The following is a 144,179-nucleotide window of genomic DNA, read 5'->3' on the forward strand; positions in this document are numbered from 1 at the left end:
TGGACAGGAGTTGGAGCTAATATTAGGAAAGTGTAGAACTGTAGGTGCTAGCTGTGGGCATGCCTGGTGGTGCAGTGACAGCAGTTGGGGCTAGATATGGATGCACAAACAGCTGTGCAGGCCTGGGCTGTCAGTGTGCACTCATGTACCAGAGGAGCTAGTCAAATGTATACAAAGCTGTAGAGATTGGTGACAGAACTTAGGGCAGCAGATGCAAGGCTGTAGTTGCTAGCTGTGCATGTATGCAGTGATATAGGCCAGTGACAGTATCAGGGCCAGATATAGGCCCATGAGCATCTGTAGAGGTCTTTGATATCAGTGTGCTGCTGCAGGGGATAGCCAAAGGTACATGCACAGCAGTAAAATTCAGTGACAAGAATCATACCAGATCTGGGCACATGAGAAACTGCAAGACCCTGTGCTATTGTCATGTCCTTGTTCATCTAGAAGTGCTACCTGCAGATCCTCTCATAGTGGGATTTGACCAAGGCACAGCTTCAGAGGCTAGAGTTAACTACCAGTACAAATCCCAGGGCCAAGGGATTTTGTGGAGTGCTGGACTGGGCAGCTGAGGAAAAAGAAGTGAGTAGGGAGGGACTCAGGCAACAGGCTTTTGTGAATGTGAAAAGTTTGGGGATCCTCAGTGGCAAAAGATGCTGAGGTCTTCTATGGATCAGTTCTCTTCAGTCCATGATGAGGTCCTGACTGATGTAAGCTCGACATATCTGCAGCATATGGTAAGACTGTTGAGGTCATCAGGCTTCCCTTGTGGCTCAGCTGGTAAACAATCCACCTGCAATGCAGGAGACCTGGGTTCAATCCCTGAGTTGGGAAGATCCCCTGGAGAAGGGGAAGGCTACCCACTCCAGTATTCTGGCCTGGAGAATTCCATGGACTGTATAGTCCATGGGGTTGCAAAGAGTTGGACATGACTCAGTGACTTTCACTTTCACTTTTCATTGAGGACATCAGTAGTAATGGCTGGTGGGAACCACAGAGCAAACCATTGGAAACCACAGTCACTCCTGCCCTGGGCCTGATACAGGTAGCCCCTGCTCTTCTTCCTTGTTCCTACCCATCTCTGTACATCTCAGTTTTTATTTATAGGTGTGTGCAAGCTCGGTTGTGTCCAACTCTTTGTGAACCTATGGACTGAAATCCACCAGGGTCCTCTGTCCATGGAATTTTACAAGCAAGAATACTGGAGTAGGTTGCTATTTCCTCCTCCAGAGGATCTTCCTCACCCAGTGATCAAACCCATGTCTCCTCTGTCTCCAGGACTGCAGACAGATTCTTTACCACTTAGCCATCAGGGAAGTCCCATTTATACTTGAGGCCAACCCAAAGCAAGTTCTTAGTATAGTGCACAGAATGGCTGGGAAGGCTAGCTGCTCACTCTCTCTCCTTTTCCAAACTCTCTCAGGCTGGGAAGTTCCCTCTTGGTATTGAGTAGCGCCAGCCTGGGGGACTTTCACTTTTCACTTTCATGCATTGGAGAAGGAAATGGCAACCCACTCCAGTGTTCTTGCCTGGAGAATCCCAGGGACGGGGGAGCCTGGTGGGCTGCTGTCTATGGGGTCGCACAGAGTCGGACACGACTGACGCGACTTAGCAGCAGCAGCAGCCTGGGGGATGGGATAATACAAGCAATTTGAAAGTGGCAGTCATTCTCAGGTTTTTTGTTCCACTCTGGAACAAAATAAAATAAAATAAAACTTAAGTGATCTCCTGAGCTATCATAGAACTATTTTTTTTTTTATTCCTGGGTAACTATCTAATTGTTATTTGTCAAAGAAGAGAAGCTGCTATCTCCTACTCCACCATCCTGGCCCATTCATTTACTTTCAACATTTATGTGCTTCTACATTTAATGTGATTTTTTTAAATAGAAAGCGTATGGCTGGGTGTTTTTATGGTCCACTATTGGTCTTGGTGTTTAGACTGGTGTATTTAAGCCATTCAACTTATAAAAATGTGTTTATTTTTAATTGAAGGATAATTGCTTTACAATATTGTGTTGGTTTCATCCATGAATTAACATGAGTCAGCCATAGGTATATATATGTCCCCTCCCTTTTGAATGTCCTTCCCATTTCCCACCCCATCCCACACCTCTAGGTTGTTACAGAACCCCAGTTTGAGCTCTTTGAGTCATACAGCAAATTTCCATTGGATATCTATTTTATATATGGTAGTGTATATGTTTCCATGTTATTCTCTCCATTCATTCCACACTCTCCTTCCTCCACCCATCCCCGTGTCCACAAGTCTGTTCTTTATGTCCACATTTCCATTGCTGCCCTGCAAATAGGTTCACCAGTACCGTCTTTCTAGATTCCATACATATGTGTTAATATGCAATGTTTGTTTTGCTGTATCTGACTTACTTCACTCTGTATAATAGCCTCTAGGTTCATCCACCTCATTAGAACAGACTCAAATGCATTCCTTTTTATGGCCAGGTAATATTCCATTGTATATACAAGCTTCTTTATCCATTCCATCAGTCGATAGACATCTAGGTTGCTTCCATGTCCTAGCTACTGCAAATAGTGTTGCAGTGAACATTGGGGTACATGTGTCTTTTTCAATTTTGGTTTTCTCAGAGTATATGACTAGTAGTGGGATTACTGGGTCATATGGTAGTTCTATTCTTAGTTTTTTAAGGAATATCCATACTGTCTTTCACAGTGGCTGTATCAATTTATATTCCCACCAACAGTGCAAGAGGGTTCCCTTTTCTCCAAACCCTCTCCAGTATTTATTGTTTGTAGATTTTTTGATGATGTAGGCCATTAACTTTTGAAGTAATATTGATATAGTATGATTGATATGTACCAGTTTTGTTACTTTATTTTTTTTAATTGGGGTATAGTTGCTTTACAATGTTAGTTTCTACTGTACAACAAAGTGAAACTGTTATATGTATATATATCCCCTCTCTCTTAGGTCTCCCTCCCACACCCCACTCCCACTCATCTAGGTCATCACAGAGCACCCAGCTGAGTTCCCTGCACTATACATCAGGTTCCCACTAGCTATTTGTTTTACACATGGCAGTGAAGAAGATGTGGTAAATAAATACAATGGAATATCAATCAGCCATATTGGGTATTCGTGGATGATATTGGGTCATTCTTGGATGGGCCCAGAGTCTGTCATATAGAGTGAAGTAAGTCAGAAAGAGAAAAATAAGTACTATGTATAACTCTTTTCTATTTATAGCTTTGTTCTTTCTTTTCATTTTGGTCTTCCACGATTTATCTACCTTCTTTTGTTTTAATTCAGCATTTTATGTCATCCCATTTTTCTCCTTTCTTAGCATATCATTGTACTCTATTTAAGACATATTTTTGTTTCCCTTGTGTTTGCAATATACATTTAAAGCTAATTCAAACCCATTTTTGAAGTAGCATTATATTACTCCACATGTAACTGAAGGGCCTTCAAAGAGTATTCTCAGTTCCTCACTTTCCCTTATGAAAATTTTATCATTCATTTCACTTACCTGAAAGATATAATCACTTCCTACAAGGCTACTACTATGATTTTGAATACACAGTTGTCTGCTAAGGATAAGGAAAATATTATTTTTCTTTGCCCTCATATATTTCTTCTCCAGCATCTTTCCTTCATTTATGTGTAACATAATTTCTGACATATAATATTCCAAATTTTCTGAAGATTTTGAAAATAAATTCTTAAAATGCAGGACCACTGATAACTAGGGCTCTCAATTTTTGTTTGTTTAGGAAAACCTGTGTCTCAATCACTTTGTAAATTAATCTATTTATTTTAATTGAAGGATTTATATTGTGGTGGCTTTTGCCATACATTGACATGAATCACCCATGGTTGCACATGTGTCCCCCCATCATGAACTCTCCTCCCAACTCCCTCCCCACCCCATCCCTTTGGATTGTCCCAGAGCACCGACTTTGAGTGCCCTGCTTCATGCATCAAACTTGCACTGCTCATCTACTTTACATACAGTAATATATACATTTCAATGCTGGTCTCTCAAATCATCCCACCCTCACCTTCTCCCACATAGTCCAAAAGTCTGTTATTTACATCTGTGTCTCTGTTGCTGCCTTGCATATAGGATTGTGAGCAAAGTAACTCAATCAGTTTTAAAAGACAATTCAAATTGATCCAGAATTATAGATTGGTATAGATTTTTTTCATCACTTTAAATAGTTAATTCCACTCACTTCTTGATGCACAGTTTCTTTGTGTGTGTGTGTATATATGTGTCTGTGCGTATGTGTGCTATTTCCTTTTTGATTTTTAAATTTTTATTGAAGTGCAGTTGATTTACAATATTATATTAGTTTCAGGTGTACAGTATAGTGATTAAATACTTTATACTTCATTATAGTGATTATAAAGTGATTATAAAATATTGCCTATATTTCCTATGCTGTAAGATATATGCTTGTAAATTATTTATATTATACATAGTACGGTGTACCTCAATTCATTACCCCTATCTTGTCTATCTGCACTGCTTTCAGTTCAGTTCAGTTCAGTCGCTCAGTCGTGTCCGACTCTTTGCGAACCCATGAACTGCAGCACGCCAGGCCTCCCTGTCCAACACCAACTCCCAGAGTTCATTCAGACTCATGTCCATCGAGTCAGTGACGCCATCCAGATATCTCATCCTCTGTCGTCCCCTTCTCCTCCCGCCCCCAATCCCTCCCAGCATCAGAGTCTTTTCCAATGAGTCAACTCTTCGCATGAGGTGGCCAAAGTACTGGAGTTTCAGCTTTAGCATCATTCCTTCCAAAGAAATCCCAGGGCTGATCTCCTTCAGAATGGACTGGTTGGATCTCCTTCAGAATGGACTGGCTGGATCTCCTTGAAGTCCAAGGGACTCTCAAGAGTCTTCTCCAACACCACAGTTCAAAAGCATCAATTCTTCGGCACTCAGCCTTCTTCACAGTCCAACTCTCACATCCATACATGACCACAGGAAAAACCATAGCCTTGACTAGACGAACCTTTGTTGGCAAAGTAATGTCTCTGCTTTTGAATATGCTATCTAGGTTGGTCATAACTTTCCTTCCAAAGAGTAAGCGTCTTTTAATTTCATGGCTGCAGTCACCATCTGCAGTGATTTTGGAGGCCAAAAAAATAAAGTCTGACACTGTTTCTTCTGTTTCTCTATCTATTTCCCATGAAGTGATGGGACCAGATGCCATGATCTTCCTTTTCTGAATGTTGAGCTTTAAGCCAACTTTTTCACTCTCCACTTTCACTTTCATCAAGAGGCTTCTGAGTTCCTCTTCACTTTCTGCCATAAGGGTGGTGTCATCTGCATATCTGAGGTTATTGATATTTCTCCCAGCAATCTTGATTCCAGCTTGTGCTTCCTCCAGCCCAGAATTTCTCATGATGTACTCTGCATAGAAGTTAAATAAGCAGGGTGACAATATACAGCCTTGACGTACTCCTTTTCCTATTTGGAACCAGTCTGTTGTTCCATGTCCAGTTCCAACTGTTGCTTCCTGACCTGCATACAGATTTCTCAAGAGGCAGATCAGGTGGTCTGGTATTCCCATCTCTTTCAGAATTTTCCACAGTTTATTGTGATCCACACAGTCAAAGGTTTTGGCATAGTCAATAAAGCAGAAATAGATGTTTTTCTGGAACTCTCTTGCTTTTTCCATGATCCAGTGGATGTTGGCAATTTGATCTCTGATTTCTCTGCCTTTTCTAAAACCAGCTTGAACATCAGGAAGTTCACGGTTCACGTATTGCTGAAGCCTGGCTTGGAGAATTTTGAGCATTACTTTACTAGCATGTGAGATGAGTGCAATTGTGCGGTAGTTTGAGCATTCTTTGGCATTGCCTTTCTTTGGGATTGGAATGAAAACTGACCTTTTCCAGTCGAGTTTTCCAAATTTGCTGGCATATTGAGTGTAGCACTTTCACAGCATCATCTTTCAGGATTTGAAATATCTCCACTGGAACTCCATCACCTCCACTAGCTTTCTTCATAGTGATGCTTTCTTCCACTGGCAATTACTAGTTTGTTCTCTATATTAGTGAAGCTGTTTCTGTTTTGTTATATTTACTTTTTTATTTTATTAGTCGATATATAAGTGATAACATAGAGTAGTTGTCTTTCTCTGACTTATTTCACTATGCAGAATACCCTCTGGGTCCATCTATGTAGTTGCAAATGACAAAATTGTAATTACTTTTTGGTGGCTGGGTAATATTCCACTGTGTGTATGTATATGTATTGGAAAGAGGGTAGAGGCAAGGGCTGTGAAGATATGCCATCATCCAGAAGCAGGGCCTGGTGACAAGGGTGGGTGAGGAGTCAGTGGCATTCAGGGACCCAGGCCCTGACTCCCCATCTCACAAGGGCTCCAAGCTCTTCTCCCACAACCGCCATGAGTCGAGGCCAACAGCTGCTTCCAGGTCAGGAGGACGACTCAGGTACCAAGGAGCCCTGATGCTGCATCCCTTGAGAATAAACTGACAAGTTTTACCTCAGCCACCCGACTGTCAACCTGATCAACTCTGCCTCCACCTCTGCCTCCAAGAAGCCAGCCATAGGCTCCCACGTGGGTGGGACGCAGCTTGGGGACCCCAACCCACCCACTCCACCCGCTGGAGCCAGAGACTCAGGGTCCTGGCTCATAAGTGGCCGGCCAGATTGACCTAGGGTCACTTCTTCTTTCACCCTTGTTTTCTGAGAATATATGTAAAGTGACCTTATGAGTGGGAAGGGTGGGGGAAGAAAATGCAGTGCACTAAAACAGAACGAATGAGTAAAAACAAGTGAAGAGGGAGAGAGGTCAGTAACATAGTCCCATCTTCTCTGGAGATGCTGGGCAATGGCCAGAGAGCCCAGTCAGCCCCCAGATCATGAGGGTCCAACACGGAGCTGCACCCTCCTGGGTGCCATATCAGTAAGCTGAAGCATAAGAAACTTTTGTGTCCTTATAGAATGCTCTGCTTGACCAGAACCACATACATGCAGTCAGCCAACCCCAAGCCAAGCCAGCATTGGCTTCCCAACTTATCTCCTTGCTCATTGCATCCCAAACAACAGTGACCCCACAGACCCAGCCAATCAGGTAGTTTCCATTTTTCTCTTCCCTGTTCTCTATCCTATACAAGCTTCCTGCCTTCCTCTTCAGGATGCAGCTCTTCCAAAAGAAACTGTCCACTTTATGAAGGGTTAAGCAAAGTGTGTTTTAATCACCTCAATTATCTTCTTAATCATCATTTATTTGTTTTTTAAATTTCTGCAAGTATTTTTAAAAAGGTGTTTATTTTGTTGGGGCTTCCCAGGTGGCACTAGTGGTAAAGAAACCACTTGCCAGTACAGAAAACACAGGAGACCTGAGTTCCATGCCTGGGTGGGGAAGATCCCCTGCAGGAGAAAATAGCAACCCACTCCAGTATTTTGCATTGGAAATCCCATGAGCAGAAGAGCCTGGCAGGCTACAGTCATGGGGTTGCAAAGAGTTGGACGCAACTGAGCATACACACACCACTGCATATAATTGCTTTACAATGTTGTGTTAGTTACTGCTGTACAATGGAGAGAATCAGCTATTTAATCATCATTTTAAAATAAATTGTCACTTCCTTTCTCCTCCACCCCTTTCTTTCTTTCTTACAGACAGGTCATGGTGGAGAGTTCTGATAAAACATGGTCCACTGGAGAAGGGAATGGCAAACCACATCAGTATTCTTGCCTTGAGAACTACATGAACAGCATGAAAAGGCCAAAAGTTATGACACTGGAAGATGAGCCCCCCAAGTTGGTATGTGTCCAATATACTACTGGGGAAGAGCAGAGAAACAGCTCCAGAATGAATGAAGAGGCTGAACCAAAGAGGAAACAACACACAGTTGTGAATGTGTTTGGAGGTGAAAGTAAAGTCAGATGCTGTCAATAACAATATTGCATAGGAACCTGAAATGTTAGATCAGTGAATCAAGGTAAATTGAATATGGCCAAGCAGGAGATGGCAAGAGTGAACATCTACATTTTAGGAATCAGTGAACTAAAACGGATGAGAATGGACGAATTTAATTCAGTTCAGGCACTCAGTCATGTCCAACTCTGTGGCCCCATGAACTGCAGCACGCCAGGCTTCCCTGTCTATCTCCAATCCCAGAGCTTGCTCAAACTCATGTCCATTAAGTCAGTGATGCCGTCCAATCATATCATCCTCTGTCATCCCCTTCTCCTCATGCCTTCAATGTTTCTCAGCATCAGGGTCTTTTCCAATGAGTCAGTTCTTTGCACCAGGTGTCCAAAATATTGAGGCTTCAGCATCAGTCCTTTCAGTGAATATTCAGGACTGATTTCCTTTAGGATGGACTGGTTTGATCTCCTTGCTGTCCAAGGGATTCTCACAAGTCTTCTCCAACACCACAGTTCAAAAGCATCAATTCTTCAGTGCTCAGCTTTTTTTTATAGTCCAACTCTCACATCCATACATGACTACTGGAAAAACCATAGCTTTGACTATATGGACCTTTGTTGGGAAAGTAATGTCTTTGCTTTTACATGATCATTATATCTACCACTGTGAGCAACCATCCCTTAGAAGAAACGGAGTAGCCCTCACAGGCAATGAAAGAGTCTGAGATGCAGTACTTGTGTGTAATCTCAAAAATGACAGAATGATCTCAGTTCGTTTCGAAGGCAAACTATTCAACATCACAGTAATCCAAGTTTAATCCCAAACCACTAGTGCCAAAGGAGCTGAAGTCGAACAGTTCTATGAAGACCTACAAGACCTTCTAGAAATAACACCAAAAAAAGGTGTCCTTTTCATCATAGGGGATTGGAATGCAAAAGTAGGCAATCAAGAGATACCTTGAGTAACAGGGCAAGTTTGGGCTTGGAGTAGAAAATGAAGCAGGGCTAACATAGTTTTGCCAAGAGAACTCACTGGTCATAGCAAATACCCTCTTCCAACAACACAAGAGATGACTCTATACATGGACAGCAGCAGATGGTCAGTATCAAATTCAGATTGACTATATTCTTTGCAGCCAAACATGGAGAAGCTCTATAGAGTCAGCAAAACAAGACCTGGAGCTGACAGTGGCTCAGATCATGCACGAAGTTATCATATTATGAAGTTCAGGATTAAATTGAAGAAAGTATGGAAGATCACTAGACCATTCAAGTATGACCTGAAGAAAATCTCTTATGATTATACAGTGGAGGTGACAAATAGATTCAAGGGAGTAAATCTGGTAGACAGAGTGCCTGAAGAACTATGGATGGAGATTCTTGAAACTGTATAGGAGGCAGTGACCAAAATGATCCCAAGTGAAAGAAATGCAGGAAGGCAAAATGGGTGTCTGAGGGAACCTTCCAAATAGCTTGGGGGAAAAAAAAAGTGAATGGCAAAGGAGAAAGGGAAAGCTATACCCAACTGAATGCAGAGTTCCAAAGAATAGCAAGGAGAGATAAGAAAGTCTTCTTCAGTGAACAATGCAAAGAAATAGAGGGAAATGGAACAGAAAAGACCAGAGATTTCTTCAAGAAAATTAGAGATACCAAGGGAACATTTCATTCAATGATGGGCACAATAAAGGACAGATATGACAAGAGCCTAACAGAAGCAGATGAGGTGGCAAGAATACACAGAAGAACTAGACAAAAGTGGCCTTAGTGACCCAGAAAACCACGATGGTGTGTTCACTGTCTTAGAGCAAGACATGCTGGAGTGTGAAGTCAAGTGGCCTTAGAAAACATTACTACGAACAAAGATAATGGAGGTGATGGAATTCCAGCTGAGCTATTTCAAATCCCAATAGATAATGCTGTCAAGTGCTGCACTCAATATGTCAGCAAATTTGGAAAACTCAGCAGTGGCCACTGGACTGGAAATGGTTTTCATTCCAATCCCAAAGAAGGACAGTACCAAAGAATGTTCTAACGTGTGTACAATTTCTCTCATTTCACATGCTAGCAAGGTGATGCTCAATATCCTTCAGGCTAGGCTTCAGCAGTAGGTGAACCAAGAAATTCTGGATGTACAAGCTGGATTTAGAAAAGGCAGAGAAACCAGAGATCACATTGCCAACATCCATTGGATCATATAAAAAGCAAGGGAATCCCAGAAAAAAAACATCTACTTCTGCTTCATTGACTACGTAAAAGCCTCTGACTGTGTGGATCACACACACACACAAAAAAAAAACTGTGGAAAATTCTTAAAGAGATGGGGATACCAGACCACCTTCAGTTCATTTCAGTTCAGTCGCTCAGTTGTATCGGACTCTTGGAGACCCCATGAACTGCAGCACGCCAGGCCTCCCTGTCCATCACCATCTCCTGGAGTTCACTCAGACTCACGTCCATCGAGTCGGTGATGCCATCCAGCCATCTCATCCTCTGTTGTCTCCTTTTCCTCCTGCCCCCAATCCCTGCCAGTATCAGAGTCTTTTCCAATGATTCAGTTCTTCACATGAGATGGCCAAAGTATTGTAGTTTCAGCTTTAGCATCATTCCTTCCAAAGAACACCCAGGGCTGATCTCCTTCAGAATGGACTGGTTGGATCTCCTTGCTGTCCAAGGAACTCTCAAGAGTCTTCTCCAACACCACAGTTCAAAAGCATCAATTCTTTGGCACTCAGTTTCTTCACAGTCCATCTCTCGCATCCATACACGACCACTGGAAAAACCATAGCCTTGACTAGATGGACCTTTGTTGGCAAAATAATGTCTCTGCTTTTCAATATGCTATGTAGGTTGGTCATAACTTTCCTTCCAAGGAGTAAGCATCTTTTAATTTCCTTACCTGCCTCCTTAGAAACCTGTATTCAGGTCAAGAAGCAACAATTAGAAACATACATGGAACAATGGACTTCTTCAAATTTGGGAAAGGATTGCCACCCTGCTTATTTAACTTAAATGCAGAGTACATCATGAGAAATGCCAGGCTGGATGAATCACAAGCTGGAATCAAGATTGCCAGAAGAAATATCAGCAACCTCAGATATGCAGATGATACCACTCTGATAGTAGAAAGCATGAACTAAAAGAACTAAAGAGCCTCCTGATTAGGGTGAAAGAGAAAAATGAAAAGCTGGCTTAAAATTCAACCTTCAAAATACTATGATCGTGGCATCTGGTATGCTCATGCACTTCGTGGCAAATATAAGGGGGAAAAGTGGAAAGAGTGGCAGATGTTCTTTTCTTGGGCATCAGAATCACTGTGGATGCTGACTGCAGCAATGAAATAAAAGAACCTTGCTCCCTGAAAGAAAAGCAATGACAAACCAAGAGAATGCTTTAAAAAACAGAGAGATCACTTTGACAATATAGCTTTATAGTCAAAGCTATGGTTTTCCAATAGTCATGTATGGATGTGAGAATTGGACCATAAAGAAGACTGAGCACATAAGAATTTGTGCTTACAAGTTGTGGTGCTGGATAACTCTTGGAAGTCCTTTGGACAGCGAGGAGATCAAGCCAGTCAATCCTAAAGGGAATGAACCCTTAATATTCATTGGAAGGACTGATGCTGAAGCTGAATACCTTGGTCACCTAATGGAAAGAGTGGACTCATTGGAAAAGACCTTGATGCTGGGAAAGATAGAAGGCAGGAGGAGGTGATGACAGGATAAGTTGGTTGGATGGCATCACCAACTCAATGAACATGAGTTTGAGAAATCTCTGGGAGATAGTAAAGGACAGGAAACCCTGAGGTTCTGCAGTTTATGAAGTCACAAAGAGTTGAACTGAACAAAGGACTTGACAACAACATAAGGCATAGGCTCGATGGAAACAAGTCAACCCGAATGACCTTTGTCCTGTCCCTCCTGAACCCCAGTAATATAGTTAAAGCCCCCCTGTTGTGTCAACAGAGGGAAGGTACAGTCTTATTTACTGTGTCTCTCACTCCAAAATGCTGTGCTCTGGCAGAGGATGCAGAGTGAGAATGCTGGAAGTTCACATAGTTGTTTTTCTCTGGTTCAACTGAAAGAAGAGGGGATGGGGCCAGGGTAAACTTTGTGTTTATTCCTGCGGACCAGCTAGCTGTGCTTTGTGCGAATTTGACAACTACAAGACGGCAGAAACCTTCCCCATGCCCTGCATCTCCTCCTCAGAATATATCAATTATACAATTTCTGAGAATGTCCGGGCTTCCTTACATAAGCTCCAGTTTCCCCCCAGGGATTATATGAGTGAGAGAGTTTTCATTCACTTTCCCTTTATTCTTACTATGAATACCCCAAGCCACACTCAGAGGTTGCATGGTCATGACAAGACTTGGCCTAAGCCTGGATTCTCTACCATCTACAACCTTGGTACAGTGCACTCTGACTAGGTCAGGGGAATTAGATCTCAAGAAAAGAACCCGTGGAGCCAATCCTTTCCCTAGAGAAGATCCTTCTGGGACCAGAAAATGAACCAGGGACTGATGGCCTGAGCCCTCCTCTGGAAAATATTTTCACTGTCTGCCAACAGAGGGCATGGCTGAGAGGGACTATTTTCTAAGCAGGGAACTTTGCAAAACTTGACTCTCTGCCTTCCATATTTGCTGGAAGTTTAACCCCCTTCATATTCTGATGATTTAACTTCTCAGAAGGATACATGGTATATATTCGACTCATGATCTTGTGACCATAGTAACCACCATCTATCCACATTTATTTTCAACTTCTGCTCATTTCACTGTTGTCCTCACCTCCCTCCTCCCTCTTCTAGGAGTTTGTTCCCCAGGGTCCCATGCCACAATTAGACAACCTCACATGGATCTGAGCATTGGCTTTGAGTTCTCTGTGAGGTAAACTTTGGACTCAGGCTCAGCACAGAGGGCGAGGCCTAGAGTGAAAAAGAGGTTCACAACCTGATAGCTACTTTGGTCGAAAGAAAACTTTTTCCTTGCAGCTGGCTCAGCAGGAGAGCTATCGGTGAGCTCCACATCATTTATCCCACACATGGAGATGCAATGTGCTTGCTTCAAAGTCCAATAGACTTATCTAGTGAATCTTCAAGGTAATATATGACAATTTTACTGAAGCTAGAGCTGCCACTGACAATCTTTGATACAACAGGAAGCAAACATATCTGACCACATCCAGGTGTACCTTGGAGATTTTGCAGGTTCAGCTTCAGATTACCACAATAAAGGAAATACCAATAAAATGAGTCACATGAATTTGTTGGTTTTCCAGTGCTTATAAAAGTTTTGTTTACACTGTACTGTAGTCTATTAAATGTACAATAGCACTATGTCTTAAATAATGCACATACCTTAAATAGAAATATAAATACTTTTTTTCTAAGAAATACTAAAAGAAAAAAAATTTGTTTTTTCTTCCTTGCCATCTCCTAAACTCTTCAAGCCCAGGCTGAGTATTGTTCCCAACCACTGGCTGCATTGTACTTTAGTCTGTTTTGCATATGACTTACTTTTCCAAGAAGGAAGCACTGCCCCAAAGTCTACTGTGGACTTGTATGTAACCTTAGATTGGGATCTTGAGAGATGAAGAAGTATTGGGAAAAAAAACTGAGGACAGGAATTGGTTGAAACTTTTTGCTAACAAAGCATTCTAACCCAGTTAGAACATTTGAGTAATTGACATTTCAAGTGAAATTTATAGTAACTGTTTATTGCTTTTTCATTTTCCAACAGCAGGTGCCTAGTCCAGAGTGTTCCTTAAATATCAAACTTCTGACACATAATTGTGTTTACATGTGTTTCATAACAGAATCAAACAGGCTCCTGGACTGTCAAACTGAAAAGCAGGCCCTCACTTGACATGCCAGGAAGTTTTGCCTGAGGAAACTTAAGGACTCAAGAAAGCTCCCAGTGTTGGCCAAGGTCACATGGCAAGTCTGGAATAGAACCTCAAAGGGTCTGGGTTTGTAGGAGCCAAAGTTGGGTGGGTGCAGCCTCTTGGGCTGGTTTTCTCCCAATGTGAAACATCAGAGAAGCCTTAGTGTTAGTCATGGAACTTTTCTGGTTGCTCAGATGGTAAAGAATCTGAATGAAATGTGGGAGACCTGGGTTTGATCCCTGGGTTTCATGAAACTCTTACCAAAATTGTAATACCGACTATATCTATCACCCCTAAAAGTCTTTTTATTCCACTTTTTATAGCTTTCCTCTCTACACAATCCCATCCCTATCCCTAGGCACCACTGATCTGCTCTCCCTTATTATAAATTAATTTTAATTCTGTTGAAAATAAAATGAATAGAATCACACACTATATTCTAGGTGTGTATTTTTTTTTAATTCAGCATTATTCTGAGTTTTTTAGATGCTGTTATTCAAAGCAAAAACTTCTTTTTCTTATTGTGTAGTATTTCTTTCTTCTTCATGGATCAATTCCTTGTCATGGAGAAGGGCCTTGAGACATGTTGTGCAGGGCAACCAAAGATAGATGGGTCATATTGAAGAGTTCTGACCAAATGTGGTCCACTGGAGAATGAAATGGCAACCCACTCCAGTATTTTTGCCCATGGACAGTATGAAAAGGCAAAAAGTTATGACACTGTAAGATGAGCTCCACAGGTTGGAATGTGTCCAATATGCTACTGAGCAAGAAGAGAGGGCAATTACTAATAGCTCATGAAAGACTGAAGTGGCTGGGCCGAAGCAGAAACAACACTCAGTTGTGGATGTGTCTGGTGGTAAAAGTAGTCTGATGTTGTAAAGAGAATATTGCATAAGAACCTAAAATGTTAGGTCCATGTGCCTGTGTGCATGCTAAGCCACTTCAGTCATGTCCAACTTTGTGATGCTGTGGACTCTAGCCCACCAGGCTCCTCTCTCCATGGGATTCTCCAGGCAAGAATACTGGAGTGGGTTGCCATGTCCTCTTCCAGGGGACTCTTCCCAACCCAGGGATCAAACCCACATCTCTTATATCTCCTGCATTGGCAGGTGAGTTCTTTACCACTAGCACCACCTGGGAAGCCCCATCAGGTCCATGAATCAAGATAACTTGGACGTGGTCAAACAGGAGATGGCAAGAGTGAACACTGACATCTTAGGGATCAGTGAACTAAAATGGACGAGAATGAGCTAACTTAATTCAAATGACCACTGTATCTACTACTGTGGTCAAGAATCCCTTAGAAGAAATGGAGTAACCCTCATAATCAACAGAGCCCAAAATGCAGTACTTGGGTGCAACTTCAAAAGCAAAAGAATGATCTCTGTTCATTTCCAAGGCAAACCATTCAGCACCAGAGTAATCCAAGTCTATGCCCCAACCATGCCAAAGAAGCTGATGATGACCAATTCTATGAAGATCTACAATGCCTTCTAGAACTAACTCCGAAAAAAAGATGTCATTTTCATCATAGGGGATTGGAACGCAAAGTAGGAAGTCAAGAGATATCCAGAATAACAGGCAAGTTTGGACCTGGAGTATAAAATGAAGCAGGGCAAAAGCTAACAAGTTTTGCCAAGCAAACACGATGGTCATAGCAAACATCTTTTTCCAATATTCTAAGAGATGACTATACACAACGACATCACCAGATGGTCAATACCAAAGTCAGACTGATTATATTCTTTGCAGCCAAAGGTGGAGAAGCTCTATACAGCCAGCAAAAATAAGAGCTCCTTATTGCAAAATTGAAGCTTAAACTGAAGAAAGTAGGGAAAACAACTAGGCCATTCAGGTATGCTGCTGCTGCTAAGTCACTTCAGTCATGTCCGACTCTGTGCATCGCTATAGACAGCAGCCTACCAGGCTCCCCTGTCACTGGGATTCTCCAGGCAAGAACACTGGAGTGGGTTGCCATTTCCTTCTCCAATGCATGAAACTGAAAAGTGAAAGTGAAGTCACTCAGTCGTGTCCGACTCTTCGAGACTCCATGGACTACAGCCTACCAGGCTCCCCTGTCCATGGGATTTTCCAGACAAGAGTACTGGAGTGGGGTGCCATTGCCTTCTCCAAAAGAAATAAAAGAAAACAATAGAATAGGAAACACTGGACTCCAATAAAACTGGAGATAGCAAGAAAATAGTTCATTCAAGGATGGGCATGGTAAAAGACAGAAATGATAAGGACCTAACAGAAATTTAACTGATTAAGAGGATTTGCCAAGAATACACAGAAGAGCTATACAAGAAAGATCTTAATTACCCAAATAACCACGATGGTGTTGTCACTTACCTAGAGCCAGAAATCTAGAGTGTGAAGTCAAGTGGGTCTTTAGGAATTACTATTAAAAACATAACTAGTGGAGGTGACAGAATTCCATCTGAGCTATTTTAAATCTTAAAAGATGATGTTGTTAAAATGCTGCACTCAGTATGTCAGCAAATTTAGAAAACTCAGCAATGGCCAGAGGACTGGAAAAAGCCAGTTTTCATTCCAGTCCCAAAGAAAGGCAATGCCAAGAATGTTCAAACTAACATACAATTGCACCCATTTCACATGCTAGCAAGATAATGCTCAAAATTCTTCCAGACAGACTTCAGCAGTACATGACCAAGAACTTCCACATGTATAAGCTGGGTTTTGAAGAGGCAGAGGAACCAAAGATCAAACTGTCAACATTCACTGAAAAATGAAGATAGCAAGGGGGTTCCAGAAAAAAAAAAATATCTGCTTCCTCTTCATTGACTATTCTAAAGCCTTTGACTATGTTGATTACAATAAACTGTGGAAAATTCTTAGAGACCAGAGTACTGGACCACCTTCTTTGTCTCCTGAGAAACCTGTATGTGGCTCAAGAATCAACAGTTAAAACTGAAGCTAATAGATCCTTTCAAAATTTAAAACAAACACAGTATTTTCCATGACAAACTATAACAAAACTGCCTAACATACAAGAGAGAATTCTAAAAGCAGCAAGAAAAAAAAGGTTTATATATAGATAACTCTTTCAGAAAGGCTATAATCAAAGCCTACAAATAACAAATGTTGGAGAGGATATGGAGAAGAAGGGCACCCTTGTACACCATTGATGAAAATGTAAATTCTGAAGGTACTATGGAAAACAGTATAGAAAATTAAAAATAGAACCACCATGGATACATATGATCCAATAATTCCACTCCTGTTTCCTGTATCAAGTTTTCACTTTGAAAAAATGAATACACTAATTTTAAAAGATACATAAGCCCCAGAGTTCATAACAACACTCTTTAAAAGACTGGAACAACAGATTATTTGGATTAAGAAATGTGATATGTTTATATAAAATGAAATATCATTCAACTATAAAAATAGAATGAAATTCTGCCATTTGCAGCAATCTAGATGGACCTAGAGATTAGATTTACTGAAATAAGTCAGAGTAAGGCAAAACCTGTATGTATCACATATGTGGAATCTAAAAAATAATACAAGTGAATGTATATGCAAAGACAGAAACAGACTCACAGACATAGAAAACAAATTGTGGTCACCAAAGGGGTGAATGGAGGTGGGAAGGCCAAATCAGGAGTATAGGATTAGATATAGAAACCTCATGTATAAAATTGATAAGCAGAAGGATACACTGTATAGCATAAGGAGTTATAGCCATTATCTTCTAATAGCCTATAATGGAATATAGCCTTTCTGAAACATGTGATAGAGTTGTTTTGATTTGCATTCATCTAATTATTGGTGACACTGAGCATCTTTTCATGTGCCACTTAGCCATCCATATGCATTCTTTGGAAAATGTCTACTCACTTCTTCTGCTCATTGTTTAATCAGATTGGTGTTTTGTTTTGTTTTTTACATTGAGTTGTTGGAGCTGTTTGTATATTTTTATATTAACTGCTTTTTAGTCACATTATTTGCAAACATTTTCTCACAGTCAGCAGGATGTCTTTTTTTTTTTTTTTTTGTCACTGGTTTCCTTTGCTGTTCAAAAGTTTTTAATTTTAATTAGATCTGGAATGTTAATTTTTGCTTTGTTTCTTGGTTGGCTGTGTTTTATCTTTTAGCACTTTGAATATATCACCACACTCTCTGAGCTTGAAAGACTTCTGCTGAGAAATAGCCTTATATAGCTTAAGGAATTATCTATATATAAAACTTTTTTTTCTTTCTGCTTTTAGAATTCTCTCTCTTTTATGTTATGCAGTTTTGTTATAGTTTGTTTTGGAAAATACTGTGTTTGTTTTAAATTTTGAAAGGACCTATTAGCTTCATGAACTTGGATGTACAAATCTTTTCCTAGATTTAGGAAGGTTGTAGCCATTAGCTTTTTAAAATCAGTGTTCTGCCCCTTTCCCCTTATTTTTTCCTTCTGGGACTCCAATAATGAGCAGACTGTTCCTTTTTGTGGTATACCATAATTCCCATAACCTTTCTTTAATCTTTTCAGTGTTTTTTTCTTTTTGCTCTTATGTTGAGTAATTCCAATGATATGACACATCTGCTAGTTCACTAATTCTTTTCCCTCTTTGGTTGAATCTGCTTTTGAAGCTCTCTATTGAATCCTTTTTATTCTTCAATTTTAGTGTTTATTTATTTTTATTTTGTATTTGTCTTTGGTATTTTGTTCATACATTTTCTAATTTCATTTCATTGTTAGTATTTTCTGGTCCTTGATTGAATTTTTAAAAGACAATTATTATTGATTCTTTTTCTTACAGCTTATAGATATCCATTTCTTTAAGATTTAGTCATTGAAGTTTTATTAGTTTCCTTTGGTGGTGTCATGTTTCACTGATTATCCATGATTCATTTGGCCCTTTGTTGATACCTGCACACTTGAGGAAGTAGGCACCTCTTCTACTCTTTACACACTGGTTTGGCAGGCAAAGCCCATCACCAGTCAGTCTTTCCAGAAATCCTAAGTAGGCCATTTAGTGGTGTCTTCAAGCAAGAATACTGTCAGTCTTTTTATGGAGAGGCCTGGTGCTTGGGCACTTGAAGATCAACCTGCTGCTTGGATCCACAGGGGGTGGGCATGTAACCTTGATTCACTGGAGTTGGTCTGCATTCATTGGCCTAGGACCTGGTTCTGCATGGGCAGGAACCTGAGTCTACAGAAGTGAACCCAGTCCCAGTGACCACTGGAGTAGACCACTGGAGTAGCATTTGGATCTTAAAGTTTAAAGGACCAGTCTGTTACTAGTGTGGGCCGGCCAGGAGACTGGTTTTGCAGGACCTGGCCTGGAGGCTGAGGGTATGGGAGCTGGTAGTAGGGTAACCCTGGAACCTGGGACCACAGAAGTTAAATTGTAACCTGGAGCTTCTGGGGACAGCCTAGTGGTTGGATCTGTGGAGGCTGGTCTGATGCCATGGCAGGCTGAGAACTTGGTTTTGTCATATCTATTTTCAAGGCAGGGCCTTGGAGACTAGCTTAGTGCTGGGGCATGATGGGAGCCTGGTTCCATGGGAGCTTGTCTGGAGTTTAGGTTCACAGGGGACAGCTTGGTACTGGAGTGCACTAGGGTCTTAGGGTTCCTTGGTACTAAGTCAAAAGAGTGGGTCTGTGGTAGTCAGCCTAATACTGGGCCCAACTAGGAGCTTGGATTCAAGAATTTTCACCTAGACTCTACTGCCAGAAGAGTACCCAATAGTCATGGGAGTTGACTGGAAATAGGGTGAATCAAAAGCCTGGGTTCTTGAAAGACTTCCTGGAGCCTGGTGACATGGGAACTGCCCAAGGCTGTGAAAGTCAGCAAGCATCAGGGTGGGTCCAGAGTCTGGGGTTGTGGCAGCCCAGTGAAAGCCTGGTCCCACAGAGTTGCCTGGTGCCATGCAAGCCACATGAAGCTGTAGGAGCTGTTTGGAACTGCTAGAGTCATTAGGTACCAAGCTAAGCCTAGAGGCTGGGTTTATAGAGTCTACCAGGATCTTGGTGCTGCAGTAGCCACATAGAGCCATGGAACTGTTTGGAGTAGCTGGAGCTAGAGGGTGCTCAGGTGAGCCAGAAACTTGTTTCACAAGAACCCACAGGAAGGTACCTAAGATTGCAAGAGTTAACCTAGTGCTGTGGCAGGTAGGCCCTGTCACCCATGGTGAAGTTGGGTGCTCACTTCTCTCTCCTCCAATAAGGAAGGAGTCTGTTTATGCAATGGACTACCTGGGCTTGGGGAGGGCTAATGGAGACTGCAAATCTATATTTCTTACTCTCTTCTATGCATCTCTTCTTATTTATGTGCCTCACTCAGTTACTATAACCTGTCATGTCTTGCAAAGGTATTGTTGTTCATGAATGAGTGCTAATTCACTTCAGTTGTGGCCCACTCTGGAGTAGGTTACTATACTCTCCTCCAGGGGATATTCCTGGCCCAGGGATGGGACCTGTGTCTCTTACATCTGAGTCTCGTACATCTCCTGCATTGGCAGGCAGGTACTTTACCACTAGCACCACCTGGGAGTTATGGATAATTTTTCAAATTGATGTTTCTTGGAGGGGGATGAAGAGTGCTAGAAATTCCTATATCACCATATTGCTCTACAACACAAATGTAAAATGTCAGCCTGGATTTGCTAAACTGATGTTGATGTTCTGCTTGTCCCTCCCAAGGTTATCCATTTTCCTATTATTTGAATGGACCTCTTCAACAAAAGGGCTTCCCAGGTGATGATAGTGGTAAAGAATCTGCTTGCCAATGAAGGAGATGTAAGAGACTCAGATTCGATCACTGGATTGGGAAGATCCCCTGGAGCAGGAAATGGTAACCCACCCCAGTATTCTTGCCTGGGAAATACCATGGACAGAGGAGCCTGGTGGGCTACAGCCTATCGAGTGGCAAACAGTTGGACACAACTGAAGCAGTTTATCATGCTCCAACAATGAGGTAAACTCATGGAACAAAATTAAGTCGCTTATACTACTGGTGAGTACTTCCTGGTGGGAATCAATTAACCTTCCCATACTGGTACAGGTGGTAAATACACAACAGTACCAGCTAAGACAGTGAAAGTGAAAGTCACTCAGTCATGTCCAACTCTTTGCAACCCTATGGCCTGTAGCCTACCAACCTCCTCTTTCCATGAGATTCTCTAGGCAAGAATACTGGAGTGGGTAGACTTTCCCTTCTGCAGGGGCATCTTCCTAACCCAGAGACCTAACCCAGGTCTCCCACATTGCAGGGGGATTCTTTACAAGCTGAGCCACAAAGGAAATCTAAGAATACTGGAGTGGGTAGCCTCTCTCTTCTCATCGGATATTTTTATCGGATATTGTTGCTTTAATAGATACCATTAAAAACAATGCATTTCTGTTAAATCCAGAGCATCTATGGACTCTTGTATTTTGAGTTATAAACTTAGCATATGCTGTTCAGTGAAACGTGTGTAGATGACTCAACCACAGTTTGTCTTCACCTTTGAGCATCAATAATGTACCTTTACCCAGTTGCTTTTTAGATACTTCAATAGCCTGCCAGTTGCACATGGGCTTTGCCAACAAAGATACCTGCCCTAAAATTTCACCAGAAACTAGACTTTGGAATTGTCATTGACCTCTTCCTCATTCGACCTGGTCAAGAATGTATCATTAGACTATCATTACTCTGTTGGAAAGCCCTGAGCTGGTATCATAAGAATATGTAGATTATATAATGTTGCTCAAAATGTTGATGTAGGAAGATCTTGGGCTCACATCCTCCCATGGACATACCAAATCTACAGATACACAGTGAACAATTTCTTCTGATAAAATGCTGAAAATTAGCTGAGCATCTCCTTCACATCAGGAAATGAGAAAAGGGCCACATTGAGATAAATAAGACATTTTCTGAGACATTTTCTTGCCATAAATCCCATCCCCAGTATAGCAACCCCCAATTAGAAGGAAATTCACAAATCCAAACGTTCTATGGTGGATGAAGGTGTTATACCTGACATCAAACACTCCAAATGTCAAGACTTACACATGAAGGACAAGCATCCAAAATATTTGACTTTATTTTAATATAAATTTATTTATTTTAATTGGAGGCTAATTACTTTACAATATTGTATTGGTTTTGCCATACATCAACATGAATCAGCCATGGGTGTACAAGTGTTCTCCATCCTGAAAACCCCTCCCACATCCCTCCCCATTCCATCCCTCTGGGTCATCCCAGTGCACCAGCCCTGAGCACCCTGTATCATGCATAGACCCTGGACTGGCGATTCATTTCACATATTATATTATACATGTTTCAATGCCATTCTCCCAAATCATCCCACCCTCTCCCTCTCCCACAGAGTCCAAAAGACAGTTCTATACATCTGTGTCTCTTTTGCTATCTCACATACAGTGCTATCGTTACCATCTTCCTAAATTCCATATATATGCATTAGTATACTGTTCTTTCTGGCTTACTTCACTCTGTATAATAGGCTCCAGTTTCATCCACATCATTAGAACTGATTCAAATGTATTCTTTTTAACAGCTGAGTAATACTCCATTGTGAATATGCACCACAGTTTTCTTATTCATTCGTCTGCTGATGGACATCTAGGTTGCTTCCATGTCCTGGCTATTATAAACAGTGCTGTGATGAACATTGGGGTACACGTGTCTCTTTCAATTCTGGTTTCCTTGGTGTATATTCCCAGCAGTGGGATTCCTGGGTCATATGGCAGTTCTATTTCCAGTTTTTTAAGGAATCTCCACACTGTTCTCCAGAGTGGCTGTACTAGTTTGCATTCCCACCAACAGTGTAAGAGCGTTCCCTTTTCTCTGCACCCTCTCCAGCACTTCTTTTTTTGTAGATTTTTGATAGCACCCATTCTGGCCAGTGTGAGATGGTACCTCATTGTGGTTTTGATTTGCATTTCTCTGATAATGAGTGATGTTGAGCATCTTTTCATGTGTTTGTTAGCCATCTGTATGTCTTCTTCGGAGAAATGTCTATTTAGTTCTTTGGCCCACTTTTTGACTGGGTCATTTATTTTTCTGGAATTGAGCTGCAGGAGTGCTTCTATATTTTTGACATTAATTCTTTGTCAGTTGCTTTGTTTACTATTATTTTCTCCCATTCTGAAAGCTGTCTTTTTACCCTACTTATAGTTTCCTTCATTGAACAAAAGCTTTTAAGTTTAATTAGGTCCCATTTGTTTATTTTTTCTTTTATTTCCATTACTCTGGGAGGTGGGTCATAGAGGATCCTTCTGTGATTTATGTCAGAGAGTGTTTTGCCTATGTTCTCCTCTAGGAGTTTTATAATTTCTGGCCTTACGTTTAGATCTTTAATCCATTTTGAGTTTATTTTTGTGTATGGTGTTAGAAAGTGTTCTAGTTTCATTCTTTTACAAGTGGTTGACCAGTTTTCCCAGCACCACTTGTTAAAGAGATTGTCTTTTCTCCATTGTATATTCTTGCCTCCTTTGTCAAAGATAAGATGTCCATAGGTGCATGGATTTATCTCTGGGCTTTCTATTTTGTTCCATTGATCTATATTTCTGCCTTTGTGCCAGTACCATACTGTCTTGATGACTGTGGCTTTGTAGTAGAGCCTGAAGTCAGGCAAGTTGATTCCTCCAGTTCCATTCTTCTTTCTCAAGATTGCTTTGGCTATTCGAGGTTTTTTGTATTTCCATACAAATTGTGAAATTATTTGTTCTAGCTGTGTCAAAAATACCGTTGGTAGCTTGATAGGGATTGCATTGAATCTATAGATTGCTTTGGGTAGTATACTCATTTTCACTATATTGATTCTTGCGATCCATGAACATGGTATATTTCTCCATCTATTAGTGTCCTCGGAATCAGCGAACTGAAATGGACTAGAATGGGTGAATTTAACTCAGATAACCATTATATCTATTACTGCCGGCAGGAATCCCTCAGAAGAAATGGAGTGGCCATCATGGTCAACAAAAGAGTCCAAAATGCAGTACTTGGATGCAATCTCAAAAACGACAGAATGATCTCTGTTTGTTTCCAAGGCAAACCATTCAATATCACAGTAATCCAAGTCTATGCCCCAACCAGTAATGCTGAAGAAGCTGAAGTTGAACGGTTCTATGAAGACCTACAAGACCTTTTAGAACTAACACCCCAAAACGATGTCCTTTTCATTATAGGGGACTGGAATGCAAAAGTAGGAAGTCAAGAAACACCTGGAGTAACAGGTAAATTTGGCCTTGGAATACAGAATGAAGCAGGGCATACACTAATAGAGTTTTGCCAAGAAAATGCACTGGTTATAACAAACACCCTCTTCCAGCAACACAAGAGAAGACTCTACACATGGACATCACCAGATGGTCAACATGGAAATCAGATTGATTATATTCTTTGCAGCCAAAGATGGAGAAGCTCTATACAGTCAGCAAAAACAAGACCAGGAGCTGACTGTGGCTCAGATCATGAACTCCTTATGGCCAAATTCAGACTGAAATTGAAGAAAGTAGGGAAAACCACTAGACCATTCAGGTATGATCTAAATCAAGTCCCTTATGATTATACAGTGGAAGTGAGAAATAGATTTAAGGGCCTAGATCTGATAGATAGAGTGCCTGATGAACTATGGGATGAGGTTCGTGACATTGTACAGGAGACAGGGATCAAGACCATCCCCATGGAAAAGAAATGCAAAAAAGCAAAATGGCTGTCTGGGGAGGCCTTACAAATAGCTGTGAAAAGAAGAGAAGCAAAAAGCGAAGAGAAAAGGAAAAATATAAACATCTGAATGCAGAATTCTAAAGAATAGCAAGAAGAGATAAGAAAGCCTTCTTCAGCGATCAATGCAAAGAAATAGAGGAAAACAACAGAATGGGAAAGACTAGGGATCTCTTCAAGAAAATCAGAAACACCAAAGGAACATTTCATGAAAAGATGAGCTCGATAAAGGACAGAAATGGTATGGACCTAACAGAAGCAGAAGATATTAAGAAGAGATGGCAAGAATACACAGAAGAACTGTACAAAAAAGATCTTCATGACCCAGATAATCACGATGGTGTGATCACTGACCTAGAGCCAGACATCCTGGAATGTGAAATCAAGTGGGCCTTAGAAAGCATCACTACAAACAAAGCTAGTGGAGGTGATGGAATTCCAGTTGCAATATTCCAAATCCTGAAAGATGATGCTGTGAAAGTGCTGCACTCAATATGCCAGCAAATTTGGAAAACTCAGCAGTGGCCACAGGACTGGAAAAGGTTAGTTTTCATTCCAATCCCAAAGAAAGGCAATGCCAAAGAATGCTCAAACTACCGCACAATTGCACTCATCTCACATGCTAGTAAAGTAATGCTCAAAATTCTCCAAGCCAGGCTTCAGCAATATGGGAACCATGAACTTCCTGATGTTCAAGCTGGTTTTAGAAAAGGCAGAGGAACCAGAGATCAAATTGCCAACATCTGCTGGATCATGGAAAAAGCAAGAGAGTTCCAGAAAAACATCTATTTCTGCTTTATTGACTATGCCAAAGCCTTTGACTGTGTGGATCACAATAAACTGTGGAAAATTCTGAAAGAGATGGGAATACCCAACCACCTGATCTGCCTCTTGAGAAATTTGTATGCAGGTCAGGAAGCAACAGTTGGAACTGGACATGGAACAACAGACTGGTTCCAAATAGGAAAAAGAGTTCGTCAAGGCTGTATATCGTTAACCTGTTTATCTAACTTCTATGCAGAGTACATCATGAGAAACGCTGGACTGGAAGAAACACAAGCTGGAATCAAGACTGCTGGGAGAAATATCAATAACCTCAGATATGCAGATGACACCACCCTTATGGCAGAAAGTGAAGAGGAACTCAAAAGCCTCTTGATGAAAGTGAAAGTGGAGAGTGAAAAAGTTAGCTTAAAGCTCAACATTCAGAAAACGAAGATCATGGCATCCGGTCCTACCACTTCATGGGAAATACATGGGGAAACGGGAAACAGTGTCAGACTTTATTTTTCTGGGCTCCAAAATCACTACAGATGGTGACTGCAGCCATGAAATTAAAAGATGCTTACTCCTTGGAAGGAAAGTTATGACCAACCTAGATAGCATATTCAAAAGCAGAGACATTACTTTGCCAATAAAGGTTCATCTAATCAAGGCTATGGTTTTTCCTGTGGTCATGTATGGGTGTGAGAGTTGGACTGTGAAGAAGGCTGAGTGCCGAAGAATTGATGCTTTTGAACTGTGGTGTTGGAGAAGACTCTTGAGAGTCCCTTGGACTGCAAGGAGATCCAACCAGTCCATTCTGAAGGAGATCAGCCCTGGGATTTCTTTGGAAGGAATGATGCTAAAGCTGAAACTCCAGTACTTTGGCCACCTCATGTGAAGAGTTGACTCATTGGAAAAGACTCTGATGCTGGGAGGGATTGGGGGCAGGAGGAGAAGGGGACGACAGAGGATGAGATGGCTGGATGGCATCGCTGACTCGGTGGACGTGAGTCTCAGTGAACTCCAGGAGTTGGTGATGGACAGGGAGGACAGGGAGGCCTGGCGTGCTGTGATTCATGGAGTTGCAGAGAGTCGGACATGACTGAGCGACTGATTTGATCTCATCTGATCTGATTAGTGTCCTCTTTGATTTCTTTCACCAGTGTTTTATAGTTTTGTATATATAGGTCTTTTGTTTCTTTAGGGAGATATATTCCTAAGTATTTTATTCTTTTCGCTGCAATGGTGAATGGAATTGTTTCCTTAATTTCTCTTTCTATTTTCTCATTATTAGTGTATAGGAATGCAAGGGATTTCTGTGTGTTGATTTTATATCCTACAGCTTTACTATATTCTTTGATTAGCTCTAGTAATTTTCTGGTGGAGTCTTTAGGGTTTTCTATGTAGAGGATCATGTCATATGCAAACAGTGAGAGTTTTTCTTCTTCTTTTCCAATTTGTATTCCATTTATTTCTTTTTGCTCTGATTGCTGTGGCCAAAACTTCCAAAACTATGTTGAATAGTAGTGGTGAAAGTGGAGACCCTTGTCTTGTTCCTGACTTTAGAGGAAATGCTTTCAGTTTTTCACCATTGAAGATAATGTTTGCTGTGGGTTTGTCATATATAGCTTTTATTATGTTGAAGTGTTTTCCTTCTATTCCTGCTTTCTGGAGACTTTTTATCATAAATGGATGTGAATTTTGTCAAAGGCTTTCTCTGCATCAATTGAGATAATCATATGGCTTTTATTTTTCAATTTGTTAATGTGGTGTATTACATTGATTAATTTGCGGATATTGAAGAATCCTTGCATCCCTGGGATAAAGCCCACTTGGTCATGGTGTATGATCTTTTTAATGTGCTGTTGGATTCTGATTGCTAGAATTTTGTTAAGGATTTTTGCATCTATGTTCATCAGTGTTATTAGCCTGTAGTTTTCTTTTTTTGTGGCATTTTTGTCAGGTTTTGGTATTAGGGTGATGGTGGCCTCATAGAATGAGTTTGGAAGTTTACCTTCCTCTGCAATTTTCTGGAAGAGTTTGAGCAGGATAGGTGTTAACTGTTCTCTAAATTTTTGGAAGAATTCAGCTGTGAAGCCATTTGGACTTGGGCTTTTGTTTGCTGGAAGATTTCTGGTTACAGTTTCAATTTCCGTGTTTGTGATGGGTCTGTTAAGATTTTTTATTTTTTCCTGGTTCAGTTTTGGAAAGTTGTACTTTTCTAAGAATTTGTCCATTTCTTCCAAGTTGTCCACTTTATTGGCATATAATTGTTGATAGTAGTCTCTTATGATTCTTTGTATTTCTATGTTGTGTGTTGTGATCTCTCCATTTTCATTTCTAATTTTATTGATTTGATTTTTCTCCCTTTGTTTCTTGATGAGTCTGGCTAATGGTTTGTCAATTTTATTTATCCTTTCAAAGAACCAGCTTTTGGCTTTGTTGATTTTTGCTATGGTCTCTTTTGTTTCTTTTGCATTTATTTCTGCTCTAATTTTTAAGATTTCTTTCCTTCTACTAACCCTGGGGTTCTTAATTTCTTCCTTTTCTAGTTGCTTTAGGTGTAGAGTTAGGTTATTTATTTGACTTTTTTCTTGTTTCTTGAGGTATGCCTGTATTGCTATGAACCTTCCACTTAGCACTGCTTTTACAGTGTCCCATAGGTTTTGGGTTGTTGTGTTTTCATTTTCATTCTTTCCTATGCATATTTTGATTTTTTTTTTTATTTCTTCTGTGATTTGATGGTTATTCAGCAGCTTGTTGCTCAGCCTCCATATGTTGGAGTTTTTAATAGTGTTTCTCCTCTAATTGAGATCTAATCTTCCTGCATTGTGGTCAGAAAAGGTGCTTGGAATGATTTCAATTTGTTTGAATTTACCAAGGCTAGATTTATGGCCCAGGATGTGATCTATCCTGGAGAAGGTTCCATGTGCACTTGACAAAAAGGTGAAATTCATTGTTTTGGGATGAAATGACCTATAGAAATCAATTAGGTCTAACTGGCCTATTGTATCCTTTAAAGTTTGTCTTTCCTTATTAATTTTCTGTTTAGTTGATCTATCCATAGGTGTGAGTGGGGTATTAAAGTCTCCCACTATTATTGTGTTTGTTAATTGCCCCTTTCATACTTGTTAGCGTTTGTCTTACACATTGTGGTGCTTCTATGTTGGTTGCATATATATTTATAATTGTTATATCTTCTTCTTGGATTGATCCTTTGATCATTATTTAGTGTCCTTCTTTGTCTCTTTTCACAGCTTTTGTTTTGAGGTCTATTTTATCTAATATGAGTATTGCTACTCCTTCTTCATTTTGGTCTCTATTTGTGTGGAGTATATTTTTCCAGCCCTTCACTTTCAGTCTGTATGTGTCCCCTGTTTTGACGTGGGTCTGTAGTAGACAACATATATAGGGGTCTTGTTTTTGTATCCATTCAGCCACTCTTTGTCTTTTCGTTGGGACATTCAACCCATTTACATTTAAGGTAATTATTGATAAGTATGATCCCATTGCCATTTACTTTAGTGTTTTGGGTTTGAATTTATACACCCTTTTTGTGTTTCCTGTCTAGAGAAGATCCTTTAGCATTTGTTGGAGAGCTGGTTTGGTGGTGCTGAATTCTCTCAGCTTTTGCTTGTCTGTAAAGCTTTTGATTTCTCCTTCATATCTGAATGAGATCCTTGCTGGGTACAGTAATCTGGGCTGTAGATTATTTTCTTTCATCACTTTAAGTATGTCTTGCCATTCCCTCGCCTGAAGAGTTTCTATTGAAAGATCAGCTGCTATCCTTAAGGGAATCCCCTTGTGTGTTATTTGTCTTTTTCCCCTTGTTGCTTTTAATATTTGTTCTTTGTGTTTGAACTTTGTTAATTTGATTAATGTGTCTTGGGGTGTTTCGCCCACCTCATGCGAAGAGTTGACTCATTGGAAAAGACTCTGATGCTGGGAGGGATTGGGATCAGGAAGACAAGGGGACGACAGAGGATGAGATGGCTGGATGGCATCACTGACTTGATGGGCGTGAGTCTGAGTGAACTCCGGGAGTTGATGATGGACAGGGAGGCCTGGCGTGCTGCGATTCATGGGGTCGCAAAGAGTCGGACACGACTGAGCGACTGAACTGAACTGAACTGAACTGGGGTGTTTCACCTTGGGTTTATGTTATTTGGGACTTTCTGGGTTTCTTGGACTTGGGTGATTATTTCCTTCCCCATTTTAGGGAAGTTTTCAGCTATTATCTCCTCAAGTATTTTCTCATGGTCTTTCTTTTTGTTTTCTTCTTCTGGGACTCCTATGATTTGAATGTTGGGGCATTTAACATTGTCCCAGAGGTCTCTGAGATTGTCCTCATTTCTTTTAATTCGTTTTTCTTTTTTCCTCTGTGATTCATTTATTTCTACCATTCTACCTCACTAATCCTATCTTCTGCCTCCATTATTCTACTATTGGTTCCCTCCAGAGTGTTTTTTCTCTCATTTATTGCATTATCCATTATATATTGACCTTTTTTATTTCTTTAAGGTACTTGTTAAACCTTTCTTGCATCTTCTCAGTCCTTGTCTCTAGGCTATTTATCTGTGATTCCATTTTGTTTTCAAGATTTTGGATTATTTTCACTATCATTATTTGGAATTCTTTATCAGGTAGATTCCCTATCTCTTCCTCTTTTGTTTGGTTTGGTGGACATTTATCCTGTTCCTTTACCTGCTGGGTATTCCTCTGTCTCTTCATCTTGTTTATATTGCTGTGTTTGGGGTGGCCTTTCTGTATTCTGGCAGTTTGTGGAGTTCTCTTTATTGTGGAGTTTCCTCGCTGTGGGTGGGGTTGTACGGGTGACCTGTGAAGGTTTCCTGGTTAGCGAAGCTTGTGTCAGTGATCTGGTGGGTGGAGCTGGATTTCTTCTCTCTGGAGTACAATTAAGTGTCCAGTAATGAGTTATGAGATGTCAATGGGTTTGGAGTGACTTTGGGCAGCCTGTATATTGAAGTTCAGGCCTGGGTTTCTGTTGCTAGAGAATTTGCATGGTATGTCTTGCTCTGTAACTTGTTTGCCCTTGGATGGTGCTTGGTTTCAGTGAAGGTATGGACCCGTTTGATGAGCTCCTGTCGATTAATGTTCCCTGGAGTCAGGAGCTCTCAGGTGTTCTCAGGATTTGGACTTAAGCCTCCTGCTTCTGGTTTTCAGTCTTATTTTTACAGTAGCCTCAAGACTTCTCCATCTATACAGCATCTTTATACATCTATAAAGATGAAAAGTTTCTCCACAGTGAGGGATACCCAGAGAGGTTCACAGAGTTACATGGAGAAGAGAAGAGGGAGGAGGGAGATAGAGGTGACCAGTATGAGATGAGGTGGAATCAAAAGAGGAGAGAGTAAGCTAACCAGTAATCGCTTCCTTATGTGTGCTCCACAGTCTGGACCACTCAGAGATGTTCACAGAGTTATACAGAGAAGAAAAGAAGAAGGAAGGAGACAGAGGTGGCCAGGAGGATAACGGAGGAAATCAAAAGGAGAGAGACAGATCCAGCCAGTAATCAGTTCCCTAAGTGTTCTCCACCATCTGGAACACACAAAGAGATTCACAGAGTTTGGTATAGAAGAGAAGGGGGAGGGAGGAGATAGAGGCGACCTGGTGGAGAAAAAGGAGAGTCCAAAGTGGGAGAAAGCAGTCAAGGCAGTAATCTCACCCCTAAGTAAAAATGGGTACTGAAGATTGGGTTCTTAAAGGTACAAAATTGATAACAAATACCAAAAAGCAAAGATTAGAAGTCTAGAGTAGAATTTGGATTTTCAAAAATACAAAATTAATGAAAAAAAATCACAAAAATTATAAAATATACATATATATGAAGTTTGCTTAAAAAAATAAGGTTCTCTTTTTTTTTTTTGCAAAGTAATAGTAGGTTATAAAAATGAAAATTAAAGGAGTAATAGAGGACTTAATATTTTTTTTAATTTTTTAAATTTTATTTTATTTTTAAACTTTACAATATTGTATTGGTTTTGCCAAATATTGAAATGAATTCGCCACAGGTATGCATGTGTTCCCCATCCTGAACCCTCCTCCCTCCTCCCTCCCCATACCAACCCTCTGGGTCGTCCCAGTGCACCAGCCCCAAGCATCCAGTATTGTGCATCGAACCTGAACTGGTGACTAATTTCATATATGATATTATACGTATTTCAATGCCATTCTCCCAAATCTTCCCACCCTCTCCCTCTCCCATAGAGTCCATAAGACTGTTCTATACATCAGTGTCTCTTTTGCTGTCTCATATACAGGGTTATTGTTAGCATCTTTCTAAATTCCATATATATGCGTTAGTATACTGTATTGGTGTTTTTCCTTCTGGCTTATGTCACTCTGTATAATAGGCTCCAGTTTCATCCACATCATTAGAACTGATTCAAACGTATTCTTTTTAATGGCTGAGTAATTCTCCATTGTGTATATGTACCACAGCTTTCTTATCCATTCATCTGCTGATGGGCATCTAGGTTGCTTCCATGTCCTGGCTATTATAAACAGTGCTGCAATGAACATTGGGGTACATGTGTCTCTTTCCCTTCTGGTTTCCTCAGTGTGTATGCCCATCAGTGGGATTGCTGGATCATAAGGCAGTTCTATTTCCAGTTTTTTAAGGAATCTCCACACTGTTCTCCATAGTGGCTGTACTAGTTTGCATTCCCACCAACAGTGTAAAAGGGTTCCCTTTTCTCCACACCCTCTCCAGCATTTATTGCTTGTAGACTTTTGGATTGCAGCCATTCTGACTGGCGTGAAATGGTACCTCATAGTGGTTTTGATTTGCATTTCTCTGATAATGAGTGATGTTGAGCACCTTTTCATGTGTTTGTTAGCCATCTGTATGTCTTCTTTGGAGAAATGTCTCTTTAGTTCTTTGGCCCATTTTTTGACTGGGTCATTTATTTTTCTGGAATTGAGCTGTAGGAGTTGCTTGTATATTTTTGAGATTAGTTGTTTGTCCGTTGCTTCATTTGCTATTATTTTCTCCCATTCTAAAGGCTGTCTTTTCACCTTTAATTAAAGAATGATAGTAAAAATAGTAAAAATATATCTAGGACTTTCTCTGGTGTAGTTTTGGGCAGTGTGGGGTCAGTTCATTTTCAGATAGTTCCTTGATCCGGCTTATATTTCTCAAGATCTATAGGCCCCTTCCTATGTAGTCAGTGCTAACTAGAGGGTTTTAATCTTCTGCACCTGTCACTTCCAAGGAGGTTCCCTCTGTTTTAGCTTCTTCTTTTTGCTGGTCTCTTCAGCATCTAATTTCTGCCCTGACACAAGGGGGCGGTGGTGGACACTTTTTTAGGCTCACTTGTTTAGTTGTGCTGTGGGGAGGGAGGGAAGCTGCAAACGAAAAACACTGGCATGTGCTTGCAGTGTCTCAACCACACTGGGTTTCCCCCCGCTCACGGCATGTGTGCTTTCCCTGTCTACACTGCTTAGGTTCTAGGTTGCTCTTCTAGGAACTGTCTGAGGCCAGCTCTGGTTGTATGCACTTCCCAGGTCTAAGCCACTCAGGTTCAGGTACTCGGGTAGTCCTCAGAGGCGCAGACTCGGTTGGGCCTGCGTTTTGTGCCCTTCCCAGATCCGAAGAGCTCAGGTGACCAGGTGTTTGGCAAGCTCGATCGCTGCGACTTATCTCCTCCCCTGATCCTGCCGCTCAGTTTTCTAGGTGTACAACTGGTGCACCTTCTCAGGTGGATGTTGACCATCCAGAATCCCAAGAAGTCTTGGTTAGCAATGAAGCCTGCTTGCAGTTTGGTAGGTAAAGCCTCTCTGGGCCCGCAATAGCCCCCTTCCAGCTCTGGCTGCCCTGGCCTGCGTGTCACTGGTGGCAGGGGACGGGCCAGTCTGCAGCCGGCTAGCTCTGCTCAGTCCTTTGTTCTGTGGGTGGGCCAGGTGGTGTCTTAGGTTAGGGCTTTTCGTGTGGTAGCTATCCTACAGTCTGGTTTGCTAGCCCACGTTAGTTCCCTCAGATTGCCCTCAGGGCATTCAGGCCTGGTCCTTACTCTAAGCAATGCAGCCTGTGCCTCCCTGCCCAGCCTCCACTTGCTAGTGGCGGATGCAGGCATCTGTGCTGCTTCTCCGCTGGGGGAGTTACCCTTGGGCACGTAATATGTGGGCTTTAATTATTTATTTATTTTTGCTCCTGATTATGTTGCCCTCTGTGGTTCCAAGACTCACCACAGACTCGGCAGTGAGAGTGTTTCCTGGTGTTTGGAAACTTCTCTCTTTTTTAAGACTCCCTTCCTGGTATGGAGCTCCGTCCCTACCTCTTTTGTCTCTCTTTTTGTCTTTTATATTTTTCCCTACCTCCTTTCGAAGACAATGGGCTGCTTTTCTGGGTGCCTAATGTCCTCTGCCGGCATTCAGAAGTTGTTTTGTGGAATTTAGTCAGCATTCAAATGTTCTTTTGATGAATTTGTAGGGGAGAAACTGGTCTCCCCGTCCTATTCCTCCACCATCTTAGGACTGCCGCCAAAACATTTGACTTTAAAAACCAGTGTGGTTCCTGTCTATGAGACGCAAAGAGCTGTAGGGAATTGAAAACACAGCTCTGAAAAGGCTTGCATGTAGATGAACTTACCCCAGGGCCTAAAACATAAGCAGCCTTCTAAAAAGATCCCTGACTTTATGTGAAGACATTTATTTACTAGTATTAAATCACTACCTGGAGGAGCAGAGGCCTGTTGGGATCCTCTTTGATGATAGAGGTAATGGCAGATGCAATATTTGTGCTCTACCTCTGCCTTCTGACACCATTCTTTGACTCTAGATTTTTCCACACTGGGTGGGTGACATCTTCACACTCTCCTTCTGCCATGTTTCATAGTGCCAGTGTCTCCTGGAAGAAAGATTTTACACACATCTGCTGCTTTGGTTTTTAAACTGGTGCCCTGGTTTTTGTGACTGCTACTCAAGGGAAATCCCTTTAATACCCAGTTCTGATGCTTAGAGGGGCTTGTGTTCCTATGCCCCACAATACTGTAACAATTGAAGAGACAGTTCTTGTTAGCCTACCATCCCCCAGGGTACTACACAGACAACAAACTGAAATATGCACCCCCAGTTATTCTGTGGAAGAGGCTTATTTGCTTGCCTTGAAGCTTTGCCCTGAGGGGCAGACTTCAGATTTAGCACTAATCTAGTAGTCTACAGCTATGCTCTTGGGGAATGTAGGTTAGAGGACACTATCTCTGCACTATCCCTATGCTTAGCTATTTCTCACTGGTATCTTCAAGAAAGGAGTTTATACATTCATCTACAATCCCAATTTTGCAGCTATCACCCAAATGACACTTCCAGATCACCTGCTTTGATGGCCAACTGGAGTTGTGCTTATGAACCCAGAGGACAATATATATTTACATACTTTAAAAGTTGCTTTAAGGAGTCTAGCTTCCTTAACACCTGAATCTATATTCTGACAGAAATCTCTCCCTTTGAGATTCTGGCAGGTCTTGGAACACCCTCAACAGCTGAGACATACTAAAAACAAAATAGGCTACTTGTACAATCACAGAGGTTTGAAGATAACAAATAGCTAGAGCAAGGTTCATTGATACATTTTAAATTCTATACAAGGCCACCCTTTCAAGATTGGTAGACATTTTATCTAATACATAGAAACAAACACAGAGAATCAAGAGAAATGAGAAACACAGGAATATGTTTCTCAAATAAGAAAATGTTAAAACTTCAGAAAAAAGAAACAATGAATTGGAGATAAGTAAAATGAAAATTCTAATCAAAGCATGGACATATTGCTGAAAACTGTACAAGGTGGGTTCAGTAGGAGACTAGATAAAGCAAACAAAATATCAGTGAGCTCAAAGAAAAGGCACTTGACACACCATATTAGAAAATAAAGAAAAAGGTTTTAAAGAATCTTAAGAATGTATACAGTTTAAGGGTCTTTTGTGGGGGTGGGGGGAACTTCCCTGTAGCTCATATGCTAAAGAATCTTCCAGCAATGCAGGAGACCTGGGTTTGATCCCTGGGTCAGGAATATCCTCTAGAGAAGGAATTGACAACCCACTCCAGTATTCTTGCCTGGAGAATCCCATGGACAGAGGAGATTGGTGGGCTGCATCTGTGGGTTTTGCAAAGAGTGGAACATGACTGAGTGACTAACACTATTACTATTGGGACAACATCAAGTGGATAAACATTTACATTTTATGAGTCACAGAAAAAGAAGAGAGAAACAAAGGGGCAAAAAAACTTATTCAAAGAAAACAGCACTAATTTGGGGGGGGGGGGGGAGGAAGCAGACATCAAGATCCAGGAAGCCCAACTTAGTGCCTTCTTATTAGCATGCTGTTTCCTTTTGCCATGATTGAAGGCTAAGGACAGTCATTCCCTTCTCTGCCCCCAGCCTAAACAAGCAGGTTGTCACCTCCTCTGCCACTACAATCTTCTCCTTCCTTTGAATGGAGGCAACTCTTTGCTGAAATGTGATACAGAAGAGGTGGGAGAAAATGGGCTTGAGCAACCCAGAATGTTCAATTCAGACACAGTAACTGAAGAGGGCAGAACAGAAAATCTTGAGATCGTGTCTTCCCATGAGAACACCAAAATCATAAGAACTGCTAAACAATAATTAATAAAGAAGACTGGAAACTGCCAATAAATATATGTCCAAGGATATAAAGAATAATCAAATCCCATACTCCTTGGGTGGGCAATCCCCAAACTGGAAAATAATTATATTGCAGATATTCACCCACAGGAGTGAGAGTTCTGAGCCCCTTGGCAAGCTCCCCAGCCTGCAGTTCTGGCAGCAGGGAGAGAACTTCCCAAAGCATTTGGCTTTGAAGAGCAGCAGGGCTTAATTGCAAAAGCTCCACAATACTGGGAAAAGCAGATTCTACAGTATTAGAGGATGCTCACCTATAATGGGACCCAAGGCAAGGGCAGTTACTTCATAGGACCCAGGGCCCAACCTATCTCTGGGTCTTGTAGAGTCTCCTGGGGAGGTGGACGGGCGGTTATGGCTCTCCATGATGAGGTGAACACTGGTGGTGGAGATTTTGAGGAATGTTCAGCTATGTGAACTCTTGATGAGGCAAACATCTTGCTGGCATCACAAGCACCAAGATCTGGTGCCAACCAGCAGCCTGTAGGCTCCAGTACTGGGACAGCTCAAGCCATGTTTGGACAAACAAGCCAGGATCACAGACCCACCTATCAGCATACAGTTTTCCTAAAGATGTCCTGAGCAAATAGCCACATCTAGACATACTCCTTGACACAACCCTGCTCACCAGATGGCCAAGCACCAGATCCACATACCAATGGACAACAAACCCCTCCCACCAGAAAGTATGCACAAGCCCCTAGACCAAGCTCAGCCACCAGGTAATAGACAACAAAAGCAAGAGGAACTACAGTTCTGCAGCCTGAAGGACTATAAGCACAGATAGACAAAATGGGAAGGAAGAGGAATATATTCCATATGAAGGAACATAATAAAACCTCAGAAGAAATACTAAATGAAGTAGAGATAGGCAATCTATCAGAGAAACACTTCAGAGTAATGATCATAGAGATGAGCCAGGATCTCAGAAAAAAATGAAAGCACGAGAACTTCCCTGGTGGTCCAGTGGCCAAGACTCTACACTCCTAATGCAGGAAGCCTGGATTTGATCCCTGGTCAGGGAACAAGATCTGGCACACCACAGCTAAGTTTTAGCATACCACAACTAAGAGTTTGTATGGCACAGCTAAATATCCCACATGTTGCAACTAAAAAATAATAATAAACGATTCTGCATGCTTCAACTAAGACTTGGTTCACCTAAATAAATAAATAAAAGAAGAGATGCACAGTGTGAGAAGTTAAAAGAAAATTTTAATGAAGAATTAGAAAATGTAGAAAACAACAAAACAGGGGGCTGTCCCAAGATTGCTGAGGAATAGGGCAGGGAGACAACTTTCTCCCCCACAAATTCATCAAAAGATCATTTGAATGTTGAGTAACTTGCACAAAACAACTTCTGAACGCTGGCAGAGGACACCAGGCACCCAGAAAGGTAGCCCAATCTCTTCAAATGGAGGTTGGACAAAATATAAAAGAGGAAAACAGCGACAAAAGATTTAGGGACAGAGATCCATCCTGGGGAAGGAGTCATGAAGGAGGAGAAGTTTCCACACAATAGGAAACCCTCTCACAGGTGTGTCTGTGGGGAGCTTTGGAACATAACTGGGGGAAAAAAAACCCACAGAATATGTGCCTAACTGAAAGGTTGTTGTTGAATCACACGAAGACACCGGGATTCTCGGCCCCCGGAGGAGAAGAATTCAATCCGGGGCCAGAGACGAGGCTTGATCGCTCAGAGCTTTTGTGTAATAAAGTTTTATTAAAGTATAAAGGAGATAGAGAAAGCTTCTGACATAGGCATCAGAAGGGGGCAGAAAGAGTACCCGCTTGCTAGTGTTAGCAGTGAAGTTACATACTCTCCAATGAATCCAAAGAATGTCTAGAGGTTGTAAAGACCTCCCATAATTTACATTTTAAGATAACAGAATTAGCCAGAAGGTTTAATCCAGAGACTGTCCTCAGGCAGGACACATTATTATTATATAATCCTAAGGAATGTAGAGAAGGAAAAAAAGGTTTGTCCTTTCTTCCTCCTTGAGAATTCCAGACCCCTATCTCCTTGGGGACCCCTAGACTCCCTATCAACCTGCCTAGGAACTGACTCTCTCATTCCCCCCTTTTCTTTTAGGAGAATTATGTTGCCTAGGGAAAAGGGGCGTTGTTCTCATTCCATAACTGCTTCTGAGCTGACAAGGGGCATTGTCCCTAAATTGGTGAGGCAACATATTCTCCTAATCCTCATATTGAGGATATCTTATCCAGGGGCCCCAAATAGTAGCTGGAGGAAGTTGCAACAGTAGCAGGAGTTTGAGCAATAATTTGTAACTTAAAAGCTTTCATACGGCTAGAAACAAATCCAGTTATACAATTACAGATGCAGGGAGCAAACAGCAGCAAAAACAAAACAACCAGAATTATTGTAATTAAGATAGTTGTCCACCATGGGGAACTAGTTAACGTCTCCCAAAGTGAGGCAATTGAGGCTTCAGGAGTATCCATGGCCCTAATCATCTTGTTCATGTGGTTAGTAAAATGAGTAACATTTGTGCTCATATCAGGTATATATGTACAGCATTGGGTATGAATAATGGCACAAGTTCCTCCCTGTGCAGCTGTCAGAATATCTAGAGCCAATCTGTTTTGTAAAACCACCTTTCTAATTTGTGCTTGTTCAGCATTAAGAGCTGAAATAGCCTTTTGAGAATCTTGTAATGCCTGTTGAGTAAAATTAGTCAAAGCATCCACTCATAACATAACATCTGTAGTTCCCAAAGAGGGAACAAACGCTGCAGCCAAATAATCATACCAATGAAATACAGACCTTGCCCACCGAGTTTTAAGGTGGGGTAAATTAACAGGCTTTTCTGGAAGCTCTGAAAATATAAAGCCCTGAGTAAAGGTTAGACCCAGGGTGCATCTCCCTATCCAACCAGGGGGAAGCCACACCCATAGGTAAGAGCCACATATCCAATAAGTCCTGTTTGGAGCAAGCCAGCGCGACTGAGATATCCAGTCGCAATTCGTGCCTGGCCAGACAAAGGGAGAACCTGAACTGGGATTGGAAAACATGGGAATGATTACATTACATGTTTCCTGAGACAAAAATCCCAATTGTTTCGAATCATTGTAATTAAGTTGTTGGCTAACTTTTGGGGACGGCTCTGTTTGTTCCCAGCATATAGAGGCAGTAGATATTAAACATCCTTTTTCAGGAGTTAGCCATGTAACCTCATCCCATATTTGATAAACGTCAGGTAAAAAACCATTAGATCTAGACCTATTTGCCTTATATGTAGCAAAATAGTCATTGAACCGAGACAATGTATAATCAAAATTAAAAGTCACATTATGTCCATAGTTAAAGTACAAAGTTTTGCACCAGTGCATTTTAGGGTTGGTAAATGTCCTCAGATGAAGAAGAGGCATCACATGTGATTGTTGTCGAAGGTATTCACAGACTTGGAGAAAGTCTTTTCCTTGAAGTGGGGATGTCCACCCCAGGAAGCCTTCCACTGACGAAGAGGGGAGCACTCCACAGACCCAGCAGTTAGACCAATTGTGGAATGCAGCATAGGAGTGAGCCCAGGACAGGAAGACATTGTCTTAAGGATCCAACGGCAGACTCAGGATATTTGGGGTCAGCAGAAGTAGACTCACATAGATTATCAGGCCCATCCGCTGTCCTTTGCTCAACTCTAGAGCTCGGGTCAGAGCCACAAGTTCCACTAACTGAGTACTGGTTCCCTGGGGGAGAGATTTTGCTTCCAAAACCTGTTCAGCAGTCACCACGGCATAACCTGCTTTACGCTTTCCATCCTGAACAAAAGAACTGCCATCTGAAAATATTTCCATGTCAGGATTGTCTAATGGGGTATCCTTTAGATCCTCCCGAGCTGCATAGTTTAAAGTTAGGAATTGAGAACAATCGTGATCAGGTGTTTCATTTTCCTTCTCAGGAAGGAAAGTGGCATGATTTAGATTTCCACAAACTTTAAGCTTAGTTACTGGTCCTTCTAACAACAATGACTGATACTTACGAAGCCTGCTGTCTGTCATCCAAATATTAACCTTAGAATTTAAGATTCCACTCACATCATGAGAAGTCAGTACAGTAAGGTTTCGTCCATTAATTATTTTTAAAGCTTCAGGTGCTAATAAAGCCGCTGCCCCAATTACTCTTAGGCAGTGGGGCCACCCATGTGAAACTACATCTAATTCTCTGCTTAGATAAGCAATAGGTTGCTGGTGAGGCCCTCGGGGTTGTGTCAAAACTCCCAATGCCACACCTTTTCTTTCAGTGACAAACAAATTAAATTCTGACCCTGTGGGCAAGCTCAGAGCTGGAGCTTGCAGAAGAGAAGTCTGAAGAACCTTAAAAGCCTTTTGAGTTTCTGGAGACCAAACCAGTTTGTCGGTTTGGGCCTACTGAGTTTCAGCTATAAGTTTATATAAAGGCCGGGCAAGTTCCCCATAACCTGGAATCCAAATGCGACAGTAACCTGTGATTCCCCAAAATCCTCTCAATTGTCTTAAAGTCATAGGTAGGGGGTGATTTAGTATAGGTTTAATTCTCTCAGGGCCTATGGTCCTAGTCCCTTCTGATATGATTAGGCCCAGATATCTAACCAATTGTTGACAAAGCTGAAACTTTTCTCTTGATGCCTTGTAACCACAGCCTACCAGAAAGTTTAAGAAATCTTCTGAGGCTCGCGAACAAGTTTCCTCTGTCTCAGCACAGAGCAAAATATCATCTACGTATTGTAACACCACCGCTTCAGAGCCATTAAAGTTTTGTAGATCCCGTGTCAAACTTTGTCCAAATAAGTGAGGACTGTCATGAAATCCCTGGGGCAAAACTGTCCAGGTTAACTGAGAAGCTGGCTGCATAGGATCTTCAAAGGCAAATAGAAATTGACTTTCTTCCGCCAAAGGCACTGAATAGAAGGCATCCTTTAAATCAATTACTAAAAAACATTTAGCCTGTTCAGGAATTTCAGACAATAGAGTATAAGGATTAGGCACCACGGGGTGTAAAGGAACTACAGCCTCATTTATTATTCGTAAATCTTGAACTAGTCTCCATTTACCATTCGATTTCTTTATACCCCAAATAGGAGTGTTGCAAGGACTGTTACAGGGAATTAATAGTCCCTGCTCCTTTAAATTTTCGATGATGGGTTTTAACCCTTCCTTAACTTCAGGTTTCAGTGAATACTGCTTCTTATGTGGAAATACGTGCAGGTCTTTGAGCTTAACAACTACAGGAATAGCATTTTGTGCTCGACCCACAGATTTTCCATCAGCCCATACTCTAGGATTTACATTTTGTTCAACTAAAGGGAGAGAAAGGAAGGGCTCCATATTCATGAAAACAGAGGCATGGACCTTGCTCAGTATATCCCTTCCCAAAAGGGGTGAGGGAGATTCTGGCATGATCAGAAACTCGTGTGAAAACAGCACAGAATCCCAGTTGCAAGATAAAGAATAACTGAAATAATACCTTTTGGCTCATCCAGACAGTCCCATTACGGAAGCGGATCAGGAAGAAAGTGGGCCAGGGGCTTCAGTAAGCACAGAATAAGTTGCCCCAGTATCTAAAAGGAAATCGATGGATTGGCCCCCCACAATTATTAATACCCGGGGTTCCTCAGGTGTAATTAGGACGGGAGCTTGTGTGGGGACCCCCGGGAACCTTCAGTCCTGATTGTCTTGAGAGTCCGACCCCGGAGACCTACGCCTCTGGGGACAGTCTCTCTTCCAGTGTGGTCCTTTGCAGACCAGACATGGAGCCGGGGGCGGCTTAGATGCCTGAGGGCAATCCCAACTGAGGTGCCCCTCCTTTCCACAGTAATAACAAGCCCATCCCTTTTCACCTGGGCCCCTCTGGGCATTTTTCTCAGGCTGTTTAAGAACGTTTTTCATAGCCATGGCGAAGGCTTCTGCCTTTTCCTTTGTCTTTTTTGCCTTTCGTTCTTTTCCTCATATTCCCTACCATAATAGACTGTCTGAGCCAGTTGTAACAGAGTATCTAAAGACTGGTTTGGTCCATACACCCGTTTTAATAGCTTACAGCAGATATCTGGAGCCGACTGACTGAGAAATCTATCCTTTAAGAGCACTTTTCCCTCTTCACTTTCAGGATCAATCTCAGTGAATCTGCGAAGGGCTTCTCTCAGTCTATCTAGGAATTTACCAGGAGCTTCCTTCTCCTCCTGTTCTATGTCTGCCAATTTGCCATAGTTTAAAAGCTTAGAACGCACCTGCCTAAGTCCTTCAAGAATACATCTAACAAAATGACTTTGATCCCATCTTCCTTTAGCTGTGTTGTAGTCCCAGTCTGGTTCTATAGTTGGGACTGCCTGATTTCCAGTGGGGAGGGCCGCTATCTCGTTCTCCCTCTTCCCTACTGATTCATGACCAAGCCATTCATCTCCATAAGCAACCGCTTTTCCCAAAACTTGAGTCTTTGACTCGGGAGTCAGCGTTTGTCCCAAGATATACATCACATCCTTCCAAGTGAGGTCATAAAGCAGAGTAACACCTTTAAAAACTCTAATATATTTTTCTGGGTCATCTAAATAGTCTCCCATATCCTCCTTGATTCTTTGTATTTCTTGATAAGACAAAGGCTTATTAACTCTCACAGACTGATTATTTCTCCCAGTGGGTGTTTCATAAAGAGGCAACAGCTTGTGTGGCTGTTCCTCAGCCTCTCTGGTTGCTCTGTGCATATGATCCCAGGGATAGATTGGAAAAACCTGGTTTTATTTATCTCTTTGACTTCTGTCCTCCATTTTATCCTGTATTTCACCCCTAGTTTTCGCTAACTGAGCATCTCTTACTTTGATTGTCTGAGCTTCTGTTGAAACCAGAGTAGTCTGAGGTCATACTGAGACAGGGATTGTTTGGACTTCCATGTGGGCAGTTTGAATACCAGTTTGGAGTCCCCGGTACAGGAGCAAAGTAAGAGGACAGGAGGGAGCTGAAGGTTTCACGCCCAAATCTATACCCTTAGGACATAAGTCTGACATATTTCGCAGAGAGAAAAAGGGCAATACATATGCTACATCTACCCATTTCCCTTGTTCCTTACAGAACCGGTCTAATTGTAGAACAGTATTATACTTAAGAGACCCTCCAACTGGCCACCATTTGCCGTCCTCCAATGGATACCGTGGCCATGCAGTATCACATAGGAAGACCAGGTGTGTCTTCTTTAAGCCCTGGGGATCAAATCTATCCCAGTTTTTCAGGATACAGTTCAAAGGAGTGAGGCTGGAATTGTTAGCTCCCATCTGTAAGAGAGAAAAAAAAGTGACCAGCACCATTCTTTCTACCGGAGGCGTCCCTCCCTGCTCTAGATGGGAGTGTAGACAGATGTTACACCAAAAGCTTTTCCTTCCTGGTCGGACTTAGGCTGTCCCTTACCGACGCAGGCTCCGTACTCGTCCCTCCCCATTCTACCACCGAGATGAGGTGGGGATGTACCAGGGGTAGACTTGATAGCATCCCTACTTGACGTCCAGCTCTTCACCTTTAACCTTGCTTGCCTCTGATGTCACCCGGGGTGAATCAGAGTAACCTTCCGGAATGCCTCCCAAGCTAAGACCTCTGTGGGAAACATTCATCACCTGAGTGCCTGTGCACAACCCTGAATATTTCCTGACTACAATAAGACTGATGCGAACATAAAACTGAGATGTTCTTTCCAAGCATCACCACACCAGTATAACAGCCTCCTCTGATTCACTAAGAGCCGGCATTACCAAAGAAAAAAATCCCATCACAGTCCCAATCTGAGTAACCTTTAACCTCAGAGATGTTCTGGGAGCTAGAGCTCCATCTAGCTTCTGAACTTTCTATTCCTAGCGAGGCTAGGCGCTTTCTTGAATACCAATCCAAGTTTGGGACCTAAGCCACAGTACACAATAACAGTATAGATCACAAGTCCCTTGAAAGTCTATGATCCGATAGATTAGGTTAGTACTTCTAATTCCCAAGCAGTTATGAAATGGTCAAAGAGACCAAAAAGTTTGACCGAGAAAGGAGAGTTCAGTCCACACACTTTGCCCATTTCTGGTTGGTTCCCAAAGGAGACATTGGGTGCCTCTTGGCATTGGCAGGTCGGTATAACCCCCAACAGGTTTCTGCCATAAGCCGTATGAGATCATCGTGGAACCGCAGAGCAGGGCTCCTTACTTGCTTCACACAGGGCATGCCATTCATTCACATAAGCACATCGTAGAGTTAGTAAAGCACAGCAGAAAACATGTTCGCTAAGAGAACAAAGAACTAAAGCGCCAAGCATCCTTACCTTGTCCTGAAGATCCCGGATGAGCCCCCAAGATGAAAGGTTGTTGTTGAATCACACGAAGACACTGGGATTCTCGGCCCCCGGAGGAGAAGAATTCAATCCGGGGCCAGAGACGAGGCTTGATCGCTCAGAGCTTTTGTGTAATAAAGTTTTATTAAAGTATAAAGGAGATAGAGAAAGCTTCTGACATAGGCATCAGAAGGGGGCAGAAAGAGTACCCGCTTGCTAGTGTTAGCAGTGAAGTTACATACTCTCCAATGAATCCAAAGAGTGTCTAGAGGTTGTAAAGACCTCCCATAATTTACATTTTAAGATAACAGAATTAGCCAGAAGGTTTAATCCAGAGACTGTCCTCAGGCAGGACACATTATTATTATATAATCCTAAAGAATGTAGAGAAGGAAAAAAAGGTTTGTCCTTTCTTCCTCCTTGAGAATTCCAGACCCCTCTCACCTTGGGGACCCCTAGACTCCCTATCAACCTGCCTAGGAACTGACTCTCTCATAACCATGACTACCAGCAGAGAAGTGGCACAGATGCTTGTGTCCACCACCAGCGAGTGCAGTCTGGGCAGGAAGGCTCAGGCTGCATCCCTGGTCCTTAGGGTAAGGACGGGACTTGAATGCCTTGAGAACAATCTGAGGGAACTAATGTGACATAGTGACGCAAATCGTAGGATCACCAGAGAGACAAGAAAAAAAAAAAAAAGGACCTTTCCCACAAAAGGCTCTTATGCCACATGGTGACGCCTGGCGTGCTCACAGAACAAAGGATTGCACCATATTGAGTACCAAAGGAGAGTAAGCTGGCTGCTGCTTAGGGCCTTCCCTCCTCAGAGGCAGAGAGGCAAGTACATGACAGCCAGAGCCGGAAGGCAAGGGGCTGCTGCAATCTCAGCCCCAGAGACCACATCTTCCATCAAACTGTGAGCAGGCTGCCAGTTGCTAACCGTGTCTTCCTGGGATCCTGGACGGTTCACATTTGCCAGGAGTGTCACAGCCTTAGATCAGCTCCCCAGAGGAGACACACGGCACACCCGGGACTGTGCCCTCACGGCACAGCCGGGAAACTGAGTGGCCATTGCCAGGGAGGTGCATAAGATGCACGGCCCACTTGGGACAGTGCACTCGCCAAGCACTCAGTTGCCTGAGTGGCTTGGACCTGGGAAAGGCAAAAAGTGCACAGCCCATCTGAGTCTATACCCTTACAAAGCACCCAAGAATCTGAGCGGCATAAACCTTGGAAGAGTACATGAAATTCAGGGTCCACTTGGGGCAGTGTCCTTGCAGAGCACACTGGAGCCTGAGCAGTGTGGACCTGGGAAGTACATGCTGTCTTGGGCTGTGAAAAACTGAGTGTGGTCCATCCAGTGTGAGCACTCCCCACACATGCCAGCAGTATTTGATTGCAGTGTCCCTCTCTCCCCACAGCACAGCTGAACAAATGAGCCTAAATAAATGGCCACCTTTGCCCTCTTGGTCAGGGCAGGAATTAGACACTGAAGAAACTTGCAGAGGGAACAAAAATAAACAAAGAAGGGAGAACCACCTGGAACTGACAAGTGAAACAGATTAAAACCCTTCAGTTAATGCTGAGACTGTGCATTTGAGGTGCAATTTTAGACCTTGAGAACAAGTACAAGCAGGAACAAAGGACTATCTGATACTGAACTGACAGCACACTCCCCACAACAGGTCCAGAGAAATTCCTAGATGCATTTTTACTATCATCACATTTTAATTTTTTGAAAACTTTAATTCTTTATTATTCCTTTAACTTTCATTTTTATAGTCTACCTTTCAAAACAAAACCCGATTTTTTAAAAAAAAAATTCCATATATATTTTTTTAATTTTTGTGATTGATTTTGTTTTATATTTTTATATTATAATTTTGAGAGTCTAACCTATTCTAGATTTTTAATTTTTACTTTCTGATATTTGTTATCAGTTTTGTACCTTTAAGAATCTAATTTTCAGTATCCATTTTCACTTAGGAATTTGATTACTGGCTTGATTGCTCTCTCCCTTTTTGACTCTCCATTTTCTCCTCTGGGTCACCTCTATCCCTCTATTTCCTTCCTCACTCTTCTCATCTCTATACACCTCTGAGCATCTCTCTGGGTGTTCTGGGCTATAGAAAGCACTTAAGGATTTGATTATTAGCTTGACTGCTCTCTCCCCTTTTGACCCTCCCTTTTCTCTTTTCAGGTCACCTCTATATCCTTCCTCCTGCTTCTTTTCTCTATATAGCTCTGTGAATTTCTCTGGGTGTTCCAGGCTGTGGAGAATTGTTTCACCATTAACCTAGGGGTTTTATCTTCTCTGCTGTATGGATGGAGATGCCTTGAGGCTACTCTAAGAGGACCGAAACCCAGAGGCAGGAGTCTCACCTCCAGAACTTTAGAATATCAGAGAATTCCTGACTCCAGGGAACATTAATAGAGAAGAGCTCACCCAAAAGTCTCCATACCTACACTAAAACCAAGCTCCACTCTAGAACCAACAAATTCCAGTGCAAGACACACCATGGTAATTCTCCAGCAAAAAATGAACACAACCCTGAACATTAAATGATGGATTGCCCAAAGCCATGTCAAATACAAGACACCCCAACACTCACTACTGAACACTTTATTGCACTCCAGAGAGAAGAGAGCCAGCTTCACCCAGCAGAACACAGACACAAGTTCCCCCAACAAGGAAACCTTGACAAGCCACTAGTCCAACCCTACCCACAGGGAGCAGACCCCACAATTAAGAAGAACCATGAACTCTAAGCCTGCAGAATAGGCACCCCAAACACAGCAAACTAAACAAAATGAATAGGCAGATAAATATTCAGCAGGTAAAGTAACATGATAAAAACCCACCAGAACAAAAAAAAAAAAAAAAAGAGGAGATAAGGAGTCTACCTGAAAAAGAATTCAGAATAATGATAGTAAAATGATCCAAAATCTTGAAAATAAATGGAATTTAAAAAAAAGAAAATAAATGGAATTGCAGACAGACTAGAGACAAGGATTGAGAAGATGCAAGAAATGTTTAACAAGGAGCTAGAAGAAATAAAAAAGACTCAATCAATAATTAACAATGCAATAGCTGAGATTAAAAGAACTTGAGAGGGAACCGACGGTAGAATAACTCAGGCAGAAGAGAAGTGAGGTGGGAGATAGAAGGGTGGAAATAAATGAAGCAGAGAGAAAAGAGAAAAAATAATTAAAAGAAATGAGGACAACCTCAGAGACTTATGGGACGGTGTTAAATGCCCCATAATTCAAATTATAGGTAACCCAGAAGAAGAAGATAAAAATAAAGGGCATGAGAAAATACTTTAGGAGATAATAGTTGAAAACTTCCCTAAAATGGGGAAGGAATTGGCCACCAGAGTCCAAGAAATGCAGACAGTCCCAAACAGGATAAACCCAAAGCAAAACACCCCAAGGCACATATTAATCAAAGTAACAAAAATTAAACAGATTTTAAAATCAGCAAAGGAAAAGCAACAAATAAAACACAAGGGGGATCCCCATAAGGATAGCAGCTGGTCTTTCAATAGAAACTCTTCAGACTAGAAGGGAATTACAGGACATACTTAAATTGATGAAAGAGAAAAATCTACAACTAAGATTCCTCTGCCCAGCAGGATCTCATTCAGATGTGAAGGAGAAATCAAAAGCTTTACAGATAAGCAAAAGTTGAAAGAAATCAGCACCACCAAACCAGCTCTTCAACAAATGCTAAAAGATCTTCTTAAGACAGTAAACACAGAAAAGGTTTATAAAAACGAACCCCAAACTATAAAGTAAAATGTAACAGGATCATACTTATCAATAATTATCTTAAATGTAAATGGTTTCATTCTTTTACAAGTGGTTGACCAGATTTCCCAGCACCACTTGTTAAAGAGATTGTCTTTAATCCATTGTATATTCTTGCCTCCTTTGTCAAAGATAAGGTGTCCATATGTGCGTGGATTTATCTCTGGGCTTTCTATTTTGTTCCATTGATCTATATTTCTGCCTTTGTGCCAGTACCATACTGTCTTGATAACTGTGGCTTTGTAGTAGAGCCTGAAGTCAGGTAGGTTGATTCCTCCAGTTCCATTCTTCTTTCTCAAGATCGCTTTGGCTATTTGAGGTTTTTTGTATTTCCATACAAATTGTGAAATTATTTGTTCTAGCTCTGTGAAGAATACTGTTGGTAGCTTGATAGGGATTGCATTGAATCTATAAATTGCTTTGGGTAGTATATTCATTTTCACTATATTGATTCTTCCAATCCATGAACATGGTATATTTCTCCATCTATTAGTGTCCTCTTTGATTTCTTTCACCAGTGTTTTATAGTTTTCTATATATAGGTCTTTAGTTTCTTTAGGTAGATATATTCCTAAGTATTTTATTCTTTCCGTTGCAATGGTGAATGGAATTGTTTCCTTAATTTCTCTTTCTGTTTTCTCATTATTAGTGTATAGGAATGCAAGGGATTTCTGTGTGTTGATTTTATATCCTGCAACTTTACTATAGTCATTGATTAGTTCTAGTAATTTTCTATCGCAGCACTGTTTATAATAGCCAGGACATGGAAGCAACCTAGATGTCCATCAGCAGATGAATAGATAAGAAAGCAGTGGTACATATACACAATGGAGTATTACTCAGCCATTAAAAAGAAAACATTTGAATCAGTTCTAATGAGGTGGATGAAACTGGAGCCTATTATACAGAGTGAAGTAAGCCAGAAGGAAAAACACCAATACAGTATAATAACGCATATATATGGAATTTAGAAATATGGTAACAATAACCCTGTGTACGAGACAGCAAAAGAGACACTGATGTATAGAACAGTCTTATGGACTCTATGGGAGAGGGAGAGGGTGGGAAGATTTGGGAGAATGGCATTGAAACATGTAAAATATCATGTATGAAACAAGATGCCAGTCCAGGTTCAATGCACAATCCTGGATGCTTGGGGCTAGTGCACTGGGACAACCCAGAGGGATGGTATGGGGAGGGAGGAGGGAGGAGGGTTCAGGATGGGGAACACATGTATACCTGTGGCAGATTCATTTCGATATTTGGCAAAACTAATATAATATTGTAAAGTTTAAAAATAAAATAAAATTAAAAAAATAATAAAAAAAATTTCTTTTAATGTAAATGGGTTAAATGCTCCAACCAAAAGACAAAGGTTGGCAAAATGGACAAAACCACTATAAATGCTGTGTGAAAGAGACACATCTCAAACCTAAGGGCACATACAGACTGAAAGTGATGGGCTGGAAAAAGATATTTCATGCAAATGGAGACCCAAAGAAAGCAGGAGTAGCAATACTCATATCAGATAAAATAGACTTTGAAATAAAGACTATGATAAGAGACAAGGACACTACACATTTTTCAAGGGATTAGTCAAAGAAGAAGTCATAACAAGTATAAATATATATATGCACCCCCCAGAGGAACACATCAATACATAAGGCAAATGCTAACAAGTACGAAAGGGGAAATTAACAGTAACACAATAATAATAGGGGACTTTAATACCCCACTCACATATATGGATATCTCAACCAAACAGAAAATTAACAAGGAAACACAACCTTTAAATGATACAATGGACGACTTAGACATAATTTATATATACAGGGCATTTCACCTAAAAAAAAAAATGTATTTCATCCTTTTCTCGAGTTGACATGGAATATTCTCCAGGATAGAGCACATCTTGGGTGATAAATTTAGCTTTGGTAAATTTTAAAAGACTGAAATTATTAAAATCATCTTTTCTGATCACAATGTAGCAAGATTAGATGTCAACTACAGGGGAAAAATTATAAAAAATACAAAACACAAACATATGGAAGCTAAAAACACGTTTATTAATAACCAACAGATCACAGAAGAAATCAAAAAAGAAATCAAAATACACATAGAAACTAATGACAATGAAAACACGACAACCTAAAACCTATGAGATTCAGTAAAAGCAGTGCTAAGAGGTAGGTTCACAGCAATACAAGCTTACCTCAAGAAACAAGAGCATCATCAAATAAACAACCTAACTCTACACCTAAAGCAACTAGAAAAAGAAGAAAAGAACACCAAGTTAGTAAAAGGAAAGAAATCAGAAAAATCAGAGCAAAAAGAAATGAAAAAGAAATGAAGGAGACTATAGCAAAAATCATCAAAATTAAAACTGGTTCTGTAGAAGATAGGTAGACAAGCCACTATGCAGACTCATCAAGAAAAAATGAGAGAAGAATCAAATCAATAAAATTAGAAATGAAAATGGAGAAATCACAACAGACAACACAGAAATACAAAGGATCATAAGAGACTACTATGAACAATTATATGCCAATAAAATGGACAATTTGGGAGAAATAGACAAATTCTTAGAAAATTATAACCTTCCAAAACTGAACCATGGAGAAATATAAAATATTAACAGATCCATCACAAGCACAGAAACTGAAACTGTAGTAAAAAATCTTCCAACAAAGAAAAGCCCAGGACCAGATGGCTTCACAGGTGAATTCTACCAAAAATTAAGAGAAGAGCTAACACCTATCCTACTCAAACTCTTCCAGAAAATTGCAGAAGAAGGTAAACTCCCAAGTTCATTCTATGAGGCCACCATCACCCTATTACCAAAATTGAACAAAGATGCCACAAAAAAAGAAAACTACAGATCAATATTGGGGCTTACCTTATGGCTTAGCTGATAAAGAATCTGCCTGCAATGAGGTACACCTGGGTTTGATCCCTGAGTTGGGAAGATCTGCTGGAGAAGGAAAAGGCTACCCACTTCAGTATTCTGGCATGGCGAATTCCATGGGCTATATATTCCATAGGGTTGCAAAGAGTCAGACATGAGTGAGCGACTTTCACTTTCACAGGGCAATATCACTGATGAATATGGATGCAAAAATTCTCAACAAAATTCCAGCAAACAGAATTCACAATATATTAAAAAGATCACACATCATTACCAAGTGGGCTTTATCCCAGGAATGCAAGGATTCTTCAATATTTGCAAGTCAATCAAAGTGATACACCATGTTAACAAATTGAAAGATAAAAACCATATGATTATCTCAATAAAAGCAAAGAAAGCCTTTGACAAAATTCAACACCAGTTTATGAAAAAAAGTTTTAGAGAAAGCAGGCATAGCAGGAACATGCCTGAACATAATAAACACCATATATGACAAACTCACAGCAAATATTATCCTCAATGGTGAAAAATTGAAAGCATTTCCTCTAAAATCAGGAATAAGAAAAGTATGCACACTCTCACCACTACTATTCAACATAGATTTGGAAGCCTTAGCCACAGCAATCAGAGAAGAAAAAGAAATTTAAAAATCCAGATTGGAAAAGAAGTAAAAACTCTGTTTGCAGATGACATGGTTCTCTACATAGAAAAGCCTAAAGACACCACCAGAAAATTATTAGAGCTAATCAATGAATATAGTAAACTTCCAGGATATAAAATTAATATGCAAAAATCCCTTTCATTCCTATACACTAACAATGAAAAAACAGAGAAATTAAGGGAAAAAATCCCATTCACCATTGCAACAAAAAGAATTAAATACTTAGGAACAAATTTATGTAAAGAAAGAAAAGACCTCTAAACAGAGAACTATAAAACACTGACAAAAGAAATTAAAGATGACAGAAATTGATGGGGAGATATACCATGTTAGTGGATTGGAAGAATCAATATAGTGAAAGTGATATGTATACTACTGAAAGCAATTTATAGATTCAATGCAATCCCTATGAAGCTACCAAAAGCACTTTTTACAGAACTAGAACAAATGATTTCACAATTTGTATAGAAACACAAAAAAACTACAAACAGACAAAACAATCTTAAGAAAGAAGAAGGGAACTGGAGGAATCAATCTGCCTGACTTCAGAATATACTATAAAGATACAGTCATTAAGACAGTATGCTACTGACACAAAGACAGAAATATAGATCAATGGAACAAAAAAGAAAGCCTGGATAAAAATCCACACTCCTATGTACACCTTATCTTTGACAAAAGAGTCAAAAATATACAATGGAGAAAATACAATTTCTTTAACAAGGGATGCTGGTCAATTATGTGTAAAAGAATGAAACTAGAACGCTTACTATAACCATACACAAAAATAAACTCAAAATGGATTAAAGATCTCAATGTAAGACAAGAAACTATGAAACCCTTAGAGGAAAACATAGAACATTCTCTGACATAAATCACAGCAAGATCCTCTATGACCCACCTCCCAGAGTAAAGGAAATAAAAACAAAAATAAACAAATAGGACCTAATTAAACTGCAAAGCTTTTGCACAATGAAGGAAACCTTAAGCAAGGTGAAAATGCAGCCTTCAGAATGGGAGAAAATAATTTCAAATGAAATAACTGACAAAGAATTAACCTCCAAAGTATACAAACAGCTCATGCAGCTCAATACCAGAAAAATAAACGACCTAATCAAAAAGGGAATCAAAGAACTAAACAGATATTTCTCCAAAGGAGACAAATAGATGGCTAATAAACACACAAAAAGATGTTCAACATCACTCATTATTAGAGAAATGTAAATCAAAATAAGAATGAGATTCTATCACATGCTGGTCAGAATGGCCACCATCAAAAAGTCTATAAATAAATGCTGTAGAGGGTGTGAAGAAAAGGGAACCCTCTTATACTGTTGGTGGGAATGCAAACTAGTATAGCCCCTATGGAGAACAAGGTGGGGATTCCTTAAAAAACTGGAAATAGAATTGCCATACAACCCAGCAATCCCAGTGCTGGGCACACACACTGAGGAAACCAGAATTGAAAGAGACACATGTACCCCAATGTTCATCGCAGCACTGTTTACAATATCTAGGACACAGAAGCAACCTAGATCTCCATCAGCAGAGGAATGGATAAGAAAGTTGTGGTACTACACCCAAAGGAATATTACTCAGCTATAAAAAAGAACACATTTGAGTCAGTTCTATTGAGATAGATGAAACTGGAGCCTATTATACAGAGTGAAGTCAGTCAGAAAGAGAAACACCAATACAATAATATTAAGGCATATATAAGGAATTTAGAAAGATGATAACAATGACTCTATATCAAGACAGTAAAAGAAACTCAGATATAAAGAACAGACTTTTGGACTATGTGGGAGAAGGCGAGGGTGGGATAATTTGAGAGAATAGCACTGAAACATGTATATTACCAAACGTGAAATAGATCACCAGTCCAGATTCGATGCATAAGACAGGGCAGTCAGGGCCAGAGAACTGGGATGACCCTGAGGGATGGGATGGGGAGGGAGGCGGGAGGCGGGTTGAGGATATGGGGACACATGTACCCCCATGGCTGATTCATGTCGATGTATGGCAAAAACCACCACATTGTAATTAGCCTCCAATTTAAATAATTAAATTAATTCAAAAAAATTAAAAAGCAAACAAAAAGATATACCTGGAGGAACAAGGCAAGCATGGGCTTGGAGTACAAAATGAAGCAGTACAAATGCTAGCAGTTTTGCCAAGAGACTGTCATAGTAAAGGGTAGCAAACGTCATAGCAAAAGAGTCATAGAAAACACCCTCTTCCAACAACACAAGAGATGACTCTACACATGGACATTGCCAAATAGTCAATACTGAAATCAGATTGAGTATATGCTTTGAAACCAAAGATGCAGAAGCTCTATAAAGTGAACAAAAACAAAACCTGGAGCTGACTGTAGCTCAGATCATAAGCTCCTTATTGCAAATTCCAGGCTTAAATTTAAGAAAGTAGGGAAAACCAGTAGACCATTCAGGTATGACCAAAATAAAATTCCTTATGATTACAGAGTGTAAGTAACAAACAGATTCAAAGAAGTAGATCTGGTAGACAGAGTGCCTGAAGAACTATGGATGGAGGTTCATAACATCGTGCAAGTGGTGGTGATCAAAAGTATCCCCAAGAAAAAGAAATGCAAGAAGTCAAAGTGTTTGTCTGAGGAGGCCTTACAAATAGCTGAGAAAAGAAAAGAAACTACAGGCAAATGAGGAATAGAAAGATACATCCAACTTAAGGCAGAGTTCTAAAGCATAGCATGGAGAGACAAGAAAGCCTTCTTAATGAACAGAAGGAAACAGAGGAAAACAATAGAATTGGTAAGACTAGAGATCACTTCAAGAAAACTGGAGATACCAAGGGAACATTTCATGCAAAGATGCACACAATAAAGGACAAAAATGGCAAGGGCCTAAGAGAAGCAGAAGAGATTAAGAAAAGGTGGCAAGATTATACAAGGAACTATACAAAAATGTTTTAATGACATGGATAACCATGACGTCACAAACCTAGAGCCAGACATCCTGGAGTGTGAAGTCAAGTGGGCCTTAGGAAGCATTACTATGAACACAGCTAGTGGAGGTGATGATATTCCAGATGACCTATTACAAATGCTAAAAGATGATGCTGTTAAAGTGCTGAATTCTATATGCCAGCAAATTTGGAAAACTTGGCAGTTGCCATAGGACTGGAAAAGGTCAGTTTTCATTCAAATCCCAAAGAAGGACAATTCCAAAGAATGTTCAAACTTCATCTGACAACAAAATTGCAATAATTTCACACGCTAGCAAGATAACACTCAAAATGCTTCAATCTAGGCTTCAACAGTACATGAACTGAGAACTTCCAGATGTTTAGAAAAAGCAGAGGAACCAGAGATCAAATTGCTAATATCCACTGGATCATTGAAAAAGCAAGAGAATTCCAGAAAAACATCTACTTCTGCTTCATTCCCTATGCTAAAGCCTTTCACTGTGTGGATCACAACAAACTGTGGGAAATTCTTAAAGAGATAGAAATACCAGACCACCTTACCTGACTCCTGAGAAACCTGTATGTAGGTCAAGAAGAAAAAGATAGTACTAGACATGAAACAACAGACTGATTCAAAATTGGGGAGGGAGTACATAAAGGCTATATGGTCTCACCCTGCTTATTTAACTTCTATTCAGAGTACATCATGTGAAATGATGGGTTGGATGAACCACAAGCTGGAAACAAGATTGCCAGGAGAAATACCAACAATCTCAGATACATAGATGAGATCACTCTAATGGTAGAAAGTGAAGAGGAACTAAAAAGCCTCTTGATGAAGGTGAAAGAGGAAAGTGAAAAAGCTGGCTTAAAAATTAACATTCAACACATGTACACCCATGGCTGATTCATGTCAGTGTATGGCAAAACCAGCACAATATTGTAAAGTAATTAGTCTCCAATTAAAATAAATTAATTTTTAAATGAATGTTCAAAAATCAAAGATCATGGCATCCCATTTCACCATTTCAGGCCAATAGATGGGGAGCAAATGGAAACAGTAAAAGACTTTATTTTCTTGGGCTCCAAAATCATTGTGGATGGTGACTGCAACCATGAAATTAAGATACTTGCTCCATGGAAGAAAAGCTATGACAAACCTAAACACCATATTTAAAAGCAGAGGCATCATTTTGCCTACAAAGGTCTGTATAGTCAAAGCTATGGTTTTTCCAGTAGTCATGTATAGATGTGAGAGTTGGACCATAAAGAAGGCTGAGCATCAAAGAATTGATGCGTTCGAACTGTGGTACTGGAGAAGACTCTTGATAGTCCCTTGGAGAGCAAGGAGATCAAACCAGTCATTCCTAAAAGAAATTGACCCTGAATATTCTTTGGAGGGACTGATGCTGAAGATGAATCTCTAATAGTTTGGCCACCTGATGTAAAGAGCCAACTAACTGGAGAAGACTCTGTTGCTGGGAAAGACTGAAGGCAGGAGAAGAGGATGACAGAGGATGAGTTCGTTGAATGACATCATTGACTCAGTGAACATGAGTTTGAACAAACTCCAGAGATGGTGAAGGACAGGGAAGCCTGGCGTGCTGCTGACCACGGAGTCGCAGAGAGTCAGACACAACTTAGCAAGTAAACAACAACAGTATACCACATACTTGCCAACATTTTTCATTTGTAGACTTTCTGATGATAGTCATTCCAATAAGTATGAGGTGATATCTCAGTTTGTTTTTCATTACTCTGATCATTAGCAGTGTTGAGTATCTTTTGCTGTGCCCATTGGCCATCTGTATATATTGTTTGGAAAATAATCTATCAGTTTTTCTGTCCATTTTTAATCAATTTTTGATATTCAAAGTATGTGCGATTTTTATGTTTTCTATATTAACCCATTACTAGTCATATTATTTGCAAATATTTTCTTCCATTTGGTAGGTTTTTCATTTTGTCAGTGATTTCCATTGCTGTGAAAAAGCTTTTAATTAGGTACCACTTGTTTATTTTTGTTTTGGCTTCACTTGCCTTAGGATACACATTCCAAAAATTATTTCTAGGGATTATGTCAAACAGTATTCTGCCTGTTACTTTTTAAGAGTTTAATGGGTTCTGGTCTTACATTTAGGTCTATGTGAAAGTAAAAGTCACTCAGCTGTGTGCAGCTCTTTGTGATTCCATGGACTATACATGAAGCTGAAGCTCTAATAGTTTGGCCACCTGATACAAAGAGCCATTTCTGAAAAGCCCACAGCTAAAATCATACTTAGCCATGAAAAGCAGAAAGCTTTTCCTCAAAAATCAGGAACAAGACAAGGAATTGTCAGAATTTTTATTTAGTATTGGAAGTAGTATCTGAATAACATCAGAAGTCTTAGCTACAGCAATCAGACAAGAAAAAAACAATAAAAGGCATCCAAATTTGAAAGGAAGAAATAAAAATGTCATTATTTGCAGATTGCTCGGAGGAATTGGGGGAAGGAAGAGAAGGGGACGAGAGAGGATGAGATGGCTGCATGGCATCACCAGCTCGATGGACATGAATTTGAGTGAACTCTGGGAGTTGGTGATGGACAGGGAGGCCTGGTGTGCTGCAATTCATGGGGTTGCAAAGAGTCAGACACAACTGAGCGACTGAACTGAACTGAACTGAACTGATGTATAGTTATGTTCTCTCTATATCAACTTTAATGATAAGTTCTTTCATGAGTGAATGTTGACTTTTCTCAAATGTTTCTTTTGCCTATTGAGATGATTTTTATCCTTTCATTTGATTATGTGGTATATAACATTGATTGATTTGCAGATACTGAACCATATTTAAATCCCTGGAACAAACCTCACTTAATTATGTTGTATGATTCTTTTCACATATTGTCAAATTCCCTTTTCTAATATTTTGTTGATAGTTGCAACTATATTCATGAGAGATATTGGCCTATAATTTTCTCTTTTTGTATTGTCTTTATATAATTTTGATATCAGGGTAATGGTGGCCTCAAGAGTGAATTTGGAAATCTTATATTCTCTTCATTTTTGTGGAATAGTTTGAGAACTATAGGTATTAGCTCTTTTTTGATGTTTGGTAGAATTCCCCTTTGAAGCCATCTGGTCCTGGACTTTCATTTCACTGGAAGTTTTTCCAGATTGCATATTTCTTCTTAATTTAATTTTGGAAGATTTTGTGTTCATGGAATTTATCCATTACTAGGTTCACCAACTTGTTGGCATATAGCAGTTTGAAGTGTACTCATGACTTTTTGTCTCTCTCTGATATAGTTTGTTATTTCTCCTCTTTTCTTATTTGATGTGTTTGAATCCTTTCACTTTTTCTCTTGATGAGACTGACTAAAGACTTGTTAAGACATTGTCCACTGGTCTTACAGTAGCATCTTATTTACTGTACACATATTTGTATTTTTCACATTTTCCTTCCTATAATTAATTTCCAGTTTCACATCATTGTGATCAGAAAAAAAAAATGCTGAATATAACTTCCATCCTCTTAAATTTGTTGAGACTGATTTTGTGGCCTACCAAGTGATCTATCCTGGAAAATGTTCCATGTGCACTTGAAAAGAGTGTGTATTCTTCTGTTTGAGGATGAACTATTCTATAGATATATATATTAAATTCAACTGATTTAATGTGTCATTTAAAGCTACTATTTCTTAGTTTGTTTTCTGTCTAGATGATTTGTCTATTGATGTTATTGAGGTATTAAGTTCCCCTATTGTTATTTTATTTTTACTTTCTCCCTTTATGTCTGTTAATAATATGCTTGTGTTCCTTTATCTAGTTTTTGTATATCTATTGTAGGTTTTGATTTGTGGTTATGGTTTACCATGGGGTTCATATGTATATGTATATATATATGTATATATATATATATATATATATATACTCATATATTAGGTGTATATATGTCAATGAGCCATATTTCCTTTTGTTGTTCCCTGTATCATTATATAATTACCTTTTCTTATCTTCTGTTATAGACTTTGTTTTAAAGTACAGTAAGTCCCCTATATACAAGTGAGTTCCCTTCCAAGAGCAGGTTTATAAGTCCAATTTGTTCATAAGTCCAACAATGTTAGCTTAGGTACTCAACTAACACAATCTGCTACATAGTATTGTACTATAATAGGTTATAATACTTTTCACACAAGTAATGCATAAAAAACAGCTTTTAATCTTATAATACAGTACCTTATAAAGTACAGTAGTGCAGTACAATAGCTGGCCTACAAAGACTAGCATTGGATGAACAAGAGTCTGAAAGAGTGAGGGGAGGTGGGAGATGGTAGAGTTGAATGATCATCAGCAATAAGAGACAGAGGGCAAGCTGCAGTCTCACTCATGCCTGACATTGATGTCAAAGGTTCTGGTTCCTTGCTGTATTAAATTCTATCTACCCTCTTGAAAAAAATGATCTAGAGATGTCTGGATGGTACTATACCAGGTACATCACTACTCCTTTTACGCTTGTTTCTGAACATCTTTGGCTTGAAATAAAGATACTGCACTACTGTACTCTGTACAATACTGTACAGTACATGAAAGCACAACTACTTTAGAAGATGCACACACATGACAATGTATGCAGACACATGAACTAACTAATGTGATTGGATATGCAAACACATGTTCACATCTTTGAAAGTTTGCAGCTTGAAAGGTCCTATTAGGGGACTTACTGTGTATTTTGTCTGATATGAGTTTTGCTCCCCTAAGATTCCTTGCCATTTCCATTTGAATTAAATTTCTTGTTTCATCTCCTCAGTCTCAGTCTGTGTGTCTCTTTAGCTCTGAAATGTATTTCTTACAAGTAGCACATCAATGGATTGTTCTTAATCATTTCAACCAGACTATGTCTTTTGTTTGGAGTATTTATTCCATTCACATTAAAGTGATTATTGATATGTATTACTGATTTCCATTTTATTGTTTTCTGGTTGTTTTGTAGTTTTTCTTTGTGATTTTATTCTTCTTTTACTTTGATCCCTGTGTTTGGATGATTTTATTTGTAGTGTGCTTGTGTTCCTTTATCTAGTTTTTGTATATCTATTGTAGGCTTTTGATTTGTGGTTATGGTTACCATGGGGTTCATATATTGATCTATATCTACTTGTAAATTTATAGTCCTTTGAGTTAAAACACATCTAAAACATCTATATTACTCCCCTCTCCTACATTTTGTGTTTTTGTTGTCATATTTTACATCTTCATGTTAATCCTTTAATTGTTTACTGTACTTAGAGTTGATTTTACATTTTAAAAATCTTCATGAGAGCATATTTAAATGGTTGATCCAGAACATTTACTCTATACTTCCTTTTTCTTGTGGGATATTTTCTTTCCTCTAGATTCTTACTTCTTTTGTACCCTTTTGCACTTAGAGAATACCTTTTAACATTTCTTTTTGGGTTTGGTTTAGTATTGATGAACTTTTAGATTTTGTTTATCTGAGAAGTTCTTTATTTCTCCTTCAATTTTAATAATGGCCTTGCTGGGTAGAGTATCCTGCATTGTAGGCTTTTTTCTTTAACTCTTTGCAACCCATGGACTGCAGCACACCAGGCTTCACTTGTCCTTCACCATCTCTCAGAGTTACCTCAGATACCTGTCCATTGAGTCGGTGAAACTATCTAACCATCTCATCCTCTGCCACCCTCTTCTCCTTTTGCCTTTGATCTTTCCCAGCATTAGGATCTTTTCCAGTGAATTTGCTCTTGACATCTTGAACTCTATCTTGTATGTAAATTATCTCTGTCTCATTAGTTGTATTTCCAGGTTATTTTGTTCTTTCATTTGAAACAAATTTCTCTCTCTTCTCATTTAGCTTAACCTTCTCTGTCTAGACGAAATACATGAAATGGTTACCAATCCTGTTCTTGAATGGGTGTCCTTATGTGGTTTTCAAGCTAGCTAAGGGAATTTATCCTCCTGATGTTTGGCCCCAGGGCTGGGACATTCAACGTGTGGTTTGAACTACTTACTTTCTGTGGAGGATCTCCATGCCCATTTAATACTCTTCCTCCTTTGTGTGTCTTCCTTGGAAAACAGGTCCCCATGTAATGGCTTCTCTTAACTTCCAAACTGAGTCTGTCTGGCTCTTTCTTATAGCCTTGATTATATGAGTCTTTCTGCCAGTGTCCAATTTATTTTCAGTTAGAATTGTTCCACATGTAGATGTATTTTGGATGTGTTCATAGAAGGAGGTGAGCTCTGCATTCTCCTACTCCATCACCCTGATCTTCTCCTTGTTCCTTGCATGATTTCTGAAGAAAAATCTGATGTAATTGTTATCTCCAATCCTCTGTATTTAAGGTAATTTATTCTCTGATCTCTTTCAGAATTTTCTTTTTTGATTTTTTGCAAATTGAATAAGATATGCCTAGATGTAGGTTTTTTTTTTTTTTTTTTTTTTTTTAATTTGTTCTGTTTGGTATTGTTTGACTTTCCTAGTCTTCAATTTTATGACTCTCACTAATTTTGGAAAATTCTCAGTTGTTATGGTTTCAAACATTTTTTGTTTCTTTCTCTCATTCTTCTCCTACTTGTTTCCCCTACCCATATGTTATACCATTTTTATTTGTTCCATCACTCTTGTATAATTTATTTCATATATTTTTCATTTTCTTCCCTGTATGCACTTCCACTTTTGCCACTTTTGGAAGTTTTTATGTCATTTCTTCAAGGTCATCAGTTTTTACTTGACTGTGTCAAATATATTAATACGTTATTTTTGTTATGGTGGTTTTTTTCATATTTTAGCATTTACTTTTGATTTTTCTTAGAGTGTTTACTTCTCTTTTATTTCTCATCTGCTCTTGCATGTTACTCACTTTTCCCATTATATCCCTTTGCATACTAGTCATTGTTTATTTTTAAAAAATTCTTTGTCTGATATTTCCAATATCTGTCATATATGAGCCTGTTTCTCATGCTTGCTCAAGTTTTAAAAGCTCTGTATTTTATCTTTTAGCATGCCTTATTAGGGCTTCCCTTGTGGCTCAGCTTGTAAAGAATCCACCTGCAATGAGGGAGACCTGGGTTGGATCCCTGGGTTCAGAAGATACCCTGGAGAAGGAAAAGGTACCCACTCCATATTCTGGCCTGGAGATATAGTCCATGGGGTTGCAAAGAGTTGGACACAACTGAGCAACTTTCAGTTTCATGCCTTATTAAGTTTTTTAAATCTATGCATGACATACTAGGTAAAACAAACTGAAGTAAGTAGGATTATGGTGTGAGGCTTTATGTTTACCTGGCTGGAAGTTATGCTGTGTTTAGTGTTTGTAGTAGTTTTAGGTGTTAGATATTAAAATTTTCTCACATGTATTGTTTTTTTGTGGTTGTTGTTCTTTGTTACGTTTACTTTTATCTAGATATTTTTTCCTAAATAAGGCCTATAATATACAGTTTGATCATTTCTATTCTCCTATGATTATATAGGAGTCCTGCTGATTTGGGGAAAGAAGGAAAGCATTCTGTAGCTCTTCTTCTGGTGTCAACTTTTAGTGTGCTGGGGTCTCTGGACTGACTTTTGCAGGTAGTTATCAGTTTTTGTTTTTTTTTTTTAATTTGATGAGATAGGAAAAGTAAAGGGGCCTAGAGTTGTGTATTTTTCTTATCCCATGTAGAAGGGAAGAATGGGTTAGAGTTGGGTATTTCTCTTTCTTTAGAAATATTTATTTAGAAACTGTTGAAATCTCAGTAGGAAAATTAAACTCTGTTAATACCCCATTATGTTGGGTTCTGATAAAATAGTTCACTTGAGGGATGGCTTAGGTACAAAGAACTAAATATTCATCATATACTTCAAAATGGCTACTTTTCTTCTTACTTTGCCAGGAGCATGGGATTTGTTTCCCATTCTACTCTGTGAGAACCTGGTTTCTGAAGGTAAAATCAACAAATATGTAGGTCCTCTCTAAAACTGGACCCTGATGGAATTTTAAAATCTCAAACTTGCCCACACTGAGATTCCCTCAATTTGTTGATTGTAGTTGAAGTTTTGCTACCTTGTTACTGGTTTCCTCAGGGTTTTTTTTTCTTTCTTTCCTCCTGGGCTTCTACTCTGTTAAGTTTTATTTCTGTGTATCTGTCTGTATCTTTTTTTTTTAAATTTAGCGGGCTATGATTATCAGTATAACCTCCTTCTCTTATGGATCAAAGAGTTGTCAATTTTTGTTTAGCTTTTACATTTTGTGAAGAAAAGAGCAATAATATATAAGCTCCTTATATGCAGGACTGAAACTTAGATGTTGTTGCTTATGTGTATATATAGCTACAATCATTTCTTTCATCACCCACACATTTAACTCCTGGAAATCACTCATATGTTTGTTTTCTGTTCATAGAACTTCCTTTGAACATTTTAGGGTAGTTCTGATGGTAACACACTCATTTACTTTCCCTTTTTCTGAAAATGTATTGAATTTCTCTTCACTTATGAAAGATATATGGTTCTGGGTTAACAGTTATTTTCTTTCTGTTTATGAAAAATATCATGCCTTTTAATTCTGGCTTCCATGATTTCTCATGAGAATTTTTTTCATTCAATTTTGTTATTCTATAGGTAGACAAAGTGATCTTTGCCTCTGGCTGCTTTCAAAACTTTGTAAATGATCTTTAGTTTTCTGTAGTTTAATTATGATATCATGTGTCTCAGTGTGGTTCCCTTTATTGTTTAGTATTCAATCATTTTTTTTAATTCCTTAATATTATATATTTTGGCAAGTTGGTAATTTTTCAATTAATTATCAAACCTGCTTTCTTTTGCTTTTTTGGACTCCAATGACAAAAGTTTTAGACTTTTCCCCTTAAACCTGCAGGTTTCTGGACCTTTGCTTATTATTTTTTCTTTTGTTTAATTTAGGCAATTCACTATCTTGCCAGTCACAGATTTTTCCTTCTTTTTTCAACTCTTCTTTTGATATCAGCTTTGATTTTGGTTGCATTTTTCAATTACAAAATTTCCTATTTTAAATGGAGCTTGGGGAATCAGGATCCTTGACTTCAGACTATACTATAAAGCTACAGTAATCAAAACACTATGGTAGTGACATACTTATACATTAAAGGTAGACTTATAGATCAACGGAATTGGATAGTAAGCCCAGAAGAAATCTCATACACCGATGGTCAATTAATCTACAACAAAGGAGGCAAGAACACACAATGGAGAAAAATTAGTCTCTTTAATAAGTGGTGTGGAGATACATGTAAAAGAATGAAATTAGAACATTCTCTAATACCACACAAAAATAAATTCAAAATGGATTAAAGACCTAAATGCAAAATCAGATACTATAAAACTCTTAGAGGAAAACATAGGCAGACACTCACTAACATAAATCAAATCACTATATTTTTGGATCCACATCCTCAAGTAATGAAAATGAAAACAAAAATAAGTGACGGTTCTTAATTAAACCTAAAGGCTTTTGCACAGCAAAGGAAACAAAACAGAAAGACAACCTACAGAATGGGAGAAAATATTTGAAAATAATGCAACTGACAAGGGATAATTTCCAAAATTTAGAAACAGCTCATGTATCTCAAAACGTTTTTTTTTTTTTTTAAATGGGCACAAAATCCCAACAGATATTTCTCTAAATAAGAAATACAGATGACCAAAAAGCACACAAAAAGATGTTCAACATTGCCAATTATTTGAGAAATGCAAAGCAAAATTACAGATATCACCTCACATCAGTCAGAATGGCCATCATCAAAAAGTCTACAAATAATAAATGCTGGAGGACTTATGGAGAAAAGGAAAACCTCCTACACTGTTATCCTTTGAATAAGGGAATGGCTACTGGTGGGAATGTGAATTAGTTCAACCACTATGCAGGACAGTATGGAGGCTTCTTAAAAAACTTAAAAAAATAGAGCTACTGTATGATTTAGCAATCTCACTCCTTGGCATATATCCAGAGAAAACCATAATTTGAAAATATATATGGACCCCAACATTGGCTGTAGCACTATTTACAATAGCCAGCACATGGAAACAACCTAATTGTCCATTGACAAAGGAATGGATATAGATGTGTTAGATATAGATATAGATAAATAATGGGATATTACTGACCCATAAAAATGGATGAAATAATGTCATCTGCAGCAACATAGATGGACCTAGGAGTTGTCATACTATGTGACTTAAGTCAGACAAAGAGAAATATCACAATATGATTTATATGTAGAATCTAAAAATATGACACAAATGAACTTATTTAAAAAAATGACTCACAGATTTTGAAAACAAACTTATGGTTATGAAGGGGGAAAGGTGGGGGGGTAGATTAGGAGTTTGGAATTAACATATGCATGCTACTATACATATAAAACAGATAATAAACAAGAATATACTGTATAGCACAAGGCACTCCATTCCATACTCTGTAATAACTTACATGGAAAAAAATCTGAAAAAGAATAAATATATGTATATATGTAACTGAATCACTTTGCTTTACACCTGAAACTAACACACTATTGTAAATCAACTATACTCCAATATAAAATAAAAGTTTTTTTTAAAGAAAAGTTTAAAAATAAATTTAAATTTTTTTCCAATTTTATTTCTTTCATTTTTTGTTGATAAGTTCTATTTCTTGACTGTGGCTTTCTATTGTTTACTTTTTGAAAGGTGTTCATAATTGTTCCTTAGAATTTCATTACAATATCTGCTTTAAAATCCTTTTGTGATGATTCTCACATCTGTGATACCTTATCTCAGTGTAAGCATCTGTTGATTTTCTTTTCTCATTTAAATCATTATTGTCTTCTTTCTTGATATGGCAGATAATTTTCAACTGATATTTTCAATAGATATTTTAATGGATATTTTCATATTATGTTTGTTAAAAGAATGCAAAACTAAACATTATAGTTGGCTTTTTTAATATTTCTTGTCATTTGCTTAGTCACTCTGTCATGTCCGACTCTTTGCAAGGTTCCTCTGTCCATGGGGATTCTCCAGGCAAGAATACTGGGGGATGGGGGAGGGGGTTGCTATGCCCTTCTCCAGTGGTCTTCCCAACCCAGGGATCAAACCCAGGTCTCTTGCATTGCAGGCAGATTCTTTACTATCTGAGCCATCAGGGAAGTCTGTTACTTGTCAAGGGAATGCCAATTTGTTACCACTATGTGGAAACTGAAGTTTAAGTTCCCATATGTTGAGGTCCTTCAATGGGCTGGAACCTGGTGGACTGGAGTCGATGATAAGAAAGTAAAAGAGAGAGAGGAAGAGGCTGATATTCCTTGGTTTATGCAGAAAACAAATAAAGCCCTTGACACGGGGCTTGCACTGCTTCACGTAGGCACAGGGCGCCCTCTCACGAGGGTCTTGCAAGCCCGGGCAAGAAAGTGAGCTCAGCGGGCTTCTGCGCTCCAAAGAATTAGCCTGAAAGAGAGAGAAAGAAAGAGGAAAAGAAAGACAGACACGGGGACCCCAGCTCTGATGGAACAAGGGTGTTTTATTCAACATAGTGTGGGTATATATACTGTCTTACAAGGTAGCTTGTTCAGCAAAGATAAGATCAAAAGTCCAGACTTACAAATTATCAAGGAAACATAAGGCAAGCCATATCAGAGAGAGGGTTGTAAATAATCACTTTTACTGTATGGTTCATAAAAAGGAAGAGGGTCATAAATAGTTACTTATCACCATATGGAAAAACTAAGGAAGGAAATGCATGCATTACTCAGCGTCAGGAGCGGTTTGCTACTCCTGGAACAGAAGATTCATGACAGATCCAAAACAGTACACAGGAAGCCTCCTGTTAAATGCTTCCTGACACCCATATCTACCTTTGTAGACATAGAAAGGACATGTATCCTCATTAGTGTGTGGTGGTTATGGGCGTTCTCTCTCACCACATGGTATCCCTTGACTGCAATGAGATTGATCTCATGATGATGAGAGTCAGGACTCTCCACAAGGCATTAGGTATGTGGAAGATTATTTATGTTTCTCAAACTTGGAGAATTGTCCCTCTGCAGGGAAAGTCTTATGTGTCCCAGCAACACAACCCCTTCTCATCATCCAAGGAACAGGGACCAGCTGGTCCCATTGTAAGTTCTGACCTATGTTTGCCCACTAAGTTCTTCTGACTGTGAGACTGTAGCTTTCTTGCTTCTCATGTCTGCATCCTGGTGGGTGAGGCTGATCTAGAGGCTTCTGTAGGCTTCCTGGTGTGAGGGGCCAGTGCTTTCCCACTTGTTGTTGGAGCTGGGCCTTGGCCCTCTGGTGGGCAGGACCATGGCAAGGGGTTTGTCTTGAAACACCTGTGAGCTCTGAATAACCAGTCCTGGATATTGAGAATCCCTTGGACAGCAAGATCAAACCAGTCAATCCTAAAGGAAATCAGTTCTGAATATTCATTGGAAGGACTGATGCTGAAGCTGAAACTCCAATACTTTGGCCACGTAATGGTGGCCAAACTGACTCATTGGAAAAGACCCTGATGTTGGGGAAGATTGAAAGACGAAGGAGAAGGGGATGACAGAGGATGAGGTGGTTGAATGGCATCACCAACTCAATGGACATGAGTTTGAGCAAACTCTGGGAGTTGGTGATGGATAGGGAAGCCTAGCTTCTTGCAGCCCATGGGGTTGCAAAGAGTCAGACATGACTGAATGACTGAACTGAACTGAACCTCTGAGCTCAGGAAATCTTTAGACAGCCTGTCTGCTTATGGGTGGGGCTGTGTTCCCACTCTGTTGACTGTTTTACCTGAGGTGTCCCAGCACCAGAGCCTGCAGGCTGTTGAGTGGGGCTAGGTTTTGCCTCCAAAATTTTGGCCTTCAGGAGGTCTCATGTCAATAAATAATCTCCATGCCTCTGCTGCCAGTGTCCTTATTCCCAGAATGAGCCACAGCTGCCCTCCACTGCATGCCCAGCAGACCCTCCAAGATCTACAGGTAGGCCTTGCCTGGGCTCTGTGAAGTCACTGCTTTTGTCCTGGGTACTGGTACACATGAGACTTGTGTGCACTCTCCAAGAGTGGAGGCTGTTTTCCTGAGTCCTGTGGCACTCCTGCAATCAAGCCTTAATGGCTTTCAAAGCCAAATGCTCTGGGGGCTCTTCCTCCTCATGCCAAATCTCCAGCCTGGGGAGCCTGACATAATCTTCTCTCTTGTGGAAGAACTTTTTCAATAAAATTATTCTCCAGTTTGTGGCTCACCCACCTTGATGGTATGGTATTTGATTACATTTTGAGTGCACCCTCCTACCATCTTATTGTGGTTTCTTATTTATACCTTTGGCTATAAGATATCTTTTTTGGTAGGTTGAGTCTTTTTAATTGATAGTTATTCAGCAGTTAGTTGTGAGTTTGGTGTGCTTGTTGAAGGAGATGTGCTCAAGTTTCTTCTACTCCATCATTGTTTCCAAGAAGCTCAGGGTGGTTTGTTTTTTTTTTTTTTTTTTTAAGTTTTTGAGGTAATAAATGTTTTAAATTGACTGTGGTAACAATTCAACATATACATTAATATACTAAAAACCATTCAATTATACATTTTAAATGGGTTAGTTATGTATTATTTATCAAATATTTAAGAAACACAGGTCTATAGTCAAGAAATCCTACCTTGTTTTTATCATAGAGTTGGCAAAATAGAAATTTTGTACCATCTAATCCTCAAAGAACACTGATTTTGCCAATCACACACAGACAAGTGTGTTTTTGTGTAAGTCCAGGAGCATAGTGTAGATGATCTAATATGCCAATGGAGAAAAGATACTTGAGATTGAATTCACTGAAGACAATGAGAGGTACAGTTTTGCTTTACTGATATTATTCTTCCTCCCAAGGCAACATGGCTGAGCACCAAAAGAAAATTTTCAGCCTGTGGTTTCTCCCATGGGGGAAAGTGAGAGCATGTAAAAGAGCAACCAGACTTCCCAGCTGTGAGATATGCGGCCAAAAAGATCTACTTCTTTTTCACCCTATCAACAAAACTGTTTTGCTCATGAATGAGACTGGGGAAAGGTTGAATGAACAGAAGCTGAGGGTCTCAGTGGGCATTAAAGGCACATAAAGCCTACCATCCACTATGTGGACAACTCCAGGTAGTTCACCCCAAAACTTCTAGGGTTGTCTTACTTGAGAATCCCCTAACTGGCCCACAAGAACTTCCAACACTGTGCTCCTAACACACACATGCATACCCTGTGGCTGACCCCTAAGACAGCAAGTGTGAGACTCAGATGGCTAAAGACCATGGACAAAAAGCTGGCCCAATTCTGAGACACTGAGAGAAACTACACAGACTTTGTACAGTTAGCACCATGCTAGGGAAAGGAAGAGGGGAACTATCAGCACCTGGCTTGTCTTTGGAAGATGAAGAGAAGGTATGGGATTTTAATAAACCCTCAAGTGGGAACAAGAAGTATGGAGCAGACATACCCATAGAATAGGGAAACAAAACTTTAACAGAATTAATGCAAAGTATTTCTTTCATTAAGCCAGTCAGTAAAAACTAGAGATTACTGCTTGCTCAAATGTAAGGACAGCAACACAAGACTTCAAAAAAAAAAATCAAGCAAACATGACACAACCAAAGAAAGACAGTAATTTTCCTGTAGACAATTTCCAAAATGGTACTGTCTGGTCTGCTCAACAAACAAATGAAAATAGTTATAAAAAGCTGTGACCTACAATAAAGCACACAAAAGAAATTCAATAAAATCAGGAAACCAACACATAACAAAATGAGACGTTTAACAGAGAGGTAGAAATCACAAAAAGAACCAAACAAATTTTGGAGCTGAAAAATGCAACAAATGTAATGAAAAATGTAAAAGAGAACATCAACAGCAGAATTAATCAAGCCTAAGAAAGAATAAGTGAAGCAAAAGAGGGGTTATTTGAACTTATCTAGTCACAGAGCAAAAAAGAATATGAATGATGAAAGCTTACATGAGCTATAAGATAGCATTAAGAGAAACAATCTATATATTACAATATAGTAAATGAAAGAAGACTGAGTGAAAGTGGCAGAAAACTTAATCAAAGAAAAAAATGGCTTAGCATTTTCCAAACATGAAGAGAAATTTGGAATTCCAGTTCATAAAGCTCATAGGTCCCAGCAAAGTATAAAGTCAAAATGATCTTCTCTAAGCACTTTATAATAAAAATTTCTAAAAGCAGAGACAAATGATTTTAAAAACAACAACAAAAAATTCCTCACATAAAAGGGAACTCACAGAAGGCTATTCACAGATTTTTCAGCAGAAAACTTTGAAGCTGAGTATAATGACCTTTTCATAATGTTAACAATTTTTAAATGCCAAGCAATAATACTTTTCCAGGCAAAGTAGATCTTCAGACAATAGGAAGAGATAAAAAATTTCCCAAACAAAAATTCTGAAGGATATCATGAACACTAAAGTTGCCTTGTAAAAAATGCTGAAAGAGGTTCTTCAGCTGAAAAGAAATATTCATAATTCAGTTCAGTTTATTTCAATCATTCAGTTGTGTCTGACTCTGCGACCCCATGGACTGAAGCACACCGAGTTTTCGTGTCCATCATTAACTCCCGGACCTTGCTCAAACTCATGTCCATCGAGTCGGTGATGCCATCCAACCATCTCATTCTCTGTCATCCCCTTCTCCTCCTGTCCTCATTCCTTCCCAGCATCAGAGTCTTTTCCAATGAGTCAGTTCTTCCCATCAGGTGGCCAAAGTATTGGAGCTTCAGCATCAATCCTTTGAATGAATATTCAGGACTGATTTCCGTTAGGGTTGACTGGTTTGATCTCCTTACAGTTCAAGGGACTCTCCAGAGTCTTCTACAACGCCACAGCTCAAAAGCATCAATTCTTCAGTGCTCACTTTTCTTTGTGGTCCAACACTCACAGCCACACATGACTACTGGAAAAAATCATGACTTGGACTATAGGGACCTTTGTTGTCAAAGTAAAGTCTCTGTTTTAATATGCTCTCTAGGTTCGTCATAGCTTTTCTTCCAAGGAACAAGTGTCTTTTAATTTCATGGCTGTAGTCACCATCTGAAGTGATTTTGGAGCCCCCCAAAATAAAGTCTGTCACTGTTTCAATTGTTTCCCCATCTATTTGCCATGAAGTGATGGGACCAGATGCCAGGATCTTCGTTTTTTGAATGTCGAGTTTTAAGCTAGCTTTCTCACTCAACTCTTTCACTTTCATCAAGAGGCACCTTAGTTGCTCTTCACTTTCTGCCATAAAGCTGAGGCCATTTGCATATCTGAGGTTTTTTATATTTCTCCCGGAAATCTTGATTCCAGCTTGTGCATCATCCAGCTTGGCATTTCACATTATATATTCTATATATAAGTTAAATAAGCAAGATGACAATATACAGCCTTGATGTACTCCTTTCCCAATTTGGAACCAGTCCATTGTTCCATGTCCAGTTCTAAATGTTCCTTTTTGAGCTACACACAGATTTCTTAGGTGGCATCTAAGGTGGTCTGATACTGCCATCACTTTAAGAATTTTCCACTTTGTTGTAATCCACACAGTCAAAGGTTTTAGCATATTCAGTGAAGCAGAAGTAGATATTTTTCTGGAATTCTTTTGCTTTTTCTTTGAGGTTGCCATTATCTTCATTACCAACACCATAGTTTGGTCTCAGGTCAAACAACAGGGAGGGAACACGGTCCTGCCCAACAGGAAAAAATTGGATTAAAGATTTACTGAGAATGGGCCCACCCATCTGAACAAGACCCAGTTTCCCCCACAGTCAGTCTCTCCCATAAGGAAGCTTCATAAGCTTCTTACCTTGTTTGTCAGAGGGCAGACAGAATGAAACTACAATCACAGAAAACTAATAAAACTGGTCACATGGACCACAGCCTTGTCTAACTCAATGAAACTATGAGCCATGCCATGTAGGTCCACCCAAGACAGACGATTATTGGTGGAGAGTTCTGAAACAAAATTTGGTCCACTGGATAAGGGAATGGTAAGCCACTTCAGTATTCTTGCCTTGAGAATCCCATGAACAGTATGAATAGGCAAAATGATATGACACTGAAAAATGAACTCCCCAGGTCGGTAGGTGCCCAATATGCTTTTGGAGAAGAGTGGAGAAATAACCCCAGAAAGAATGAAGATATGGAGCCAAAGCAAAAACAGTGCCCAGCTATGGATGTTACTGGTGATGGGAGTAAAGTCTGATGCTGTAAAGAACAAAATTGCATAGGAACCTGGAATGTTATGTTCATGAATCAAGGCAAATTGGAAGTGGTCAAACAGGAGATGGCAAGAATGAACGTTGACATTTTAGCAATCAGGGAACTAAAATGGATGGGAATGAGTGAATTTAACTCACATGACCATTATATCTACTACTGTGGGCAAGAATACCTTAGAAGAAATGGAGTAGCCCTCATAATTAACAAATGAGCCTGAGATGCAGTTTTGGGGTGCAATCTCAAAAAGGACAGAATGACTCTCTTTGTTTCCAAGGCAAACCATTCAATATAACAGAAATCCAAGTCTATGCCCCAACCAGTAATTCTTGGAGAAGCTGAAGTTGAATGGTTCTGTGAAGACCTACAAGACCTTCTAGAACTAACACCCCCCCTCACACACACACACACACACACAAAATATTTCCTTTTCATTATAGGGGATTGGAATGCAAAAGCAGGATGTCAAGAGATACCTGGAGTAACAGGCAAGTTTGGCCTTGGAGTGCAAAATGAAGCAGGCCAAAGGCTAATAGAGTTTTTCCAAGAAAATGTACTGGTCATAGTAAACACCCTCTTCTGACAACACAAGAGAGGACTCTGCACATGGATATCATCAGGTGGTCAATACAAAAATCAGATTGATTATATTATTTGGAGCCAAAGATGAAGAAGCTTTATAGAGTCAACAAGAACAAGACTGGGAGTTGACTGTGACTCAGATCATGAACTCCTTATTGCCAAATTTAGACTTAAATTGAAGAAAGTAGGGAAAACCACTAACCCATCCAGGCATGAAATAAATCAAATACCTTACGATTATACAGTGGAACTGGCAAATAGATTCAAGGGATTAGATTTGATAGACAGAGTACCTGAAGATCTATGGACAGAGATTTGTGACACTGAACAGGAGGCAGTGATCAAGACCATCCCTAAGAAAAAGAAATTTAAAAAGGCAAATTGATTTCCTGAGGAAGCCTTACAAATAGCTTAGAAAGAAGAGAAGCTAAAGGCAAAGGAGAAAAGGAATGATATTTCCATTTGAATGCAGAGTTCCAAAGAATAGCAAAGAGAGATAAGAAAGCCATTCTCAGTGATCAATGTAAAGAAATATAGGAAGACCATAGAATGGGAAAGACTATAGATTTCTTTTTTAAAAAAATAGAGATACAAAGGGAATATTTCATGCAAAGATGGGCACAGCAAAAGACAAAAATGGTATGGACCTAACAGCAGAAGGTATTAAGAGGTTGCAAGAATACACTGAAGAACTGTACAAAAAAGATCTTCATGACCCAGATAACCTCAATGGTGTGGTCACTCACCTAGAGCCACACATCCTGAAATGCAAAGCCAAGTGGGCCTTTGGAAGCATCACCATGAACAAAGCTAGTGGAAGCAGTGGAATTCCAGTTGAGCTATTTCAAATCCTAAAAGATAATGCTGTGAAAGTGCTGTACTCAATATGCCAGCAAATCTGGAAAACTCAGCAGTGGGCACAGGACTGGAAAAGGTCAGTTTTCATTCCAATCCCAAAGAAAGGAAATGTCAACGAATGTTCAAACTACCACACAATTGCACTCATCTCACATGCTAGCAAACTAATGCCACAAATTCTCCAAGCCAGGCTTCAACAGTACATGAACCTTGAGCTTCCAGATGTTCAAGCTGGATTTAGAAAAGGCAGAGGAACCAGACATCAAATTGCCAACATCCACTGGATCATCAAAAAAGCAAGAGAGTTCTAGAAAAACATCTACTTCTGCTTTATTGACTATAGCAAAGCCTTTGACTGTGTGGATCACAACAAACTATGGAAAATTCTTAAAGAGATGAGTATTCCAGAACACCTTAACTGCCTTCTGAGAAATCTCTATGCAGGTCAAGAAGTAACAGTTACAACTGGACATGGAAAAACAGACTGGTTCCAAGTTGGGAAAGGAGTACATCAAGGCTGTATATTGTCATCCTTCTTATTTATATTATATGCAGAGAACATCACATGAAATGCTGGGATGGATGAAGCACAAGCTGAAATCAAGATTGATGGGAGAAATATCAATAACCTCAGATATGCAGATGACACCATCCTTATGGCCGAAAGTCGAGAAGAACTAAAGAGCCTATGGATGAAAGTGAAAGAGGAGAGTGAAAAAGTTGGCTTAAAAGTCAACACTCAAAAAAGTTAGATCATGGCATCTTATCCTGTCTCTTCATAGACAATAGATGGGGAGACAATTACATACTTTATTTTGGGGGGCTCCAAAATCATTGCAGATGGTGACTGCAGCCATGAAATTAAAAGATGCTTGCTCCCTGGAAGAAAAGCTCTGACAAACCTAGACAGCATATTAAAAAGCAGAGACATAATTTGCCAATAAATGTCTGTCTAGTCAAAGCTATGGTTTTTCCAGTAGTCATGTGTGGTTGTGAGAGTTGGACTAAAGAAAGCTGAGCACCGGAGAATTGATGCTTTTGAACTGTGGTGTTGGTGAAGACTCTTGAAAGTCCCTTGGAGTGCAAGGAGATCAAACCAGTCAATCCTAAAGGTAATCAGTTCTGAGTATTCATTGGAAGGACTGATGCTGAAGCTGAAACTCCAGTACTTTGGCCACCTGATGAGAACTGACTCATTTGAAAAGACCCTATTGCTGGGAAAGATTGAAGGCAGGAGGAGAAGGGGACGACAGAGCGAGATGGTTGCATGGCATCAGCGACTCAATGGATATGAGTTTGAGCATGCTCCTAGAGTTGTGATGGACAGGGAAGCCTGGTGTGCTGCAGTCCATGTGGTTGCAAATGTTGTACATGACTGAGCGACTGAGCTGAACTGAACTGATGGTAGAAGGGATGTTGGCAATTTGATCTCTGGTTCCTCTGCCTTTTCTAAATCCAAATGTTCCAACTGGAAGTTCTCAGTTTATATACTGTTGAAGCCTAGCTTGGAGAATTTTAGGTATTACTTTGCTAGTGTGTGAGATGACTGCAATTGTTTGGTAGTTTTGATTCTTTGGCCTTGCCTTTCTTTAGGATTGGAATGAAAACTGACCTTTTACATTCCTGTGGCCACTGCTGAGTTTTCTACATTTGCTGGCATATTGAGTGTGGCACTTTCACAGCATCATCTTTTAGGATTTGAAATAATTTAGGTGGAATTCCAACACCTCCACTAGCTTTGTTCCTAGTGATGCTTCCTAAGGCTCACTTGACTTTGTACTCCAGGATATCTAGCTCTAAGTGAGTGATCACAGCATCGTGGTTATCTGTTGCATTAAGATCTTTTTTGTATTGTTCTTCTGTGTATTCTTGCCACCACTTCTTAATATCTTCTGCTTCTGTGAGGTTCATACCTTTCTTGTCCTTAATTGTGCCCATCTCTGCATGAAATATTCCCTTGGTATCTCTAATATTCTTTAAGAGATCTCTGGTCTTTCCCATTCTATTTTTTCCTCTATTTCTTTGCATTGCATAGTTAGTAACATGAAAATATAAATCAAATTGGTAAAAGTGAAATTCAAAAGACTTTAATACTGTCATATGGTGGTGCTTTAATAAATTAACTTTAGTATAAATGTTAAAGAGCAAAAGTATTAATAACTATAGCTACAATAGTTTGTTAATGAGCACCATATAAAAGAGGTAAACTATTAGCTCAAAACATAAAATATAGAGGGGAGCAAAAGATTAGAGTTTCTACATGCAATCAATGGTAAGTTGTTTGCTTCAAATAGACCATTATATATTTTTTAAAAAAATAATTTATTTTAACTGGATAGTTACTTTATATTATTGTGATGGTTTTTGCCACACATCAACATGAATTGGCCACAGGTGTACATGTGTCTCCTCAACCTGAATGCCCTTCCCACCTCCCTCCGTACACTATCCCTCAGGTTTGACCCAGAGGACCAGCTTTGGGTGCTTTGCTTCATGCATTGAACTTGCACTGGTCAGCTATTTTACATATGGTAATGTACATGTTTCAATGATATTCTCTCAAATCATCCCACTTTGCCCTCTTCCACTGTGTTCAAAATTCTTTTCTTTACGTCAGTGTCTCCTTTGCTGCCCTGCATTTAAGATCATGTGTACCATCTTTCTAAATTCCATATATATGTGTTAATAATAAGTATTTGTCTTTCTCTTTCTGACTTACTTCACTCTGTAAAATAGGCTCCAGTTTCATCCACCTCATTAGAACTGACTCAAATATATTCCTTTTTATAGCTGAGTAATATTCCATTGTGTATATGTACCACAACTTCCTTATCCATTCATCTGCTGATAGAAATCTAGGTTGCTTCCAAGTCCTAGCTATTGTAAATAGTGCTTCAATGAACATTGGAGTACATGTGTCTCTTTCAGTTCTGGTTTCCTTGGGGTATATGCCCAGGAGTGGAATTGCTGGGCCATATGGAAGTTCAATTTCCAGTGTTTTAAGGAAACTCCACACTGTTCTCCATAGTGGCTGTACCAGTTTGCATTCCCACCAACAGTCTAAGAGGGTTCCTTTTTCTACACATCTTCTCCAGCATTTATTATTTGTAGATATTTTGATGATGGCCATTCTGACTGGTATGAGATGATATCTCATTATGGTTTAGATTTGCATTTCTCTAATAATGAGTGATGTTGTGCATCTTTTTGTGTTTATTAGCCACCTGTATCTTCTTTGGAGAAATGTCTGTTTAGGTCTTTTGCCCACTTTTTGATTGGGTTGTGTTTTTTTTTTCTGGGTTGTTCATTGAGCTGCTTGAGCTGTCGTATATTTTGGATTAAAGACCTAAATGTCTGTAAACTATAAAACTCCTAGAGGAAAACATAGGCAGAACACTCTCTGACAGAAATCATAACAAAATTCTCTATGATCCACCGCCCAGAGTAAAGGATATAAAAACAAAAGTAAACAAATGGGACTTAATTAAGCTTAAAATGTTTTGCACAATGAAAGAAACTATAAGCAAGGTGAAAAGACAGCCCTCAGAATGGGAGAATTTAATAGCAAGTGAAACAACTGACAAAGGCCATTGTATTTTTAAGATTATTTACATAAGACTCTTGGAATTAACCAGAAAGCAAATATCTATGCATTCATAAATTAATAAGAGAAAGGAATAAAAACATACCAATGTGGAAAATCAATTCACAATGTCAGTGAGAGAAATAAGGAACAAGAGAACTACAAATATTCATAAAACAATTAATAAGATGTATTAGTGAGCCCTTAACTATAACTACAGAGAAGGCAATGGCACCTCACTCCAGTACTCTTGCCTGGAAAATCCCATGGATGGAGGAGCCTGGTCGGCTGCAGTCCATGGGGTCGCTGAGAGTCGGACACGACTGAGTGATTTCACTTTCACTTTTCACTTTCTTGCATTGGAGAAGGAAATGGCAACCCACTCCAGTGTTCTTTCCTGGAGAATCCCAGGGACGGGGGAGCCTGGTGGGCTGCCGTCTATGGGGTTGCACAGAGTCAGACACGACTGAAGTGACTTAGCAGCAACTATAACTATGTTAAATATAAATTAACCCAATTTTCCCATCAAAAGGCATAGAATGACTGAGTATACTTTTTAATAATCCAAATACATGGTGTCTACAAGAGAGTCACTTCATCCTTCAGGATACTCATAAGCTCAGTGTCAAGGGGTGAAAAAGATATTCCATGTAAATGGAAACCAGAAGAGCAGAGGTAGCTACACTCTTTGTGGAAAAAATAAACTTTATGCCCAACACAATAACAAGAGGCTGAAAAGGTCATCATGTAAAATAAAGTAGTCAGTTAATCAAGAGGATATTGTAAATACATATAATCCAATATCTGAACACTTAAATAAATACTAACATATCTGAAGGGAAGAAAAAATAATACAATAAATGTAGGGGTCTTCAACATCATACTTTTAACAATGCATGGATTATCCAGACACAAAATCAATAAAAAGAAGCATTAAACTTGAACTATACTTTACAATGAATGGATCTAACAGACATATATAGAACATTCCATCCAACAGCATCAAAATACACATTCTTCTCAAGTGCACATGTAACACACTACAAGATGGATTGCATGTTAGTAACAAAATAAATTTTAGCAAATTTAAAGATTGTAATTATACCAAGTATCTTTTCCAACTACAATGGTATTGCTCTAAAAACCAGTAACTGAAGAAAACCTAAAAATTCACAAATAATTGGAAGGTAATGAACATACTCCAAAACAATCAATGAGTCAAAGAAAAAGTAAAACAGGAGAAAATATCTTGAATGGGCTATGTGGGCTATGGTGCCCACACTCGTTGCTCTTATTCAACATTGTACTGGAAGTACTAGCCAAAGGAATTAAGCAAGAAAAATAAAATAATAAAAGGTATCAAAATTACAAGGGAAGCAATAAAATTGCGTTTCAGGTGATGTGATCTTTTATATAGAAAATACTAAAGCTTCCATCAACAAATGTTAGAACTAACCTTGTAGTTAGTACAGTTGCAAGAAACAAAATGAACATTCATAAACCAGCTAAAACACTATCTGAAAAAACAATCAACTTCATTTATAATACCATTAAAAGCTATAAATTGGAATACATTTAACAAAACAGGTGAAAGAACTCTATAATGAAAAGTATAAGGCATAGATGAAACAAACTGAAGAAGACGTAAAGATATCTTAAGTTCACAGATCAAAAGAATTAGTATTATTAAAATTTTCATACTACTCAAAGTTTTCTATATAGTCAAAGTAATCCTTATCAAAAGTCCAATATTATGTATTAGAGAAATAGATGAAATATCTAAAAATTTGTATGGAACCACAAAAGACCCTGAATAGCCAAAGACATTGTGAGAAAAAGTAACAAAGTTTAAGGGATTGCACTTTCTGATTTTAAGCTACATGTTACTATAGTATTCAAAATAGTATGATCCCGCCCCCCAAATTAATACATAGACCAAGGGGATACATTGAGAGTCCAGAAATGAGCCCATGAGTCAACTAATAGTCACTAATATTTCACAAGGGGGACAAGAAAACTCAATGGGGAAAGAATAGTCTGAACCAATACAGTATTGTAAAGTAATTAACCTCCAATTAAAATAAGTAAATTTATATTTAAAAAATAAAATAAATAATGTTGGAGTAACTGGGCAACCACATGCAAAAATGGAAATTGGGCTTCTGTCTTATACTACTCACAAAGAGTAAACTCATATTTAATTAAATATTTAAATGTAATACCTGAAACCATAAAACTGATAGAAGAAAACATACCAACAAAGCTCCTTGACATCAGTCTGGCAACAATATTTGGCATATGACATGAAAAGCGAAAGCAACAAAAACCAAAATAAAGTTTCTGAGACCACATCATAACAACATTTTTCTGCACAGAAAAAGGTATAATCAACAGTATGAAAAGGCATCTACAGAGTGGAAGATATTATTTGCTATTCATGTATCCTATAAGGGGTTAATATCCTAAATATATAAGCAATTATCCAAGACAATAACAAAAAAAATCTGATTAAAAAGGCAGATTTCCTTCCCATTTCGGTCACCACAGGGCACTGAGTAAAGATCTCTCTACTATACCATAGATTCTCATTAATTTATCTATTTTTTTACATAGTATCAATAGTGTATATGTGTCAATCTCAGTCCAAGGAAAGAGGATGTGTGTGTGTGTGTGTGTGTGTGCACGTAGCTGATTCACTTTGCTGTACAGTAGAAATGAACACAACATTGTAAAGCAACTATATTCCAATAAAAATTGATTTTAAAAAGACACAGAACTGGCCAGTCACTACAAAGGAATTTGTTCTTGTTATCTTTTGTATAGTCACACTCACTTCCCTACATCAATGTCTATCCTGTAGTATCCACTTTTACAATTTACCATTAAGAATGTTATATAAATGTACTTACACACTATGTAAAATTTTAAAATTAAACTTAAATTTTTTGATATAATTAGTTTCACCTGCAGTTGTAAGAACTGATACAGAGTCCCAATTCACTCTTTGTCCAGTGTCAGTGGTAATATCTTGCAAAACTGGAATACAATATCACAATTAGGATTTTAACATTGATACAGTCTAGATACACATTTCCATCATTACAAGGAACATTCCTGTTGCCCTTTTAGAGTCACATCACTTCCTTGCTTCCTCCACAACCATCCTTTCTACCACTGGAACCTCAAATCTGTTTATTTCTATTATTTTGTAATTTCTTAGATGTTTTTATAAATGTGACACATAGTATATAAAATTTTTGGATTACATTATTTTCAATTCATTTTTAAAAATAGGCAGAGGGCCTTTCCAAAAAATACATATAAATGTCCCCTGGGTGCATGAAAAGATGCTCATCATTATTAATCAGTAGGGAAATTCAAATTAAAATCACAATGAGATATTACTTCACACCACTTTGAAATGTTGTTATCAAAAAGGCAAAAGATACATGTTAGCAAGTAGGTGGAGAAAACAGAATCCTCGTGCACTGTTTGTAGTAGTAAATTGGTAAAGCCACTGTGGAAAACAGTATGGAGGTTTCTCAAAAATATTAAAAATAAAACTACAGTATTATCCAGCAAGCTCACTTCTAGGTGTATATCCAAAGGTAAATAAAACAGGATATCAAAGAGTGCACTCCCACAGTTACAGCAGCATTATTCATAATAATCAAAATAGAAATGTGTCCATCACTGATAAAATGGACAAAGAACATTATGTATGAATAATATTATACACCCATAAAAAGCAACCTTCCATTTGTGACAATGTGGATTGAGATTTAAGGCATTATAAATGGAATAATTCATACAGAGACAGATAAATAATGAATAACTTCATTTACACATGGATTATAAAAAGCTGAACACAGAAATATAGAGTGGTGATTGCCAAGTTCAGTAGTGTAGAAGAAATTCGGAAATTGTCAAAAGGCACACATAGCTGTAAGATGAATATTTCAGAGTTTTAGTGAACACTGTTATTCATTGTTTTTATTGTTAGCAACAGTGTAATATACACTTGAAAACTTTATTTCAAGTTCCTCTTCTCTTTCTGCCATTAGAGTGGTGTCATCAGCATATCTGAGGTTGTTGATAATTCTCCAGGCAATCTTGATTCCAGCCTGTGATTCATCCAGCCCAGCATTTAGCATGATGTACTCTGCATATGTTAAATAAGCAGGGTGACATACATCCTTCCCAATTTTGAACCAGTCGATTGTTCCATGTCTGATTCTACTTGTGCATCTTGACCTGCATATAAGGTTCTCAGGAGACAGGTAAGGTGGGTCTGGTAACCCCATCTCTGTAGAAATTTTCCATATTTTGTTGTAATCCACACAGTCAAAACTTTAGCACAGTCAGTGAAGAAGAAAGAGCTGGATGTTTTTCTGAAAATTCCTTGCTTTCTCTATGATCCAATGAGTGTCGGCAGTTTGATCTCTGGCTCCTCTGCCTCTCCAAAACTCAGCTTCTACATCTGGAAGTTCATGTTCTGCTGAAGCTTAATTTGAAGGATTTTGAGCATTACTTTGCTAGCATGTGAAATTAATGCAATTGTACAATACTCTGAACGTTCTTTGGCACTGCCCTTCTTTGGCCTTGGGATTGGAATGGAAATTGACCCTTTCCAGTCCTGAGGCCACAGCTGAGTTTTACAAATTTGCTGGCATATTGAGTGCAGCACTTTAACAGCATCATCTTTTAGGATTTGAAATATGTCACCTGGAATCCCATCACCTCCACTAGCTTTGTTCATAGTAATGCTTCCTAAGGCCCACTTGACTTCACACTCCAGGATGTCTGACTCTGAGTGATCACACCATCGTGGTTATCTGGGTCATTAAGACCTTTTTTGTATAATTCTTCTGTGTATTCTTGCCACCTCTTCTTAATTTCTTCTGTTTCTGTTAAGTCCTTATAGTTTCTGTTCTTTACTGTGCCCATCCTTGCATGAAATGTTCTCTTGATATTTCCAATTATCTTGAAGACATCTTTAGTCTTTCCCATTCTATTGCTGTCCTCCATATTTTTGCATTGTTCACTTAAGGTTGTTGTTTTTTGTTTTTTTTTTTTTTTAATCTCTCCTTGCTCTTCTCTGGAAATCTTTCCCTTTCTCCCTTGCCCTTTCATTTCTCTTCTTTATTCAGCTATTCGTAAGGCCTCCTCAGAAAGCCACTTTGCCTTCTTGCATTTCTTTTTCTTTGGGATGGTTTTGGTCACCACCTCCTATACAGTGTTACAAACCTCTGTCTATAGTTCTTCAGGCACTCTGTCTACTATAACTAATCCCTTGGATATTTTCCTTACCTCCACTGTATAATCATAAGGGATTTTATGGAGGTCATACCTGAATTGTCTAGTGGTTTTCCCTACTCTCTTCAATTTAAGCCTGAATTTTCAATAATGAGCACATGATCTCATTCACAGACAACTCCAAGTCTATTTTTATTGTTTATATAGAGCTTCTCCATCTTCAACTGCAAAGAATATAATTAATCTGATTTCAGTATTGAAATCCATGTGTAGAGTCATACTGTTGGAAGAGGGTGCTGGCTATGACCAGTGTGTGCTCTTGGCAAAACTCTGTTAACGTTTGCCCTACTTCATTTTGTACTGCAAGGCCAAAGTCACCTGTTACTCGAGGTAATTCTTGACTTCCTACTTTTGCATTCCAATCCCCTATGATGAAAAGACCATCTTTTTTGGTATTAGTTCCTGATGGTCTTCATAGAACCATTCAACTTCAGCTTCTTTGGCTTTAGTGGTTGGGACATAGACTTGGATTACTGTAATGCTGAATGGTTTGCCTTGGAAACAGACTGAGATCTTTCTGTTATTTTTGAGATTACACCCAAGTACTGCATTTCAAACCCTTTTGTGACTGTGAGGGCTATTCCATTTCTTCTAAGGAATTCTTACCCAGAGTGGTAGATATAATGGTCATCTGAATTAAATTCTCCCATTCCTGTCCATTTTAGGTCACCTATTCCTAAGATATTGGTATTAACCCTTGCCATCTCCTGCTCGACCAGGTCCAGTTTACCTTGATTCATAGACCTAACATTCCAGGTTCCTGTGCAATGTTGTTCTTTACAGCATCAGAATTTATTTTCACCACCAGGCGCATCCACAATTGAGCACTGTTTATGCTTTAACCCAGTCTCTTCATTTTTTCTGTAGCTATTTCTCCACTCTTCCCCAGTAGCATATTGGACACTCTCTCCAATTTGGGGGGTTCATCTTATTTTTTTCATGTCTTTTTGCCTTTTCATGCTGCTCATGGGGTTCTCGAGGTAAAAATACTGGAAAGGTTTGCCATTTCCTCCTCCAGGGGACCACATTTTGTTAGAACTCTCAACTCAGACCTGTCTGTCTTGGGTGGCCCCAAGACATAGTGTTCCATGATGTTCCGTGTTGGCTACAGAGTCATAGTCTTCAAAGGAAAGCATTCACTCCGGGACCAAAGCAATGCATTTGCTCAGGTCTTTACAACAGAGTAGCAGCTTTATTTAAAGTTAAGAAGTAACAGAGACAGCTTCTGACACAGGAGCCAGAAGTGGGTAGGAAGAGATCAGAAGGGGGTAGGAAGAGATCCATCCATGGCTTTTAAGACAAATCATTATATACCTTTTGACTTGTTAATAGCTTTTGTATAGGATTGGCTGGTTAACATTGGGTCAGTTTGTTTTCCTTAGATCTTGTAACAAAGGCCAATCTCTTGATAACATCAAAGAAACCAGCCCATATGGCTCTGATGTTATCAATTAACCAGCTCCCTAGCTCCCGCTTTTGACATGTGTGAATGGACATAAATCCCAAATGGACATAAATTCCAGGACCAGGGCAATTACATGACTGGGCCCATGGACTCCCTATCAACCTGCCTAAAGAATGCTACCTATCAATAGCTTCACTGAGTTTCACAAGCCCCTTTGCCACAACAAGGCTGTGATCCATGAAGGGGTATTCTTTTAATATGCTGCTGTACCATCTGTGTATCTTCTTTGGTGAGGTATATGCTAAGTTCTTTTGTTCATTTAAAAAATTTTTACATTGTATGCTGTTGTTGTTTAGTCACCAAGTGGTTTTCGACTCTTTTTTTAAAAAATTTACATTGTATGTTGTTGTTTAGTCACCAAGTCGTTTTCGACTCTTTTGTGACCCCGTGGAGGATAGCCTGTAGCCTGCCAGGCTCCTCCATCCATGGGATTTCCTAGGTAAGAATACTGGAGTATGTTGCCATTTCCTTCTCCAGGAGATCTTCCAATTCCAGGATTTGAATCTGCATCTCTTGAATTGGCAGGTGGATTCTTTACCAGTGAACCATCATGGAAGCCTTTTACATTTTATATTATTTTTTAAAACTTTTAGTTGATTTACAGTGTTACGTTAGTTGCACATATACAGCAAGGTGATTCAGTTTATATATAAATCTATTCTTTTTAAGCTTCCTTTCCATCATAGTTTATTATAAGATATTAAATATAGTTCCCTGTGCTTTCCTGGTGGCTCAGAGTTAAAGCGTCTGCCTGCAATGCGGGAGACTGGGTTCGATCCCTGGGTCGGGAAGATTCCCTGGAGAAGAAAATGGCAACCCACTCCAGTAGTCTTGCCTGGTGGGCTACAGTCCACGGGGCTGCAAAGAGTCAGACACGACTGAGCGACTTCACTTTCACTTTTCCTGTGTTGTATAGTAAGTTCTTGTTGGTTATCTATTTTATGCATGATAATATGTATATTTTAATCCCAGACTCCTAATTTATTGTTCCCCATTCTCCCTTTGGTCACCATAAGTTTGTTTGCTAAATATCTGAGTCTATTTCCTTTTTGTATATAATTTCATTTGTATCATCTTTTAGATTCCACTGACAAGTCATATCATATACTTGTCTTTCTCTGACTTACTTCCCTTTGTATGAATATCTCTAGGTACATTCATGTTGTTTAAATGACATTATTTATTTTTTATGTATATATACCACATTTTTTATCTATTCATCTGTTGATGGACACTTAAGTTTTTTATATGTCTTAGGTACTGTGGATAGTGATGCTATGAACCCTGGGGTGCATGTATCTTTTCAAATTATGGTTTTCTCCAGATATATGCCCAGGAGTGGTTTTGCTGGTGTCCTCCAGATATGTGGCCAGGAGTGATTTTGCTGGGTCTTATGGTAACTTTCTTTTTAGTATTTTAAGAAACCTCCATATTGTCCTCCATAGTGACTGCACCAATTTACATCCCCACCAGCTGTGTAGGAGGGTTCTTTTTCTGCACACCCTCACCAGCATTTATTATTTGTAGACTTTTTGATGATGGCCATTCTGAATGGTATGAGATGACCTTACTGTTGTTTTGATTTGCATGTCTCTAATAATTGGTGATACTGAGTATCTTTTCATGTGCCTCTGGCCATCTCTATGTCTTCTTTGGAGATAAGACTATTGAGATCTTCCCATGTTTTCATTCGGTTCTTTGATTTTTGATATTAAACTGTTCGCATATTTTGGAAATTAATCCCTTGTCAGTAGCATCATTTGCAAATATTTTCCCCATTTTGTAGGTTGTCTTTTCGTTTAGTTTATGGTTTCTCTTACTGTATCAAAAATTTTGAATGTAATTAGATAGCATTTGTTTGTTTTTATTTCCATTAGCTGAGGAGATGGATCTCAAAAGATATTGCTATGATTTATCGAGGAGTGTCCTGCCAGTGCTTTCCTCTGGAAGATTTATAGTATCCAGTCTTATGTTTAATTTACATTTAATTCATTTTTAGTGTATTTTTTTGTATGGTATTAGAAAATGTTCTAATTTCATTCTTTTACATGTAGCTGTTCAGTTTTCCCAGCAACACTTGTTGAAGAGGCTTTCCTTGCTCCATTGTATATTCTTGCCTTCTTTCTTATAGATTAATTGACCATAAGTTCATGGGTTCATGTCTGCTCTATCCTTTTCCATTGATCTATACATTGGTTTCTGTGTCAGTATCATACACTATTGATGACGGTAATTTTGTAATATAGTCTGAAGTCAGGGAGCCTGATTCCTCCTGCTCTATGCTTCTTTCTCAAGATTGCTTTGGATATTCCATGTTTTTTGTGTTGACATGGGTATTGGCTTATTTTCTGTTTTAGTTTTAAGATATTTTTGTATAATTTGGATAACAATGCTTTATCAGATGCGTGTTTTGCAAATATTTTCTCCTACGCTATTGTTGACCTTATCACAAAAGCTTTTTTTTTTTTCTTTTAATGAAGTCCAGGTTATCAATATTGTGGTTCATGGATATTGCCTTTGGTTTTATATCAAAAGGCATAAGCATTACCATCTTTGAGTTTTATAATTTTGTGTTTTACATTCATCTATGACAATTAGAGTTATTTTTTAGTGAAGTTAGTGAAGAGAATAAAATTTGTGTTTATATTTCTTTTTGCCTGTGAATATCCACTTCTCCAGCACCATTTGTTGAAAACCCTATCTTTGTTCTGTTCCATTGCCCATGCTTCTTCATCAAAGATGATTTAACTATATTTATGTACATCTCTGTGGAAAATTCTGAAGGAGATGGGAATACCAGATCACCTGACCTTCCTCTTGAGAAATCTGTGTGCAGGTCAGGAAGCAACAGTTAGAACTGGTCATGGAACGGCAGACTGGTTCCATATAGGGAAAGGAGTACATCAAGGCTGTATATTGTCATCCTGCTTATTTAAATTATATGCAGAGTGCATCATGAGAAACGCTGGGCTGGAGGAAGCACAAGTTTGAATCAAGATTTTCAGGAGAAATATCAATAATCTCAGATGTGACACATATGCATATGGCAGAAAGCAACGAAGAACTAAAGAGCCTCTTGATGAAAGTGAAAGAGGAGAGTGAAAAAGTTGGCTTAAAACTCAACATTCAGAAAACTAAGATCATGGCATCTGGTCCCATCACTTCATGGGAAATAGATGGGGAAGCAATGGAAACAGTGGCAGACTTTATCTTTTTGGACTTCAAAACCACTGCAGATGGTGACTGGAGCCATGAAATTTAAAGATGCTTGCGCCTTGGAAGAAAAGTTATGACCAACTTAGACAGCATATTAAAAAGCAGAGACATTATTTTGCCAACAAAGGTCCGTCTAGTCAAGGCTATGGTTTTTCCAGTAGTCATGTATGGGTGTGAGAGTTGGACTATAAAGAAAGCTAAGCGCCAAAGAATTGATGCTTTTGAACTGTGGTGTTGAACAAGACTCTTGAGAGTCCCTTGGACTGCAAGGACATCCAACCAGTCCATTCTAAAGGAAATCAGTCCTGAATATTCATTGGAAGGACTGACGTTGAAGCTGAAACTCCAATAATTTGGCTGCCTGATGTGAAGAACTGACTCATTGGAAATGATCCTGATTCTGGGAAAGATTGAAGGTGGGAGGAGAAGGGGACGATAGAGGATGAGATGGCTGGCTGGCATCACCAAGTCAATGGACATGAGTTTGAGTAAACTCCCGGAGTTGGTGATGGACAGGGAAGCCTGGCGTGTTACAGTCCATGGGGTCGCAGAGAGCCAGACACGACTGAGCGACTGACCTGAACTGCACTGAATGCTAGGCTCATAGAATGAGGTAGGAATACATCTGCTTCTTTCCTCTGAAATAATTGTAAGGAACTGGAATAACTACTTCCTTAACTATTTGTTAGAACTCAGCAGCAAAGCATTTAGGTGTGGCACCACTTTTTTTAAGGTTATTACTTTTATTATTCAATTACTTTAATAAATATAGTCCTATTAAGATTGTCTGTTTCATCCTGCGTGAGCTCCGGCAGGTAGTGTCTTTCAAGGAATTGACCCATTTTATATAGGTCATCAGATTAGTGGGCATATAGCTGATGATTGTAATTAATATTTTTATATCCTTTGGATCTGTAGTGATGTCCTTATTTCTGATATTGGTAACTTCTGTCTTCTCTCTTTTCTTCATTCAACTGTCTAGAGCATTAATAACTTGATTGATGTTTTCAAAGGACTAACTTTTTGTTTACTTGATATTCTATCAATTTGTGTTTTAAATTTCATTGACTTCTGCTCTAATTCTTTTTATTTTCTTCTGTTTACTTTGGATTTACTTTGTTTTTATTTTGTCTAAGGTAAAACTTAGGTTATTAATCTTACATCTTCTTTATTTTCCGATATATTAATTTAATGGTATAAATTTCCCACTAAGCACTGGTTTCACAGCACCCCACAAATCGCATGTTATGCTTTAATTTAGCTCAAAATGTTTTTAAAATTTCTCTTGAGATTTCTTCTCAGGACCATTTATGAGTGTGTGTTTATTATCCATGTACTTGAGAATTGCCAACTTACAATTACATAATTAATTACAAATTTAATTCCATTGTGGTCTGAAAGCAGACATTTTTTTTTGTTTGTTTCTCTACTTCTAAATTTGTTAAAGTGTTGTTTATGACCCAGAATTTGGTCTTAGTGTTTCATATGAGCTTGAATATTCTTCTATAAAAGAGTCTATAGATGTTGATTGTAAACAGTTGATTGATGTGTTGTTGAATTCAGTTATGTCCTTAATGATTTTCTGCCTGCCAGATCTGTTCATTTCTGATAGAACTGAGCTGAAGTCTCCATCTCTGATTGTGGATTCATGTATTAGTATTTCTCTTTGCAGTTCTACAAGTTCCAGCCTCATATAATTTGAGAATTTGTTTGGTAAATACCTGCCTTCTTAGAGAATTGATCTCTTTATCATTATATCATTCCCTGTTTAGCCTTCACAACTCTGTTTGCTTTAAAGTATGTACATCTGAAATTAATAGTATATCCTTGCTTTCCTTGGATGTATTAGAATAGTGTAACTTTCTCCATCAGATTACTTTTAATTGACATGTGTTTTAATATTTAAAGAAGAGTTCTTGTAGGAAATATAGTTAGGTCTTGTTTTGTTATTCCTCTGACAATTTTATCTTTTATTTGGTGCATCTAGATTATTGCTATTCCTATTAATTTTTGATATAAGTGTTGGAGAAGACTCTTGAGAGTCCCTTGGACTGCAAGGAGATCCAACCAGTCCATTCTAAAGGAGATCAGCCCTGAGATTTCTTTGGAAGGAATGATGCTAAAGCTGAAACTCCAGTACTTTGGCCATTGAGTCATAGTTAACTCATTGGAAAAGACTCTGATGCTGGGAGGGATTGGGGACAGGAGGAGAAGGGGACGACAGAGGATGAGATGGCTGGATGGCATCACTGACTCGATGGACGTGAGTCTGAGTGAACTCTGGGAGTTGGTGATGGACAGGGAGGCCTGGCGTGCTGCGATTCATGGGGTCGCAAAGAGTCGGACACGACTGAGCGACTGAACTGAACTGAACTGAACTGAAGTTTATTATATACCAAATTTGTTATTTTTTCCTTTGTCACCTTTGTTCCTATTTTTGTTTGCCAATTTTTTTTTTTTGCATTTAGTGATTTTAAATAGAACAATTTTTTTTGTAAATCTATTTTCTCTCCTTTCTTAAAATATTTATACTTTATTTTTTTCATTTCTTACTGGTTGCCTTAAAGTTTACAATATACATTTACATATAATCCAAGTGTGCTTTCAAACAACACTGTACCACTTCGTGGTAGTGTACCATATAATAACAAAATGCTCCCACCATCACTTGTAATATTACTGTCATTCATTTCACACATATAATACTTCCCAGGTGGCTCAGTGGTAAAGAATCCACCTGTAATAGGAGCTGCAGGAGATGCAGATTCAATCCCTGGGTTGGGAAGATCCCTTGGAGGCAGAAATGACAACCTATTCCAGTATTCTTGCCTGGATAATCCCACGGACAGAGGAGCCTGGCGGGCTACAGTCTAGAAGGTGGGTCATAAAGAGTTAGATACAACTGAGCATGCACTAAAACTAATGCAAGCAAGTATATGTGAGCATATGCTCACTCATGTGTGTGTCACACAGTCATATTGTTGGTATGATTCTGAACAAACTGTTTTCTATTAGATCAATTAATAATAAGCAAAGTTTTTATTTCACCTACACCTATTCATTCGTCCATACTCTTCCTTTTGTGTAATTCTTTTTCTCTGAAAAGCATTATTTCCTTTCTCTCCAAAGTATTCACCTAAATATTAATTGCAAGCTATGGCAACAGATTCCCTCAATTTTTGTTTGTGTGAGAAATTTTGATTCTCCTTAAATTTTCAAAGATAATTTTGCAAGTTTGGATTATTATTATAATTTCTGCTAATTGAGGTATATGACAATTTTTTATGTTGGAGTATAGTTGATTAGTTTATACTTTGTTGATGTGTTAGTTTCAGGTGTACAGCAAAGTGATTCAGTTATACAGATAAATGTATCTGCTCTTTTCAAATTCTTATCCCATTTTGATTATTATAGTATATTAAGCTGTGCTATAGAGTAGGTCCTTGTTCATTATCTACTTTAAATAAAACAGTGTTTACTGTCAATTTCCAACTCCCAATATATCTCCTCCACACACACACTTCTACCATGGTAACCATAAGTTTTTCTCTAAGTGTATGAGTCTGTTTCTGTTTGTAAATATATTCATTTGTATCTTTTATTAAGATTCTGCATATAAGTGACATCATATATGTGTCTTTCTCTAATTTACCTCATGTAATATGATAATTTTCACTTGCATCCCCCTTGCTGTAAAAGGCATTGTTTCATATTTTAATGACCAACCTAGATAGCATATTCAAAGCAGAGACATTACTTTGCCGACAAAAGTTCGTCTAGTCAAGGCTATGGTTTTTCCTGTGGTCATGTATGGATGTGAGAGTTGGACTGTGAAGAAGGCTGAGAGCCAAAGGATTGATGCTTTTGAACTGTGGTGTTGGAGAAGACTCTTGAGAGTCCCTTGGACTGCAAGGAGATCCAACCAGTCCATTCTGAAGGAGATCAGCCCTGGGATTTCTTTGGAAGGAATGATGCTAAAGCTGAAACTCCAGTTCTTTGGCCACCTCATGCGAAGAGTTGACTCACTGGAAAAGACTCTGATGCTGGGAGGGATTGGAAGCAAGAGGAGAATGGGGACGACAGAGGATGAGATGGCTGGATGGCATCACTGACTCGATGGACGTGAGTCTGAGTGAACTCCGGGAGTTGGTGATGGACAGGGAGGCCTGGCGTGCTGTGATTCATGGGGTCGCAAAGAGTCGGACACGACTGAGCAACTGATCTGATCTGATCTGAACATTCCATTCTATGTAACCATCTTTTTATCCAGTCCTCTGTTGATGGACATTTAGGTTGATTCCATGTCTTGACTATTGGATACAGTACTGCAGTAAACTTTGGCATGCATTATACTTTCAAACCAAGTTTTTTTTTTTTTTTTTCCCCTGAGATATGTCCAGGAGTTATAATGCTGGGTCATATGGTATATCTATTTTCAGGTTTAAAAGAAACCTCCAAACTGTTCTTCATAGTGGCTGTACCAATTTACATTGCCACCAACAATGTATCAGAGTTCCCTTTTCTCCACATCCTCTCTGGCATTTATTACTTGTAGATATTTTGAAAATGGACATTCTGACTGGTGTGGGGTGATATCTCATTGTAAATTTGATTTGTACTTCTCAAATAATTAGTGATGTTGGACATTTTTTCATGTGCCTCTTTTCCATCTGTGTATCTTTTTGGGAAAAATGTCTATTTAGGTCTTCAGCCCATTTTGTGATTGGGATGTTTGCTTTTATAGTACTGAGCCACATGAGCTCTTTGTAAATTTTGGAAACTAATCCTGTGTTGACTGTATCATTTCCAAATTTTCTCCCATTCTTTGGGTTGTATTTTCATTTTTAAAATTTATATTATATTTTTAATTTTAGAATAGCTATTTTACAATATTGTGATGGTTTCTGCCATTCATCAACATGAATACGATATAGGTATACATACGTTCCCCACCCTCTTGTACCCCTCTCCTACCTCCCTTGCCCTACCACCCCTATAGGTTGTCATAGAGCACTGGATTTGGATTCCCTGTGTCAAACAACATACTCCCACTGACTATCAATTTTACATGTGGTAGTGTGTATATTTCAATGCTATTCTCTCAAATAATCCCACCCTCTCCTTCCCCTAGGAGAAGGCAATGGCACCCCACTCCAGTACTCTTGCCTGGGAAATCCCATGGATGGAGGAGCCTGGTAGGCTGTAGTCCATGGGGTCGCTAAGAGTCGGACACGACTGAGCGACTTCACTTTCACTTTTCACTTTCATGCATTGGAGAAGGAAATGGCAACCCATTCCAGTGCTCTTGCCTGGAGAATCCCAGGGATGGGGGAGCCTGGCGGGCTGCCATCTATGGGGTCGCACAGAGTCAGACACGACTGAAGCGACTTAGCAGCAGCAGCAGCTCCTTCCCCTACTGTGTCCAAAAATCTGTTCTTTACATCTGTGTCTCCTTTGCTGCCCTGCATATAGGATCATCAGTATTATCTTTCTAGATTCCTCATATATGCATTAATATATGACATTTGTCTTTCACTTTCTGACATACTTTACTCAGTATAATAGGTTATAGGTCCATCCACCTCATTAGAACTGACTCAAATGTGTTCTTTTTATACCTGAGTAATACTCCATGTGTATATATACCACAATTTTCTTATTCATCCATCTCCCGATGGACATCTAGTTTGCTTACCTGCCTTAGCTATTGTAAATAGTGCTACAATGAACACTGGGGCACATGTGTCTTTTTCGATTATGCTTTCCTCAGGGTATATGGCTAGTAGTGGATTGCTGGGTCATATGGCAGTTTTATTCCTAGTTCTTTTTTTTTTTTTTTTTTTTTGTTTTTGATTCTCCATATTTGAAAGGGATAATGCTATAGCTGAAACTCCAGTACTTTGGCCACCTCATGCGAAGTGTTGACTCATTGGAAAAGACTCTGATGCTGGGAAGGATTGGGAGCAGGAGGAGAAGGGGACGACAGAGGATGAGATGGCTGGATGGCATCACTGACTCGATGGCCGTGAGTCTGAGTGAACTCTGGGAGTTGGTGATGGACAGGGAGGCCTGGCATGCTGCAATTCATGGGGTCGCAAAGAGTCAGACACGACTGAGCGACTGAACTGAACTGATTGTTCTCCATAGTGGCTGTATTAATGTGCATTCCCACCAACAGTGTAAGAGGTTTCCTTTTTCTCAACACCCTGTCCAGCCTTTACTGTTTGTACACTTTTGGATGATGACCATTCTGACCACTATGAGATGATACCTCACTGCAATTTTGACTTGCATTTCTCTAATAATGAGCAATATTAAGCATCTTTTCATGTGTTTATTAGTGATCTGCACGTCTTTTTTGGAGAAATGTCTGTTTAGGTCTTCTGCCCCCCTTTTGACTCTGGTGTTTGTTTTTCTGGTATTGACCTTGTATATTTTAGAGATTAATTCTTTGTCAGTTGTTTCATTTGCTATTTTTTCTCCCAAACTGACGGTTGTCTTTTCACATTTCTAATAGTTTCTTTCATTGTGCCAAAGCTTTTAAGTTTAATTAGGTCCCATTTATTTATCTTTGTTTTTATTTCCATTACTCTAGGAGGTGCGTCATGGAGGATCTTGCTGTGATTTATGTCACAGACTGTTCTGCCTATATTTTCCTCTAGTAGTTTTATGGTTTCTGGTCTTGTGTTTAGGCTTTTAATCCCTTTTGACTTGGTTTCTGTGCATGATGTGAGAAAGTGTTTTAATTTCATTCTTCTACGTGTATTTGACCAATTTCCCCAGCAACAATCGTTGAAGAGACTGTCTTTCCTACATTGTATATTTTTGCCTCCTTTGTCAAAGATAAGATGTCCATAAGTGTGTGCATTTATCTCCAGGATAATTTATATTTCTATTTTTTTTCGTTGATCTATGTTTCTGTTTTTGTGCCAGTACTATGCTGTCTTGATGACTGTAGCTTTATAGTATAGTCTGAAGTCAGGAAGTTTGATTCCTTCAGTTCCATTCTTCCCACAATCTGATGACTCATCCAAGTGTTGAACTTTACAAGGAACTCAGTACAGATCTTATGAATCTGGTCATTTCTTCTTCTAATTTATTCGTAATGCAAAAGGAAATCGATATATATACTACACTCAAACAGTGGATGTTCCTCCGCCTTAACCCAGGTTGGAAAGGCACAATGAAACAGCTTTTAGTTAATGCAAACAACTGGTTTTCCAGGCACAAGGAACATGATGGTAGCATTTCCTTTCTTGAAACTAAACAAGGCATAGTATTTCAACCAGTATTTAAAAATTTGAGGTTTCAGCATATCATTTGTGACCTGGCCTCCACAAAAGTTATTGAACAAGATGCTCTAATACCTTCAGAATGGTTATCGTGTGTTTATAAACGACAATGGTATACCTTGCTTAGAGCACAACAATACAGGGAAATTGGTCCTAGAGACATCACTGAAACCGAACTTGAAGAATATAGCATGAGATGTGGCAAAAGGATTGTCAGAGATGGAACCTATGCCTGGAAGTGGTCCGGTTACAATTTCGGTGTTCATTTGTATGTCATCCTCACCAGCCATTATATAATTTTCAAACGACATGCTTTCAGTCAGCCATATGATGGCTCCATCTGTTTACAACCTCAAAGAAATATTGCATTCAGATTAACTTTGGTATATTTTGATTCTAGTGGAAAACTGAGCTTCAGGAAAACAACTGGTTATAAAATCCTTACCTTTGAAAAGGATGAGGAACAAATGGTAATGAAACTGGATAGCGTAGCTTTGAGCTTCCCTTTATATATATTCTGCAATTTCCTGTTTATATCATTAGAAAATCCAGGAAATTGATGATATTGTCAATTAGGCTAGCTTAGCCTTTTGAAAACTTCTGGTGTCTCATTTCATTTAATGGCCTACTGTTAAACACAATAAAGATGAACAATAGCAAAAGAAAATAATCTTTTGAATGTAGAAACTATCATAAATTACTCTCTTCATTTTATTTCTATGTATCTGTGAAGAAAAAGTTCAATTCCAAGAAAATATCTGTGAAACCAAATAGTCAGTGATGAAACCAAAAAGACATCTTTTGCTTTTCATTTACTATTCAACAGGCATGCTCCAAATGGAAACAATAGATTGTATGTCCAAGAACCAAAAAGAAATTAACTTGCTGCATAAATTTTACTCTAACCAATATTGAGACAGAATAAAGAATTCTCTTCCTTGCGGAAATGATTGTGCAAATGTGGCTTTATTTGAAGCACTGTATTATAGGAGAAAATAAATCATGAAGTAAAACCTGAGATTAGAGATTCTTTTTTGGTTTCTGTAATATAGAGTTACAAATTATCAGACAATGTCAGGTTATACAATGTGACATACTATACATGTATCATATGTTAATATAATAATACATACTATATATCATTATATATATTAATTACATAATATATAAAAATGTAGTACTAGTCACTTTTCACTTTCATGTACTGGAGAAGGAAATGGCAACCCACTCCATTTTTCTTGCCTGGAGAATCCCAGGGACGGGGGAGCCTGGTGGGCTGCCGTCTATGGGGTCGCGCAGCGTCGGACACGACTGAAGCGACTTAGAAGAAGAAGAAGAAGAAGTTCATATAATTTTATGTATTATGTTAAATACATACAAATAACATTATATATGTATATATACGTATATGCCCATATATATTTATAAGTTTGTAAAGACCAAAGGGAAATAATTTTTGAAATGGCTAACTAGGCACTATAGACTAAAATGGATTTCCACAAACATCATTTATTCCTATGAATATGTAGATATCAGTAATCTCAAAGTATCTTCTTCATTCTTTCTGTTTGTTTTTATATTTGACATACTTCTCATTTTTGCCAGAATTCATTCTTTGCAGGATATTCGGGCTTCCCTGATAGCTCAGTTGGTAAAGAATCTGTCTGCAATGCAGGATACCTGGGTTCGATCCCTGGGTTGGGAAGATGCCCTGGAGAAAGGCAAGATTACCCATTTTAGGCCAGGGTATTTAATGTAACAGTTATTTCAAAATAGAAGCCAATAGCATAAAAAATTATTTCATTATAAATATGTCTTCTAAACAATTCCTGAGCTAGGAAGAGAAGGCCCAGTCAGTCTGTCCAGCTGACTAGTGCAACATTCAAATATTCATTTAATACTTGAATGTCAAATGTTAATATTTGAATATATAATATTTATTTAATATTTGAATATTTATGCAAATGTTTTTATATTGCTTTTAATATAACTGCCTTTTTCTATGAACACACATATTGATTATATCTCTTCTTGAGTACCAAGCATGCAATTGAGAGTAATTTTCTTTAATGTGCTTTCTACAGCTCTTTTTTAACTTTTGTTTACAAGGCCCTACTCTTTCTCAGGTGGGTTCAAGGCGATGATGATGTTTTTGTGAACACCCATCATCTCCTGAATTACTTGAATAGCTTATCCAGGAACAAAGCCAAAGATTTGTTTATTGGTGACGTGATTCATAATGCTGGACCTCATCGGGATAAGAAACTCAAGTACTACATCCCAGAAGTTGTTTACACTGGCGTCTACCCGCCTTATGCAGGAGGAGGCGAATTCCTCTACTCCGGCCACCTGGCCCTGAGACTGTACAATGTGACTGACCGGGTCCTTCTCTATCCCATAGATGATGTTTATACTGGAATGTGCCTTCGGAAACTCGGCCTCGCTCCAGAGAGACACAAAGGCTTCAGGACGTTTGATATAGAAGAGAAAAGCAGGAGTAACATTTGTTCCTATGTAGATTTGATGTTGGTACATAGTAGAAAACCTCAAGAGATGATTGATATTGGTCTCGGTTGGCAGAGTGCTCATTTAAAATGCTGAATTATGTGCAAACTACATTTTACATAGAAGTGTATCTCAAATAGTTCCCATTTGTGTTCTCTTCCATTAGAGGTCATTTCTATGTAAAACCATCAAAATTGCCTTTATAGGTCATGTCCATTTGACGGCCTCTAAACCCTTCAGTTCAGACGGTAAAGCATCTGCCTGCAATGCGGGAGACCTGGGTTCGATCCCTGGGTCAGGAATATCCCCTAGAGAAGGAAATGGCAACCCACTCCAGTATTCTTGCCTGGAGAGTCCCATGTACGGAGGAGCCTGGGGGGCTACAGTCCATGGGGTCGCAAAGAGTCGGACACGACTGAACGACTTCACTCACTCACTCATATTCTACAAGGCATACGAATCTTGAAGTTAATTATATCATGATTATTAATAACATATATTTGAAGTTTATTTAGAATGAGAAAGTGAATTGACAGTAATCTGATTAATCAGTATTTGCATAATAATTTTGTATTATTTCAGGTTACCATTTTCTTGGGTATTGTTCTCATGCTACTGAGGGCAAAGTGAAGTTCTTCATATCCTTAAAAGTTCTTTCTAGCAAACATTTTATCTAATCTGTCTTCTTTTCACATTTCTTTTTTTCAATTTTTAATATTTTTTTAAATTGAAGTATAAGAGCTTTACAATGTTGTGTTAGTTTCTGCTGTACACCAGTGTGAATCAGCTATGTGTGCAAATATGTGCCCTCCCTCCTTGAACCTCACTCCCACCCACTCCATCCTATGCCTCTTGGTCATCAAAGAGCACTGAGCTGAGCTCCCTGTGCTACACAGTAGCTTCCCGATAGCTATCTATTTTACACATGGTAGTGTATATATGTAAATCTTAATCTCCCAATTTGTCTCACCTTCCCTTTCCTGCCTTTGTCCACGTGTTCCTTCTCTAGGTCTGCATCTCTATTCCTGCCCTGCAAATAGTTTCATCTGTAAGATTTTTCTAGATTCTAGAAAAATTACATTTTCTAATATAGAAAATAGATCAAAAATAACATTTTCTAGCTAAAAGCATTAAAATAATATATTTGTTTTTATCTTTCTGACTTAATTTACTCTTTGTGACAGACTCTAGGTTCATCCCCATCACTGTGAATGACTCAGTTTTGTTCCTTTTATGGCGTAGTAACATTCCATTGCATATATGTATCATATCTTCTTTATCCAGTCATCTGTCAGTGGACATCTAAGTTGCTTCCATGTCCTGACTATTTTAAGTAGTGCTGCAATTAACACTGGGGTACATGTGTATTTTAGATTACAGCTTTCTCGGGCTAATGGAATTGCTGGGTCATATGGTAGTTTTATTGCTAGTTTTGTAAGAAACCTCCATACTGTTCTCCATAGTGTTTGTATCAATTTACACCAACAATGAAAGCAGCTTCCCTTTTCTCCATATCCTCTCTAGCATTTATTGTTTGTAGATATTTTGATGATGGCTATTCTGACTTCTGTGAAATGGTACCTCATTGGAGTTTTAACTTGTATTTCTCTAATAATGATAAATGTTGAGCATCTTTTCATGTGTTGGCAATCTGTATGTCTTCTTTGGAGAAGTGTCTGTTGATGTCTTCTGATCAGTTTTGATTAGATTTTTAGTGTTTTTTATATTGAGCTGCATGAGCTGCTTGTATATTTTTAAGATTAATCCTTTGTCAGTTTCTTCATTTGCAATTATTTTTCTCTTTCTGAGGGCTGTTTTTTCAACTTGTTTATAGTTTCCTTTGCTCTGAAAATGCTTTTACATTTTATTAGCTTCAAATTTATTTTTTATTTTAATTACTGTTAGAGGAGGGTCACAAAGGATCTTGCTGCCATTTATGTCAAAGAGTGTACTACTTATGTTTTCTTCTAAAAGTTTTATAATATTTGGCCTTACATTTCAGTCTTTAATCCATTTTGACTTGTTTTTGTGTATAGTGTTAGGAAGTGTTATAATTTAATTCTTTGACATGCACCTGTACACACAGGAACCTGGAATGTTAAGTGCATGAATCAAGGCAAATTGGAAGTAGTCAAACAGGAGATGGCAAGAGTGAATGTCGACATTTTAGGAATTAGCAAACTAAAATAGGAATGGGTGAATTTAACTCACATCACCATTATATCTACTACTGTGGGCAAGAATCCCTTAGAAGAAATGGAGTAGCCATCCACATCACCATTATATCTACTACTGTGGGCAAGAATCCCTTAGAATAAATGGAATATCCATCATACTCAACAAAAGAGTCCAAAATGCAGTACTTGGATGCAATCTCAAAAACGACAGAATGATCTCTGTTCATTTCCAAGGCAAACCATTCAATAGCATGGTAATCCAAGTCTATGCCCTGACCAGTAATGCTGAAGAAGCTGAAGTTGATTAGAACTAACACCCCCCCAAAAAATGTCCTTCTCAACATAGGGGACTGGAATGCAAAAGTAGGAAGTCAAGAAGCACCTGGAGTAACAGGCAAATTTGGCCTTGGAATACAGAATGAAGCAGGGCAAAGGCTAATAAAGTTTTGTGAAGAGAACGCACTGGTCATGGCAAACACCCTCTTCCAACAACAAAAGGGAACACTCTACACATGGACATCACCAGATGGCCAATACCAAAATCAGATTGATTATATTCTTTGCAGCCAAAGACGGAGAAGCTCTATACAGTCAGCAAAAACAAGACCAGGAACTGCCTGTGGCTCAGATCATGAACTCCTTTTTGCCAAATTCAGACTTAAATTGAAGAAATTGGCTTAAATTGAAATTCAGACTTAAATTGAAGAAAGTAGGGAAAGCCACTAGACCATTCAGGTATGACCTAATCAAATCCCTTATGATTATACAGTGGAAGTGAGAAATAAATTTCAGGGACTAGATCTGATAAAGTGCCTGATGAACTATGGACAGAGGTTTGTGATACTGTACAGGAGACAGGGATCAAGACCATCCTCAAGAAAAAGAAATGCAAAAAATCAAAATGGCTGTCTGAGGAGGCATTGCAAATAGCTGTGAAAAGAAAAGAAGCCAAAAGCAAAGGAAAAAAGGAAAGATATACCCACTTGAATGCTGAGTTCCAAAGAGTAGCAAGGAGAGATAAGAAAGCCTTCCTCAGTGATCAGTGCAAAGAAATAGAGGAAAACAATGGAAGGGGAAAGACTAGAGATCTCTTCAAGAAAATCAGAGATACCAAGGGAACATTTCATGCGAAGATGGGCTCAATTAAGGACAGAAATGGTATGGACCTAAAAGAAGCAGAAGATTTTAGGAAGAGGTGGCAACAATACACAGAAGAACTATACAAAAAAGATCTTCACGACCCAGATAATCACAATGGTGTGATCACTCAGCTAGAGCCAGACATCCTGGAATATGAAGTCAAGTGGGCCTTAGGAAGCATCACTATGAAGGAATTGGAGGTGATGGAATTCCAGTGGAGGTGATGGATTTCCAGTTGAGCTATTTCAAATCCTAACAGATGATGCTGTGAAAGTGCTGCACTCAATATGCCAGCAAATCCGGAAAACTCAGCAGTGGCCACAGGACTGGAAAAGGTCAGTTTTCATTCCAATCCCAAAGAAAGGCAATGCCAAAGAATGCTCAAACTACCACACAACTGCACTCATCTCAAAGGCTAGTAAAGCAATGCTCAAAATTCTCCAAGCCAGGCTTCAGCAATACGTGAACTGTGAACTTCCAGATGTTCAAGCTGGATTTAGAAAAGGCAGAGGAATCAGAGATCAAATTGCCAACATCTGCTGGATCATCAAAAAAGCAAGAGTTCCAGAAAAACATCTCTTTCTGCTTTATTGACTATGCCAAAGCCTTTGACTGTGTGGATCACAATAAACTGTGGAAAATTCTGAAAGAGATGGGAATACCAGACCATCTGATCTGCCTCTTTAGAAACCTGTATGCAGGTCAGGAAGCAACAGTTAGAACTGGACATGGAACAACAGACTGGTTCCAAATAGGAAAAGGAGTATGTCAAGGCTGTATATTGTCACTGTGCTTATTTAACTTATATGCAGAGTAAATCATGAGAAACGCTGGGCTGGAGGAAGCACAAGCTGGAATCAAGATTGCAGGGAGAAATATCAATAACCTCAGATATGCAGATGACACCACTCTTATGACAGAAAGTGAAGAACTAAGAGCCACTTGATAAAAGTGAAAGAGGAGAGTGAAAAAAATTGTCTTAAAGCTTAACATTCACAAAACTAAGATCATGGCATCCAGACCCATCACTTCATGGCAAATAGATAAGGAAACACTAGAAACTGTGAGAGACTATTTTTTAGGGCTTCAAAATCACTGCAGATGGTGACTGCAGCCATGAAATTAATACCCTTACTCCTTGTAAGGAAAGTTATGACCAACCTAGACAGCATATTAAAAATCAGAGACATTACTTTGCCAAAAAGGTCTGTCTAGTCAAGGTTATGGTTTTTCCAGTAGTCGTATATGTATGTGAGTGTTGAACTACAAAGAAAGCTGATCGCTGAAGAATTGACACTTTTGAACTGTGGTGTTGGAGAAGACTCTTGAGAGTCCCTTGGACTGTAAGGAGATCCAACCAGTCCATCCTAAAGGAGATCAGTCCTGAATGTTCATTGGGGACTGATGCTGAAGCTGAAACTCCAATACTTTGGCCACCTGATGTGAAGAACTGTCCCTTTGGAAAAGACCCTGATGCTGGGAAAGATTGAAGGCGGGAAGAGAAGGGGATGACTGAGGATGAGATGGTTGGATGGCATCACCGACTCAGTGGACATGAGTTTGAGTAAACTCCGGGAGTTGGTGATGGACAGTGAGGCCTGGCGTGCTGCAGTTCATGGGGTCACAAAGAGTTGGACACAACTGAGCGACTGAACTGAACTCTACAGTTTTCCAAGCACAACTTATTGAAGAGGCTGTCTTTTCTCCATTGTTTATTCTTGCCTCTTTTTTCAAAGACTAGGTGCCCCTAGGATGGGTTTTTCTTTGGGCTTCCTAGCCTATTCCACTCACCTATTTTTCTGTTTTTATGCCTGTCACAGTCTGTCTTTCTGATTGCTGCTTTGTAGTATAGTCTGAAGTCAAGATGCTTGATTCTTTGGGCTCCATTTTTCACTCTCAATAATGCTTTGGCTATTTGGGGTCTTTAATATTACCATACAAACTGTGGAATTTTTTGTTGTTGTTCTGTGGAAAATGTCATTGGTTATTTAATAGGGATGGCATTAAATCTCAAGACTGTTTGGGGTAGTATACTTATTTACATAATATTGATTCATTCAATCCAGGAACATGATATTATCTCTTCATCTCCATTATCTCTCTGTATCTGTCATCTTTGATTTCTTTCATTAGCATCTTCTAGTTTCTGCATATAGGTCTTTTGTATCCTTTGTTGCTGCTCAATCATGTCTAACTCTTTGTGACCTCATGGACTGAATCACACCAGGCTGCCCTGTCCTTCACTAACTCCTAGAGTTTGCCCAAACTTGTTTCCATTGAGTGAATGATACCATCCAACCGTCTCATCCTCTGTCACCCTCTCTGGCTGCCCTCAGTCTTTCCAAGTATCAGGGTCTTTTCCAATGATTTGGCCCTTTGCATCAGTTAGCCAAAGAATTGGAGCTTCAGTATCAATCCTTCCAATAAATATTCAAGGTTTATTTCCTTTAGGATTGACTGATTTGACCTCCTTGCTGCCCAAGGGACTCAAGAGTCTCCTCCAGCACCACAGTTTGAAAGCATCAATGCTTTGACGCTCAGGCTTCTTTATGGTTCAATTCTCACATCTGTATATGACAACAGAAGTCCCTGGAAAAACCATAGCTTTGACTATATGGGCCTTTGTTGGTAAAGTGATGTCTCTGCTTTATAATACACTGTCTAGATTTGTCATAGTTACTCTTCCATGGAACAAATATCTTAATTTCATGGATGCAGTCACCCTCCAAAGTGATTTGAGAGCCCAAGAAAATAAAGTCTGTCACTGTTTCCATTGTTTCCCCATCTATTTGCCATGAAGTGATGGGACTGGATGACATGATCATAGTTTTTTTGAATGTTGAATTTTAAGTCAGCTTTTTCACTCTCCTCTTTCACCTTCTTCAAGAGGCTCTTTAGTTCCTCTTCACATTCTGCCATTAAGGTGGTGTCATCTGCATATCTGAGGTCACTGATATTTCTCCCAACAGTCTTAATTCCAGCTTGTGATTCGTCCTGCCCAGCATCTCACCTGATGTACTCTGGATATAAATTTATAAGCAAGGTGACAATATACATAGCAAGGTTTAATACTAGATATTTTATTCTTTTGTTGCAATGGTGAATGGTATTGTGTCCTCATTTCTCTTTCTGATTTTTCATTGTTAATGTATTGGAATGCAAGGGATTCCTGTGTATTAATTTTATATCCTGCAACATTACTAAATTCATTAATTGGTTCTAGTAGTTTTCTGGTGCCATGTTTAGGATTTTCTACATATAGTATCATGTCATCTGCAAACAGTGAGAGTTTTACTTCTTTTCCAATATGGATTTCTTTGATTTTTCTTCTCTGATTGTCATGTCTAGGACATACAAAACTATGTTGAATAATAATGGCAAGAGTGGACACCCTTCTCTTGTTTCTGATCTTAGAGGAAATGTTTTCAGTTTGTCACTATTGAGAATAATGTTTGCTGTGGGATTGTTGAATATGGCCTTTATTATGTTGAGGTAGGTTCCTTCTATGCCCATTTTCTGGAGAGTTTTTCATAAAATTGGTATTCAACCTTACCTAAAATTCTTCTGCTTTTATTAATATTATCATATGGGCTTTAACATTCAATTTATTAATATGGTGTATAACATTGTTTGATTTGCATATATTAAAGAATCCTTGCATCCCTGGTTAAACCTCACTTGATCATGATGTATGATTTTTTAATGTGTTCTTGTATTCTGTTTGCTAGTATTTGGTTGAGGATCATTGCATCTATGTTCATCTGTGATATTAGCCTCCAATTTTCTTTCTTTGTGATGTGCTTGTCTGGTTTTGGTATCAGGGTGATGGTGGCCTCATAGAATATGTTTGGGAGTGTTCCTACTTCTGCATGTTTGAAAGTTTTTGAGCAGTATAGGTGTTAGCGCTTCTCTAAACATTTTGTAGAACTTACCTGTGAATCCATCTGGCCCTGGACTTTAGTATTTTGGAAGATTTTTTGTCATAGTTTGGATTTTAGTGTCTGTAGTTGATCTGTTCATATTTTTATTTCATTCTGGTCCAGTCTTCAAAAGTTTCACTTTTCTTAGAATTTATCCATTTCTCCCAGATTGTCCATTTTATCGGTATATTAGTTCAGTTCAGTTGCTCTGCCATGTCCGACTCTGCAACCCCAAGAACTGCAGCACGCCAGGCCTCCCTGTCCATCACCAATTCCTGGAGTTCACTCAAACTCATGTCCATCGAGTCAGTGATGCCATCCAGCCATCTCATCCTCTGTTGTCCCCTTCTCCTCCTGCCCCCAATCCCTCCCAGCATCAGAGTCTTTTCCAATGAGTCAACTCTTCACATGAGGTGGCCAAAGTACTGGTATAGGTGCTCATAATAGTCTCTTATGAGCCTTTGTATTTCTGCAGTTTCTGGTCTAATGTGTCATTTAAGGTTTGAGTTTCCTTATTAAATATCCATCTGCATTGGTGGAAGTGGGGTGTTAAAGTCCTTTACTACTATTGTGTTACCGTCAATTTCCCATTTTATGTCTGTTAGCATTCACCTTATGTACTGAGGTGCTCACATGCTGGGTGCATAAATATTTACAATTGTTATATCTTCTTGGATTGATCCCTTGATCATTATATAGTGCTCTTCCTTTTCTCTTGTAATAGTTTTTATTTTTATTTTAATGACTATTTTGTCTGATGTGAGTATTGCTACTCCTGCTTTCTTTTGATTTCCATTGTAATGGAATCCTTTTTCCCATCTCCTCACTTTCAGTTTGTATGTGTATCTATGTCTAAAGTGTGTATCCCACAGAAATGATGCATAGGGGTATTGTTTTTCTATTCATTCAACCAGTCTGTTTATTTTGGTTAGAACATTTAATCCATTTACATTTAAGGTCATTATTGATACATGTGTTCATGTAACCATTTTCTTTATTGTTTTCAGTTTCCTTTTATAGGTCCTCTCCTTCTCTTGTTTTTTTCTGCCTAGACAAATTTCTTTAGCATTTATTGTAAAGCACATTCTGTGGAGCTGAGTTTTCTTAGGTTTTTCTTATCTGTAATACTTTTGATTTCTCTGTTGAATCTAAATGAGATCCTTTCTAAGTAGACTAATCTTGGTTGTAGGTTTTTCCCTTTTGTCACTTCCACTCCCTTCTGGCCTGCCAATGTTATGCTGAAAGATCAGGTCTTAACTTTATTGGGTTTCCCTTCTATCTTACTTGCTGCTTTTCCTTTGCTGTTTTTAATATTTTTTCTGTATTTAGTTTTGTTAGGTTCAGTAATATTTGTCTTGGTGTGTTTCTCTTACTGTTTATCCTATATGGTCACTTTGAATTTATGAACTTGACAATTTCCTTTCCCATGTTAGGCAAGTTTTCAGCTATGGTCTCTTCAAATATTTTTTCAGACCCTTCTATTTCTCTTCTTTTTCTAGTATTCCTATAGTTCAAAACTTGGTGACTTAAATGTTGTCTCAAAGGTCTCTGAGAATATCCTCATTTCTTTTCATTATTTTTTTCTTTATTCTGCTCCTTGGCAGTTATTTCCACCATGCTGTCTTTCAACTCACTTATGTGTTCTTCTGCCTCATTTATTCTGCTATTGGTTCCTTCTAGTATATTTTTAATTTCAGTTATTGTGTTGTTCATCCCTTTTTTTTCTTCACTTCTCCTAGGTAATTTTATGTTTTTTCTCTTTATTTTTGTTTTTTGCATTTTCTCCATTCTATATCTGAGATTTTGGATCATCTATAATATGATTACTCTGAATTATTTTTCAGGCAGATTGCCTAATTCCTCTTCCTTTACTTGGTCTTATCATTTTTTACCTTGATTCTTTGTCCACATGATATCCTTCTATATTTTCACTTTGTCTACCTTCTTGTGCTTCAGGTCTCCTTTCCCCAGGCTTCATGGCCATAGTTCTTCTGGCTTCTGGTCTCTGCTCCAGGTGGGTGAGGTTGGTCCTGTGACTTGTGTAGACTTTGTTATGGAAGGGACTAGTGCCTACTTTCTGGTGGGTGGAGTTGAGTCTTTTTCCTCTGATAGGCAGGTCCATGTCAGGTTGTGTATTTGGGGTATCTGTTAGCTTACTTTGACTTTAGGCAGCCTGTCTGCTAATGGTTGGGTTTGTGCTCCTGTCCTGCTTTTTCTTGACATGAGCTATCCATCACTATTTGTTTTAGGCAGTTGGGAGGAGCAAGATCTTGGATTCAGATGATGGTGTTTGTGGGAGCTATCACGGATAAATATTCCCTGGGGCCAGGAATCATCTTGCTGTCCAGTATTCAGGATTCAGTGCTGTAACCCTAGACATGCAGGCCTGATTTCAGGTCAGGGAACCAAGACCCCGAATGTCACTCATCACAGCAATAGGGAGATTAAAGAAAAAATGGCAGGCAAATGGTAAAAGTAAAATCAAACAAAAACAAGATTTGAAAAAAGTACATACACACACACACAGGAAACAAATATAGAACTAAAAAACAAAAGTAAGAAAACAAGAAGACAAACAAAAGCAACCAAAAATTAAATCAATTATAAACAAAACTAATAAAAACTCAAAACAGAAAACAAAATCAGAGTGCCAAATAAAGAATAAAGCCAAGAAAACAAATCAGATAAAAATGATTGAAAAGAAAGAAAAAATCAGAACATAAAAGCAAATTTAAAATAGAACTATAATAACATTATATATGCATGTGTATATGCTCAGTTGCTTCACTCCATATTCCAAGGCCAAATTTGCTTGTTACTCCAGGTGTTTCTTGACTTCCTACTTTTGCACTCCAGTCCCCTATAATGAAAAGGACATCTTTTTTGGGTGTTAGTTCTAAAGGTCTGAGGTTCGTGACATTGTACAGGAGACAGGGATCAAGACCATCCCCATGGAAAAGAAATGCAAAAAAAAATCAAAATGGCTGTCTGGGGAGGCCTTACAAATAGCTGAGAAAAGAAGAGAAGTGAAAAGCAAAGGAGAAAAGGAAAGATATAAGCATCTGAATGCAGAGTTCCAAAGAATAGCAAGAAGAGATAAGAAAGCCTTCCTCAGTGATCAATGCAAAGAAACAGAGGAAAACAATGGAAGGGGAAAGACTAGAGATCTCTTCAAGAAAATTAGAAATACCAAGGGAATATTTTATGCAAAGATGGGCTCAATAAAGGACAGAAATGGTATGGACCTAACAGAAGCAGAAGATATTAAGAAGAGGTGGCAAGAATACACAGAAGAACTGTACAAAAAAGATCTTCATGACCCAGATAATCACAATGGTATGATCACTCACCTAGAGCCAGATATCCTGGAATGTGAAGTCAAGTGGGCCTTAGAAAGCATCAAGACGAACAAAGCTAGTGGAGGTGATGGAATTCCAGTTGAGCTATTTCAAATCCTAAAAGATGATGCTGTGAAAGTGCTGCACTCAATATGCTAGCAAATCCGGAAAACTCAGCAGTGGCCATAGGACTGGAAAAGGTCAGTTTTCATTCCAATCCCAAAGAAAGGCAATTCCAAAGAATGCTCAAACTACCGCACAATGCACTCATCTCACACGCTAGTAAAGTAATGCTCAAAATTCTCCAAGCCAGGCTTCAGCAATACATGAACCGTAAACTTCCAGATGTTCAAGCTGGTTTTAGAAAAGGCAGAGGAACCAGAGATCAAATTGCCAACATCTGCTGGATCATCAAAAAAGCAATAGAGTTCCAAAAAAACATCTCTTTCTGCTTTATTGACTATGCCAAAGCCTTTGACTGTGTGGATCACAATAAACTGTGGAAAATTCTGAAAGAGATGGGAATACCAGACCACCTGACCTGCCTCTTGAGAAATATGTATGCAGGTCAGGAAGCAACAGTTAGCACTGGACATGGAACAACAGACTGGTTCCAAATAGGAAAAGGAGTACGTCAAGGCTGTATACTGTCACCCTGCTAATTTAACTTATATGCAGAGTACATCATGAGAAATGCTGGGCTGGAAGAAGCACAAGCTGGAATCAAGATTGCTGGGAGAAATATCAATAACCTCAGATATGCAGATGACACCACCCTTATGGCAGAAAGTGAAGAGGAACTAAAAAGCCTCTTTATGGCAGAAAGTGAAGAGGAATTAAAAAGCCTCTTGATGAAAGTGAAAGAGGAGAGTGAAAAAGTTGACTTAAAGCTCAACATTCAGAAAACAAAGATCATGGGATCTGGTCCCATCACTTCATGGGAAATAGCTGGGGAAACTGTGGAAACAGTGTCAGACTTTATTTTTTGGGGCTCCAAAATCACTGCAGATGGTGACTGCAGCCACGAAAATAAAAGAAGCTTACTCCTTGGAATAAAAGTTATGACCAAAGTAGATAGTATATTTTGAAAAGCAGAGACATTACTTTGCCAACAAAGGTCCATCTAGTCATGGCTATGGTTTTTCCTATGGTCATGTATGGATGTGAGAGTTGGACTGTGAAGAAGGCTGAGTGCTGAAGAATTGATGCTTTTGAACTGTGGTGTTGGAGAAGACTCTTGAGAGTCCCTTGGACTGCAAGGAGATCCAACCAGTCCATTCTGAAGGAGATCAGCCCTGGGATTTCTTTGGAAGGAATGATGCTAAAGCTGAAACTCCAGTACTTTGGCCACCTCATGCGAAGAGTTGACTCATTGGAAAAGACTCTGATGCTGGGGGGGATCCTGGGCAGGAGGAGAAGGGGACGACAGAGGATGAGATGGCTGGATGGCATCACTGACTCGATGGCCGTGAGTCTGAGTGAACTCTGGGAGTTGGTGATGGACAGGGAGATCTGGCATGCTGCAATTCATGGGGTTGCAAAGAGTCAGACATGACTGAGCAACTGAACTGAACTGAACTGATGCACAGCACATGCAGTGCTAGCATCTAAACTAATACAATAAGCAATTACTAAAGCTACAGTGACCTGAGGTTCAATCTTTACATTAAGCAAGTTTAAATTCATTCTTACATGATTTTTGAAACCTTGTTTATTAACTAAAAATACTGCTTGCTGATAAAACTTGCTCAAATGCTATCACTGAATGTACAAGTCATTGATTATGCCAATACAACAAAGATAACCACATGTTTTAGGATTGCAATGAGCCAGACATCTACTGAAAAAAAAATATACACAATGAAACAAAACACACAATATTTGAATACGGACACTTCATATCAGTGTTTTGAAGTGTTTCATTAATATCTTAAGAAAAGTGTATCAAAACCTTGGCATGATTTAATTTAAAGTCACCAGAAATTTATTTTTACTAAAACCAGAAATTTATGGCTACACTGCCAGTGCCAGGTCTTCTTAATTTTGACTTAAGAGTTTAATATGACTTAACATTAAAAGCTCACACTACCCTGAAATATATAATTCCACGCATACGGTGACATTTAACATTCAAGTGCCAATGTTTTTGTACTGTCTTTTGGTCAAGTTTCTTTTCTAAACTTTCAAAGAATCACTTTTAGGCTTACAAAAATAAGCATTTGTCAAAATGTTCAATAAATATAACATAAAAATAGCAGCAAAAAGTTATGTAGAAATCTCTCATGTGCAAATAGTTTTCTTCCCAACTATAATTCCCATGGTCCCAAATAGATTTTAGAATCTAGTCCCATCCCCTTCCTAGACAAGCTGTGTCCAACAATCTCCAAGAGACAAAATAAGATTGGAAGTATAAGGACATGCTCAAAAACATATATATATATATATATATATATATATATATAAAATTCTCTGAATGTGCAATAAAAGAAGTACTTTGTAAAAAGTTATGGGCAAAATGTACAAGGGCCTAAACCTAGACTAATTGAAATAGCACCATAACAAATGACCTCAATACTGTCAAGTGCACCTACTTAATAAAAGTTTTAGAACAAGGCACAATACACTTGAAAATCTATTGCACTTTAGGAAATTTTTGCCATCTTCCTATGCCACTGTAAAAAGATTGAGCATTTTGATCACCACATTCTGGCCACAAAATTAGCACAGAATTCGAAAGTGGCAGAGGCATTTTAGTGGTGGACAATGCTCATCTTTGGCCAGATTTAGCATAAACAGACTATAAATACAATGGAAACCCATGCAACTAAAACTGACTAAAACTGCACTGTGTAGCAGAATTGACACCTTGTGCAGTTATGTATATATTTCCAACCTGTGTGATCTCAAAGATTTCAGTTTGTTACTCTTCTGGAACCGTTTTTACAAAGTCTATAGTAAGCCAGTTTAGCATCTCAACACAGCTTGAACAGAGTAATATGAATCAGCATTTAAAAGAAAGCCTGCTGAATTTAATTCTTCCTGTTCATACCCTCTTGACCAAAAAACATCAACATTGCTGCTGCTGCTGCTAAGTCGCGTCAGTCATGTCCAACTCTGTGCGACCCCATAGATGGCAGCCCACCAGGTTCCCTCGTCCCTGAGATTCTCCAGGCAAGAACACTGGAGTGGGTTGCCATTTCCTTCTCCAATGCATGAAAGTGAAAAGTGAAATTGAAGTCGATCAGTCGTGTCTGACTCTTAGCAACCCCATGGATTGCAGTCCACCAGGCTCCTCCATCCATGTGATTTTCCAGGCAAGAGTACTGGAGTGGGTTGCCATTGCCTTCTCCTAACATCAACACTAGCATGCGTTATTAGACCAAAAATCATTCAGGGCCCTGATGAGGGCTGGTCATTGCTGTGGTCAGCCATTCTACCACTTCAATTTCACTTATGGCAGGCATTTAAAAAGTCTTAAGTAGATGAATTCTCCTAAAACCCTATCTCAAGTTATCAGACCTTTAAACTTTCCCTGTAATATTATGCCCACATTTGGCTAGCTCATAATTAATGATCTGCCTAAACACTGAAAGAGGAATTGCTGTATTTACTTGCATTACATTTGAAAACAGTGCTTTGAATGTATGCATGTATTCATACATCACCTCATCATGACTGGAATGGCTTGTTTAAAGACTATCAGATTCTAAATACCTATCCAGGATAGAGTGAACAAATCAGAACCTTAACATAGTTCGCCACATTAGAAACTAATTCCATTAATATGCTTCAAAGACATTTGTTGTCTGTTTCCCCCTCAATCTGCAAATATCCAAAAACCCTAATGCGGGCTAATGCATAGGTTTTTCCCTTATAATATTTATGGATGAATTGATGATTCCTGTTAAGCTGTATCACACCTGTGTGCCAAGGTTTGATTTTAGCCCAAGTTCATTAAATTTATTTTGTCAAAAACAATTGATATCTTGAGTATTACTGAGCCAAGAGGACATCAAAATAAAAAGATGTATAAAGTTAAAGGCACAGTACATTAACAAACAAATGATCCTCAGTCACAAATTATAAATGCAGTTTGGGATGGAGGTTGGGAGGGGAGTTAATCCAAACTACAGCAATGAAGTCTTCAAACCACCTTATGAATATGGCTGCTGATTGTTCCATTTGACTCTCCATGTGACCTTGAGCTCCCTTAAAAAAAATTCATTGGAGAATCTCAGTTGGTAATGTGAGTTCTTGAAGCTACACAAGGTATAGTCTGGCTAAGTTACATGTGGTTTCCATATTAGCTTGTTTGGCAGGGTGACCTACTGCAAAGCAGGTTCAGTTACCCTACCAGTCCACCCCCTGGGAGTTATAATTTCCTCCATATTTATCACTGTTGTAAAGGCCTCCATAGCCACCTCCACCAAACCCTCTGCTGCTTCCATGGCCGCCTCCAGCACTGTGGCTGCTGCTGGTGTGGCTGCTGCTGAAGCTGGAACTGCTGTCACCACTACTCTGTCGATAGTCTCTGGCACCAAATCCTCCACTGAATCTACTATTTTTGGATCATCCATGACTGCTACCCTTGTAGTGGTATTCATAAGCCATGTTTTGTAACCAAAATGGCACTTCCTGTTTAGCTTCAACAAGAAGATCCAACAAACCCTTGGTAATATTTATGTTCCTCTCATTAAAGAATGAAGTGGCAAGGCCAAGGTATCCTACACATCCTATACAGCCAATAAAATGTACATATTCTTCAATATCACTTGGTAAGTCAAAATTGATAACATGTTTCATGTTTGATATGTCCACGGGCTTCCCTGGTGGCTCAGTGGTTACAGCATCTGCCTGGAATTCGGGAGACCCAGGTTCAATCCCTGGGTCAGAAAGATCCCCTGGAGAAGGAAATGGCAACCCACTCCAGTACTCTTGCCTGGAGAATCCCATGGACGGAGGAGCCTGGTAGGCTACAGTCCATGGGGTCGCAAAGAGTCAGACACGACTGAGAGACTAATGTACATATTCTTCAATATCACTTGGCAAGTCAAAATTGATAACATGTTTCATGTTTGATATGTCCAGTCCTCTTGCTGTACTATTGTAGCCATGAGAATCAGGCTTTTACCTGAGCAGAACTGGTAAAGTGCCTCTTCTCTATCTCTCTGAGATTGGTCTGTATGGAAACTGGTACAAGCATATCCTTCATGGTATAAGAAATCCTCTAGAGAATTTGCACCCTTTTTGATCTCCACAAACACTAAGGTCAGTGAATCTTTGCCTGTTGCATTTAGAAGGTCAAGCAGAAATGACTGTTTGTCTGACTCTTCCACCCAAACTACTTTCTGTGTGATGTTTTCAGAGGGAGAGCCAACTCTTCCTATGGCCAAAAAGATATATTCATCCAAGAAATCATGAGCAAGCATCTGTATTTCCTTAGGGAAGGTAGCACTAAACTTCATAGTGTGGTGAACTCCCTTTGGTGGCATATCTTGTTCAATGATTCTATGTATTTGAGGTTCAAACCCCATATCCAACATCTGATCAGCTTCACCTAACACCAACTATTTGCAGAAGTCTAATCAAATTTTCCCTCTTTCCATCATATCCACTAGACTTCTTAGAGTGGTAACTAACAAATGGCATCCACGTTCTAAGTCTAAAATTTGCTGACCAATATCAGCACCACCATAAACCACACAAGGACAAACTCTAGATTGGTATGAAAATTTCATGGCTTACTCATAGATCTATATGGCCAATTCTCTAGTTGGCACTAACACCAAAGAGATTGGGTATTGTTTGCAGCACCCATATCTTCCATTTTCCTTCATGGCCCTCAGAGCCTGGCCTGGACCCACAAAATAAATCTGACTCAAGATGGGCAAGAGAAATGCTGCAGTTTTCCCAGACCCTGTTTGGGGACAGGCCATCAGGTCACTCTTCTCTTTGATAATAGGAATAGCATGCTTTTGCACTGGAGTTGGGTGAGTGTGATGAGTAAGCTCAATGTTTCCCATAATAATTTCTCCCATCTAACATCACTGAAACTTTCACTGTGTGGAGGACCATTGTTGCCTGTTGCTCCAACTGGAATGTCCTCAAAATTTTCAAAGTTAACCCCAGTGTTGCCTCCAGAAAAGTTCTTGTTCCAAGCATTCATTTGGTGAGAGTGGCTTTGACCAATCATCTTCATCTGATTTGTCACACCAGGGACTATTTCCATGCTCATATTTGCCAAAGCCACCTCTGCCACCACGACTGCCAAAGTTGTCATAGTCACTTCATCCACAATCACCAAACCTTCCCTTTGATCCACTTCCACGATCACTGAAGAAACTAGACTTCCCTCTTGAATCACTATGGGAACCAAAACTGCTGTATGCTTCCTTATCTTTACTAGAACTCCACCCTGAACTGTCTTTATCATAGAATCCTTTAGTAGCTTCTCTGGTCCTTAGGTGAGGAGGAATATAGCACCCTTTGCTGGCTATACTTCCTCCATTCTGATTATCTGATGAGTTTGGGTCTAGGCAAGCAAACTGCTGGTTTAGCCCAAGTGCCTTTTCCACTGCCACACAACTCATCCCTGAAGAGTACGGAGAACTAGGAGTCTTCTGCTGCTGAGCTAATGTGTTGGGTTCAACACGAAGGCCCTCTCACAGGAGAACTGTGGCTCTAATGATGCTTTTGTTTTGACAGAGTATATAAAACAGTGACCCGGAGCTATTTTGGAAAAATATGGAGCATGCCATTCACATTTTTTATATTGCTATCATTACCCTTGTGTTCCTCAGTTTACTCATTTGTAAAATGCAGATAAGTTTTAGTGCTTGAGATTTTGGGGTCCTTTGTTAGCACAGCATAACCTAGTCTATTTTGACACACGTGGGCAAAATACATTTATAGAACCAGAGTGGTAGGATGGTGGAATTTATCAGAAGCTCAGTGTTTAACAGAACCCATAAGGAGGAACATGTACTCAAGGATGCATGAAAAAGTGGCAGGAAGTCCAAGAGGCAGATTAAGCTTTGAGGGCCTGAAATCCAAAAAGGAACTAAGAAGGCTAATTTTTACCCTGTTTCAGGAGGATAATGAACAGTCCCTTTTCTCCAAGTGTCTTAAGATTAACGAGGATGGAAAGCAAAACTACTCATCTCCACCAGGGGAAGGTGTGCAGACTGGATAAGTGAGAACATCTCCAAAGTTCTTCTGCTGTGGTCTTTTTCATCACAGAAATGACTCCACCTCTGAAATCACTAGCTCAAGCATCCTGTTTCTTGCACACAATTCCCTTTCCTTTCAGACACTGGTTCAAATCCTATTTTCCAATTTCATTGACCACTACCCCCACTTTCTTAATTTTTTCATATTCAGCTAAGAGACTCCCAGACCATTATTTTTTATAACATTTCTACCAATAATCTAAAGTTTCTGGCCCTCTGTCTTTTCATTATTCACTTAGCGACAAACCCAGCTTTTGTCCTTTCCATGACATGGAACAATAGACTGGTTCCAAATAGGAAAAGGAGTACGTCAAGGCTGTATATTGTCACCCTGCTTATTTAACTTATATGCAGAGTACATCATGAGGAACGCTGGGCTGGAAGAAGCACAAGCTGGAATCAAGATTTCTGGGAGAAATATCAATAACCTCAGATATGCAGATGACACCACCCTTATGGCAGAAAGTGAAGAAGAACTAAAGAGCCTCTTGATGAAAGTGAAAGAGGAGAGTGAAAAAGTTGGCTTAAAGCTCAACATTCAGAAAACGAAGATCATGGCATCCGGTCCCATCACTTCATGGCAAATAGATGGGGAAACAGTGGCTGACTTTATTTTTCTGGGCTCCAAAATCACTGTGGATGGTGATTGCAGCCATGAAATTAAAAGAGGCTTGCTCCTTGGAAGCAAAGTTATGACCAACCTAGACAGCATATTAAAAAGCAGAGACATTACTTTGCCAACAAAGGTCCATCTAGTCAACGCTATGGTTTTTCCAGTAGTCATGTATGGATGTGAGAGTTGGACTATAAAGAAAGCTGAGTGCCGAAGAATTGATGCTTTTGAACTGTGGTGTTGAAGAAAACTTCTGAGAGTCCCTTGAGCTGCAAGGAGATTCAACCAGTCCATCCTAAAGGAGATCAGTCCTGGGTGTTCATTGGAAGGACTGATGTTGAAGCTGAAACTCCAATACTTTCGCCACCTGATGCGGAGAGCTGACTCATTTGAAAAGACCCTGATGCTGGGAAAGCTTGGGGGCAGGAGGAGAAGGGGATGACACAGGATGAGATGGTTGGATGGCATCACCGACACAGTGGACATGGGTTTGGGTGGACTCCGGGAGTTGGTGATGGACAGGGAGGCCTGGCATGTTGCGGTTCATGGGGTCGCAAAGAGTCGGACACTACTGAGCAACTGAACTGAACTGTGCGCCCACAAACAGTACTGCAAGAAGTTTTCCCAAAGGACAGATTATCATCAAGATAAAGTCATAATCATCACCTCAAATGGTCCCCAATAGCCTATGTTTTTCATGTCCATCCAGTTCCAGCCTCAAATTAATTGTGTTTATTTAAAACCTTCTCTGGATAGAGGTCTACTCTGTTATCCCTCTTTGCCCTCCACATGCCTCTCCATTCTAAACAGATGATCTTACCTCCTCCTTCATAGAGAAAGTGAAATGGCTGGACAACCTCACTTTTCAACTATCAGACCCATGTATCCACTTACTTCTGTACCCATCTTCTCCTTTGCAAGGATATTATTTTCCAATATTAATCTATAACTTTTTATTTATGTTTTCACTTTTCCTTTCTCCCCTTTTTTAATCAAGTAGGGAGCTCTGCGCTCACTGGTAGGGAGGGATGTGGCTAGACAGAATGTACAAGGTCGCTGGTGTCTCCTTCCAAAAGCCTAAACTCTGGTACTGGAGAGTATGGTAGGTATTTTAAAACAACCACAAAATCTCCCCCTCCTCTTTCCATGTCCTTTGGTAGTGCCTTCACACACTGACTCTAGGATGGCCTTGTGACTTGCATTGGCCAAGATGACATTAACAAATATGACATGAGCAAAGTCTTGAAAAAAATGCTTCCACCATGGGGATTGCCCTTTTTCTGCCCTTGGGAACTCTGGGATCACTGTGTGAAGAAACCTGGGCTAGCCACATGGCTCAGAGAGTAAGCCATCCCAGCGGAGGCTCCCAGACCAACCAGCATGCTAACGCCACACAGGTGAGGGAGGATATCTTAGATCAGTGCTTCTCAAACTATAGTGTACACATAAACCACCAGGTGATCTTGCCAAAAACCAGAAATTCATTCATTAGGCCTAGAGTGGGACTTGAGCACCTACATTTCCGGTAAGTTCCTGGGTGCTGCTGGTCTGAGAAGCGTGCTTTGCAAAGATGTGACAGGGACTTCCCTGGCAGTCCAGTGGTTAGTACTCTGTGCTTCCACTGCAGGGGGCCCAGGTTCAACTCCTGGTTGGGGAACTAAGATCCCACATGCCACGCAGGATGGCTGGACATGCTCCAGCCCCGTTTGAGTTGACCTAAATCAGGAGAACCACCAAGCTGACCCATACTATGTTGTAGTAGTAGTGTTAGTTGCTCAGTCGTGTCCGACTCTTTGTGACCCCATGGACTGTAGTACGCCAGGCTCCTCTGTCCAGGAAACTCTCCAGGCAAGAATACTGAAGTGGGTAGCCATTCCCTTCTCCAGGGGATCTTCCCGACCCAGGGATTAAACCCGGGTCTCCTGCATTGGAGGCAGATTCTTTACCATCTGAGCCACCATGGAAGAGCTATGAGCAATAATAAATGTGGATTTTAAGATACTATTACACAGCAAAAGCTAGCTGATACAGAAGTATGAGAACTTAGATAAAACATCTTGGAAAAGCAGAGGAAAGAGCAGTACTCCATGGGCTCCTCCCCTAGGCTGGGCATGGAGGAAGGGAGAGAGAAAAGTCTATGGCCCCACAGAAGAGAGAACGTGAGTTCTTCCTAGCTATGCATGAAGGAAGAGCAGGACTCAAGGAGGAGTGGCTACATGGTCATTTTTACAGAGATGATCAGAGGCACTGTCCCAAACCTTCCTGGGCCCCAGGCATAGGTGGGAGGCAGCAGAAGGGTCACAGAGACAGTGATGGCAACATCTCAAGGGCAACCATGAGGACCAAAACCCAGTGATCCTATGACACCCTAGGAATCATCAAGGTCACTTGTCTCACCCCAGCAGGCAATTAACAAAACCATAAAGTTTTTTCTACAAGGTGATTTTTATCCCACCTAAGGACTGATGCTGAAGCTGAGGGTCAGTTTTCATTCTAATCCCAAAGAAAGGCAGTGCCAAAGAATGCTCAAACTACTGGTTCCAAATAGGAAAAGGAGTACATCAAGGCTGTATATTATCATCCTGTTTATTTAACTTATATGCAGAGTACATCATGAGAAATGCTGGGCTGGAAGAAACACAAGCTGGAATCAAGATTGCCAGGAGAAATATCAATAACCTCAGATATGCAGATGACACCACCCTTATGGCAGAAAGTGAAGAGGAGCTAAAAAGCCTCTTGATGAAAGTGAAAGTGGAGAGTGAAAAAGTTGGCTTAAAGCTCAACATTCAGAAAACGAAGATCATGGCATGCAGTCCCATCACTTCATGGCAAATAGATGGGGAAACAGTGGAAACAGTGTCAGACTTTATTTTTTGGGGCTCCAAAATCACTGCAGATGGTGACTACAGCCATGAAATTAAAAGATGCTTACTTCTTGGAAGGAAAGTTATGACCAACCTAGGTAGCATATTGAAAAGCAGAGACATTACTTTGCCAACAAAGGTCCGTCTAGTCAAGGCTATGGTTTTTCCAGTGGTCATGTATGGATGTGAGAGTTGGACTATGAAGAAGGCTGAGCGGTGAAGAATTGATGCTTTTGAACTGTGGTGTTGGAGAAGACTCTTGAGAGTCCCTTGGACTGCAAGGAGATCCATCCAACCAGTCCATTCTGAAGGAGATCAGCCCTGGGATTTCTTTGGAAGGAATGATGCTAAAGCTGAAACTCCAGTACTTTGGCCACCTCATGCGAAGAGTTGACGCACTGGAAAAGACTGATGCTGGGAGGGATTGGGGGCAGGAGGAGAAGGGGATGACAGAGGATGAGATGGCTGGATGGCATCACTGACTCGATGGCCGTGAGTCTGAGTGAACTCTGGGAGTTGGTGATGGACAGGGAGGCCTGGCGTGCTGCGATTTATGGGGTGGCAAAGAGTCGGACACGACTGAGCAACTGAACTGAACTGAAGGACTGATACTGAATCTGAAGCTCCAATACTTTGGCCACCTGATGCAAAGAGCTGACTCATTGGAAAAGACCCTGATGCTGGGAAAGATTGAAAGCAGGAGGAGAAGGGGACAACAGAGGATGAGATGGCTAGATGGCATCACCAACTCAATAGACAAGAGTTTGAGCAAGCTCTGGGAGTTGGTGAAGAACAGGGAAGCCTGGCGTGTGGCAGTCCATGGGGTCACAAAGAGTCAGACATCACTGAGCAACTGAACAACAAAAAAGTTAGTGAAACTGCCACCCCCTTTTTCTTCATTTTGCTACAATAGTGTAGGTCCTGGTCCCCCTATCAGTCCCTATTTCTCTTTCCTGTTAATTCAACCACACTCTCTCAGCCAGATTTTTCTCACCAGTGTAAGAATTCAGCATAGTTAAATGTCTCTCTTTAAAGTCCCATTGAGTCACAGCCTCATCTAGCACAGCTTTACCTTCAACTCCCTTATGGGAATCAGAAGGTGCCCCTCCAGATGGAGGAATTGCAGAAAGGGGGGCTGACCACATTGTAAAAAGCACCCCTGCCTTCAGCCTGCAGGCCCAGGCCCACATTATCATCCAGAATGCAGAGCCTGGCTGGATTCCAGCTTGCTCTTGTGTCCTCCTGTCAGACATCCTGGTCACACCCTGGTCCCGCTGTCACCAGTTTCTCTGCCCGCTCCTCACAGCCCGACTTCTTGGTGGAGTTGTCTGTACTTGTTCCCTTCCTGCTGTCATCTCCTATTCATTCTCAGCACAGTCCACTCTGGGTTCCAACCCAGCACTGCTACCTAAACAGCTCTTTCAAAACGTGTTAATGGTTTCTGCATTCTTGAATCCAGGAGACATTTTCAATGTCTCACCTAATTGACCTTGCAGTAATGTTTACACTGTTGACAGCTTCTGCCTTCAAACTCTCTGTTCTTTCAGCTTTGATGATATCACCTCCTGCTTGGCTCTCCTCTCATTTCACTGCTGCACTTTAAGATCTCAGCACTCGGGAGACTGGGCTTTGTATATCCATGACCCTAATAGTACCTACACCGCAAGGTTGTTGTAAGAATTAAATCATGTAATACAGCTAGCTAGCTAGCTATAGATAGAAACCCATTGCATGATGTGGAGTAAGCTTCAAGTATTCTGAGTTACTGCCATTGTCATGAGAAGCTTACCCTCCTCTGGCTAGTTATTCAATGTTTTAGAATGTTTAGAATTCCTTCAGGCTCAGTCTTAGGCCCCTTTTCTTCTCTGGTTTGTTCAGTAACCCCTGGTTGACTTTTTTTGGCACAGATTTCTCATTGGAGCTCCAGACCTAGAAATCTAGTTGCCAATTTGACAATTCCTCTTGGTTGCCTCAAGGTCATCTCAAGTTTAATATGTGAATGGGAAAACTATCTATTATGCAGTCAAAAACATAGGAGTTGGTCTTGGTACTTCTCTTTCTCAGTCCTGCCTCCTGCTTCAGTCCAATCCATCAGCCAAGGCAGACTGGTTTTACTTCCTTATAGCTCATTTAAAAAAAATTTTTTTTTGGCCACATTGCATGCCATGTGGAATCCTAGTTCCCCAACCAGGGATCATACCTGCACCCGTGCATTGGAAACATCGAGTCTTAACCACTGGGATGCCAGGGAAGTCCCTTCAAGGCCCTTTAATATGTTTACTTCTCTTCATTGCCACTATCCCCACCTTAGCCCAGGTTTGCACCCTCTGTCCCCTGTAAAAACTGCTTAGCTGGTCTCTGTCTCCACTCTGCTTTCTTCTGATTTTGAATCAGTGATTTATTTCAGTCTTGTCACTCCTGACCTTGGAGTCTATCATGGCTTCCAATGGGTCTTTGGGTAAAGACTCAAGTCGTTGAAGCTTGTAAATTGTGTGGTTAGAGGTCTTGAATGCCAGAACTTATCATGATGTCAAGCACATAGTTGACTTCTGGGAGGAAGCACTTTTATATCTGGTTTTTGAAAGCAAACCACTGACTATATTAGCAGAAACAAAATTCCAAAAATAGTCTTGCTAGAGTCTAGTGGATTGAGATGGAGGCAGAAGATGTACTGGGGCAAAAGGGGAGGAGAATCTGAAGTAGATGGCAGTAGGAAAGGAAGGGATGGAGAGACAGTGTGAGAACAGAATCTGCAGGCCTGGCTGAGGGAAAATGAGACCAATGGTTGAGAAGGGGGAAAGAAAAAATTATTTCTTTTGATTCTCTCTTTTTCATGAGGTTTCAAACATTATAAACAGGGGTGCTGAAATCACATCTTTAATACTTTATTATTTGCATTTATTCATTTATTTTTTGGCTGCACTGGGTCATTGTTGCTGCACATGGGCTTTTGCTAGTTGCAGCTAGTGGGGGCTACTCTCTGGTTATGATGTGCAGGCTTCTCATTGCAATGGCTTCTTCTCAGGCGAGTGGGCTCAGTACTTGTGGCACACAAGCTTAGTAGCATCATGGCATGTGGGGTCTTCCTGGACCAGGGATTGAACGCATATCCTCTGCATTGGTAGGTGTATTCTTAACCATTGCACTACCAGGAAAGTCCAATACTTTAAAAATTCTGGACCTGGAGACCAAACTTCCTCAAAAATGGCTGGACTTTCCCTTGTATTTTTTTCATATCTCAATATTTATTCAAAAATATATGTGCTGAGCTGAAGAGGAGTATGAAAAAGTTGGCTTAAAACTCAACATTCATAAAACTAAGATCATGGAATCCTGTCCCATCATTTCATGGCAAATAGATGGGGAAACTATGGCAACAGTAAGAGACTTTATTTTGGGAGCTCCAAAATCACTGCAGATGATGACTGCAGCCATGAAATTAAAAGATGCTTGTTTCTTGCAAGAAAAGTTATGACCAACCTAGAAAGCATATTAAAAAGCAGAGACATTACTTTGCCAACAAAGATCCATCTAGTCAAAGTTATGGTTTCTCCAGTAGTCATGTATGGATGTGAGAGTTGGACTATAAAGAAAGCTGAGCGCTGAAGAACTGATGCTTTTCTGTGGTACATATACACAATGGAATATTACTCAGCTATTAAAAAGAATGCATTTGAATCCGTTCTAATGAGGTGGATGAAACTGGAGCCTATTATACATAGTGAAGTAAGTCAGAAAAAAAAACACCAATACAGTATATTAAGACATATATAGAGAGAATTTAGAAAAATAGTAATGATGACCCTATCTGTGAGATAGCAAAAGAGACCCAGATGTAAAGAACAGACTTTTGGACTCTGTGGGAGAAGGCAAGGATGGGATGATTTGAGAGAATAGCACTGAATCATGTATATTATTATATTGGAAATAGATCACTAGTCCAGGTTCGATGCATGAGACAGGGTGCTCAAGGCTGGTGCACTGGGAAGACCCTGAGGGATGGGATAGGGAGGGAGGTGGGAAGGGGGTTCAGGATGGGGAAAACATGTACACCCATGGCTGATTCATGTCAATGTATGGCAAAAACCACTACAATATTGTAAAGCTAGTTAGCCTTCAATTAAAATAAATAAATTAAAAAAAAAAAAGAATTGATGCTTTTGAACTGTGGTGTTGGAGAAGACTCTTGAGAGTCCCTTGGACTGCAAGGAGATCCAACCAGTCCATTCTAAAGGAGATCAGTCCTGGGTGTTCTTTGGAAGGACTGATGCTAAAGCTGAAACTCCAGTACTTTGGCCACCTCATGCAAAGAGTTGATGCACTGGAAAAGACTCTGATGCTGGGAGGGATTGGGGACAGGAGGAGAAGGGGATGACAGAGGATGAGATGGCTGGATGGCATCACCGACTCGATGGACGTGAATTTGAGTGAACTCCAGGAGTTGTTGATGGACAGGGAGGCCTGGCGTGCTGCGATTCATGGGGTCGCAAAGAGTCGGACACGACTGAGCGACTGATCTGAACTGACTGATCTTTCCACACCAAGATGGCAGAATTAGAAACATCACCATCATCCTTGTGCATGTCTCTCCTGTTTTCTCAGTCACAACATCCAGCTATTTTCCTCAGCCCGGAAGTGTACCAAGACCTTCATCATTGACCTATTTCCCTGTAAGGTTCCACCACTCATTAATCCACACTGTTTTTCCTCTCAGACTTTGTGTAATTCATCGTCTCTCAGTTGGTCACTTCTTCCATCCCTCTCTGCCTCAGCACCTTTAAAACACATCTCTCTGAGGCTCACAAGGTCAAGTCCACACTCCTTTACCTACACACCTCATAAGTTTTTTCATAGAGCTGTCATTACTCTTTAGCATGCCTTCTGAGGGTTTCACAGTCTGGCTAAAACCAATATCTACAGTCTCCCTTTCCACCACTTCCTTCCTCTTCCTCTCCCAGTCTCCATTCCAGTTCTGATGGCCCACTGTGTTTTATGCTGTATATTAGAACCAGACTGTTCTGGGTTTAGCAAAAATGCCAAGCAGTTTGATGCTTCTAAAACTGAGCTCAAGTTGTTCTCTCTGCCTGAAAGTGTCCTTTGCCCACATCAAAGTCTATGATATTGCACTCAGATTTGAAGCTCACATATAAATTTCCTTCAACAGAATTAATGACTCACTTTCTGGGTTCCCATGGCATCTTGTGCACACATGCACTAAAACAACTCTTATTAACTCTTTGAGGTTGTTTCCCTTACTAGATGGACTCTGAGCTCCACAAGAAAACTTGGAATATATGTTCAATTGATGTTTGGCTTGAACTAGTGAATTTACTGTCCCTAGTATAGTTAGTACATTAAGCTGCCCCGGTGGCTCAGTGGTAAAGAATTCGCCTGCCAATGCAGGAGAAGTGGGTTTTGTTCCTGGGTTAGGAAGATCCCCTGGAGAAGGAAATAGCCACCCACTCCAGTATTCTTGCCTGGGCAATCCCATGGACAGAGGAGCCCAGCAGGCTATATAGTCCAGGGGGTTGCAAAAGAGTCAGACACAACAATAATAAATTGTATACACCTAATAATGAATTTTAATTAGATACTATACTGTAGATTAGAAACTAGAGAAGCAAACATTAATGTATTGAGTTTAAAGAAAGGGAGAAGTGATTCTAAAGAACTAGTATGTCAAACAGAGAGGAATAAGGGACCTGCATGGAAGAAAGAAACAAAGATAAATCAGAGGTGGACATTATTTAAACACAAATTATCCACTTCAACACTGTCCCTGTTATTCTATTTTTGTATATAGGCAGGCAGATGTGCCCTGGTGTCAAATGAGAAAATACCTCATTTAAAATGATTAAAAACACTATGAAACATCAGCATTGAAGAAGTTGAAAATCTGTACTACATGTATTAGTTATGATTTTTTTTATTATTCTTAGACCACTTTCACATATGTCACTTCTTGATAAATGCTTTTTGTAAATGATTTCAAGACACAGGTAAAGAAGAAAGGAAATAGACACAAGTCTACTTTAGTCATTTAGCTTGTTGTTTCTTATGGACAATTTATGTGCAATTCAACTTTGTTGTGCAAAGTGTTATTTATAGTCAACATGATTAACAACTTAGAACCATAGGACTTTTAGTAAGATGATTACACTAGTTCAGCTGGTGAAGAATTTCCACATCGTACAAGTAAATATTCCTTACCACTATGATTTGTTAGAGGATAGGTTTTCTTCAGTGGGCAATTCAGTTCAAGTACCCTTTAAAAAATTTTAACAAGCAGCTATTTCTCAGGAACACTTGCCTTCTGTTTTCAGCTGTTTGCTATTCAGTTCAGTTCAGTCACTCAGTCATGTCCGACTATTTGCAACCCTATGGACTGCAGCCTGCCAGACTTCCCTGTCGATCACCAACTCCCGGAGCTTGCTCAAACTCACATCCATCGAGTCAGAGATGCCATCCAACCATCTCATCCTCTGTCGTCCCCTTCTCCTTCTGCCTTCTGTCTTTCCCAGCATCAGGGTCTTTCCCAACAAGTCAGTTCTTCGCATAAGGTGACCAAAGTATTGTTTGCTGTTAGCCCTTGACACAGAAGCATTAGGTATTAAAATGAGCTACTGTAGACATCGGACTTCCAAAATGAGTTAGTGAGAAGATCAACAAATCTGTTCCTCAAAAAACAATGTTAAGACTGACAAAATTGCAAAAAAACAAAGCCAACCAAACATTAAGAGTCCCACCAACTTCTTCAGGACTGTGGAAATTGGACAGAAGGAAAGAAAGGTGCAGAAAAATCATTTTAGAAATAATGGCTAAACCATTCCAAACTTGATGAAAAACATTAATCTATATATATGATAATTTCAATGGATTCTCCATAGGATAAACACAAAGAACTCTATACCTAAACATATCATATTCAAACTATTCAAAGTCAAGAGAAAATCCTGAAAGCCACAAGAGAAAAACGACTTATCAGGGAAAAGGGAACCACATCATATATAACAGAATCATAGTGACTTCTCATCAGCAATAATGAAGGCCAGAGGGTGGTGACATGATTTATTTAAAGGGGCAGAAGAGAGACTTCCCTAGTGGTCCAGTGGTTAGGACTCTATGCTTCCAAAGCAGGGGGTTCAGGTTCAATCCCTTGTCAGGGAAAGCTAGGATCCCACATGCTATGTGGTGAGACCAAAAAAATAAAGTGGCAGAAGAAAAAAAATATTACCCAGAATTTTACATCCTGCAAAACCATCTTTCAAAACTAAAGGCAAAGGGTAAAGGATCTGAATAAACATTTCTCCAAAGAAGGTATAGAGATGTCACATAAGTACATGAAAAGATGCTCAAGATCATTATCCTTCAGGGAAATGCAAATAAAAATGACAATGAGATATCAGTTCACCCCAGCTAGGATGGCCATTATCAAACTCAGATAGAAACAAGTGTTGGCAAGGATATGCAGAAATCAGAAGTTACATGTGGCCACTTTGGAAAACATTCTGGTCTTTCCTCAAAAAGTTAAACACAAGTAAAGACCTAAACATAAGGCCAGGAAGTGTAAAACTCTTAGAGGTAAACATAGGCAGAACACTCTTTGACCTAAATCGCAGCAAGATCCTCTTTGCTCTACCTCCTAGAGTAATGGAAATAAAAACAAAAATAAACAAATGGGACCTAATTGAACTTAAAAAGTTAAACACAGACTTAACATTTGATTCAGCAATCCCAACTTCAAGCATATATCCAAGAGAAATAAAGACACAAGTCAACACAAAAACTTGTATATGAATATTCATGTCAGCAATATTCATACTAGCCCAAAGTGGAAACAAATGTCCATCAGCTGATGAATGGACAAATATGGTGTATCCATACAATGGAATATTACTCAGTCATAAAAAGAAAAATGGTTGATATCTGCTACAACATGATGAATTTTAAAAACATAATGCTAAGTGAAAGAAGCCAGTCAAAAGACCAAATATTATATTATTATATTTTATTTTTCTGAAATCTCCAGAATTGGCAAATCAATAAAGACATAAAGCAGATTAGTTGTTGCCTAGGGCTTGGGGAGGGCAGTGGAGTTTTGGGAGAGTGACAGCTAAAGGGTACAAGATTTATTTTTTGTGTTTATAACAACGTTCTAAAGTTGATTGTAGGTAATAGTTGTATGACTCTGTGGTGTTACTAGACCATTAAATTGTACACTTTAAATGGGTAAATTGTATGATATATAAACTGTTGTTGTTGTTCAGTAGCTAAGTTGTCTCCTACTCTTTGTGACCCCATGAACTGCAGCACACCAGGCTTCCCTGTCTTTCAGTATCTTCCAGAGTTAGCCCAAGTTTATTTCCATTGAGCCAGTGATGCCATCCAACCATCTTTTCCTGTCGTCCCCTATCCTCCTGCCCTCAATCTTTCCCAGCATCAGGGTCTTTTCCAGTGATTCAGCTCTTCACATCAGGTGGCCAAAGTCTTGGAGTTTTAGCTTCAGCATCAGTCCTTCCAATGAATATTCAGGGTTGATTTCCTCTAGGATTGACTGGTTTGATCTCCTGGCTGTCCAAGAGGACTCTAAAGAGTCTTCTCTAGCACCACAATTCAAAAGCATCAATTCTTCAGTGCTCAGCCTTCTTAATGGTCCATCTCTCACATCTGTACATGACTACTGGAAAAACCATAGCTCTATCTATATGGACCTTTGTCAGCAAAGTGATATCTATGCTTTTTAATATGCTGTCTAGGTTTTTCATAGCTTTCCTTCCAAGGAGCAAGTGTCTTTTAATTTTATGTCTGCAGTCAACATCCACAGTGATTTTGGAGTCCAAGAAAATAAAATCTGTCACTGTTTCCACTTTTCCCCCACCTATTTGCCATGAAGTGATGGGACCAGATGCCATGATCTTAGTTTTCTGAATGTTGAGTTTTAAGCTAGCTTTTTCACTTTCCTCTTTCACCTTCATCAAGAGGCTTTTTAGTTCCTCTTTGCTCTCTGCCATTAGAGTGGTATCAACTGCATAACTGAAGTTGCTGATATTTCTCCCAGCAAACTTGATTCCAACTTGTGCTTCATTCAGCCCAGCATTTCTCATGATGTACTCTGCATTTAAGTTAAATAAGCAAGGTGACAATATACAGCCTTGACGTACTCCTTTCCCAAATTGGAACAAGTCCACTGTCCCATGTCTGGTTCTAACTGTAGCTTCTTGACCTGCATAAAGATTTTGAAGGAGGCTGGTACGGTGGTCTGGTATTTCCATCTCTTTAAGAATTTTCCACAGTTTATTGTGATCCACACAGTCAAAGGCTTTGGCATAGTCAATAAAGCAGAAATAGATGTTTTTATGGAACTCTCTTGCTTTTTTGATGATCCAGCAGATGTTGGCAATTTGATCTCTGGTTCCTCTACCTTTTCTAAAACTAGCTTGAACATCAGCAAGTTCACTGTTCACATATTGCTGAAGCCTGGCTTGGAGAATTTTGAGCATTACTTTACTAGCATGTGAGATGAGTGCAATTGTGCAGTAGTTTGAGCATTCTTTGGCATTGCCTTTCTTTGGGATTGGAATGAAAACTGACCTTTTCCAGTCCTGTGGCCACTGCTGAGTTTTCCAAATTTGCTGGCATATTGAGTGCAGCACCTTCACAGCATCATCTTTCAGGATTTGAAATAGCTGAACTGAAATTCCACCACCTCCACTACCTTTGTTCATAGTGATGCTTTCCAAGGCCCACTTGACTTCACATTCCAGGATGTCTGGCTCTAGGTCAGTGATCACGCCATCATGATTATCTGGGTCGTGAAGATCTTTTTTGTACAGTTCTGTGTATTCTTGCCATCCCTTCTTGATATCTTCTGATTTTCTTAGGTCCATACCATTTCTGTCCTTTATCCAGCCCATCTTTGCATGAAATGTTTGCTTGGTATTTCTAATTTTCTTGAAGAGATCTCTAGTCTTTCCCATTCTGTTGTTTTCCTTTATTTCTTTGCATTGATTGCTGAAGAAGGCTTCCTTATCTCTTCTTGCTATCTTTGGAACTCTGCATTCAGATGCTTATATCTTTCCTTTTCTCCTTTGGTTTTCACTTCTCTTCTTTTCACAGCTATTTGTAAGGCCTCCCCAGACAGCCATTTTGCTTTTTTTCATTTCTTTTCCATGGGGATGGTCTTGATCCCTATCTCCTGTACAATGTCACGAACCTCATTCCATAGTTCATCAGGCACTCTATCTATCAGATCTAGGCCCTTAAATCTATTTCTCACTTCCACTGTATAATCATAAGGGATTTGATTTAGGTCACACCTGAATGGTCTAGTGGTTTTCCCTACTTTCTTCAATTTCAGTCTGAATTTGGTAATAAGGAGTTCATGATCTGAGCCACAGTCAGCTCCTGGTCTTGTTTTTGCTGACTGTATAGAGCTTCCATCTTTGGCTGCAAAGAATATAATCAATCTGATTTCGTGTTGACCATCTGGTGATGTCCATGTGTAGAGTCTTCTCTTGTGTTGCTGGAAGAGGGTGTTTGCTATGACCAGTGCATTTTCTTGGCAAAACTCTATTAGTCTTTGCCCTGCTTCATTCCATATTCTAAGGCCAAATTTGCCTGTTACTCCAGGTGCTTCTTGACTTCCTACTTTTGCATTCCAGTCCCTCAACATAATAAAAGCTATATATGACAAACATACAGCAAACATTATACTCAATGGTGAAAAATTGAAAGCATTTCCCCTAAAGTCAGCAAGAAGACACGGGTGCCCACTCTCACCACCACTATTCAACATAGTTTTCGAAGGTTTAGCCACAGCAATCAGAGTAGAAAAAGAAATAAAAGGAACCCAGATTGAAAAAGAAGAAGTAAAACTCTCACTGTTTGTAGATGACATCATCCTCTACATAGAAAACCCTAAAGACTCTACCAGAAAATTACTATAGCTAATCAATGAATATAGTAAAATTACAGGATATAAAATTAACACAAAGAAATCCCTTGCATTCCTATACACTAACAATGAGAAAACAGAAAGAGAAATTAAGGAAACACACCATTGCAACAAAAAAGAATAAAATACTTAGGAATATATCTACCTAAAGAAACAAAAGACCTGTATATAGAAAAAACTATAAAACACTGATGAAAGAAATCAAAGACAACAAAAATAGATGGTGAAATATACCATGTTCATGGATTGGAAGAATCAATATAGTGAAATGAGTATACTACCCAAAGCAATCTATAGATTCAATGCAATCCCTATCAAGCTACCAATGGTATTTTTCAGAGAACTAGAACAAATAATTTCACAGTTTGTATGGAAATACAAAAAACCTCAAATAGGCAAAGCAATCTTGAGAAAAAAGAATGGAACTAGAGGAATCAACCTGCCTAACTTCAGACTATACAACAAAGCTACAGTCATCAAGACAGTATGGTACTTGCACAAAGACAGAAATATAGATCAATGGAACAAAATAGAAAGCCCAGAGATAAATTCACGCACCTATGGACACCTTATCTTTAACACAGGAAGCAAGAATATACAATGGAAAAAAGACAATCTCTTTAACAAGTGGTGCTGGGGAAACTGGTCAACTACTTGTAAAAGAATGAAACTAGAACACTTTCTAACACCATACACAAAAGCAAACTCAATATGGATTAAAGATATAAATATATGATCAGAAACTATAAAACTCCTAGAGGAAAACATAGGCAAAACATTCTCCAACATAAATCACAGAAGGATCCTCTATGACCCACCTCCCAGAGTAATGGAAATAAAGGCAAAAATAAACAAATGGGACCTAATTAAACTGAAATGCTTTTGCACAATGAAGGAAACTAGAAGCAAAGTGAAAAGACAGCCTTCAGAATGGCAGAAAGTAATAGCAAGTGAAGCAACTGATAATTAATCTCAAAAATATACAAGCAACTCCTGCAGCTGAATTCCAGAAAAATGAGCAACCCAATAAAAAAATGGGCCAAACAACTAAACAGACATTTGTCCAAAGAAGACATACAGATGGCTAACAAACACATGAAAAGATGCTCAACATCACTCATTATCAGAGAAATGCAAATCAAAACCACAATGAGGTACCATCTCATGCCAGTCAGAATGGCTGTGATCCAAAAATCTACAAACAATAAACGCTAAAGAGAGCGTGGAGAAAAGGGAACACTCTTATACTGTTGGTGGGAATGCAAACTAGTACAGCTGCTATGGAGAACAGTGTGGAGATTCCTTAAAAAACTGGAAACAGCACTGCCATATGACCCAGGAATCCCACTGCTGGGCATACACACCAAGGAAACCAGAACAGAAAGAGACACATGTACCCCAATGTTCATCGCAGCACTGTTTGTAATAGCTGGGACATGGAAGCAACCTAGATGTCCATCAGCAGACGAATGGATAAGAAAGCTGTGGTACATATACACAACGGAATATTACTCAGCCTTTAAAAAGTATACATCTGAATCTGTTCTAATGAGGTGGATGAAACTGGAGCCTATTACAGAGTTATTAAGTAAGCAAGAAAGAAAAACAACAATACTGTATATTAATGCATATACATGAAATTTAGAAAGAGGGTGATGATAACCCTATATGCAAGACAGCAAAAGAGACACAGATGTACAGAACAGACTTTTGGACTCTGTGGGAGAATGCGAGCGTGGGATGATCTGAGAGAATAGCACTGAAACATGTGTATTATCATGTTTGAAACGGATCACCAGTGCAGGTTCAATGCGTGACACAGGGTGCTCAGGGTACCCTGAGGGATGGAATAGGGAGGGAGGTGAGAGGGTGGTTCAGGATGGGGAACACATGTAAACCCATGGCTGATTCATGTCAAGGTATGGCAAAAACCACTAGAATATTGTAAAGCAATTAGCCTCCAATTAAAATAATTTTTAAAAGGAATAGAAGGAAGTTTCCTTAACATAATAAAGGGCTTTTTTTTTTTTTAAGCAGCTAATATACTCCAAGGTGAAATACTAAAAGCTTTGCACCTACAATCAGAAACAAGACAAGGATGTTTGCTTTTGCTGCTGCTATTCAACATTGTTCCAGAAATTCTAGCCAGAGCAATTAAGCACGAAAAAGAAGTAAAAGGCATCCAAATTGGAAAGCAAAAAGTATGCCGGCGGCTGCGACCGGCGCGCTAAGCGCTGCGGCGGCGGCAGCTGCGACCGGCGTGCTAAGCACTGCGGCGGCGGCTGCTGCGACCGGCGCACTAAGCACGGTCAAGAGGAGCTACCCCACGTCCAAGGTCAGGGGCAGAAGCTGGGAGGACCCCATGCCCGAAGGGTGGCGGCCAAGAGCAGCAACCCCACGTCCGAGGTCAGGGGCGGTGGCCGGGAGGACCAACTCCACGTCCAAGGTGCAGTAGCTGCACGGGCTCAGGAGGGCCTAGAGGAGCTATCCCACGTTGAAGGTCAGGAAGGGCGGCTGTGAGGAGATACCCCTTGTTCAAGGTAAGGAGCAGCGGCTGTGCTTTGCTGGAGCAGCCGTGAAGAGATACCACACACCCAAGGTAAGAGAAACCCAAGTAAGATGGTAGGTGTTGCAAGAGGGCATCAGAGGGCAGAACACTAAAACCAGACTCACAGTAAACTAGTCAATATAATCACACTAGGACCACAGCCTTGTCTAACTCAATGAAACTAAGCCATGCCCATGGGGCAACCCAAGACGGGCAGGTCATGGTGGAGAGATCTGACAGAATGTGGTCCACTAACCACAGCCTTGTCTAACTCAATGAAACTAAGCCATGCCCATGGGGTAACCCAAGACGGGCAGGTCATGGTGGAGAGATCTGACAGAATGTGGTCCACTGGAAAGGGAATGGCAAACCACTTCAGTATTCTTGCCTTGAGAACCCCATGAACAGTATGAAAAGGCAAAATTATAGGATACTGAAAGAGGAACTCCCCAGGTCAGTAGGGGCCCAATAATGCTACTGGAAATCAGTGGAGAAATAACTCCAGAAAGAATGAAGGGATGGAGCCAAAGCAAAAACAATACCCAGCTAGGGATGTGACTTGTGATAGAACCATGGTCCGATGCTGTAAAGAGCAATATTGCATAGGAACCTGGAATGTCAGGTCCATGAATCAAGGCAAACTGGAAGTGGTCAAACAAGAGATGGCAAGAGTGAATGTCGACATTCTAGGAATCAGCGAACTGAAATGGACTGGAATGGGTGAATTTAACTCAGATGACCATTATATCTACTACTGCGGGCAGGAATCCCTCAGAAGAAGTGGAGTAGCCATCATGGTCAACAAAAGAGTCCAAAATGCAGTACTTGGATGCAATCTCAAAAACGACAGAATGATCTCTGTTCGTTTCCAAGGCAAACCATTCAATATCACAGTAATCCAAGTCTATGCCCCAACCAGTAATGCTGAAGAAGCTGAAGTTGAACGGTTCTATGAAGACCTACAAGACCTTTTAGAACTAACACCCCCAAAATATGTCCTTTTCATTATAGGGGATTGGAATGCAAAAGTAGGAAGTCAAGAAACACCTGGAATAACAGGCAAATTTGGCCTTGGAATATGGAATGAAGCAGGGCAAAGATTAATAGAGTTTTGCCAAGAAAATGCACTGGTCATAGCAAACACCCTCTTCCAGCAACACAAGAGAAGACTCTACACATGGACATCACCAGAAGGTCAACACCGAAATCAGATTGATTATATTCTTTGCAGCTAAAGATGGAGAATCTCTATACAGTCAGCAAAAAACAAGACTAGGAGCTGACTGTGGCTCAGATCATGAACTCCTTATTACCAAATTCAGACTGAAATTGAAGAAAGTAGGGAAAACCACTAGACCATTCAGGTGTGACCTAAATCAAATCCCTTATGATTATACAGTGGAAGTGAGAAATAGATTTAAGGGCCTAGATCTGATAGAGAGAGTGCCTGATGAACTATGGAATGAGGTTCGTGACATTGTACAGGAGACAGGGATCAAGACCATCCCCATGGAAAAGAAATGAGAAAAAAAAGCAAAATGGCTGTCTGGGGAGGCCTTACAAATAGCTGTGTAAAGAAGAGAAGCAAAAAGCAAAGGAGAAAAGGAAAGATATAAGCATCTGAATGCAGAGTTCCAAAGAATAGCAAGAAGAGATAAGAAAGCCTTCTTCAGCAATCAATGCAAAGAAATAGAGGAAAACAACAGAATGGGAAAGACTAGAGATCTCTTCAAGAAAATTAGTGATACCAAGGGGACATTTCATGCAAAGATGGGCTCGATAAAAGACAGAAATGGTATGGACCTAACAGAAGCAGAAGATATTAAGAAGAGGTGGCAAGAATACACAAAAGAACTATACAAACAAGATCTTCATGACCCAGATAATCACAATGATGTGATCACTGACCTAGAGCCAGACATCCTGGAATGTGAAGTGGGCCTTGGAAAGCATCACTATGAACAAAGGTAGTGGAGGTGGTGGAATTTCAGTTGAGCTATTTCAAATCCTGAAAGATGATGCTGTGAAGGTGCTGCACTCAGTATGCCAGCAAATTTGGAAAACTCAGCAGTGGCTACAGGACTGGAAAAGGTCAGTTCTCATTCCAATCCCAAAGAAAGGCAATGCCAAAGAATGCTCAAACTACCACAGAATTGCACTCATCTCACATGCTAGTAAAGTAATGCTCAAAATTCTCCAGGTCAGGCTTCAGCAATACGTGAACTGTGAACTTCCTGATGTTCAAGCTGGTTTTAGAAAAGGCAGAGGAACCAGAGATCAAATTGCCAACATCTGCTGGATCATCGAAAAAGCAAGAGAGTTCCATAAAAACATCTATTTCTGCTTTAATGACTATGCCAAAGCCTTTGACTGTGTGGATCACAATAAACTGTGGAAAATTCTGAAAGAGATGGGAATACCAGACCACCTGATCTGCCTCTTGAGAAACCTGTATGCAGGTCAGGAAGCAACAGTTAGCACTGGACATGGAACAACAGACTGGTTCCAAATAGGAAAAGGAGTACATCAAGGCTGTATATTATCACCCTGCTTATTTAATTTATATGCAGAGTACATCATGAGAAATGCTGGGCTGGAAGAAACACAAGCTGGAATCAAGATTGCCAGGAGAAATATCAATAACCTCAGATATGCAGATGACACCACCCTTATGGCAGAAAGTGAAGAGGAACTGAAAAGCCTCTTGATGAAAGTGAAAGTGGAGAGGGAAAAAGTTGGCTTAAAGCTCAACATTCAGAAAACGAAGATCATGGCATCTGGTCCCATCACGTCATGGCAAATAGATGGGGAAACAGTGGAAACAGTGTCAGACTTTATTTTGGGGGGCTCCAAAATCACTGCAGATGGTGACTGCAGCCATGAAATTAAAAGATGCTTACTCCTTGGAAGGAAAGTTATGACCAACCTAGAAAGCATATTGAAAAGCAGAGACATTACTTTGCCAACAAAGTTCCGTCTAGTCAAGGCTATCGTTTTTCCAGTGGTCATGTATGGATGTGAGAGTTGGACTGTGAAGAAGGCTGAGCGCCAAAGAATTGATGCTTTTGAACTGTGGCGTTGGAGAAGATTCTTTCGAGTCCCTTGGACTGCAAGGTGATCCAACCAGTCCATTCTAAAGGATATCAGTCCTGGGTGTTCTTTGGAAGGAATGATGCTAAAGCTGAAACTCCAGTACTTTGGCCACCTCATGCAAAGAGTTGACTCATTGAGAAAAGACTCTGATGCTGGGAGGGATTGGGGGCAGGAGGAGAAGGGTACGACAGAGTATGAGATGGCTGGATGGCATCACTGACTCGATGGACATGAGTTTGAGTGAACTCCAGGAGTTGGTGATGGACAGGGAGGCCTGGCGTGCTGTGATTCATGGGGTTGCAAAGAGTCGGATACAACTGAGTGACTGAACTGAACTCAGCTGATCTGTAATCACAGATGAGATCATCCTACATATGGAAAATACTAAAGAATCTAAATATACACACACTCCTGGAGCTAGCAAACAATCTCAACAAAGTTGCAGGAGATAACAAGACAGAGGAGGAGTATGTGCACATGGAGTATATTTCTCTCCACAGATATATCAGGAATACTTCTTCAGACACAGAAGTGCACGAAGAACACCAGCTGAGAGTGGACAGGAGTACCTGAGCAGCGGAAAAGAATATATAGATCCATGCAAAACTTGGTAGATGAAGGAACTAGGGGGAAAAACAGGAGTGTTAGAAGGACTGAACCTGCCCTTGGCTGGTGGGGTACTGAAGCAGGGGTCTGAGCCCCACATTGGGGCAATTGTTTGAGTCAGAGGAGAAACATTTAAGGCTGAGAGTGAAACAGCTGATCTGTGGCAGCCTAAATGGAATGAGAATCAGACAGTCCTTGCTGCAGCCATCCATAACCCAGATAGTGATGTAGATGTCCTGGAAGGTGCATCAGCTGGGAGCTGGAGTTTAAGGATTGTGACGCAATCCCAGGGCAAGGGCTGCTGTTGATTGCATAGAGACATACTGAAGGGGTGTGAGGGAGGAGATTGTGGTGGGAAAAGCCTGTGGAGGAAAGCCAGGCAGCCATGGAATCAAGGTGATACTGCTGAGTCATGTGAAAGGGGTGGAGCCATAACCACAGCCTCTCTCCCCCTACATGACAGCATTGGCAGCTGAACAGTAGAGCAGCTGGCCCATCAAATGCCTGATGCACTGAACTACAGAGTAGGACCCCACCCAGGGTGCCCCTTTAGGTGCCTGATGCACCAATCTACAGAACAGGAGCCCAGCCAGGGGGTGCCCCTCTATGTGCCTGATGCACGGAACAACAGAGAAGGAGCCCAGGCAACGGAGCCCTCTAAGTGCCTGAACAGGTGGAGCTACAGAGAAAGACTGGGCAAAGAGGCCTCCTGATCGCCAGCTACAAGAGGCTCGAAAAACGACTCTGATAGGGCCATAACTCCTTCAGTGGAGGCAGCCTGTGTCCCTGCATACTTGGTGCTCCCAGGGTCCCCTCAAGCTAAGCAGCTGTGCAACCTTCATGCTCAACTCTCACTGGGGCAGAGCTGCAACAAGCAAAAATTGTCTTGTGTCTATGTGGGCAGGGTCCCTTTGGCCTGCCAGGCTTCTCTGTCAGTGAGGAGGGTTCTCCAGGCAAGAATACTGGAGCATATTGGCCAATATTGGTTGCCATATCCTCCTTCTGCTGCTGCTGCTGCTAAGTCGCTTCAGTTGTGTCTGACTCTGCGCGACCCCAGAGACAGCAGCCCACCAGGCTCCCCCATCCCCGGGATTCTCCAGGCAAGAACACTGGAGTGGGCTGCCATTTCCTTCTCCAATGCAGGAAAGTGAAAAGTGAAAGTGAAGTTGCTCAGTCGTGTCTGACTCTCCGTGACCCCATGGACTGCAGCCTAACAGGCTCCTCCATCCATGGGATTTTCTAGGCAAGAGTACTGGAGTGGGGTGCGATTACCTTCTCCCCATATCCTCCTAGAGCACTATATTTCCTGCTGCCCTAACTGCCAACTCCCTTGAGTACCTGGTGCTGCCAGAACACCTGCACACTGAAAGGTTGTTGCTAAACCAGGAAAAACACTGGGATTCTTGGCCTCTGGAGGAGAAGAATTTAATCCAGGGCCAGAGACGAGGCTTGATCACTCAGAGCTTTTGTGTAATAAAGTTTTATTAATGTATAAAAGAGAGATAAAGTTTCTGACATAGACATCAGAAGGGGGCAGAAAGAGTGCCCCCTTCGCCAGTGTTGCTGCTGCTGCTAAGTTGCTTCACTTGTGTCCAACTCTGTGCGACCCCATGGACAGCAGCCCACCAGGCTCCCCCGTCCCTGGGATTCTCCAGGCAAGAACACTGGAGTGGGTTGCCATTTCCTTCTCCAATGCATGAAAGTGAAAAGTGCATGTGAAGTCGCTCAGTCATGTCCGACTCTTAGCAACCCCATAGACTGCAGCTCACCAGGCTCCTCAGTCCATGGGATTTTCCAGGCAAGAGTGCTGGAGTGGGGTGCCATTGCCTTCTCCTAGCCCTCAGAGGGGCAAACCCAAATCCTCCAGGGCAGCCTCAGGAACAAATCCTAGTGGATGACCCACATGCAGAGGTGGAAATAAAACCACAATTGAAACCCAGGGTCAGTGTGGCTAAGGACAAAGACCAAAAACCTTCCCACCAGTTATACAAACTGTAGATTATCCACAGGATCAACTAGCCAGACTCTGTGACTATGGAATATATAAAAGGACATGGAGAGCTCCCACAAAAGAAAACACACTAGTTCTGAGAGCTGTGGACATTGGAGGCAAGAACATACAGGAGTAGGAACAGATTAGAATCTGACCTGCCCCACAACAGGTCCAGAGATCAGCACAATGTTGGAAGGCATCCTAGGGAGGTGAGGTGGACTGTGACCCCCAGCGAGGGAACGGACTCAGAGTAGTGACTCATGAAAAATACTTATTATTCTTATTTTTTTACTTATTCTGTAGATTTTTTTGGATTTTTTTTTCTTTTCCTCCCCACCCCCCTCCGTTGTAGTTGTTAATTTCATTGGCACTATGAAATCTAATTAAGCTTATGAGTTGTATTTTTTTTCTTTATTATTGTTGTTATAAAGCCCTGTTTCTACATTGGGCTTTTGCAGTTCTCTGAATTCTCCTTTTTCTTCCTTTTATATTTCCTTTTCCATTTTTTTTCTCTTTTTTTATATTTTTAATTTTATTAAACATATTATTATTTTTCTACATTTATTCCTTTGTTTGCCTTTCCTACTGTTCTTTTCCCCTTGCAATTAATCTTTAATGCATATAAACTTTCTTCATCTACCTCTATTTAACTTTACATATGTATACTTTCTTTTCTTTTTTTCCTTTCCTCTTAACATATTTGTTAGTTTTATTTTCATTGCTTTATTCCCCAATTGGCACCTCACTTTAGTTTTGTTTTCCAGTTTATGCTTTAGTTAGCTTTGTTCTGGTAGACATAATTTTTGGTTTCCTTTGTTCACTGGGTCAATCTATTGTACTTTATTTTTGTTGGACTGTTTTGATTTTGCTTGTGTGTGTATACATACCTGTATATATTCAGTCACACTTTCTATTGTCATAAACCTCTGCCTCTACATTGGGCTTTTGCAATTCTGTGGAATTTTCCACTTTTTTATCTTTTTTCTTTCTTTTTCCATTTTTATCTGTTTATAATTTTAATTTTTCTAAACCTATTATATTTTTGCTACACTTATTCCTTTATTTGCCTTTCCTATTGTTCTTCTCCCCTTGCAGTTAATCTTTAATGTATATAAATATTCTTCATCTGCCTCTATTTAACTTTGCAAATCTACTCTTTCTTTCTTTTCTTTCCATTCAACATATTTGTTAGTTTTCTTTTCAATGCTTTATTCCTCACTTGGCACCTTGTTTTAGTTTTCTTTTCCTGTTTGTGCTTAAGTTAGTTTTGTTCTTACCTGGTAAATATAATTTTCAATTTCCTTTCTTTGCCAGATCAATCTACTGTACTTTATTTTTGTTGGATTGTTTTAACTTTGCTCCAGAGAAGGCAATGGCATCCCACTCCACTACTCTTGCCTGGAAAATCCCATGGATGGAGGAGCCTGGTGGGCTGCAGTCCATGGGGTCGCTAAGAGTTGGATACAACTGAGCGACTTCACTTTCACTTTTCACTTTCATGCATTGGAGAAGGAAATGGCAACCCACTCCAGTGTTTTTGCCTGGAGAATCCCAGGGATGGGAGAGCCTGGTGGGCTGCCATCTATGGGGTCGCACAGAGTCGGACACGACTGAAGCGACTTAGCAGCAGCAGAAATTTTGCTCATGGGTGTATATGTGTATATGTGTAATAATAAAATAATTATTTTAAATATTATTTGCCTGATTTTGTAACTGTCATTGGTCTGGGGTTCATCTCTTGTTTCTGGTATCTGGATATTTGTTTTACTCTCCCTTAATGCTATATATAACAAACCACTTGTGGAATATTCCTCCATGACCAGTGATCAAACCCTGAGCCTTTGGAATGGAAGCACTAAATACAAGACCCAAGGCTACCAGAGAACCCCAATTCATTCAGTTCAGTTCAGTCGCTCAGTCATGTCCAACTCTTTTGCGACTCCATGAAATGCAGCATACCAGGCCTCCCTGTCCATCACCAACTCCCGGACTTCAACCAACACATGCATCAGTGGTGATGCCATCCAGCCATCTCATACTCTGTCGCCCCCTTCTCCTCCTGCCCCCAATCCTCCCCAGCATCAGGGCCTTTTCCAATGAGTCAACTCTTTGCATGAGGTGGCCAAAGTATTGGAGTTTCAGCCTCAACATCAGTCCTTCCAATGAACACCAGGACTGATCTCCTTTAGGATGGACTGGTTGGATCTCCTTGCAGTCCAAGGTACTCACAAGAGTCTTCTCAACACCACAGTTCAAAAGCATCAATTCTTCGACACTCAGCTTTCTTCACAGTACAACTCTCACATCCATACATGACCCACTGGAAAACCATGCCTTGACTAGACAGATCTTTGTTGGAAAAGTAATATCTCTGCCTTTTAATATGCTATCTAGGTTGGTCATAATCCTTCAAGGAGTCTTTTCTTTTCCAAGGCTGTCTTTTCATCTGCAGTGATTTTGCCCCCAAAATAAAGTCACCATCTGCAGTGTTTCCCCATTTTGCCAGCCGTGATGGGAACTTTTTCCCTCCAGAGGCTTTTCAGTTCCAATATCTTCTGACCTGCATACAAATTTCTCAGAGGCAGATCAGGTGGTCTGATATTCCATCTCTTTCAGAATTTTCCACAGTTTATTGCGATCCACACAGTCAAAGGCTTTGGCATAGTCAATAAAGCAGAAATAGATGTTTTTCCTGGAACTCTTTTGCTTTTCCATGATCCAGCAGATGTTGGCAATTTGATCTCTGGTTCCTCTGCCTTTTCTAAAACCAGCTTGAACATCAGGGAGTTCACGGTTCACGTATTGCTGAAGCCTGGCTTGGAGAATTTTAAGCACTACTTTACTAGCCTGTGAGATGAGTGCAATTGTGTAGTAGTTTGAGCATTCTTTGGCATTGCCTTTCTTTGGGATTGGAATGAAAATTGACCTTTTGCAGTCCTGTGGCCACTGCTGAGTTTTCCAAATTTGCTGGCATATTGAGTACAGCACTTTCACAGCATCATCTTTCAGGATTTGGAATAGCTCAACTGGAATTCCATCACCTCCACTAGCTTTGTTCATAGTGATGCTTTCTAAGGCCCACTTGACTTCACATTCCAGGATGTCTGGCTCTAGGTCAGTGATCACACCATCGTGATTATCTGGGTCATGAAGATCTTTTTTGTACAGTTCTTCTGTGTATTCTTGCCATCTCTTCTTAATATCTTCTGCTTCTATTAGGTCCATACCATTTCTGTCCTTTATCAGGCCCATCTTTGCATGAAATGTTCCCTTGGTATCTCTGATTTTCTTGAAGAGATCTCTAGTCTTTCCCATTCTGTTGTTTTCCTCTATTTCTTTGCATTGATCACTGAAGAAGGCTTTCTTATCTCTTCTTGCTATTCTTTGGAACTCTGCATTCAGATGCTTATATCTTTCCTTTTCTCCTTTGCTTTTCACTTCTCTTCTTTTCACAGCTATTTGTAAGGCCTCCCCAGACAGCCATTTTGCTTTTTTTCATTTCTTTTCCATGGGGATGGTCTTGATCCCTATCTCCTGTACAATGTCACGAACCTCATTCCATAGTTCATCAGGCACTCTATCTATCAGATCTAGGCCCTTAAATCTATTTCTCACTTCCACTGTATAATCATAAGGGATTTGATTTAGGTCATACCTGAATGGTCTAGTGGTTTTCCTACTTTCTTCAATTTAAGTCTGAATTTGGCAATAAGGAGTTCATGATCTGAGCCACAGTCAGCTCCTGGTCTTGTTTTTGCTGACTGTATAGAGCTTCTCCATCTTTGGCTGCAAAGAATATAATCAATCTGATTTGATTGTTGACCATCTGGTGATGTCCATGTGTAGAGTCTTCTCTTGTGTTGTTGGAAGAGGTGTTTGTTATGACCAGTGCATTTTCTTGGCAAAACTCTATTAGTCTTTGCCCTGCTTCATTCCATATTCAAGGCCAAATTTGCCTGTTACTCCAGGTGTTTCTTGACTTCCTACTTTTTGCATTCCAGTCCCCTATAATGAAAAGGACATCTTTTTGGGTGTTAGTTCTAAAGGTCTTGTAGGTCTTCATAGAACCGTTCAACTTCAGCTTCTTCAGCATTACTGGTTGGGGCATAGACTTGGATTACTGTGATATTGAATGGTTTGCCTTGAAACAACAGAGATCATTCTGTCATTTTGAGATTGCATCCAAGTACTGCATTTTGGACTCTTTGTTGACCATGATGGCTACTCCATTTCTTCTGAGGGATTCCTGCCCATAGTAGTAGATATAATGGTCATCTGAGTTAAATTCACCCATTCAGTCCATTTCTGGCTCCATCCCTTCATTCTTTCTGGAGTTATTTCTCCACTGATTTCCAGTAGCATATTGGGCACCTACACTGGGAGTTTCTCTTTCAGTATCCTATCATTTTGCCTTTTCATACTGTTCATGGGGTTCTCAAGAAAGTTGATCCTAAAATTCTTATGGAATTTTCAGGGATCCTGAATAGCCAAAATAGTCATTAAAAAAAGAAACACGTAGAAGGATTAACATTTCCTGATTTCAAAACTTTCTATAAAGACACAGTAATAAAACGTGATACTGGCATGAGGTTATACATTCAAATCAATGTAACTGAATTGAGAGTCCAAACTAGATTCATACATCTATAGCAAATTCACTTTTGACAAAGTGTGCCAGGACCATTCAGTGGTGGAAAGAATAGGCTTTTCAACAAATGGTGCTGAAACAACTGGATATCCACATCAAAAATAAAGTTTCAGAATGGATAAAAAAGAAACCTCAATATTAAAGCTAAAACCATAAAATTCTTAGAAGTAAACATAAGGGCAAATCCTCATGACTTTGGATTTGGTGATGGTTTTTCTTAGATATTTGATTTATACCAAAGCACAGCAACAAAATAAAAATAGATAAGTTGGATTTCATCAAAATTTAAAACTTATGCATCAAAGGACACAATGAAAAATGTGTCAATAGACACATTAGACAACCCCATGGAAAGGAGAAAACTCTTGGGATTTCCTGGCGGTCCAGTAGTTAAGATTCCATGCTTCCACTGCAGAGGTTGCAGGTTCCATCCCTGGTCAGGGAACTAATAATCCCACATGGCACAGTACACAGTCAAATAAATAAATAAAATGGGGACTTCTAGAGGTTTCCCTCGGAAAAAAACCCTCATACTACATCACAAAAAAGAGACAAAAAAAATTTTAATGGGCAAAGGACTAGGATAGACATTTTCCCAAAGAACAAATAAAAATTGCCAACAAGCAGTTGAATAATTGTTCAGTTGCTCAGTCATGTCCAACTCTTTGGGACTCCATGAACTGCAGCATGCCAGGCTACGTTGTCCTTTACCATCTCCCACAGTTTGCTCAAACTCATGTCCATTGAGTCAGTGATACCATCCAACCATCTCATCATCTGTCGTCCCCTTCTCCTGCTCTCAATCTTTCCCAGCATCAGGATCTTTTCAAATGAGTCAGCTCTTCATCAGGTGGCCAAAATATTGATGCCAACATAGTTAAGTCATTAGGAAATATAAATAAATACCATCTACTAGGATGGCTAATATAAAACAGAAACAACAGAAAATGGCAAGTGTTGGTGAAGATGTAGAAAATTGGAACCCTCAGACATTATTTGTGGAATGTAAATGGTGCAACTTCTGTGGAAAACAGTATGATGGTTCCTCAGTAAGTTAAACATAGAATTATCACATGACACATCAATTCTACTGTTGAATATTGTTGTGGACTGAATAGTGTATACCCCATTCATACATTGACATTCTAACCTCTAATGCATCTGTATTTGGAGATGAGGCCTTTTAAGGAAGTGATTAAATGAGGTCATAAAGGTGGATACCTGGTCTGAAAGGGATTAGTGTCATATAAAAAGAGACATAAAGAGCTCACTTGTTCTCTCTCCACTTTCATGCACTGAAGGCAAGGCCATTGTGAGGATGTATCAAAAAGACAGCTATCTCCAAGCTCAGAAGAAAGCTTTACCAGAAACCAACTGTGCTGGCACCTTGATCTCAGACTTTCAGCCTCCAGCACTGTGAGAAAATAAATTTCTATTGTTTAAGCCATTGTGGCAGTCTGAGGAGACTAAGACAGGTATATATTCCAAAGATTTAAAAAATAGATGTTCAAATAAAAAATTCTACATGAACATTCATAGCAGCACTATTCACAATAGTCAAAAGGAAGAAATAAGCCAAATGTCCATTATCTGATAAATGGATAAACAAAAAGGTGGCATATTCAAGCAATGGAATATTATTCAATCATAAAAGGAATGGAGTACAGATTAAATGTACAACATAGATGAACCTTGAAAACATGCTAAGCGAAGAGTCAGGCACAAAGTGCCACATATTATGATTCCACTTATATGAAATATTCAGAATAGGCAAATCTCTAGAGACAGAAAGCAGATTAATAGTTGCCAGGGGCTGGGGGAAAAGGTAGAATAGGGCATGACTTTAATGTGTGATTAATTTTTCCTTTTGGGATGATGAAAATGTTCTGAAAGTAGATAATGTGATGTTTGCACAACATTGTGAATGTACTAAAGGTTACTTATTTGTGCACTTTTAAATGGTTAAAATAAATTTTGTTATATGTATTTTACCATAATAAAACTATTTCTAAAAACAAAGAGATGGAGAAATACATGCCATGCTAACATAAAAGAAATCTGAAGTAGTTATAATTAATTTTATACAAAGTGGGTGCAATGCCACCCAGTACTTGCCTGAAAACTCTAATGGATGGAAGGGCCTGGTGGTCTGCAAACGCAGCAGCAGAAATTTTGCTCATGGGTGTATATGTGTATATGTGTAATAATAAAATAATTATTTTAAATATTATTTGCCTGATTTTGTAACTGTCATTGGTCTGGGGTTCATCTCTTGTTTCTGGTATCTGGATATTTGTTTTACTCTCCCTTAATGCTATATATAACAAACCACTTGTGGAATATTCCTCCATGACCAGTGATCAAACCCTGAGCCTTTGGAATGGAAGCACTAAATACAAGACCCAAGGCTACCAGAGAACCCCAATTCATTCAGTTCAGTTCAGTCGCTCAGTCATGTCCAACTCTTTGCGACTCCATGAAATGCAGCATACCAGGCCTCCCTGTCCA

General features: G+C 39.6%; 1 protein-coding gene and 1 pseudogene across 1 annotated transcript; one reads left to right on the forward strand and one right to left on the reverse strand.

Annotated features, from left to right (window-relative positions):
* Window positions 1–44,697: 44,697 nt before the first annotated feature.
* LOC102270837 (germ cell-less protein-like 1) lies at window positions 44,698–95,218 on the forward strand. Its single transcript, XM_070366595.1, has 2 exons — window positions 44,698–44,793; window positions 93,749–95,218. Exons 1-2 carry the CDS (start codon window positions 44,698–44,700, stop codon window positions 94,598–94,600), a joined length of 948 nt encoding a protein of 315 aa, XP_070222696.1. The 3' UTR covers window positions 94,601–95,218.
* Window positions 95,219–111,461: 16,243 nt separating this feature from the next.
* LOC102275469 (ATP-dependent RNA helicase DDX3X-like) lies at window positions 111,462–113,710 on the reverse strand (annotated as a pseudogene).
* Between the last annotated feature and the right edge of the window lie 30,469 nt (window positions 113,711–144,179).

Source organism: Bos mutus, chromosome X (genome assembly GCF_027580195.1).
Source record: "Bos mutus isolate GX-2022 chromosome X, NWIPB_WYAK_1.1, whole genome shotgun sequence".
Taxonomy (NCBI): domain Eukaryota; kingdom Metazoa; phylum Chordata; class Mammalia; order Artiodactyla; family Bovidae; genus Bos; species Bos mutus.

What these genes read in the sequence shown, in the direction of transcription:
- LOC102270837 (XM_070366595.1), top strand. Translation starts at nt 44,698, where the DNA reads ATGACTACCAGCAGAGAAGTGGCACAGATGCTTGTGTCCACCACCAGC. An exon ending in CTGCATCCCTGGTCCTTAGG is followed by an intron (nt 44,794 to 93,748) that starts GTAAGGACGGGA and finishes TGATTCCTTCAG; the next exon opens with TTCCATTCTTCCCACAATCT.